At 40.6% G+C, this 144,179-nt stretch overlaps 5 protein-coding genes and 1 pseudogene across 16 annotated transcripts; 4 read left to right on the top strand and 2 right to left on the bottom strand.

The window, feature by feature from the left end:
- Positions 1-35,425: 35,425 nt before the first annotated feature.
- LOC112191507 (protein BREAST CANCER SUSCEPTIBILITY 2 homolog B) lies at positions 35,426-43,403 on the top strand. 4 transcript variants are annotated; one of them, XR_002932981.2, is made up of 20 exons: positions 35,428-36,004; positions 36,283-37,668; positions 37,750-37,874; positions 37,966-38,120; positions 38,452-38,574; positions 38,663-38,848; positions 38,931-39,012; positions 39,102-39,152; positions 39,240-39,315; positions 39,424-39,535; positions 39,624-39,695; positions 40,517-40,712; positions 40,795-40,977; positions 41,105-41,247; positions 41,329-41,391; positions 41,514-41,724; positions 42,144-42,311; positions 42,464-42,543; positions 42,636-42,748; positions 43,020-43,403. XR_002932981.2 is itself a non-coding variant. In XM_024330855.2 (19 exons), exons 1-18 carry the CDS (start codon positions 35,701-35,703, stop codon positions 42,512-42,514), a joined length of 3,687 nt encoding a protein of 1,228 aa, XP_024186623.1. In that variant the 5' UTR covers positions 35,428-35,700; the 3' UTR covers positions 42,515-42,543; positions 43,020-43,403. The 4 variants fall into 4 exon arrangements, 2 of the variants coding, with proteins under 2 accessions (XP_024186624.1, XP_024186623.1); XR_002932982.2 differs by having other exon boundaries at positions 42,625-42,748; XM_024330855.2 differs by lacking the exon at positions 42,636-42,748.
- A 2,089-nt stretch (positions 43,404-45,492) lies between these two features.
- LOC112193398 (uncharacterized protein At5g08430) lies at positions 45,493-50,651 on the top strand. The gene is made up of 6 exons (XM_024333542.2): positions 45,493-46,503; positions 47,343-47,402; positions 48,023-48,073; positions 49,292-49,362; positions 49,542-49,735; positions 50,061-50,651. Exons 1-6 carry the CDS (start codon positions 45,655-45,657, stop codon positions 50,465-50,467), a joined length of 1,632 nt encoding a protein of 543 aa, XP_024189310.1. The 5' UTR covers positions 45,493-45,654; the 3' UTR covers positions 50,468-50,651.
- A 53-nt stretch (positions 50,652-50,704) lies between these two features.
- On the bottom strand, positions 50,705-51,428 carry LOC112193399 (VQ motif-containing protein 31). Its single transcript, XM_024333543.2, has one exon. It carries the CDS (start codon positions 51,354-51,356, stop codon positions 50,793-50,795), a length of 564 nt encoding a protein of 187 aa, XP_024189311.1. The 5' UTR covers positions 51,357-51,428; the 3' UTR covers positions 50,705-50,792.
- A 17,821-nt stretch (positions 51,429-69,249) lies between these two features.
- LOC112191500 (tricyclene synthase EBOS, chloroplastic) lies at positions 69,250-72,956 on the top strand. Of its 2 annotated transcripts, XM_024330844.2 has the most exons (7): positions 69,251-69,522; positions 69,609-69,876; positions 70,879-71,260; positions 71,517-71,735; positions 71,878-72,019; positions 72,155-72,403; positions 72,490-72,956. In XM_024330844.2, exons 1-7 carry the CDS (start codon positions 69,379-69,381, stop codon positions 72,784-72,786), a joined length of 1,701 nt encoding a protein of 566 aa, XP_024186612.1. In that variant the 5' UTR covers positions 69,251-69,378; the 3' UTR covers positions 72,787-72,956. The 2 variants fall into 2 exon arrangements, with proteins under 2 accessions (XP_024186613.1, XP_024186612.1); XM_024330845.2 differs by lacking the exon at positions 71,517-71,735 and having other exon boundaries at positions 69,250-69,522.
- Positions 72,957-100,024: 27,068 nt separating this feature from the next.
- LOC112194440 lies at positions 100,025-114,497 on the bottom strand (annotated as a pseudogene).
- A 5,332-nt stretch (positions 114,498-119,829) lies between these two features.
- LOC112191816 (disease resistance-like protein DSC1) lies at positions 119,830-133,432 on the top strand. 8 transcript variants are annotated; one of them, XR_002933151.2, is made up of 12 exons: positions 119,830-120,056; positions 120,139-120,661; positions 120,781-121,876; positions 122,030-122,344; positions 122,427-124,023; positions 124,152-124,367; positions 130,102-131,287; positions 131,604-131,741; positions 131,911-132,044; positions 132,259-132,812; positions 132,918-132,999; positions 133,085-133,432. XR_002933151.2 is itself a non-coding variant. In XM_024331240.2 (5 exons), the coding sequence occupies exons 2-5, from the start codon at positions 120,177-120,179 to the stop codon at positions 123,855-123,857; spliced, it is 3,327 nt and encodes a 1,108-aa protein (XP_024187008.1). In that variant the 5' UTR covers positions 119,831-120,056; positions 120,169-120,176; the 3' UTR covers positions 123,858-124,024. The 8 variants fall into 8 exon arrangements, 1 of the variants encoding a protein (XP_024187008.1); XR_002933146.2 differs by having other exon boundaries at positions 119,831-120,056; positions 120,169-120,661; positions 131,914-132,044; XR_002933144.2 differs by having other exon boundaries at positions 119,831-120,056; positions 120,169-120,661; positions 132,575-132,812.
- Positions 133,433-144,179: the final 10,747 nt, after the last annotated feature.

Here is a 144,179-nt window from a genome sequence, read left to right as displayed (position 1 = left end):
TGGTTCGCGAAAAGAAAAATAATTTCTTTGTCTTTCCTATGGGAAGGAAAATGAAATTTTCGAAGAACTTTCCATTCCGATGTTTGGTAACACAAGAAAAGATATCCGGAAAGTTGTTATTTAAAAAATTTGTAATTAATGCAATAAAATAATGTGTTGTATTTATTAAATAAGGGGGAAAGTGATTCCTTTGGAGTATGGAATGAACCATTTCCCCCCTATTCCTTTGCTTCAGGAAAGTATTTCATTTCCCTTTTGCATCCCAAACGCAAGAAATGAACAACTTTACTTTTCCGATACCTACTTTCCGCGAACTAAACGAGGCCTAATTGCCACCGTATTCTAGTTTTTGCTCATCTCTTACCCTACTTTCTCAATATACCTTTCTTCTTCTCTTTTTTTAATAAGAATATTTGATCATCTAACCCAATGACTATACCTAAAATATCCTCATCAATATAAGATGCAAAATCCAAAGTTCATGTACTTACATACTTACATAGGCATTTGCAAGCATAATTAGCTATAATGAGCCACGCTCATGCTACCACCAGCGGCATTGACTCCCGCCAAAGGAGTGACCTACGGGAACACAGCCAAGCAGGCTACCGCCTGAGCCCTCGGCTTGCCCCCAGATCACCTCTGACGCGCCGTGCCAAGACAGCATCAGAAGCTCCAGAAGTTGGGGACTGAAGCATATCAGTCCCACATCGAAAACATGAAGAAGATCAGCTCCTTCCTCACCTATAAAAGGTTCTCTTTTCTCTCCTCATTAATTACGCATTTTAATACCTACCTACTGTTACTTTGTCAACATAAATTCATTGACTAACTTAGGCATCAGAGAAGAGAAGACCGCCCAACGCGGTCTCCCTCTGACACCCTCTGTATTTCACTTGACAGGTAGCAGAAGCTCTGAGAATATCATAGGTAACGGTCCGCTCATCGGACCAGCGTTAACAAGGGTTTAGCTACCGCTGAACTTTAAACATTAACATTGGCGCCGTCTATGAGAATCCTTGAACAAAAGGCCATCCCACCACATCCACCATGACTAACGGTAGCGGGGGAAACACTAAGGAGCAGGCAGATCAGTCCGCCAACCCCTATCCCACCAACCCAATGATCAACGTCAATCCAGCAGTTAACGTTAACCGTGCACTATTCGGCACGCCGGTCAACCCCAGCTGTGAACCCCAGGCTAGTTTGCAGGTCCCACCAACCCAAACTACAGTGGAGGCTCAACCGAGCGGCAGCCGCCCTCCGGTGCAGGACCTCGCCGCTATGTATGAGCTGGTACTAGCGGACCTTCACAAAGCAAATAGAGAACGCGAACAGGAGCGTAGAGAAAGTCCGAGGCCCAAAAGCAAGTGGCCACACTGATGTCAAGATTTGCCGAGCTTAAGATGGCGTTGAAGGCAAACGCCAACCTAGCGCAGAGCGAGCAATTGCCGAGCACCAGGCGCAGTCAACCCAACACCGGCGAGTTGGTACTCGGACCAATCATACAGATGCAGGTACCGCTGAACCCACCGGAGCTACGGGGAATGGGACCACCACCTCCGCCCTGGCTAATGTTGGAACAGGAGGTGGAGTCACAACCGCACACCAGCCGCTCGACAATCAGGGCTAGAACCGAGGGTAATATACCTATCCCCAGGCGAGAGGTGGTTCAGCAGAACATCCAGGCTGGACCCGATGGAGACAAAACTGCCCTAATACTGGAGCGGATGCAACAACTAGAGCAAAGGCTAATCCGGGCTGAGGCAGGCTCCCCAACACTAATACCAAATCCACTCTTTGCGTCCAGACCAGGACCGTTCACTGCTAGGATCCTGCATGCCATCCATCCGGCGCACGCAAAGACACCAAAGATGTCACAGTACAGCGGCATGACTGACCCCTTTGTCCATATGGACACCTTCAAAAAAGTCACCAATAACAAGGGATTCGATGACGCCACCCTCTGCCACTGGTTCAGAGAAACGCTGGATAGTGAGGCAATGAGTTGGTTTTTTGAGTGTCCGCCTGGGTCTATTGACTCATTCCATGTACTATCAAATGTTTTCCTCTCTCGGTTCATCCTGTTGGCGGTCGGACACCATAGTAGAACGCAGCTATTCAGCCTCAAGCAATGGGCGGAGGAAAAGTTGAAGGCATTTGTCACCAGATGGAGAGCGGCAACTTCCCAATGCCGCTATCTTGATAAGACAATGGCGCTGGCAGCTTTCAAGCAGGGACTTCTCAAGGGGCCATTTCTCTATCACCTCAATTACAATCATCCAAACGCTGATTACGATCATGTCATGAGCGAGGCTGTCATCGATGCACAGGCAGAATTCATCACTGTTTCTGGTGGCTTTCTCCGGGTACCTCACACAGAATGCTATACCGCCTGGGGTACCGATCCAACTCCTAAATCCTATATCAAGAACACAACGTTAGAGGGGTAAACCGTACCAAACGGTTTACACCTCTCCGACGCCTGAGTGAGAAACTAATAGATGTGTATCAAGTAAATAGTGGAAAAAGGAGTTATTACCCGTAAAAGGTGGTTGTGCTAATGTCTTTATACTCGAGCATGGGAAAGGAGTCTCTCCTATATTCGATGTGGGACACAGGTTGTTCTTCTGATGCCATATCAGCCCTCTTATTGTGTAAATAGATGGGCTGTGCTGGCCTTGCCCCGGGCCCTGGGTGCCCGGGGTGGCATCCCACATGAGCCCCGCCATGGGTCGTGAACCCGGCCCATGGCATAGTACCTGGGAGTACCGATAGGGCCCAGCCGATAGTGCCAAACTTAGTTGAGACTTCCCCAGTATGTACAAGTCCCCCAAGTTCCCGTTCAAGATGTTTCTTGGGTAGGGACTTATTATTATTTTGTCTTAAGGTTTGGCACTAGTGTGCCTATAGGGAGTCCCCCAAGTTCCCATATAAGAGAAATCTTGAGCGGGTTACGCTGTAGGTAGGTAATCTACGCGCTGGGATAAGATGAGGGTTGAGTCTCCGGTACCAGATGGGGTGGAGAGAGGACTTGGCTCTGATACCCGATGGGGTAGAGAATTTGAGCCTCCGGTACCCAATGGGGTACAGAGAGGACTTGGCTCTGATACCCGATGGGGTAGAGAATTTTAAGCCTCCGGTACCCAATGGGGTAAAGAGAGGACTTGGCTCTGATACCCGATAAGGTAGAGAATGTTGAGCCTCCGGTACCGAATGGGGTACAGAGAGGACTTGGCTCTGATACCCGATGGGGTAGAGAATTTTGACCCGATGGGGTAGAGAATTTTGAGCCTCCGGTACCCAATGGGGTAAAGAGAGGACTTGGCTCTGATACCCGATGGGGTAGAGAATTTTGAGCCTCCGGTACCGAATGGGGTAAAGAGAGGACTTGGCTCTGATACCCGATGAGGTAGAGAATGTTGAGCCTCCGGTACCGAATGGGGTATAGAGAGGACTTGGCTCTGATACCCGATGAGGTAGAGAATTTGAGCCTCCGGTACCCAATGGGGTAAAGAGAGGACTTGGCTCTGATACCCGATGAGGTAGAGAATGTTGAGCCTCCGGTACCCAATGGGGTAAAGAGAGGACTTGGCTCTGATACCCGATGGGGTAGAGAATTTGAGCCTCCGGTACCCAATGGGGTAAAGAGAGGACTTGGCTCTGATACCCGATGGGGTAGAGAATTTGAGCCTCCGGTACCCAATGGGGTAAAGAGAGGACTTGGCTCTGATACCCGATGGGGTAGAGAATTTTGAGCCTCCGGTACCCAATGGGGTAAAGAGAGGACTTGGCTCTGATACCCGATGGGGTAAGCGGTGCATGTCAGCCATGTGGGGCAGACTGGGTTGTGCAATAAATGCTCGTCCTCTCATCTGCCAATCTCGAGAAATGGGGAGAGGCGTGGGACACATGTAGCGATCCTGTGGTTGAGGGCTTTTCGATTTCAACGGCCCTGATGCTTTGGAGATTGAATTTAAGAGGGAAACTGATTGTTTCCCTTCACTTTAGCGAAAAAGCTCAGAAAACCTTGAAGATTTGCAGCGGGGAAAAGGGAGAGCCAAAGGAGAAGTGTGCATGCTTGCGGAATGATCGATCGATCGCCTGTTGAAGAAGAGGTTAGATCTCTCGCCTTGTTTGTATGATTGTCTGGTCTCTCGTTTCTGCTTCTGCCATGGATGTTTTCTGTTGTGGGTTTGTCCTTCTGTGTTGTTTGCATAAAGAAAGAACACGAACAATACTAGTGTGGGTTTTGCTTCTTGTTTTAGATTTTTGGGTTTGTTCCATTCTCTGGGTTTTGTTTTGAATTTCTGGGAATTTCTGGGTTTTGCTTGAAATGGGGAGTAATCCGCGCTTCAAAATGGTCTTAGATCTGGTTAGGCTAACCCTTATGCTTCTGATTCCAGATATAGAGAGTTTTGAGGTCCCTGATATCGTAGTTAGGATGGAATCAGAAACCGGGGGTGGGGATACGGGATCGTCGTACCAGTCCTCAACCAGGCAAGCTGAAGTGGATATCGATCGGTACTTAGCCCAAGTAGATCAATTAGCAGAGAATACCGGATCCTCGACTGGGGTGTTCTCGGAGAGCAGTGAGGAGTCCGACGAGGGTGGATCTGCGGAGGCCCCGGTAGTCACGGTGGCAATTCCCGAGGGCATACCGAATCCTAGGTATACACTTGCGGACGGGACCGTATGCGACAAACCCGAGAGAAGTATGATGATGAAGGAGATCATCGCCATGCGACTGAAGTGGGGAATACCGGACGCGGTGGAGCTTAGGCCTCTCAAGGATAGAGAGATGGCAGCGAATCCTGCCCCGGGGTGGGTGGCGCTGCACGAGAACCAGTTCCACCAAGGGTTATCGCTACCGCTGCCCCGGTGCCTACAGTATCTGTTGCGGATGCTGAACCTGTCACCGAGGCAGTTGACCCCGAATGCTATTCGACAAATATACAGTATGATGGCCATGTGGGACTTGTGCCAACAAGGGTGGCCTTCCGTAAATGAATTCCGCGCGGTACACAGGGTCCTGTACTCAAGGAAGCTGTCCTGTGCCGGTACGGTGACATTTGCCGCTAGGGATTATGAACCACTAGTTCCCGACATGCCTTCCTCGATGAGCAAAAGGTGGAGGAATAAAGTATTTCTAGCTGGGGGGCGGTGGCAAATTAAAAATAAGAAGTGGCAGCTGACCGGTACCTTCCAAGCTATCGGGGACCAGGCCTATACTTTATCCGAGGTAGAAAGGAAGAGGATAGCCCGGGTATATGTTGTTTGGACAGAGAAAGAGAGGAGCTCTTATAGATTCATCCGGCATTCTATACTTTATAGGCTAGGGCTAGGATGGCTCCCCGGTAAGGCCTAAATTTTTTTTATTTTTGCACGTCACTCGTCCTTTTTCCCTTTGACTAACCTTGGAATTGATTGCAGTGAAAGCGCCGAAGAGGAAACCCCGGAAAGGCAAAGAGGAGGACATAATGGATGATGATCAATTGATGGATATGCTGATGGGCCAAGGAGAAGACGCCCTTCACATTGATGTCGACCTAGGGTCGAAGGGTATGGGTCAGTCCATTGAAGAGACCCTACTGGAGATCACTGATGCGAGATATGGGGAACCTGATCCTGACGTTCCCGTGACCCAAGTCGTGCAGCCTTCTGCTGCTGACGTCATCACGATAGCTGATACCGGGATGGGAAAGGTACCGATCCCTGTGTCTGTTTCTTCTCGCTCCACTGGGAGCTATGAGGTCTTGCTTCCAGGTGAGAAGAAAAGATCACATAGGCACCGGCACCGAAGTGATAAGCAGGAGGTGACGTATACTGGCCGAGATGTTAAGGGATCCGGTGCGAAGAGGCAGAAGAAAGATCACCTGGGACCAGAGTCGTCGCCTTCGCTTGGCTTGTTGTCTCCTGCCATTTTGGTAATCCCCAAGAAGCCTATCAAGCAGTTGTTGAATGGTACGGGGTTGCTGATGAAAAGTTCGTGCGGTCCATGCTTAGTGACCTGAAGGACATTGACCTCGACCGGGTGCGGGCCAAGGACAATACACCCAAAGTGAATCGTCGTCTCGCCCGGGAATCCATGATGCGGGTATGGTTTTGCTTTACCCTTGCAACCGATTATTATTGTATATATATTTTAATCGGTGCGTTTGCAGGCACTCTTCAATGTATACGCGATTGATGCCAACGAGGAAGATACTCATCTGAAGGAGGAGGTTAGCAATCTCTCCGGGCAGGTGAAGTATCTGCATGGCGAGAAGGCCAAGCTGGAGAAGGAGCGGGACTCAATGATTGCCAAGATAGACGCGGCTAAGCAGCGAATCGTGGAGCTTGAGGGTGAAATCTCTGAGGCGCGGGAAGAGGTGAAAAGTGCTCGGGATTCTGAAAAAAAGGCTGCAGAGTCTGCCATGTCATGGAAGGAGAAGGCAGACTACCTGGAGGATCGCCTTCCCGTGGAGAAGCACGAGGCCGTTGAGGAGTACAAGTCCTCCCAAGAGCTCATTGCTATGCTAACTGCTGCTCAAGATAAGGCTGTCATCATGAAGTTCCAGGAGTGGGTGGCGGCCGAGTACTTGGATGAAGCCAAATTCAGGCGGGGTCTTCTTGAGAAAAAGAAGAAAGATCGGGAGGCAGCGGTCAAGTCTGGTGCCGGTGGATCCCAAAGGACCGGTGGCGAGCAGTAGTAAATTTTTTTTTTTTTTTGTGTAGAAATTATCCGTTTTGAACAATTGTCTAATTCCTGTGCCTGGTAGTCCGGGTTTTTTGTGAATGGAAATTTTTTGAATTTGAATGGGAATTGGAAAGGAATTAAAATTTCTAGGATTTTGTACCTTAAGCATTTGCTTGCATCACTTATTACCGGAATAGAGTAACTGACAATAGCTATGTCCGGGAATGTCCGGGGTAGGTAAAAAAAAATGCTAGAAATGGTCTGAATATTTCATTTTTCCATTCAAATACCACATGGTGGTTAAATACAGAATGAGTACCCGATGGGTAGCTTGCCATAGCTGTATGGTCAAAAAGCAAAAACTAGGACAAGATGCGCCCGGAGCTACTTGTAATAGTACCGCAGGCGCTGTGTATTCCATGGATGCCTGGAAACGACCGCATTCATGTCCCAGATGAAAAAGGTTGCGGGGCCTACCTCTTCAATGATCTCGTAAGGGCCTGTCCAGGATGGATCCAGTCCCCGGGGCTCTGGGTAGACTTGCTTCATGACCCAGTCCCCCAACTTCAATGTCCGGGATTGTACCTTGGCATCGTAATAACGAGCTATCCTCCGCTTGTTTGCCAAGTTATGCATGTGTGCCACATCCCTTCGTTCCTCGAGTAAATCAGCATCGAGGTGTAGGCCTTCTGAGTTGGTACCCGCATCGAAGTATTCGATCCGGGGACTCTGGATTTGTGTTTCAATAGGGAGTACCGCTTCTAATCCGAAAGCCATGCAGAAAGGGGTCTCTCCGGTGGCCTCCGTTGCCGTGGTCCTGATAGCCTACAACACCTCCGGGAGTTTAGCAGCCCAAAGACCCTTGGCTTCGTCAAGCTTCTTTTTTAGTATTTTCTTGATTATCTTGTTGACAGCCTCGACCTGACCGTTGGTCTGGGGGTGAGCCGGGGAAGCATAGAGGATCTTGGTGCCCAGGTTCTCTGTGTAAGCCCTCAACTCATCATTGTCAAACTGGGTACCATTGTCCGTGACTATGGTGTCCGGGACTCCAAACCTACAGTAGATGTTCTTCCATAGGAAGTTTTTGACCTTTTCCGTGGTGATGGCGACAAGAGGTTCTGCCTCCACCCACTTTGTTTGGTAGTCCACAGCGACAATGGCGTATTTGAACTGTCCCACCGCTGTGGGAAGTTTACCAATCAAGTCCAAACCCCACTGATAGAACGGCCACGGTGAAAGGAGGATGGAGAGGGCAATGGGCGGTGCCCTTAGGATATTTGCATACATTTGGCACTTGTGGCAAGAACTGGATATTGTTTGGGCTAGGGCCGACATGGTTGGCCAGAAATATCCTGCCCTTAGGGTCTTATGTGCAAGAGATCGGGCTCCGGCATGGTTACCGCATACACCAGCGTGTATGTCCTTCATTATTTTGTGACCTTCCTCCGGTGTTACACACTTCAGATTGGGAAAGCAGTGGCCTCTTCTGTACAATTTGCCATTCATGATCGTGTATCGAGCTGACCTTAACTGTAGTCTTCTGGCCTCGACCTTATCGTCCGGTGCTAGGCCGTCGACCATGTATTTCAAAATTGGGTCCATCCATGAAGCTGTGTGATCCACCGTAAATATTTCTGACACCGTTTTAGAAGTGCTAGGTCTTTCGAGTATTTCGACCTTAGTGGCCCCATAGTAGAGGTGGCAAACAGGCCACTAAGCACGAGCACGGCACGGGCCCGGTACGCTTAAAAGCGGCCCGGCACGGCCCAAGCCAGTTAATGGTCCGACACGACCCGAGCACGTTAGAATAACAGGTCGGGCTGGGCCTAAGAATATTGGCCCATTGGCCCGGCACGGCCCGAGCACGATATATTGTGGGCCGGCCCGTTACAAACACAAAATTTCATTTTATTTTTAAAAATATTAAAAAACTACAATGATGAGATTTGAATATGAGATATTTTTATTTAAAATCTCATGACAATTCCACCAATGCTTTCTTTTATATTGTCAAAATAATGAAACAAAACATTATAACCTTATTTTGACATAAGTATTTTTTTCTAAATATTAAATATATGTTTATTAATAAAGACTAATATCATAATAATACAACTATAGAATGAAGGAAAAAATAATAGATATTAAATCTTCATTATATTAATAAAGATTAATCTCACAATAATATACTAAAAACAATATATTTTGAGTTTTTTTTTTCTTTCTTTCTTATAGTGGAATATAAAAAATTATTAGAAATCAAATCTTAAAAAGCTAAGATTAAGAAAAACGTTGTAGAACTTAATTTATTTTAATTTTCTAAATAGTTAAATAAAATTAATTTTTATTTGTTCAAATTAAGATTTTAAAATCATGTTTTATAGTGGGTAGGCACGAGCACGGCCCGTTATATGAACCCGGCACGAGCACGGCCCGGCACTATATGGGCTTGGGCCGGGCTTAATGTTTATGTAAATGGGCCGACACGAGCCTGGCACGATAATAAATGGGTCGGCCCAAGCACGGCACGAAGCACGACTAGGCCCGCTTAAAATGGGCCGGGCCAGGCCGGGCCGGCCCGTTTGCCACCTCTACCCCATAGGTAGGACTTGGAGAAGTTGATGTAAGCTTAGCAAGGGCGTCTGCCTTGTCGTTTTCTGACCTCGGTATTTGGGTAAAAATGTAGGAGGTAAATCTCTGAACTAATGCCCGGGCTAAGGCCTGGTAAGAGGACATGTGGGGCTCCTTTGCCTCGAAGTTACCGCTGACCTGGTTTACGACTAACTAAGAATCACTGAAGATACTAAGGTGCTGCACCCCTAGTTCCCGGGCGATCTGCAGACCTACTATGAGTGCCTCGTACTCTGCGGCATTGTTGGATGCCTTGAAGGCAAATTTGAGGGCGTACTCGTAGACTTGATCGTCCGGGCTAATTAGCAGGATACCAGCTCCACTGGTTTTCTTGTTGGACGCGCCATCAACGTATAATCGCCAAGTGCTTGGCGGAGGTGGATCTGGGGCTAGTGGTTCAGGTGATTCCAGGGGTGGGTTATGGGAGGGAATTGACTCGGAAATAAAATCTGCCGCTGCCTGGCCCTTAATAGCTGTCCGGGGTTGGTACTTGATATCGAACTCCCCCAGCTCGATGGCCCATTTAATTAACCTGCCCGATGTCTCTGGTTTATGTAAAACCTGCCTCAATGGGTGATTAGTGAAAACGGTGATTGAGTGTGCTTGGAAGTAATGTCTAAGCTTCCGGGCTGATACCAGGAGGGCCAGTGCCATTTTTTCAATGTCCGGGTACCTGGATTCTACACCAGTGTAACCTTTTCCAGCATAGTACACTGTGTACTCGCAATCGGAGTCCTTCCTAATCAGAACTGAGCTCACAGCTGTTGAAGATGCCGCCAGATATATGTAGAGCATTTCTCCTGGAACAGGTTTGTAGAGTAGAGGTACCTCTGACAAGTATGCCTTCAAGCCAAGAAAAGCAGCCTCGTGCTTAGCTGTCCAGGCTATTACCTCGACGTGCTGGGTTTTTAGCAATTTGAAGAAAGGAGTACACCTGTCCGTCAGCTTGGAGATGAATCTTGATAGGGCGGCCACCTTACCTGTAAGAGATTGGACCTCGTTCCGGTAGGTTGGGGATACCATGTCTAATATAGCCTGCACCTTCTCCGGATTGGCCTCAATTCCCCTGTGGCTAATGATGTACCCGAAAAACTTTCCTACCTCGACCCCGAAGATGCACTTCTGTGGGTCAAGCCGCATACCATTGCGCAATATGATGTTGAAGACGATTAATAAGTTGGTTACGTGATCCTTCGAAGTTAAACCTTTTTACCAGCATATCGTCCACGTATACCTCCATGATAGTACCGATAACTTCCTCAAACATGGAGTTGACAAGTCGCTGATAAGTGGCACCTGCATTCTTTAACCCAAAAGGCATGACCTGGTAGCAATAGAGACCTTTGTCTGTGGTGAAGGCAGTGTGCTCCTCGTCAGCCAGGTTCATTCGAATTTGGTTGTACCCACTGAACGCATCCATGAAACTGAGTAACCGGTACCCGGCAGTGGAGTCGATTAATTGGTCAATTCGCGAGAGCGGGAAGCTATCCTTAGGGCACGCTCGGTTGAGGTTTGTGTAGTCCACACACATGCGCCATGATCCCGAAGATTTCTTTGGTACCATGACCACGTTGGCTAACCATCGGGGGTATGTTACTTCCCTGACAAAGTTGATGGCCATCAACTTCTTTACTTCCACCTGGATAGCCCGGTACTTATCGTGTGTGAAGGCCCTTCATTTTTGTCTTACCGGTGTCGAGTAAGGAACAATACTAAGATTGTGCGTGGCTATCTCCGTTGGTATACCGGCCATGTCCTCATATGACCAGGTGAATGCAGATGTGTTAGAGCGGAGAAACGAGATCAACCCTTCCCTAACAACCGGAGACAGCCTAGTACCAATCTTAACAGTCCTGTCCGGGAACTGCTCTGATAGCACCACCTCTTCAATGTCTTCTACGGCACCGGGCCGTTCTTCGTCGGAATCGTTATCATCTCTGGGATCCTCGTACATGTCCGTCAGGGGGTTAGTAGCTACGTGCAACATCTCAGACTTTCCCCTACCATGAGATACAGTCAAAGAGTAGCACTTCCTCGCAGCGGCTTGATCACCCCGGATCATAGCAGTGCCGACCGGGGTTGGCACTTTCATCATTAGCATGTGACCTGCAATGAAGGTTTTCAGACGCCAGAGTGCCGGTCGACCCAGGATAGCATTATAGGATGAGACGCAGTCCACTATGATGAACTCTGTTTTGATGGTTGAACAGTTCGGACTTTCGCCTACCGTGATCGATAGGTAATCTGATACGAGTGGTTGGATGATATCTCCTGAAAAACTAATGAGGGGCTCATTATCTTGTGACAGCTTGGCTCTTCCTCTGTTCAAAGCTTTGTATGCATCGCGAAATAATACGCTAACTGAGGCCCCAGTGTCCACAAGCACCCGGGACATTATATAATGGTCCATTTGGAGCGTGATTAGGAAGGGATCATCATGGGGCATCTTCAGATCGGCTTCCTCCTCCTGCAGGAATGTCACCGATGTACATCTGGTGCCACCGTCTTGCTGCGGGGCCCTGTGGAAGTTGAAAACTTCCGGACGACCAAAACTAGAATTTCGTTTCTTCCCCTGGGGAGGCAACTCTTTCGGGCCCCCACCGTGGATCATGAAGATCTGGCCGTACACGTCTACAGCTCCTATCTCCTTAGCAGGTAGGTATCGTTGAAGCTTGCCCCTCTGGATGAGGGACTCGATTGTATTTTTTAAAGCAACGCAGAGATTGGTATTGTGTCCGGCATCCTCATGATAAGTGCAGAATTTTCCGGTATCCTGCTGGGTAAGTTTACTCTTCGGGAACTTCCTTGGGGGTGGTCCCAGTATCTCATCCTTGTTTTCGTTCCAAATAGTCTCATATGTAGCGTTGAGGATTGTGAACACCTCATACCGGGGTGGTGGTGGTGTCCGCGGGGCCTGTTGTAGCCTCGGCTCCCGGTGAGGGTGAGTGGTCCCGTAACTGTTAGACCTGGACGAGGACTCTTTGCTTCTTTTGTTCGAGGTATGGGGTGACCTGTCATGACTATGGACCCACTCTCTCTTTCGTGGCTCATCCCTGACCGTCGAGGCCGGTGTGGAAAATCTCAGCTCTGGTCTGGGGGTGTCCCCGTACATTTCGAATTCGGCTTGGGCGTGTCTGATGGCAGTGGCCATCAGCTCGTCGTAGTTAGCTGGAGGATTATGGTTGATCCCGTAGAGAAATTCTCCGCGTCTTAAGCCCCTCCTGAAAGCCAGCTCAGCCAGTTCCTTATTAAGGTCCCGGCATTTAGCGGTAGCCGCCTGCCATCGATTTACAAAAGACTTCAAAGTTTCATCTTCTCCCTGCTGGACCTTTAACAGGCCCTTTGGTATGTGTATCCCATCAGTGCGTAAGATGAATCGAGCTACAAACTTGTCAGCTAACTCCTTAAAATTCCCTACAGAACCGACCGGCAGTTCGTAGAACCAACTCAAAGCCTCCCCTGACAAGGTCTCCTGGAACATGTTACAACACACTTCATCCGTATATCCCTTGGCGCTTGTTTGCGATCGGAAAGCCTGTAGATGCTGGTAGGGGTCTCCAACTCCCGTATAGTCAATCTTCAGTGGTTTCGATGTATTCGCTCGAATGGCTCCTCTAACCTGTTGGGTGAAGGGGCCCGGGCGGTCCTCGTAAGTGGTCATAGCTCTCCAAGTGTCTCTATTTTCTGTGGCATGTACCTTGCCTGTAGGGCATGTAAAGAGTTGCTCATTTGCACAAGTAATGCCGTGTTTGCATCGGTTACCAGTGAGATATTGTGAACTGGCTGTGGTAACGGTGGTGGTGGTAGATGCCTCAAGTTTTCCGGGAATAAGTCTACCGGTATCTGGATTATCCGTTGACCGCCCTCCGTAGAAGGTGCTGGGGCGGTGTTGTGGTCTTCTGTTATCGAGGCAGCGTTCACGCCTGTTGCTAGCTGGGATGCTCTAGCCAGGGCCTGGGTGAGTGCCTCGTTGTGCTGGTGCCTCCTGTCCAGTGCTCAGGCCAGCGCTATGTTTTCATCTTCCAAATCCTGCATTCTCTGTTGCGCAAGGCGGTTTGTTTCCCTATCAGTACTCCGTTGTTCCCGATCGATCCTGGATTGTTCCCTGAAGGCTGCGATCTCAGCTCGCATAGACTCCAACTCCGATACCGGAGTCACTTGATCCGGGACTATCGGGTCCAAGGATCCGAGACCATGCATTTCTCCCTGAACACTTGGCGCTTCTGCTGACGAAGTTCCCGGAGAGAATATCAGTGCCCGGGCGACACTTCTACCCTCTCCTGCCACTTCTGGCTCATTCATGATTCACCCCTACCTGGCGCGCCAATGTTTCTGGTGGCTTTCTCCGGGTACCTCACACAGAATGCTATACCGCCTGGGGCACCGATCCAACTCCTAAATCCTGTATCAAGAACACAACATTAGAGGGGTAAACCGTACCGGACGGTTTATACCTCTTCGACGCCTGAGTGAGAAACTAATAGATGTGTATCAAGTAAATAGTGGACAAAGGAGTTATTACCCGTAAAAGGTGGTTGTGCTAATGTCTTTATACTCGAGCATGGGAAAGGAGTCTCTCCTATCTTCGATGTGGGACACAGGTTGTTCTTCTGATGCCATATCAGCCCTCTTGTAATGTAAATAGATGGGCTGTGCTGGCCTTGCCCCGGGCCCTGGGTGCCCGGGGTGGCATCCCACATGAGCCCCGCCATGGTGGGTCGTGAACCCGGCCCATGGCATAGTACCTGGGAGTACCGATGGGGCCCAGCCGATAGTGCCAAACTTAGTTGAGACTTCCCCAGTATGTACAATCACATTTGGAGAAACCCCCCCACCACCACCATCGCCTGTAAAGTCCACCCAACCCTCCGCCAGCCATCAGGAAACCGCTAGCAAAACCTCTGCTGCACCGCCAGCTGATAAAAAGAGAGAATGGCAACAGGGCAACCACCAGAGCAAGCGGCAGAAGGACCAACATTTCAATAAGGGCAGCCGCTCATTTCATGGGGATAACCATAATAAACAGATGGAGTCATCCTAGCGGTACGCAGTGTTACAGTCCTCACGGCCTCATACGAGGAAATATACGACCAGTGCAAGGACCAGATCCAGCCACCACCCCCAAGAAAATACCCAAGGGTAGGAAAGCCCAGAAACACTGGCAAGTGGTGCAAATATCACGAGGACAGCGGCCACAACACTAACAATTGCAACAACCTCAAAACAACCATTGAGACCTTATACTGAGACGGTAAGATGGAACAATTCAAGGTACACCAACCACCACCCGTGATCTCCAACATTGAGCCCTTGGGGCGCATCAACACCATCGACGGTGGTGCTCCAATCACCAATATGTCTCACAGAGCAAAAAAGAGTTATGCGCGTGCTAACCACCCCAAGGAGGTGTGCAATATCTGCTATGAGAAGTCCGCTAAACTCCCAAAATCTGGTTGGGAGCCCATTACCTTCTCAGAGGAGGAGAAGCGCGGAGTACATCTGCCCCACGACGATCCATTCTTGATCGACGCCATACTCGATAAATGGTCAGTGGGAAGGATCCTTGTCGACAACGGGTCCACTATAAATGTCATCTTCAACAGGTGCTACGACAAACTTCGGCAAAATAGAAAATTACTACAGGATCATGAGCCATTGCTTAGCTTCTCCGATGACGTCACACAACCATTGGGTTCTGACTACATGCGACTAGTTATAGGCACCAGTCCATGTACGGCTGAAATCCATACAGAGTTCATCATTGTGGACTGCTTCAATTCATATAATGCCATCATTGGTCAACCGGCACTTAACAAACTCAAGTGCATCATCGCCGGGTACATGCTCCTCATGAAGTTCCCTACTCCCAACGGAACAGGCTGTGTAAAGAGAAGTCAACAACTAGCACGAGAGTGCTATTCCACAACCATGGCACGATCAGCGCGCTGCCATGAAATCCTAATAGTGGGAAATCATGCGGCGGCACCAGATATCTTTGAGGACTCCAGGGATGACGAGAAGAAGTATGTCAAAAAAGAGCTTGTCAACCCAGAAACATCCTTAAGGGTTATCAGCATCTCCGACGAGCACCCTGAGTGGACAGTCCGCATCGGCGCTCAGTTAGACCCAGAGGTAGCGGCTGAGCTCACCCAGTTTCTATGTGACAACGCCACTGTCTTTGCGTGGTCCTACACTGATCATCACACAAATTGAGTATCAAGCCATTTGCCTACCCTATGAAGCAGCGGTGAAGGGCCTTTGATGAGGAGAGATATCGTGCAATAGGGGAAGAGGTTGCCAAGCTCCAGAGAGTTGGATTCATCCGCCAGTTAAATTACCCTCAGTGGATTTCCAACCTGGTCATGGTCAAAAAACCCAGCGGAAAGTGGCGAATGTGTGTAGACTTCAAGGGCCTCAACAAGGCATGCCCCAAGGACAGTTTCTCGCTACCTCGCATAGACCAACTGGTCGATGCAACAGCTGGCCATGAGCTACTCAACATGATGGATGCCTTCTCCGGCTACAATCAGATCAAGATGCACCCTAGTGACCAAGAGTGCACCTTCTTCACCACGACAAGAGCCTATACTACTACAATGTCATGCCTTTCGGTTTGAAGAACGCCGGTGCAACTTACCAGCGTTTAATGAATGCTATGTTCGCTGAGCATATGGGAAAAATCATTGAGGTCTAAGTGGACGATATGTTGGTAAAGAGCATAAAGGCCAGCGGACACGTGGCAAACCTCAGAATCATATTCACCATTCTCTTGGCCTACGGTATGCGCCTTAACCCAGAAAAATGCTTCTTCGCGTCGGCGTCACTGCTAGCAAATTTCTAGGTTACATAGTCAGTGAGCGGGGCATAGAGGCCAACCTTGACAAGGTACAAGCCATCCTCAACATGAAGGCTCCAGAGTGGAAGAAGCACATTCAAAGCCTCCAGGGTAAACTAACCGCCCTATCTCAGTTTATCTCCAAACTCACTGACAGATGTCTCCCATTTTTCAAAGTCCTGAAGACAACCCACTAGAAGGTCATCGACTGGAACCCAGACTGTGAGGCAGCGTTCCAAAGCTTGAAAGAGTACTTGGCGGCAGTTCCGCTCCTCTCTATCCCTGTGCAAGGAGAGACATTATACATATACCTAGCAGTATCACAGTCAGCGGTAAGCTGCGCCATTGTCCGGCGAGATGGCCAGGATGAGCTCCCTGTATTCTACGTAGGCAGAGGCATGAACGAGGCTAAAACAAGATATCCCCTGGAGCAGCTCTCTCTCGCACTCACGTCGCCGCTAGACGCCTCCGCCAGTATTTTCAGGCCCACACAATTCATGTCTTAACAAATCAACCGCTGAGGCAGGTAATGCAGAACCCTGAGCACTCGGGACGCCTCAGCAAGTAGGCCATAGAGCTCAGCGAGTTTGACATTGATTACAAACCAAGAACAGCCATGAAAGGCTAGGCGGTGGCAGACTTCATTGCTGAGCTCACCGAGCGACATGTTGAACCCAGCACGGAAATGGTGACCGTTGAGGAACTAGCTCCCCAACATTCAGACTGGAACCTACACATGGACGGCTCCGCTTGCGCCAAGGCCAGCGGCGCCAGAGTCATCTTGATAGGGCCAGGGGGACTGAACGTGGAATACGCTTTAAAATTCAACTTCAAAGCCTCAAACAACATGGCGGAGTACGAAGCGCTCATCGCCGGCCTACTCTTCGCCATCGACTCAGGGGCTGACAGTGTCAACATATTCAGCGACTCTCAGTTAGTCGTCAACTAGGTCAACGACAGTTTCCAGGCCAAGGCTCCTTAAAAAATTTAAATTTCACACCATCACAAAATCCCTAGGGAAAAGAACGCCAAAGATGATTCATTGGCCAGACTAGCAACCGCTCAGCCACACCAAAGTCTAGCAGACACAAGGGTGGAATGTCTTGACAAGCCAAGCATCACAAAAACTCTAGCGGAGATCTTCAATATCGGGCTCAATCCCAGTTGGATGGATGAGATCATCGAATACAAGCGCAATGGGACATTGCCAGAGGACAAGGTCGAAGCATGACAGCTCAAACGGAGAGCAACCTGCTACAACATCCAGAATGGAAAACTTTACTGCCAGGGGTTCACCCACCCCAACCTCCGGTGTCTAACCCCAGAGGAGGGAAAGGTCATTCTGGCAATGATACAAGGCGGGGAATGTGGAAACCACTTGGGCGCCAGATCCTTGGCCAATCGTACAATGCGACAGGGCTACTTTTGGCCTACGCTCGGCGAGGACGCTAGGAGGGTATCGAGATCTTGCCACAAATGTCAACAATATGCTGATCTCCCACATGCCCCGGCGGAACCACTGTCGATCATCATCGGTCCATGGATTCACTCCACGTGGGGCCTGGACTTGATGGGAAAATTTCAAACCGTCAAAGGCCAGTTCAAGTACATCATTGTCTCCATCGACTACAACAGCAAGTGGATAGAGGCGGAGCCACTGACGGCAATAACTACCGCCAAGGTAACTCACTTCCTCTGGAAGAACATTTATTGCCGCTATGGTGTCCCCCACACAATCATCACAGACAACGGCACACAGTTCAACAATAAGGAACTCATATCTTTCACCGCTAACCTGGGCACCAAGATGAGTTTTGCATCTGTCGCTCACCCCCAAACCAACGGCCAGGTCGAAGCAGCAAACAAGATAATCAAGAAGCTGCTAAAAAAGAAGCTCGACGACGCCAAGGGTTTGTGGGTGGAGAAGCTTCCGGAAGTTTTGTGGGCCATCAGGACTACCCCAACTTCCGCCACTGGTGAAACGCCATTTTGTATGATGTTCGGAACTGAAGCCGTTCTACCTATTGAGATAACTCAACCTACCGCTAGGATCGAAGGCTACGGCCTCGAGACCAACGGCAAAGGCATCAATCTCGATAGGGACCTCCTAGAGGAAAAAAGACACAAGGCCTATCTGCACAATTTACAAAATAAGCTGCGGGTATCGTGTTTCTACAACGCCAGGGTCAAAGTCCGGAACCTCCAACTGGGGGACTGGGTTATGAAGGAAGTCATTCCACCGCCAACGGCACTCTGCCCAACTTGGGAAGGCCCATACAAAATTGTGGAAGTCGCTAGCCCCGGCACGTTCTACTTAATAGACAAGGATGGCGTCACAACGACCCACCCTTAGAACACCGAGCACCTTCGGTATTACTACAAATAGTCATATCGCTACCCAAGAGCATCATGACTTAGCTAAATTTTGTTCAATATTTAGCTAAGGGAAGCTACCCAACAGGTACAATCCGCTTTTGTAAAACGCTAATCTGATAGCTATCAATGAAACGAGGAATTCTTCAAACCATTGTCGCCCAGTCCAAGCACAAGAATTAACTGGTAACGCCAACAGTATTCGACGGACTACATCTGCTACATCGTGCACTTGGGAATAATTTTAATTCCTTTAATGTTTCATTGATTAACAAAAGCACTGTTTCTTTATTTAGATTATTTCCTACTTGTGTGTTTGTTTGATGAGACGTTGTGATTATTTCTATCGAAGTGACGGGCCTTGTATTACTTTGTAGTACATGTAAGACATGAGCATCGATAGCGATCGTCACTTGCCTTGACTTGTTTGCTTGCATTTCTTTGCTTTTGTTTTTTTTATTTTCTTGTTTAATTGTTGTCTTACTTTCTCTTCTTAACCCCCTCTCATTCATTGAAAAAAAAAAAAAAAAAAAGTGAAATTGGAGTCTCATTGCCTATTTTTGTGAATTCTTGAGTACTTATTACGTGGTCTCATTTTTGTTCCAAGGTGTATGAACGAAGCATCTTCTTCATATCAACCGATCACTCTTAGAAGCGGAAGGGTATTGAGTGAGGACACTAGAGGGAGACCAAGAAGGAGGATTCGAAGGCCATTAGTGACCGAGAGTGCTCCACCTCGAGTGCTTGATCAAGAGAGAGTACCTCTAAGACATTCACAAGGAGAAGTCAACATGGGAGACGCACAAAATCCTCCCCAAGGCAAGACTATGAGGGAGTATACTAGCCCCACTATTGTTGATCACCCTTCTTGCATTGTACTCCCTCCATGTGACCATCACTTTGAGATCAAGCCAACTACATTGAGCATTCTACCCACATTTAATGGCATGGCTTTGGAAAATCCTTATGACCACATTGCGGAGTTTGAGCAAGTGTGTACTACCGTTCAACCTAATGGTCTCACTTCTAATGGTTTGAAGCTTAGATTATTCCCTTTCACACTCAAGAACCATGCAAGAAAGTGGCTGAGCAAGTTGCCTCCTAGATCAATACGTACATGGGTTGAGATGCAAGAAACTTTCTTAGGAAAGTACTATCCTCCTTCAAGAACTTCCAATGTTAGAGATGAGCTAATTGCATTCCGACAACTCCCACAAGAAAGTTTCCATGAGTGTTGGGAGCGCTTTAAGGATCTTGAGATGTCATGTCCTCACCATGGGTTAGAGAAGTGGTTTCTTGTGGACAAGTTCTATAGAGGATTGATGGCGGACCAAAGACAAAGAGTTGACACTTTTAGTGGTGGAACTATTGCAAGCAAGCTTCCCGATGCCGCTTGGGACACATATGAAGAGCTTTCACTTAATTCCCTTCATTGGGATGATCATGATGAGAGGAGACAACAAGCACCTAGCAAGGAGAACACATCGAGCCGTGGTGGAATCTATGAGGTTCAAGGAACATCATCCGGGCCTTCTATGCATGAGTTCAAGAGGCTAGAAAGCAAGATTGACCAATTTCTAAACCATGAACCGGAATCCTCCTCAAGCTCAAGTCAAGATAGCAACTTCTACATCATGTTTGCTTTGTGAGAGTCTAGCACATTCCACTCAAGAGTGTCACTTATCATCCAAGTTTCCGGACTTTATTGAAGAACAAGTGAACCAAGTGGGTAATTTTGTGCCAAGGAACCAAAGAAATGATCCTTACTCTAACACTTATAATCCCGGTTGGAGAAATCATCCCAATTTTTCTTGGAGAGACCAAGGAGGTTCATCTAGTGCGTTTCAAGGTGGAAAGCAAAGCTTTAGAGGTGTCCAAGGTCAAGACTCATCAAATGTTGCTAATTATGGCAATGCACACCAAGGAAGCACTCATTTTTCACAATATGGTCAACATGGACAGCAAGCATATGGGTCTAATTCTCAAGGCCAATCTACCTCAAGTCAAGGATTTCATGGTCAAAACACCCCTCCCGGGTTTACACAAGGTGTTGGCTATAGTGGTAGCAAGTTTCAAGGCAATCCTAGCTCATTTCAAGGCCCCCACCAAGGCGAGAACTACAATTCCCCTCCTTTTCTCCAAGGCATTCCTATTCAAGCTCCAAATGAACCAAAGAAGCCTAATTTTGAAGACTTGATGGGAGAGTTTCTCAAGGTTCAAACTTCTACTAATGCAGAGACCAAGCAAAACATCTCTTCACTAGTTCAAGGGTATCAAACTCTACAACATGGCATGGCTAGACTAGAGGTACAAGTGGGCCAAATGGCCACCAATATGAGTGAGAGACCAAAAGGGGCCTTACCTTCACAACCGGAGCCAAACCCAAGAGGAAAACTCCATGAATGCAATGTCATCACCACTCTACGTTCGGGAAAGGTATATGATAATCATGTTTACATGCCTACATCTTCTAGTTTCCATACAAATCCTTTATTTGATGATGATGTTGATTTGCATTCATATGGGGCCAAGAGGGAAGAAAATGTACCTCTTGGCCATGTTGTTGATGATCAATTGCATACACATCATGATTCTTTTTATCATAAGGAGGATGGGACCGGAAGGGAAGAAAATATACCTTCCGGTAAAAATGGAGTGGGTGATGTGACTTTGAATGCCAACGGAAGAAATAAGGGGGTGGATAAGGTAGCCGGAGGGGAAGAAAATGTACCCTCCGGAGAATCTATTCTTGGTAAAGGTTATGGTTTCTTGTCATTTGAGAACAATGCAAGCAAATATGGGTTGATTGATAGTGGCAAGGAAAGAGCATTATTGAGAAAGAACACTTCTAGGGATGAGGATGTCTCGGACCCTAAATTAGAGGGTGAGGCCATGGAGGCTAGGGACCCATCTAAGGCCAATGACACCTCTAGGAAGGTTCTTGATGACATTAGACCCACCACACATGAGTTTGAGCCATCTACTTCTAGAGAAAAAGAGGGGAGAAATAAGGAGGAAGACCTACATGTGCACGGTAGCTCTAGGGATAGGAGTGGTCCGGTCTACTCATCACTAGGCGAGGCCTTGAGGGCTAAGAACCCTAGTGGGACCGTGACTACCCTTAGGGGCACTACCGGAAGTCTCACATTTGATCCACCTCTTGATTTGAATGCACCGGAGCCACCACTTCCATATCCTAATGCTGCAAGAAGAGATAACTCAAAGAGGGTTAAGAAGAAGAGTGGCTTGATGAGGGAGATACAAGAAATATTTAAGAAAGTGGATGTCAATATCCCATTGATGGACCTCATTCATCAAGTGCCGGTGTATGCTCAATTTCTCAAGAGCTTGTGCATGAATAAAAAGAAATTTAAAGCCGATGAGACATTTGAGTTGAAAGAGGAAGTAAGTGCAATTATCCAACGAAGACTACCACCAAAGATGCAAGATCCGGGGAGCTTTACCATAGGGTGTACCATAGGAGAGAAAGTGTTTGAAGGAGCTCTCATGGACTTAGGGGCAAGTGTCAATTTGATGCCCTTAGCTATATACCGGAAGCTACAAATTGGTGAGTTGAAGCCCACATCGATTAGATTGCAATTAGCGGATCGTAGCACAAGGCGTCCGGTGGGAGTTGTAGAGGATGTGCTAGTAAGAGTAAATAAGTTTATTCTACCGGCCGACTTTGTAGTGTTGGATATGGGAGAAGACCCCTACCTTGACAATGAGTTACCTATCATTCTAGGCCGACCATTTATGGCAACGGCGGGTGTGAAGATCAATGTGTTGAAGGGTACCATTAGACTCAACGTGTTGGGTGACAAAGTGAAGATCAAGTATGTAATCCACTCTATCCGCCGGACATTATGAAGGAGGTATTCTCTATTGATTTGGTGAAGGGTAATGAAGCCAAGAGTGAGCGGATCTTTGGACCTTTGAATCCTTCTAAGCCTACAATCCGTGCACAAGATCATTTCTCACCTATTTGGGGCTATGACCATGAGCCACCATTGAAGCATGATGATGTAGTTCCTACTTTTACTTTGGAGCCTACTATTAAGTTTGACAAGCAAACAACCCCTACTCTTGAGACTTATAAGCAACACAAGAAGAAAAGTTCACCATTGAGTGAAGCACAAGAGGAGTCCATCAAGAAATTAAGGGAGACTTGTGGAGTTGTGAAGAAGAAGGAAATTCCAAAGAGGTATGATTGGCCTCCACCTCCAAGCTACAAGCTCGCTTCTTCAATTGCTAGATGTTTTGGAAATGATGGTGAGGCTAGCACAATTGTTGTGGGTGGGAAGAAGACATCCTTTAAGCCACCTTGAGGAAGAAAAGTGAAGAAGACCGGCTTGGGGTCTTTAAAAACAAGCGCTTCTAGGGAGGCAACCCTAGGTAGTTTTGAAATTTACTTGTTCATTTTGCATCAATAAGGCTATTTAGCCATCTTTTTGGGAGGATGGGAGGTGTTTGGCGTTGGAAGTGTGAAGAAAGCAAGAATGTCGTGGTGTGCAGTTTCTGTCCTGAAATTCAGTTGAATTTGGGTGACTATAGATTCCATTCTATATGCTATTTTGAGCTGAAATTTTTTTGGGGCTATTCTTCTATATTTCTAATGTCGTGTGCCAAAATTTGAACCACTTTCAGTCACTGGAGCTCTATTTATTTAATGGTCAATGCGTGAAGTTCAGAACAGAGGCAGCTACTGTAGAGTGACTTTGGGAAGCTACACCTTCTACATCCTACGCTATTTGGAGCTAAAAATTTTCAGAGATGTATTTTCTCATGTCCTATATATGCAAAAGAAACAGTTTTTGATTTGAACCTTCTGAGCTTCAGATATAGTGTTCCAAGTAACAAAGGTCAGAAACAGGGCACAGCAGAAACTGCAGAACAGATCAGTGAGTTTGGAGGCCAACGATGTTTGACTCAGACATGACACTATATTGAAATTTTACCTTCAGGTATAGTCATGAGTCTACTTTTGTATCCAGTTGGTCTCACCCTCTTTGCACCTCTGGAGCTTCAGATATTACAGTTTTGGTGACTGAGGGTCAGCAGAAAACTTCATGACAGATTGGCAAGTTTGACCAGCTTTAATTTTCATCTCAATTGGAGATAGATGGCGTACTTTATATGGATAGAAATCTATCTGAGTCTACTCTCCATTCCAAGTGGCCTCACTTATTTATCTCTTTTTGAGTTTGAGATATGGGCATTTGAAGATATAAAGGTCATTGCTGGAAGCTTTCTGCACTCACTAGTTTGTGTTCACTCGGGGTGGTTGGACTTCTTGCACTTCAACTCTTCAATGGAGGCCATTGTAGGGCTGTTGTGAGGTGTTTTGGAGGTGGTAAAGGCCATGTGCTTAATGGAGGACCTTGTCCTTATTATTTGGTGGCCTATTTGTGACGCATTGCTCTGTGGACACTATATATTTTCAATGGAGTCGATCTTTCATGAGCACCTAGAGCTAGCTTGGAGCATACGTTAAGGAAGTCAAGGCCTTGTGCCTTGAGGTTGGTATCTCATATTTGTCTTCTCCGTGGGTCGTGAGCAATGACGGTTCTACAAAGGGGGTTTTCCGTAACTTTTCTCCGCATTTGGATTTTTATTTTCATAGTTAATTTGTGTGCCTTCGCCCGGACTTCACTCTCATGCCTAAATCCGACACGGATTTTAGCTTTCGAGCTCACTTTACAACATTGAGGACAATGTTGGTTTTAAGTGTGGGGGTGAGGGCTCGGGTGCATTAAAAAAAAAAAAAAATTAGATTAGATTAGATTAGCTTTATGTAATTATATTTTAGTGGTTAATGCCTTTTCCAACCCCAATGACGAGCCATGGATTTAACTTGTTATGATTGTGGATAGATTAAGCATGATCTAGGACTATGAATTTGTTTTGTAATTGAGTGCATATGTGATCTATGCTTAACTATATGTGTGCACATAGCCTATGGTTAGGTTGGTTCATCATAGTTAGAGAAGCATATAGATTATTCGATTAACTTGCATGCCTTATTTGTGAGCTTTTGAGCCTAATATCCACAGTGTATGCATTGTTCATTCACTTTTTCTTTCATGTGTGTACAATTTCATGACATTGCGTATCTAGAACTTGCTTGAGACCTCTTGAGGCTACTTTTAGCTTGCGACATGATTGAAAGGATGGAGGCATTAGGACTATATACCACCATGGCCAAAGAAGCATGTGCCCAAAAAATATTTACCACTAGATTGCTACTTTGAGCCTATTTATATATTTAGCCTTTTTGTTCATTACCACCACAAATTCTTACCTAGCCAAAACACTTTTATCCTACCATTCCATGGTAGTTGGTGAAGCGATTCGAGAGAATGACTTTAAGTTTGAGTGCTTCAAAAGAAAAGAAAAGTCAAAAGTGTGAGGTTACAAAAGAATAAGTGTGGAGGTGAGTGTTTTGTATAGAAAAGAAAGTTCTCCAAAAAAAAAAAAAACAAGAAGAAGAAGAAGAAAAAGTGTGAAAATAGAAAGAAAGTTCAAGGAAAAGAAAAGAAGAAAAAAAAGAAAGTCAAATAGAAGAAAATCCAAAAATAGAAAGAAAGTAAGGTATTGTACATAGTATAGTGTGGGTTGTACATTGGGATTAGAGTGAGTGACTTAGCATTCGAAAGCAAAAGTCATAAATCTCTACAAGAGAGAATTGCTTCACCGATTTTCATGGACTTTGTCTTTCCCTATCCTTCATTTCTTATAGCTAGTTGCCCTTAGCCCCATTACAACCAAATAAAAGACCTCTTAATCTTGAATGTTGTAAGCTACCTAGCGGAGACGAGATCGAAGAGCAAGCATATGGCGGCGCATGTTGTGAAATTGCTTTTGAGTGAAACACATATAGCCCCTAAACACATGAGCGGTAATATTTAGTGAACCTATGTGAGTTTAGCGGGTTATATCAGGCTTCTATGTACTTATTTGATTGTGGTGGATCGATTTGACACATGGTCAACACATGCATATACTTGAGCATTTGTCACATATGCATCTTAATTGTCTTACAAATTCAAAAATCTTATGTTGTGCTTATATCTACTTCATGGTCATGTACATAATTAGTTCTCCGAGGATTATGGTTGGAAAGGCTAATACCACACTTTCTTTATGTTTGAGCATTTGTGTTTGAGTTAATAGATTTTTGGCAATTAATTTACATTTAGTTTGCTTGAGGACAAGCAAAGTTCAAGTGTGGGGGTGTGATTATACGCATTTATATGCGTGTAATTATATCTAAAACACTAGAATTAAGCTAATCCTCATGTCAATTAATATGTAATTAATCTATTTTTATTTACTTTGTAGAAAATAAGCGGAATTGCGGAAACGAGAGAAAATGGTGCGAAATTGGAGCAAATTGGAGTTTCCGACAAAAGAACGAAAAAGTCAATGCAGGTCAACCGTAGTCAACACCATCAAGGGAGCGGAATCAAACCATCTCTGATAATGTGTGGAAGTGCGTTGAGGAAGAAGAGAAGAAAGAAAAAATGGGGAAAAGAAAAGAAAAGAAAATAATGCAGCTTAATTAATTAAGTTAATTAATCACTTGATTAATTAGCTTAATTAATCAAGCTTTGGTTGAACTGTAGAAGCCATGCACGTGCAGGGGGAGGGGAGCCACAGCCGCTTAATTATGGTTCAATTAATCAATAGGTGCAGCCATTCAATTTTTGACACGTAGCAACCTTAGCTCCTCTCTTCTCTGCAAAGATGACTCTCACCTCACATGCTTTCACGTGCCTATTTAACCCTCAGACTGCAGCACCATATATAATCATCCCTTCACTCTTCGACAGGGAACCCTATTCCCAGGGAGGACGACTCTCTTTCTCTCAGACACCAACGACAGTAGCCGCACCCTCTCTCTCTCACTCCACACCATTTTCCTCTACACCAAGAACTTCCTCACCAAGATCCACTCCACCTCACCAAGATCCATTTTCCTCTTCACTAAGATTATTTTTCACCTCACCAAGATCCATCATCATCTCAACAAGATTCACTACACCAAAATTCCATCAAATCCTCATCAATTTCTCAAGGGATTTCAAGAGGCATCAAGATTTGAGATTGGGTATAGTGGGAAGCCATCAATCAAGGCTTGTCATAATTGCTCCATAGCAATTTGTGACTTGTTCTTGTTACTTTTCACTCTTCTTCACCTTTACCTTTTTAATTGATGAATATTGTTGTTGATTTGTGGATGGGTTGTGAGTAGTCTATTTAGGAAGCTAGGGTTTGAGCCCTAGCATGGATTTAATGTAATAAATATGTTTTGATTTAATGGTTTTTAATTTCGTGTTTGGCATATGTTCTATTCTATAATATTTGGCTTAGATGCATGCTTAGGAGCTTGATTAACTTTTGAATGTGTAGATGAGCATGTCTAGAACAAATTAGGGGACCTAATCACTTCTCTAATTTATGGCTAGGACACTTGTTTAGAACATGGTTAGCTACAATACCAATTTCGATTGCCATATTGGCTAGCTTGGGAACCTTGATTCTAGGACTCTTCGCCTTTTGGTGCAACTAGAGGCCCTAACAAGGCTCTATATTGTCCCAATTGAGTTTCTACGACCCTTGATCCGGAGTAGGAATACCCTTTAAGGAATCTATTGACCCATGAGCCTTGAAAAGCCTTGGGTACGGTTCTTGATGCCACTATGAATTGAGTGACCATTGTCGGAATATATTTATGCATTAGATTTGGCTAGGAGGATACTCTAGTGACCTAATTTCCATATCTTGATTAGTTTCTATTATCTTTATTTTTAATTTTAATTATCAATTGGCATTTTTATTTTCTTCGCAATTAAAAAAAAATCAAATTTCACAAACCACTTTCATTGTCCATACCATTTGGTTGTGAGCTTCCGCATTTATTTGTGGTTCTCTTGACCCATTTTAGGCTTGGTTGTTCCTAGCCGGGCATGTAAATAGCTTGGTGCTATTTTTAGGTTTTGTTTGTTAAATTGTTGGTGACTTAGTAATCGGCATAACCAAGGATTGTAGTTAGCTTTTCAATCCCCGTGGTACGATAATTTCGGGTCCAAATATTTCCCACTTCTTTGATGACCGTGCCCTTATTGCGCGTAAGTTGCACTTTAGCACACAAATCAATAACTCAACCTACCGCTAGGATCGAAGGCTACGGCCTCGAGACCAACGGCAAAGGCATCAATCTCGATAGGGACCTCCTAGAGGAAAAAAGACACAAGGCCTATCTGCACAATTTACAAAATAAGCTGCGGGTATCGTGTTTCTACAACGCCAGGGTCAAAGTCCGGAACCTCCAACTGGGGGACTGGGTTATGAAGGAAGTCATTCCACCGCCAACGGCACTCTGCCCAACTTGGGAAGGCCCATACAAAATTGTGGAAGTCGCTAGCCCCGGCACGTTCTACTTAATAGACAAGGATGGCGTCACAACAACCCACCCTTAGAACACCGAGCACCTTCGGTATTACTACAAATAGTCATATCGCTACCCAAGAGCATCATGACTTAGCTAAATTTTGTTCAATATTTAGCTAAGGGAAGCTACCCAACAGGTACAATCCGCTTTTGTAAAACGCTAATCTGATAGCTATCAATGAAACGAGGAATTCTTCAAACCATTGTCGCCCAGTCCAAGCACAAGAATTAACTGGTAACGCCAACAGTATTCGACGGACTACATCTGCTACATCGTGCACTTGGGAACAATTTTAATTCCTTTAATGTTTCATTGATTAACAAAAGCACAAGTCAAAACTCTAGTGGTATATCAACATTCGAACAACACATTCATTAGAAACAATCCCACACTTGACAATTTCAGAAGAAAATAGCAATACTTCATATATTAAGAGTCTGGACTACCCGCCCAAAAATAGTCAATTACAAAAAATAAAATAAAAAGAGTACATATGCAGGCTCCGGAGGCATTACAATACAAAGATATCGAGGGCATCGCCTTCAACGATTCTCAATAGCGCCCTACTCACCCTCGACCGGCGGTTACTCCTCACCCTCGACCGGCGGTTACTCCTCACCCTCGGCCGGTGGTTGCCGCGCGCACATACTACTTGTTTGGTCGGAGCCATGGGTAGTCGGGCTAGGGGTCATGATGGTCTCGTCCGGCCGGGTACGATCCGCCACAACATTGGCCGTGGAGACCTCAGACTGGGTAGGCACCGGATTCCCCTGGGAGGCTTCCGCCGGGTCATCATCACTCTCCCCACTGTCGGAGCGTAAGCCAAGCTGAACCGCCAAGGACCTGCCCTGTGGGGCTAACGGCTTGCTGGGTATGCTGGCGGACCCGGACGCCTTCGTCCAATCAATGGCGCCCCTTTTAGTCAAAAAGCTCCACATTGGCAACAACATTGGCCTTCGCTGCATCCATCAAGGCTTACTTATAAGCCGCAGACTGCTTGAAGGCATCCACAGCGGTGGCCTCAGCACCGCTCCTCTCCTCCTCTAGCTGGGCGGCCACACCCTCTAATCTTTTTACCTCAGCGGATTTGGCGGCAGAGTCTTTCTGAAGAATGTCAATCCTCTTAACCTTGGCCGCCATCTGCTCTTTCAGCTGAACTATGTCCTGCTGAAGCCGGTTGATGTGATCATTCCGCTCAAGGTTTTGCTCGATAGGAATCTTCAGCTTGCCGCCAGCATCCGAGGCATCACATTCCGCCTTGGTCAGCTTGCCGCAACTGCCACTCAACCTCGGGCTGCTTCGAGGCCGCCAGGAAGAATTCATGCAACCCGACGGACAAGTGGCCAAAGGCCGGGCTAAATGGAGACCTTTGTAGTATTGTTGGATGGACAGTCCCATCCAGTCCGCCGAACCCCAGCCTCTCGTAGAGGTGGAATAAAAACTCCCACTCAGGGTCGGTCAAGAACTCAGCATACGCGGCAAACGAGTCTAGATCTCTTATCCGCACCTCCCCACCGGCCGCCACCGTCACTAGGGGCGGAGCATGCCTCGTTTTCTTCTGCTGGCGGGCCTTGATGGTCTCCGCATCGGAGGTATCATCCTCTTCATCAGTATCATTCTGTTGCCGTTTCCTTTGCAGTGCGACCTGGGTGGCACCAGCGGCTCCAGGGAGCGATCTTGTCTGCGGCTCTAGCCCCGCGATAGTTACCGCCCCTTTTGAGGGCACCACCTTCTCCCGCTGGGACCCACGTTTGTTGGCAGGCACCTTCTCTTTCGGCTGCACAGGCGCAACAAGGACTCTGCTTCCGCCAACTACCCCTTGGTCAGCGCAGTTCCTGGCTGAACCACGGGCGAACCATCGGTGCCAAGATGAGAGTGGTGCGGCATCGGCAGCACCACTGGCACATCGGATGGGCTCACCGCTAGTATACCAGGATCAACGGTGGTTTGCTGGCAGGCTCACTGGCGTACATAGCCTCTAGGAAATTGTTGATCTCTGCACGATCCATGGCTTTCTCAAACGCCTCGCGACTGGCCTTGTTTCCTGGAGGTGATTCTGCAACCATCGCGCAAGTAAAAAAACAAAAAAAACAAAAAAGTTTACAAGTAACAGGCCGGCGGGAATTGCTTACCAACGGTGCGTGTCAGTTTCAGATCAACCAACAATTCCCACCTGGTGAGCAAACGGAGGTCGAGCAGGTTATGATTCTGCCAACAACCTCTTATCCTCGCTAGGCAACACTGCTTCTCATGCGTCAAATTGTAGCGAAGACCCGCTACACAAAAAAAGAAGCAAGGGTTATACAAAAAAAACACTACAGGCACATCGTACGGACGGTATCCGCCAAACTTCAATCACAAATGACTATCGACAACCTCGGATTGGCTGGAACTCTGACTTAATCCTATACGTCGGGGCCCCTTCATTCGCACTGGTGTCGTACTCCTACCCCGAGACCGCCACACAATAGGTTGCCCGCCAGGGAGACATAGAATCTTTCAGATTCTCTATCAACTTGGGTGCCCCCTGGCGGCGGGAGAGGTTCACCTACCCACTACACCCTTGCCGCTGCACATAGGTAAGCTCGTAGAAGTGAAGTACCTCCGCCATGGTCTGCCCTTCACACCCCGATAGGCGCCACAACGAGTTCAACGCCAATAGCAACTGCCACATGTTGGGGCAGATCTGCCCAAAGGCCAGACGAAACTCGCATACCAAGATTTGAAGATTGGGAAGTAATGGGAAGGTTACACCCTGGTGGAAGATGGCCTCGTGAACGGCGGCATGTCCCGTTGGCAAGATGGAGACCCTATCATCGGCGTTCGGCGGCCGCAACTTCACCACGCTGGGGAGATGAAAGACTTGCTTCACGCGGTTGACGGCAGCCTCCAACATCGGTCCTCCTGCCTAGTCAACGGCGGTTCCGTCGGGCAGAACCCAAGCTAATTCAACCTCCTCCCCACCAACCTCTCTCACCACTCCAGCGGAACCGCTAGCGGCGCTATTGCTCGCTAACCGCTCCTCCTGCCTTTTGCTAGCGGCAACTTCCTCTCTTGCCCTAGAACTCGAAGGACGACCAGCACAACCCATGGCAACCTCCCAGGGTATGGTCTGTAGCGGCACAATGTCTAGCAGTTCGGACGGTGAGGTTCCTGCAGGGGCAGACGGACGCAACTAGTCAATAAACACCCTATCCACCACGTTGAGCGACTCGTCAGACCCGAAATCCTCACCGCTCGAGATATCTACGACGCTAGCCATCCCACAACCCTAAAACCCAAACCAGTCAGTTCGCATAAGATCTAAGCTATCCCTTTATCAGTTGCATCCAAGAACACCAAGAACAATTACCCAGAAAATGCCAAAACAAGAACAAAGCACACCCGCACCCATATACTCAACCCAGATTCGACCATCTAACAAATCCCTAGACCCCAACTCTATCAAACACCAAAACCCATCCCCAAAACTCGCTTTACACCCTCAGCACACACCTGGAAGAACAGATAACACCCCAAATCAAAAATCCAGAAACTGACAAAAGCAAACACATAGAAATCCAATAGAACAAGGATGAGATTCAGAGTACCAACCTCAAAGGTGAAAGCTTTGGTGCAATCAAAGGCGCTTCTCTTCACTGCAGAAGATCTTCGTGCTTCAAAAGTCGATAACTTCATGGAATTGTAGCAATCTTCTTCTCGGAACGCAGGGCGAAGCTTGAAAACGACGACACTAGGTAAAAAGTACGAAATGTCAAACCTCCAGGTTTCCCTATCTTTTATGTCAACATCAAACTAATCTCGGCTGTCTGCCGAAAAACGACATCGCACCACAACCGTACACGTGCCCCACAAACGCACTTACTCTCCCGATTAACTCAGGCGACGCCTCGGTTACAAAATCAATAATTACTTGCATTAATGGCGAAGAGACGGGAGTGCTGAAAAGACGTTATCACGCACGCTAACCCAATCTATGACGGCCACGTGTCGGGCATTGTCAAACGAAGTGTCTACCCGAAGTAACCACTGACGAGGAAGACTACGAATCGACAGAGTCTTTGCTAAGCGCAACTCCGCTAGTGGAACTTCTCTCTTTCCATCTTGAAAGCCAGGTAGTCTCCGCTAAGCGCAACTTCGCTAGCGGAACTTCTCTCTTTCCATCTTGCAAGCGAGCTAGTCTCCGCTAAGCGTAACGCCGCTAGCGAGACTTCTCCCTCGGCACCTTGGACGTAGGACAGTCACAGTTGACTGAAACGCCATTCACCAGGCTGCAGCCAGGCGGGTACTCGCAACATGGCCGACCACTGATAGTCAGCGGAGGGACTCCCGCCAACGACGATTCCCAAGGCAACGCCTCACTTTCACAACGATCGCAAAGCGGCGTTGCAGTCAAAACATGGTCCTTCGGGACAGATGGGGGATGCATCAACACAGTCTTTGACGGCCCGATCAGGCATGTTGATCCCCGCCACTTGGGTATCAAAGAGTGGGTTCGCTACCCAACACCCTCTGCTCAGCGCAGCTCCCCTCAACAAACAATACACCGGCCAAACGGAGGTCTATCTTAGCCGAGGAGTGGGGGACTCCCTAGGGGGCCTAGCAGGGGCCCACCCGAAAGGGTATAAAGTGTTTGTTTAGTAAGTCCATGGTTGACAACACACTGACGCTAATTATGATTTTGCAAGACTAGCGGAAGCAATACTTCCAACCGCTAGGCAACTCCCCAACCAAGATTGCCCTCCTTGACTGGGGACTTGGGGGACTTGTACTTACATAAGCATTTGCAAGCATAATTAGCTATAATGAGCCATGCTCATGCTACCATCAGTGGTACCGACTCCCGCCAAATGAGTGACCTACCGGAACACAGCCAAGCAGGCTACCGCCTGAGCCCCGGCTTGCCCCCAGATCATCGCTGACGCGTCGCGCCAAGACAGCATCAGAAGCTCCAGAAGCTGGGGACTAAAGCATATCAGTCCCACATCGAAAACATGAAGAATATAAGCTCCTTCCTCACCTATAAAAGGTTCTTTTTTCTCTCCTCATTAATTACGCATTTTAATACCTATCTACTGTTACTTTGTCAACATAAATACATTGACTAACTTAGGCATCGGAGAAGAGAAGACCGCCCAACACGGTCTCCCTCTGACGCCCTCTGTATTCCACTTGATAGGTAGCAGAAGCTCTGAGAATATCATAGGTAACGGTCCGCTCATCGGACCAGCGTTAACAAAGGTTTAGCTACCGCTGAACTTTAAACATTAACAATTCAATTTCTTATTATATTTTCATTAATGTAAAAATTTCTCCAAGATTTCCAACGGTTCGGCTAAGTAACACATATTCAGTGAGAAGACCGACAAAAGAAAATTAGCTTACAATTGTATCCATAAATTAATGTTGTTAATATAATAGTACGTGTTCCCCTTAAAACCTAGAATGACTCAAGGTGTTATATCAAACCGGAGTGGAGCACATAGTTAGAAAGTGTAGTTTAGATTCAAATTATACTTGTTCAAAAAAGTTGAGAGTCATAGTTATTGATTTTTAAGGAATTGAACCACACATACTATTAACAAGATATTTTAGTAAACTCTCATATATAAATCTATCTAAATCCAGGATGCCAATAAAATAAGAAGCACGAGTGAGTCGATGGGCCCTGATGCTATGTCACATTGCTACTTGTTAAGAGAAATACACGGGGTGTCAAGAAGAAGACTGAGCGGGTCGGTCTATGTCACTCTGATGCCGAAGTTAGTTTCTTTGTATTTAATTTAACAAAATAACAGTAGGTAAAGTAGTTAATTCCCATTAATGAAGGTGGTTAGCCTTTTATAAATAGGCATAGTGGGAGTGGGTTTTAAGATGTTGGAGAGATGTCCTTGCTAAATGGTAATGTCTTAGGCTGGGACACCTCTTCATGTAATTTGAATGCTACCTCCCGTGTATCAAACTAGTGGAAGGTCTTGATAGTTGTGTCCATGACTTCAGTACCTAGGTTGGGTACCCCGGTTTGGGATGTTGTATAAGGTATCGACGGTGGTGCCAGTGGCGGAGCCAGAATTTCTTATCAAGTGGGGCATAAAATTAGAATTTAAATATATATACCAAAATTTTAATAAAAAATAATAAAGTAAAATAAAGTTAAGGTAATATTAATATTTTTCTCAAAATTACGTATTTTATTAATAAACTATATAACTTTAGATATTAGATAATTTTTCATTAGGGAGATATAATTTATTTTTAACTTTTAAAACTATAAGGAAAAAATATATTATTGTTCTCTAAAAGAAAGAAAAAACTAAAAGAAAGAAAAAAAATGAAAAAAATAACTTACCCAACATCCATGATTCGAACCTGAGACCAATTACAAAATCAATGCATATCTTGCCACTACACCAAGTTGGCTGATAGTGATCTTACTATACTCTAGGCTATTTAAACAAGTTTCTATGTACAGAAATTGAAAAAAATAAAAAAATCAGCGGGGCACGGGACCCACTGGGTCCCCATGTGGCTCCGCCCCTGGCTAGTGCATCTGTTGGTTGACCTTGATATCCTACTAGCATGCACAAGTCCCACAAATTCTTGTTCAAGAGATTTCCTGAGTGGGAACTTGATTCCGTCAAGTAGAACAACAAATGAGTTGGCGTTAGTCCCGCATGGGTCTGTACCCATGGAACCAAATTGTGCCCCTAGGGAGTCTCCCCAAGGAGTCCCCCAAGTTCGCAATCAATATCTATCTTGATCATGTCTCTGTGTTTTGGGTGCCTTGTTAGGGGCACAAATTTTTGCTTAAGGGGCTGGACCTTGGCTACACCAGTAGACCTTGGTTATCTCGATGGGTTACTTTTCTTGGGGCGAGGAATTTCGATCAAGGAACTGGACCTTGGTCCCTGATGAGTTACCTCGCTCCAGGGAGGGGTGGGGGGGAGAAGTTTTTATCAAGTGACTGGACCTTGGTTATCCCAGTGGTAACCCTTGCTCGCGAGGATTTTTGATCAGAGGACTGGACCTTGGTTTTTGAAAATCACATTAATGTGTTGCTGCATATTTTAGATGTGGCATGTTTTGATTTTGAACTTTTGATTGAAGTTTTACTACTATAATTGTTTGTCGCTTTGGTTTTCGTGATTTATGCACCCTTTGGCTTCCATGAGAATCTACGGCATCGTGGGGCACGTGGCAGCATTAGACGAATTTGTCATTTCACATTCCACGATCCTGAGTTGATTTTTCAACGAATGATAGTAATTTTCATAATTTTCTTTTTGGGTTAAATGGGTTGATGGAAACCTTTTTTTTGTTAGTGGGATGATAGGGAAAAGTTTTCCCTATAATTAGACCTATGGGTCAAGGACCTTTTTTTTTTTCTAGGCAATCATACAAAGTTTCATTTAAATTTTTGCACCAGACCTCCTAAAATTCAAGATGGAAATAAAAAACCATTCCCCACAAATACACTACTGTGTCACGAATCTGACCGCAGACGAATTTCTACCGGGATCTTCCTTCTTCAAAGTTTTCGTTTTGGCGCGCCTTTATTTTGTTTTTCCGCCATTTCTGCGATCCCCATTTTCAAAAAGTGAGAAGAAATAAAAATAAAAAAAAACACAGCGGAGAGCAAAACCAAATGAGAAAATCCGTGAGTCCCAATTCTCATTTCATAAATCGATCGCATTCCTAATGAGGTATTAGCAAAACCCTAAGTCCAAAATGTCCACCTGGCACATGTTCTCCGACGCCGCCGGCGGCAATTTCCGGTGGCGAATATCCGGTCCCGACCCTAATACCCCACCGCCGGACGCGGCCTTCTATTCGGACAACGAAAATCTCAGCTCAAGCACTCGCCTGCCTTCCATGTCCGATCTGTTGCTTCAAGGCTGTTCAAAACTCGCGGCGGAGAGTCAGAGAAATCACGACGCAGGTGTTGCCATGTTTCGCAATGGATTCGGAAGATCCGTTTCCGTCAAGCCGTCGTCGTTAGCCAAAGCGGCGTCGCTTCTGAACTCCGAATCAGGTTAGGTCACCGACTTATCCACATTTTGGGGAATTTCAATTTCTCTGATTTACAATTTTTTTTAATTTTTTTTAAAATTGTTGATCCTGTTCGTATTGAATTATAATCTGTCAATTAGAAACACTAGGAATGTGGGCAAATAGAAAAGAAAAAATTGTAGTTGCAAAAAGTGAAGTTTTTGTTGTTTGGGAAAAAATGGAGTTGCAATCTAGAGTAGATATGAAGTATGAACTACTCACGAGAGGCCGAATTTTCGATGCTATGTTTGTGGTGTGCAGGCCGAATGAAAGGTATAGAAAGTGAGAGTAGAGGTGGTTTCGGTGATTCCCTTTTCCAGACTGCCTCTGGGAAGATGGTTAATATATCTTCCAAAGGTCTTGTCAAGGCCAAGAGATTGCTTGGTTTGGAAGATGATAATGGTGACTGTAATCTTCCCGGTTTCAGCAGTGCCGGGGTTAAGGATGCTGTATCGGTTTCAAGGTCTTCATTGAATCATACGACTGGTTCAGTGCAAACTGGGTTAACGAATGTGTCCAATCTGAATTCTGTGCAAGCTGAAGTGCCTAGTACAGCTCGTACACCTTCATCAGTCAAGTTACATACACCCGGAGGGAGATCAACTTCTGTTTCTAGTGATGCATTTAAGACAGGTTCTGTGCAGAGTAGATGTAAGAATGAGTCTAACCAGAATTTTATGCAATCCGAGATGACTAATTCAGTTTCTACACTTTCATCAGTCCAGTTACATACACCCAGTGGTAGAACTTTGTCTGTTTCAACTGATGCACACAAGACTGGTTCAGTGCAAAGCAGATTTAAGAATGAGTCCAAACTAAATTATATGCAATCCGAGCCTAGTTCAGCTTGTACGCCTTCATCAGCCAAGCTACTTGCACCTGGAGGAAGCTCTAAATCTCTTTCCACCGGTGCACATAAGACTGGTTCTGTGCAAAGTGGAGTTACAAATGAGACTGATCCGAGTTTTATGCAATCCCAGAAGCCTAATTTAGCTCCCAAACCTCCATCAATCAAGTTCCATACAGCTGGAGGAAGATCTATATCTGTTTCCACTGATGCACTACAACGTGCAAGGAGTCTTCTTGGTGACCCAGACTTGGGAACTCTCCTGAATGAGGGGAACTCAGACTTGGATCAGACATTTCCAAAAGGTAGAGAACATGATAGTCACACTGCCTCTTCCCACCAGAAAATACCTAAGACCAAATTTTTAACGAAGAGTTTTGTATCTCCACTGCAATCATCCACTAATCAAGTGCGGACATCAGCAGTCAAGTCAGATAGTACAAATTGGGGCACTAACCTGATCAGCCAATTTGATGTTGTTAGCAATGAAAATGCCTGCAGGTCAAATGGTGAGTTACCTTGTGGGAAAAAACCCTTCAGCAACAAACCCCGTACCCTTACTACAGTAGAAAACAATTATTTGGCAAATGGCACTGGTGAAAGGATTAATCCTGTTGAAAGGTCACTAGCCAAGCCATTGGTGGATATTTCAAATACCATTGGCACCACTCCTCTGAGTAATATACAAATGACTGGTGTAAAGAGGAGGCTTGGAGGAAATTCTATTTCTCCATTCAAGAAGCCTCGCATTTCCAACTTCTCCACCCCATTGCATAAGAATGTTCCATGTGTTCCTAATGGTATACTATTTAAGTCTCAATTACCTTTTTTATATTGGTTATCAATGAAAAACATTTTCATTTAACCTTCCATTCCATCAGGTTTGTCTACCTTTCCGTCTGACCATTCAAGTGGCAAAAGAAGGGTTTCTACTCGATATCCTGTCCTGGTGACCAGAATGTCTTTGAAGAAATATTTTGGAATGCCACCAGCAGATCAAACCATGGTATGGAGATTGATAGTTCTGTTTTTTATCAGCAACAAAATTTCTTTGTCTTCTCCCACTGATACCTTTTTATGCATCAAATTGAATTTAGGTGGACTGCATGTCAGATCAGGTGAGAAGAGTTACAGCAATTAATGCAGAAAACTACATGTTTCCTGATGAATCTGGCTTAAACTACGTAGGGGCAGAAGCTTTTGTCCACATGTTGGCTTCTTCCGGAGCCTCAACACAAAATACTTCCAGAGAGTAAATATTTCCGTCCTTAAAATACTTCTATTCAACAATGTTGGAACTCTCCCTCCCTCCCTCCCTCTCTCTCTCTCTCTCTCTCTCTCTCTCTCTGAGATATAACTGGGTTATATTAGATAAATAAAAGCTGCATGGTTTGAATTCACTCACATCTAGAAAATTGCCTCTGCAATAGTAGCATGGCTGGCTGTATGAATTGGTTAGGAATTCTTGTAAGTTTGCATTGTATGGAACCCGTGCATTTCGTTAGAAGGATGTATGCCATTCTGTATCTTAGATTATTCTATACCACCTTTTGTTGAGATTCTGATATTATTCCTCTATCTAGGTGGGTCATAAATCACTACAAGTGGATTGTCTGGAAACTGGCTTGTTATGAGAGATGCTATCCAGCTAAAGCTTTAGGAAATTTTTTGACACTGCCCAATGTGCTTGAAGAATTGAAGTATAGGTATCTGTACTTATACTATACCTATATGTTACTCCTATGGTGGCTTGTGGGGCATCCAGGATTAACAATATGTAATGCATTTGTACAGATATGAAAGAGAAGTGAATCATGGTCACCGCTCTGCAATTAAGAAAATACTGGAAGGAGATGCATCACCTTCTTCGATGTTGGTCTTATGCATTTCAGCTATTCGCTCAAAACCTGACCCAAATGTGGAGACTAGCTCCGGAGCTGAAAATAGTAGTGCCACAAAAGTTGAACTTACTGATGGGTGGTAAGAAATTACATTCTCTATGCTTTAAACTATATTTGGAGATGGCATGTAAGATTTATTTTATTTTTATTTTGTTTCACAGGTATTCAGTGGATGCTATTCTGGATGCTCTCCTATCAAAGCAGCTTGCTGGTGGAAAATTGTTTGTTGGACAGAAACTTCGGGTAGTTAATATGTTGTTCTATTGTTTTTCTTTGATGGAAGCATTGTGTACCAATTTCGGCTTGCTTACATTGCGTTTTTTCTTATGAAGATTTGGGGAGCAGGACTCTGCGGCTGGGTTGGGCCTATTTCACCCCTCGAGGTTGGCATTTTGACTTTTCTTTTAAGTGAATTTTTAAACTTTATTTCCTGCTTAGAGGGATTTCTCAGGTTTCTGGTTCAACTTCAGGTGTCAAGAGAAGTTATGTTAAGGCTACACATAAATGGCACATATAGAGCTCATTGGGATGATCAATTGGGATTTTGTAAGAACCATTTGGACCACATTAAGTTTTCTTATTTTCCAGTTTTGCATGTGTTTAGAGTTTTATCGTAATGCTTCTGATGTCTGATCCTCAACTCTATTCATACAGGCAACTGTGTTGGTGCTCCGTTAGCATTTAAGTGCATCAAGAGCGATGGGGGTCCAGTTCCTTGGACTCTTGTAGGAGTCACAAGGATATTCCCTGTTTTATACAAAGAAAGGTCATTTGGAATATCTTCTATAATTACTTGAGACAATACTATGTTTACTACAATATGAAAATGACACTGGTTTTCCTTTTACTTTTAGGTTAAGTAATGGAAGATCTGTTGTGAGGTCGGAGAGGTTGGAGACCAAAATGATGCAATCATATAGCCAGAGGTGTGTCTTCTGCTAAGAAAGCCAACTATAACTTCCTTTTTGAAGACATTTGTAGTTCATATTTCCTTTAAACATTCTGAAAACTTTCAGCTTAGCTTCTGAAAGTGTTCTCCTGTCTCTAGGATCTTGACTTTTTTCATTGCAAGTATTGTCAAGAATCGTTCCTTTCTTGTTACAGTTATTTTTATTGTAGGAGGATACATACATATACATAGTCATATACTTAAAAGGATAAGAATAAATCCTTTCCCTTTCAAAAAGTATAAAACAGCTTTGAGATACGTTAGAAGCTACAATATCTAATTTGAACCATTGTAGAAGATCATTAAATGATCTGGTACACAATTCTTCTTTAGGTTATGCTGTTCTAGATGCTGCAAGAACTTAAATGAAGACTGGGCCCTTTGCATTTGCTTAGGCAGGAGAAAGTGATCTGTTGATAAGTTTTGTGCTCATATATACAGTACTTGGAATTTGGATTTATCTGATATTATAAAAAATAATAAACTTCAATAGATCCAGGACACTTGTAATTTATTTCCTTATTGAGTTGATCTCATGGAAACTTCTACTCTTGTTATTTGTTCTCATGGGAATTGTCATTCTCACTATTGTTTTTATAGAAGCAATCAAATGTTCACCATTCTTGAGATTCTATAATTTTGACCTAGAGTGGTCATCTAACAATGATACCCTTGCTGTTCTTCATGTGTTTTTGTTCCCCTAGAAAATCATGTTATTGTTGCCCTCTCAATCCCTTTGTGTGTATACTCTCTTGCAAGTATCCTCTGTACTGTGATTGATATTTCTCATGGATGCAGGCGCTCTAATGTTATTGAGGGCATTATTTCTGAGTTCCAAAGAGGATTAGAACATTCGCATACATGTAATGAGAGAGATAGTGAAGGAGCAAAACTCTTGAGGATACTAGAGACAGCTGCTGAACCAGAAGTTTTAATGGCAGAGATGAGTACAGAACAATTGAATTCTTTTACCAAATATCGAGCAAAATTAGAGGTCGGTTTTAATTGTTTTGACTTTTGATTGAATAAAAGTTTTCCATAGAAAGAGATTTTGAAGATGGCAGGTTTGGCCTTAGGCAATCAAGCAATCAGACATGGAGAAATCAATTATGAAAGCACTAGAAGATGCTGGATTAGCTGAGAGGGAAGTGATGCCATTAATGAGGGTGAGGGTAGTTGGACTAACTAGAAACTTATATGAAGGAGAAGACAGTCCCAAAGAAGGCTTAATAACAATCTGGAACCCATCAGAGAACCAGGTGAATCCAATCTCTCTCTCTCCCCCCCCCTCTGCTCCATCGAACCATTATTATTTGATTGCTACACTGCTTACGAACACTATTGAGTATCCACACAAGTGGCTTACGTATTCCTTTGAAAGAGCAGAAGTCTGAGTTGGTCGAGGGGCAAGCATATACTGTTTCTGACCTTATACCAACAAATTTGGCTGCTGATATTCTATACTTGCTAGCAAGAGGATCCAAAACGAAATGGAAGCCTTTATGTCAGCAGGCAGTAGACCACTTTAAGTATGTATTATGATTATATGTTTCTGTTTTTTGTTATCTATTATCTTTTTTTTTCCTCTCAAAAGTTTAAATGCATCTCAGGCCCTTTTTTAGTCCTCGCAAATCAATACTATTGTCAGATTTTGGTCAAGTTCCTCTTTCCAGGTGAATAGTGCTAAGCCTACCCTTTCCATTTTTATTCTTCTGTTCATTCTAAAAGAAAAGTAATTTTAACTTAGTTTATTCTAATTTCTTTTTATTTGTTGGGTCGAGGGTTCGTTCTGCAGTGAATTTGATATTGCTGCATTCGTTGTGTTTGTGGGGGAGGTTTATGTCGCTGGTCACCAGAAGAAACAGTGGGTGTTTGTGACAGATGGCTCCATTTCTGAATCAAAGTCAGAAGAATTAAACGATTCTCTACTTGCCATCTGCTTTTGTTCACCGCATATCGATGATCAATCAGATGTTCCTATAAACTACAACCTCGCAGGTTCAACGGTATGTAATGTTCCTTCTCAACAGTCACTCATGTCACTTGTCTTCAAAAGTTGTTCAATTGGTATAAACTAAAGACAACAATTGTCATGTGAAACACAGCTAGTAACCTGAAATAGACTAATAGAATAACAAGTTGGCATTTCCTGTGTCTTAATTCTGAACTCTGAATAGATCTGAATTTGTTTGAAATCTAAGTGGAAATTAATATTAGATCTGAGTAGTATGTTTGTTTCTGCTCTCTCTCTCTCTCCCCCTCCCTCCCTCCCTCCTCCCTGTGTGTTTCCAGACGTAAGTTTACAGTCATAACTCATAATGCTAAGCCTGCCACGTTTAAACCACATGACGTGGCATTTGATGTGGTAATTGATGTGTTTTCTTTGACAAATTATCTATAACCTTTACATGTTTTGTGTTTTCAGGTCGGCTTTTGTAATCTTATCAAGAGAGCAAAGGACCAAATGAATGCTCTTTGGGTAGCTGATGCTACAGAAAACTCGGCTTACTTTTTGAGTTTTGACTCTCCACATTGTTCACATCTCAAAGGTGCTGCTGCCTCTGCTGAAAGATGGGGAAGAATCTCTAGCTTGGTCTGTATTTTAAAACTTTAATTGTAGTTAATGGTGTATAATCTATGTTTCTCTTTTTGGGAAAGTAATCTAGTTCTCTTCTTCTTCTTTTCTTTTCTGGAAAGGAATCTATGTTACTCTCTGCTAATGTATTTCCTCGGATCTGTATGCAGACCATCAGTAGGCTTAAGGAGAGGGTTCTATTTATTATTGGTAAAGGGTAGATGGTGAAAGGAGCTGATTTCAAATGTTTGTAAGTCTTCGTGCACCTTTCTGTTTTATGACATTAAGATAGGGTATCCAATGCTTTGTGTAGTCATGTTCTTTGTTTAAGTGTGTGTGCAGCAGTCTTGATTTTGGAAACTAGAGTGCTGAGTGAACTCAAAAATAAGAATGCCGGTGTACAATATTCCATTTGACTTGAGTTTCCACCTCAATGCCATCATAGACAAGAAATGGTAGTTCAACTTGGGCTCTTCCTTTTTATGTATACTTTGAAAACTTATGGAGGTTATTTCAATGCAGTTGATAATGATAGGGACTGTATAGCACCAATTAGGTTATTAGCTTGTACTGTTCCTCAAAATTTACTTGGCCTAGATTGTAGATAGTAACTTAAGATACACAAGTTGAGCTGGGTTCTTGCAGTTTACATAGTAAAGGTTCGTTAGAGAATTAACATTTGCTTCTTGGCAATTGTGCTAATGGTGCCCCATTTTTTTCTGACAGATTTTCGCCTAGCATTCAATTGAGAAAAGCTTCAACCGGGAAGTAGCAAAAGCATGCATGGTCAGAAGAAACTAGCTTCCACCTGATGCCATTTTTGAATTGGTACTCATACGTGGGCGTTTATACTTCTGAAGGCATTACAAATTACTTATTTATATCGCAGTCAAGCTAAGTAATGCCTCCGTCTACTCGCTGATGACCATAGATATGCAAGCTTTTGTACCTCTTGTTAGGAAAATCTGATTTTTTGTGCTGCCCAGTAGAGAGAGGCTAACATATATCAGGTTCAAACAAACAGAGGCTAACATAGTAATCCATACTGTATCCCACACTCAAGTTTCCCATGTTTGTCATATATCATTATATCATCTTTTGAGTTGGTAATTCGGTTTAAGGCTTCTGAACGTGGCTGTCAGGTTTAATTTTTCAAGAGCCATTTTGCACCACGGTTATGAAGAAATGTTCTTGTTTTGAGGAAATTTGAAAGAACTCTCATTGTAAAAACCGTCTTCTTCAAATAATCCCAACTCCATTAATCATTACAACCCTTGTGCTGATATTCAACTTGGTTGCTCATTCTTTGGCTCAATTTGCTTTGAATTGTTGCAACTCGAGGGAAGATTAGCCATTGGCCAGTGGATACTGGATAGCCTTCAAGAGCAGTGACTCCTAGTATCAGAAGGATTTGACTGAAGGGACATTGTGGGTAGTTCAGAAAATGTCATCAAAAGAACCGAGCTAATTTGATCTTATGCTAGGGTAATTAAGTAATTACATTCACGTGTGTTTCCATTCGATCAATGGAGATAAATTCATAGGCTACAGTGTATCGTGGACAACCTCACATTCAATTGAGAAATCAAAAGCCAGGATAACGTCAAGTTTATGTCGATTATTTCTTCAATTTCATACTGTTCTGATTATGAAGCTATAACCGCATCTCCATGTAGGTATGTTATGTTGCCCACCCCCCCTAACATCAAGCTAAGTGACTTCGTAACAACAAGTCAACAACCCTCACCAACAAATATTTTTTTTTACTTCTACGTTTACCAATAGTAGGGAGAATAGAAGAACAAATCCTCCAAATATGTACCTTAATCTTACCAGGCGCCTCCACGTTCCACATTAACTTCCACAAATGAGATGAATCCATATAACTGGACGCAGCATCATCAAGTAACAAATCATAGGCCGATCTGTACGCACTCTTAATAGTGAAGCATCCCTTTGAATCGAAATGCCAAATCATTCCATCTTCTACATGCCTCTTACTTAGTGGTACAGACAGAAAAAGTGAAGCATCTTCATTATCAAAACAGTCTTGTACTAACCCCGTATCCCACATTCTAGTGGTAGATATCAAATCCGATATCATATGCACATCCTCCCTTCTTCTCATGATGCGTCGAAAAAGAAAAGGTGCAGAAAGAAAATCACCGTTAGGATAATAATGAGCTTTAAATAAACGACTAACCAGAAACCCATACCACCCAAGCCAACCAGTGAATTTTTTTTTATCACCACCCTGGCTTAGCACACATATGTTGCAAAGAGTCACAAAAATGTCGAGGCAGCAAAAAGAAACTCCTCATTGCATAAGAGCATCTTTAGCAGACTCTCTATTTTGGCTCCTTAGCTATTTTGGAGAGCATGTTTAGCTTTTTATCTATTTTAACAGCTGCACCAGACTCCTAAGTGGCTCTCTATTATAACCTTTAGCTATCTCGCTCCTAAATATAAAGAGCGAGATGAGGCTTTCTATAATTTAAAACATTCATTTTAAGTTATTTTATGTAATTAATAAATACATTTAAACTATTTAATCTTCATTTAAAAATTAATAAAAATTCAAAACTAGCTAAAATAGAAAGTGCAGACGTAATTCTAAAGTGGCTAGCTAAAATAACTTTTTAGCTATTTTAGCTAAAATTGGACTAAAAAATGACTAGCATTGCTAATGATGCTCTAAGACGGCAAATGCTTGAGCCACCACTCTAATGAGCAAATCTTTACCTTCACTACTTAATAGCTTTGCCCCGCCATCCCCTCCAACTTACTTACTCAGTCTCTCTTTAATATAAACAAAAGGCTCAGAACAATTCCTACTCAAATAAGTAGGCAACCAAGATATTTATCATGCTTGGCTACAACCTTCCACTCCTAAAAGTTGTTGGAAATCCACATCAAGGCTTGAGGGCAGCTGCACCAGCCCATTTTATAAAAATAAAAAAAAACCCACATCAACCTTCCTTACTAAAACCAATACTACTCGTAGCAAAATTAACCTCCTATCTATCCAGAAGCTAATTCATAATCATGCATAAAATAGATTTAATTACAACACATTCATCCACAAAATTTCAGTTCCATCAAAAACAAAGCATAGCCTCAACTGGAAACGGTCTTAGGAAAACGCCCCGTTTTGGGAAACTAATTAATAAATTCGTTAGAACCATTCCAGACTCCCACAAGCGGAAAAAGAAAAAAAAAAAAAAAAGGAACGGCCTCTCTCTCCGTCTCTCGTGTGTGCATTGGGAATCGCGCAGTGTCAGTGGCACTTGGTTTTGACTTTTGACTCCTCAAATATAACAACCCCACTACTACTGATAGCGACGCTACAACTGACTCAGTCATGGGCTCTTTCACTTGGGTTGGGGAGTACAACGCCGCCGTCACCGCCACCGCCGATGTCGACGCCGCCGCCGCAGCTGCTGCTGCTCCGACGAGGAGGAGCAAGAGGCTGCACCGCCCCAAGAAGTTTGAGTTTCTCAGCTGGGGCTCGAGGCCGCTGATTGAATTTCTCGAGTCGATTGGGAAGGACACGACGAAGCAGATCTCCCAATACGACGTCGCTACGATTATCACCGACTACGTCAACCACCGCAGGCTTCTCCACCCGACGAAGAGGAAGAGGATCGTCTGCGACGACGGGCTTCATTCTCTGTTCGGCAGGAAGACCATTGCTCGGATCAAGATCTACGATTTGCTCCAGCCGCATTTCGCTGAGAATCTCGAGGACGATTCCGATGATTCGTCGGATGAGTCCGACGACGACGGTTTGGACGAGGAGGACGAGGATAAGCAGCGGCGGCAGCAGCAGCAGCAGAGGAAGAAGCAGCAGAAGAGGAGAGCCGCCTCGGCTCTGCATGCGCCTCCTCCGGTTCCGAAAAGCTGCTACGCCGCCGTGATTCCGGAGAATTTGAAGCTGGTGTACCTGAGGAGGTCGGTGGTGGAAGCTCTGCTGAAGCAGGGCGAGGCTCAGGTGTTTGAGGACAAAGTCGTGGGGAGCTTTGTGAGGACGAAATCGGACCCCAATGACTATCTGCAGAAGAATTCTCACCAGCTAATGCAGGTGAAGGCGATTCTGAAGAAGCCGGAGCCGAATTCGGAATCGTCTGCTGGAGGTGGAGTTCTTCTTCAGCTTCATGGGGCTGTTAGAGACTTCTCCGTTTCCATGCTCTCTGATGATAACTTCTTCCCGGTAGTCTACTCATATTACTCTTTTGCTTCTTCTTCAGTTCTGTATGAAACTGTTCAAGATATAAAACTTCGATTTTCGAATCGGTTTATGTCCAATTTTAGTATGATAGGCAATAGAACTTGTTTGATACACTTGCTAATTTGATGTTTAAATTTGTCTACATGCATGCTTTGTGTCTAAATTTTAACTAAATTTGAATGCTCTATGCATTTCCGTTTTCTAAACCTTGAGTGGTTGAGTGTCTTGGTATTCTTTTTTCGAAATTTGGTAATACACTACTTTCTCTCGTTTAGGAAGCAAAATCAATTCCGAAATATATGCAGTTATACATAATGTCTTGCATAGAATCACATTGGTGGGATTTTGAACAACCTGGCTGATCAACATATAGTATACTCCTAATCAGTCTTAGTCTGATATATAATCTTTACTGATTTGTCTGACTTTGTAAATTGGGGTTGGCTACTTAGCTGGTTCTGCAGTCCGTTGGTCCTTATGGACCACTTGTCTATCCTCTTATGTACTTCGAGTTTTTTGTTTAATACATATTAGAGGAAATCCTGATAAGGATCACAAATAGTTTCCATTACTGCATGATGTTGTAAATTTCTTCTTATCCCTGGCATTGAAGTATAGTTTCACCAGCAAATTATAATTGAGATATCTCCGCACCTTTTCTACCCAATGACAATCCTTATACTAAATTTGCCCCTATTTCTTTATTTGTAGTCCACTTAAACCGTCCAAACAACCTCCCCAAAAATCCGTCTGGTCCTGGTCATTGTGATTAGTGTAACTGTGGACGCTTTACTGATCTCCGTAATCGTTTGTGTTTGCAGGAAGAATGTGAGGATTTACGTGAAAGAGTTAAAGGTGGTTTGCTGAAGAGACCTACAGTGGTAACTATACTCCCTAACTACCAGTTGCATCGCCACATTTATAAAAGCCATTTTTCTTATATCAAGATCTATATGTTCTGGAAACAGAGAAATAGTGTTACCAAGCTTATGGAAATTGTCTTGATTTAATATGTTTATTAACTTCCAATTTTCTACATATAATGAAGCAAGATGCTTGTTCTTATCAATAGAGTTCCTGAGGTGAAATCTAGGTTATAGTCTGGCCTTCAAGGTTTTAAAGCAAATAGTTTTAGTGGCCCACGTTTTACTTCTTTCTATGCCCAGACACAGTTTTATGTCTTGGTTCAATGGATGTGAGTTGCATCATAATTGAAAAACCAGTTGGTGATTGATGCAGGACAAATAGGATTTTAGTTAAACTTTATAGAGGTTAGGACCTTTATAAGTATTACTGATCATTTGGATCTATCCTCCATGAGTCTACTCAACTCGCTGAACCTTCAAAGTTTGGTTGTTCTTGTTTGAATGTTTTATTCTGTCAACCTTGCCTTGAATAGATTTCATATTTGCAGTATTCATATTTCTGTTGTTATAATTTTGCTATATGTGCAAGTAATTTTACTCTCATATTGTTAATGAGCTTGCTACATCTTTGATAGGTGGAGCTTCAACAAAAGGTCCAGATCTTGCATCTGGATGTAACAAAGCATGTAAGTATTTGACCAGAAAAAATGTTGCATGTTAACAAAAGAATGTATGCCCAAGTGTTCTGCAAGGTGGTGTAGATAGCTAGTTTGTTATGGTCATGTTGACATGTGTTGAACCCAAAATAAAGATATGTTTATACGTCCTCATAAACTGAAGTCAAGAGCAAAATACCAATGACATTAATGAAATACTTATAAATGGTTTTAAAATGCCTAATAAACTGTTCCGAACTATGAGTACATCATGTTTGATTGTTAGAAGCTTTTAGCACCATGCATATGGTAGTGCTTTGAGATATATTATGATTTTGATAGAGGAACATGATCCTAACTTGTAAATGAAGTTTGCATTTGGTTGTTTCCATCAGAACTTAGTTTCTGAAATTAAAGTTAAGAGAATATTGCAATGATTCTGGATTTGGTGTATAGTATTTTATACCTGCAAAGTACACAATTTCCAGTTGCATATTCATACGAGAATTCTATAGTTTTCATTGTAGACATTCCATTATAGAATGTTCTACAGCTAGGTTCTTCTCACTCAATGACTAACAAAATAATATTTGCTTGCATCTAAGGGTGGTGTCTAGTTGTCATTAATGGTATTCTGTAGCCGTGCCACAGTGATTTGTTTCTTATCATATTCGACACCTTCACTAACAGTTATGATTATCTTTAGTTTATTTATTTTTCATTATGCTGTATTCCACATCATGGTCCTCGGGGAAAAGTTGTTTTCTGCTCACAGTCAAATGTTGTCACTGGGTCAGGGCATGCATCTTCCATTCATCATCAGTGGTGCTTGCTTGTTGTTTTTTGTTTTGTTTGGTGCACCTTATGATTGTCACTTAGTATCTGTAATAAGTTTTTTTATCCCATAAAAAAGTGATGTTAGTATTTTCACTATGGTCTTTTTTCATGTCCCCCCGCTTTGCATATAAGATTTTTGCTTTGCTAAATGTCTTATGTTATTATTTTATTTTGAATTTTTTTTCCGTTTCCTTGATAAACTATCGTATATCATATTGTGTAATTGGCCTAATAACTTTGCTGATTCTTTATTATTACTGATTAATTGTATGTGGAACTGTATATTGTTCAAGTAAATAAATGTAGGTGTCTCCCTTGTCGGAAAATTAAAATATTGACTTCTGATGCGTTTGATTCAAGTGGAGGTTGATAGTGTGACCATTTCTTTATCTTGCTATGGATTTGTTTCAGTGGCTTGTGAGAGAACTTCAATACTTACAGAACTCAATTGATCGAGCGAATGAAAAGGGATTGCGCCGAGAATATCCTTTCAAATTATTTACAGCTTATATGCCATACTTGAATATGTTGAGTAATTTAATTTGCATAGAAGTATTGCCCAGTCAATTATTATAAACTAAAAATGAGGCAAAGCGTCCATATTTTATAGTAAAAGTGAAAGCAACTGCACAGTGTTTCCTTAGCTTGATTATTAATTTACGCTGTTTGACTACTTGGAAAGAAGGGAACTGCTGCAGTCACCAGATGAACAAGCACGTCTTTTGCGAGAGGTTCCCGAAGTTATTGCAGAAGAATTAGAGGAAGAACCAAAAGATTCTCCAGATGAAACAGAACAAGGAAACCATGGCTCCCCAGGACATATCCTCAGGGGAGAATCAACTCCTATTTCTGAAGGTGCGTCATCAATAAAAACTTGAAAAATCTCCAAGTTGTCTTTTGTTTTGAGTTTGGATTTGCAATAGAAATTTATATGGCTGAACAGAAGTGTTGAAGGAACCCCATAGGTTCTCACTTCTCTAGTTGTCAAATTTCTGGTTCTGGACTTGTTTATGTATTTTATTATTATTATAGATGTAAGAAAAGATGTTAAGATATGAACGGGTGAGGCACACTTGTTTTGAAATCTTTAGTTGTCTTTGTATTCCAACTCTGGACATGGGAGGAACTTATTACTTTAAAAAGAAAGACTGATCCTTATGGTCTTGTGATTTTTGTGCAGCATGCGAGGATGATGATTCTTTGCAGAAGTGGCAGAAGCAACCTGCAGAGTCTGTAAAAGAGATACTTGATGCAGAGGACAACAAGGCTTCTCAGCAACTTGTGGATAAGCATGTAGTGATATCTGAGGTAGTGGATGTAAGTGATGACGACGAAAGTGAAGAACCAGAATCTGAAGAAAAGTACGAGATTCCTATTCCCCAGCTGGGAACCTTAATGTGGCATTATTCCGATCCCCAAGGAAACATACAGGGTCCTTTCTCAATCATTTCCTTAAAGCGCTGGAGTGATTCTGACTACTTTCCTCCAGATTTCAAAATTTGGAAGACAGGTCAGAGTAGTAATGAAGCTGTATTATTGACCAAAATTCTTCGTGGGAATTTTCTAAATAAAAGTGTATACCAATAAAATTTGTATCCATAAGTTCATGGTTCAGCTGTAATTATGTTTGTGATCAATGTACTATCAGGGAATAATTTTAGTATATGGCATTCTCGCCATAGTCATAATGTTGATTAGCAGAGGATTACAGTGATTTGTTCCTTGGATTTTTTGATTGATATTACAACCTTTGGATGGCGTCAGTGATGGAGATTTGGTCGTCAAGGGGTGATTAATAAGTGCAATGTTATCAAAAGAAGATTGTATCCATGAAGCATGAAGCTTGCGATGTGTAGATTAACAATTCGAAGATTTGCAACATTGTACAGTTGATTCGGAAACAGGGAAAAAATCATGGATTTTGAAGTTTTGATGTGGGAGATGTTAGAGGAAACAAGGTAAGCAACTCTGGTGGTGACCTTGGGGACTTTTCCGGCTGTGGTGATGGACGCAAGTAAAATCTCCTCTCTTGAATGGCTTTCTCTTCTTCTGAATGACTATTCCTATTATTTTCATCTTCATGTTCATATGTTCCAACCGTCGACTTTGCTGCAGCTGCTGGTGATCCTCCTCTGTTTTCTTGTTCGACTATCGAGAGCTTTGAGAAAATTGTAGAAGGGCTGACCAAGGGAGTTGGTGATTTGAATTGGCTGTTGGTGATGGTAGGTTTAACTATATCAAGCTTGGGTTTGATGTATTGCCTTCTCTCATGAAGCTTGCTCGTTGATGAGGCCGTCGTCGTTTTCCTTGAGCTTATGCTGTTGGCCGCGTTACTCTTTGCATGTTGAGTTTGAGTTTGAGTTTGATTAGGTCCTGCCCCTGTTAAACGCTGCACTACTTCTCGAAACGTGCTCGTGTCTGCATGAACAAATGTAGTCAAGGGTTTGCAATCACCTCCCATTTCCATCGTCTCCATTGATCGATCGAGGAATGTGTCCCCTCGAATCGATAGATGCTTAATTATTGAATAGTGGAGGAGAGATGTGATGAGAATCAGGACTCATGCAAGGAAAATAGGGAAGAAACTAATAACCAGATGGATAAAGAGAGAGGATATGATGAGAAGTAGAAATGAAGGCAAAGGGTTTGATCTGGCGTACACTCAAAATCCAGTTAGGAAAAACAAAAGGGTGACCTCAAACCCCATGATTAGTTTCAAGTTTCTACAAGAATTACTGAATTTTGGGAGGGACAACCCCATCACAATTTACCATTACCCTCTATGGAAGATTCCTTTTGATTTATGACCGTCAATGACTCCGTCATGTTGACTATATATTGACTTATTTACCAAGTAAAACACTATATATTGACATCCATCGTCACCACACCAAAATCGTTGACTGGCCAAAAGAAAAAGTCAAGTCATGGTTGTTAGTAGTTTCGTTTTTTTGTCTTTCATAAATCCAATTATCCCCTTCTGGAAAATATTTTACTCTCTTACACCACTTTCCAAAATTAGACTAAATTGAAATTGCAAAGTCATATTGGTAAACCATGACAACTTCAAAAAATAACTCTAAACTATTAAAACTAGAAAACAAGGGATGAGGAGCAAAGCTAGGTACTATAACTAGTAATGTAAAATTACAAGTTGGATGAATATATATATATATATATAAGTTCACCTAGAAATCCTTGGACTCTTTAAAGAACTCATACAACCATTGCAGTTGGAAGCTTATAATCCTAAATTTCCATTGCCTTCAAAACACAATCTCTAAGCTTATGATGCGCCTAGAGATATATAGATGAAATTCAACTCAGATTATCATTTGGAGTCTAGCAAAAAGCCAATGATATTTGAATCCCATTTAAGATTTGAGTTGGATCTCATACCCCGTTTGGACTTTGGATTCAAGGTGTTTAATTACTATGCAGAAGTCGCTTGCAGCCAACTTCTATCGTTGTCGCCATTTAATCATCCGCATTATATGGTGGAGAGAAAAAGTTAGTTCTAAGTGTATTTTGTTAACTGCTAAAGTGGCATGGAACAAAATCTTTGACTATAGACTAATGATTAGATAATATTGATTAAAATTAGCGAACACATAGAGATGCTATATGGGGCACAAATGATTTACACGTGTAGGGGCACAAATGATTTACATTTGTACGTGTAGAGATGATATATTTTGTATTTTTGCAATATTAATGTGATAGTCAAAGTAAAAAATGAGATATTAATTTGATGTAAAAATCTCTGATGAGTGGGGGCAGCATGGCTTTGCCAACGTGATATTTGGTGTTTAAGCATAATTGGCGATCGCGCTAGCATGAACTGAGATGGTTTTTGCAATGCAGATCTAGGTAAATTGGGGAGAAGCCGGCGGTCTCGTCGAGCAATGAGTATTGAACCTTTCTTTTTGGCTAGGTATGAAGTATGGACCTAATCATGGCATGCCAAAGCAAACTCTATGAAACTGATAGAAGCATAATTATGCGATAATAATGTTGTTAATTCTCATATTTACTTTGTTAGTTTATCTTATTTTCTGGTTAATTTAGTTGTTTTTATGTTTATTAGTTTTTCCGAAATAAGGAAAGAAATAAGAACAAAAGGAAGGAGATATGTGCAAATAATGGAGAATTGTGGACTCTTGATGAATCAAGGAAGCTTAAGGCCACATAAAGAAAAAGATATTCAGCAATTAATTCTCTTGGCTACTCCTATGGGATAGAATGATGTCAATGAATCCTAAATCAATCAGAACATTAACCAAGGAGCTTACCGTTGAAGCCAAGGAGTTAAGAGTCCCAAAAGGAAAGAAGAAAAGGGTTACAAACTGAATAAAATCTCTCCTTGGACGTTGAAAAAACCTACCATCTCACATACGAAGAAGCATAGATGCACCAGAGCTCAAGAAGAAGTAAGACTGCAAAACCACACCAGAAACAATCGATCGTTGGGATTTCTAAGATCGATCGCTGATTCGTATTTTTTCAACTTCTGATTTTTGTTGTCTTCTTCTTCCATGAACTCCTCTGTGTTTTTGATTCCCATAATGTGTAACTAAATTCCCAGTAGTTAGGGGGCAGTTGAAGCCCCTAGACATGATCCATAACATGCTTTGACATTCAATTTGTTTTCCAATTAATAAAGTTGAGGTTTTGTTTACCGTGTTTCTCATTGATGAATTCTATGCTTGTGTGCTTTGGAGGCCTACTTAGTGTGCATGCTAGGGTTCTAATACTTTGATTGTTTGATGCCTGCATCAATAGTTGGATTCCTCAAATTGTCTAGAGAAGTAATTGGTAGTTTTCACTAGCAAGTAGACAAAACCCTAGGTTCAGCAAGGCGCTAAGTTATTTGCGATGCCGGCACTTGCACATGGGTTAGTCGATCCTAAGAGACTGGGTAACCCCGTCTGATAGCGCGTCTCGCGCGAACTTCGAAAGGGAATCGGGTTAAAAGTGATTGCTCCAACTCTTTTCAAACTTAATGATCTCTGCATGTTTAATCTAATAAACGTACCTTTAGGTTGCATTGCTTGGGAATAGTCTAGGTGTAGAGCACTTCCTGCCTAGCGTACAAAGTAAGAAAGGGTAATAGGTTGTGTTCAAGCGTACCAAGCCAACCTGAGTGTCTTCAACTAAGTTAATTGGTGATAAATTGGACAAAGTGTGTTGGGTGTGATTGTTGGGGGTGAATACTTCCTTCCTAGCTAGTTTCATTATCTTGATCTCAACCATTCTCAAATCAGCTTTTCTTTATTTTGCGTTCTATTCTCTGTTTTCCTGTATTTATTTAATATAGTAAACGATATCCAAAAATTCTCAAATTTTGTGTGCTGAATGCCTTGTGTGTCTAGTATAACTCTATAAATTTTCGTATTTTTCTGGGTTATTTTGATTAGGTTTTTAGTTTTTTTTTTCCGACTGCTGTTAGTAGGAGCTGCAGTCACGTTTTTGTGACTTTTGTTGAAGCATTTAGTTTAGGCAGAAATATCACTTTGGCCATCGAACTGTGGCTCGCTCGACACTTTGGTCATCCAACTTTTAAAAACTTCATTTTGGTCATCGAACTATATCATCGCATATCACTTTGGTCATTCCGTCTGTTTTCTCTGTTAACTCCAAGGGTATTTTGGAGATTTAAAGGTTTATTCGCCATTTTTATAACTTAATCCAACTTTTCCTGCCTAAACATAAAACTTCTTCCAATTTTGCCAACTTTTCCATCCTTTTATAATTCCTCAATTTATTAAATCAATATTTTTCTTCCTCTTATATATATTCCCTCACTTTGAATCATTCTCTGACTCGATTATTTTTCTCTGTTGTATGCTTTGATTACTGATGATGAATGCATGAATAAAAGGAGGGAAAAGTTGGTAAAATTGAATGAAGTTTTATGTTTAGGCGGGAAAAATTGGATTAAGTTATAAAAATGGCGGGTAAAACATTTCATCTCCAAAATACCCTTGGAGTTAACAGAGAAAACAGACGGAATGACCAAAGTGATATGCGATGATATAGTTCGATGACCAAAATGAAGTTTTTAAAAGTTGGATGACCAAAGTGTCGAGCGACCCATAGTTCGATAACTTAATCCTCTGCGGGAGACCCTTATTTCCCTATATTACAATTGACATATTTGCAGGAGAACAAGGAAAATCAAATGCTTTAAATTTAGCTATCAGAAACAACCCAACTAGTGTACAAAATATTGAAAAATATTACTGCAAACCACCAAATATTGAAAGCTATTAAAAGATTTTAACCCTACCCTAACCCTTATGCTTGATGACTCGATCACCACGTACACCATTTGGAGAAATAAGGATTTAAACCTGTTCATATCGTACGCAACTCCCTTTCCTATAGAAAGTAAGCCATATCAAGAAGGTTAAGCAATCACAGAAAGTAAGCCATATCAAGAAGGTCAAGCAATCACAGATTCATCCTCTCTCTTTTCGAATCCAATCTCTTAAAAGATGGTTTCCACGTTTGTTCAAGAATTTGAGTATTTGGTTTTGTGTTGTGTTATTGCAATGAGGATACCTTAGGAGCAGGGTAGTTACTGCATGCCAAGGAGCACCCATTTCCATCTTGGTGAGTTTTCTTAAGTCTATGTACATTGATTGTTATTCGGTGATTGAGAGTGATATATTATGCAATTATTATTGCATGATTGTTGAGTGTTGGATGATGAATTCTGACGTGTTTCCCTTTAGAAACAATGGCCCTAGAATCTGTGGCGCAGAGGAAGCCAATGATCAGGCTAACAAGGATCACTTCCATCATTTGGGACGGCCCGAACTAGGTGGAGGTGTGATTTGGTACCAACGCCCAATTCGAGGTGTCAACGATAGAAAAGTAAAATGAAATTAAAAACAATACCAAATACGTTTTCAGAAATTGTCGAAAATAAAACATTTGAAATAACAAAACTCAAATAAAAAGAAATTACATCTCCTTCTCGAATCTAACTCGTTCTCGAAACAACGTCTCACGTAATTATCTCAAAACTCGTGTCACACCTGAACAAAAGTCTATAGGGGTGAGCTTACGCTCAATAGTCAGTAGGGCCAAAACCTCTTTAGGTTAATCTTAACTATGTACACAAACAAGTTATCAACCAATACTTTATAAACAATAATAAATGATGCATGTATGCCAAATGAACTTCATCGAAGTAGCCGTTAGTCCATATATCAAAAACAAGAGAGCCTACACGTCCCATATCGTGTATTTTACCGACCAGGGGTGGCCCTAGATGTTTCGAATATATGATCAAATTAACAACCCAAAAGAACTCAATCCACAATCCCTTTTGTTAGTCTTCTTGTTTGCTCATGATCTTCAGACCCGAAACTTGATGAGATCGTTGTATTAACACTCTTTTGTTGAAAGGGCATACTTTCCCTCAATGTGCACTTGTGGGCTAAACATAGATCCTGAATGCCTCACGACACCAAACTCAACTACACAAAAGGATTCATCTCTTTTCTATCACATTTCGATCTCAACATCGATTTCTCACATCCTTCCACATATACCATTTTCAAATGCATACTCTCAATGTTTCTCTATGCATTATGTATGCCAATTTGAATATCAAATCTTGTAATATGATATCTAGCACATGTTTTTAAAGAAAGCGATAACATTTGAATAAGTAACTCATCGAGTACACCTCCTTTTATACAAAGCGATAACATTCAAGATTTAAGTCAAGCAATGTCAATCGATGACACAAGAAATCACCAATATCAATAATAACTCTATTTATCATTTTAGTAGAAAAGATTCCCCGAAAGACCCTGCCTGAAAATCCAAGCTTTAGCTCCAACGCTGCTTAAAACCAGCAATATAGTGACTCGTATTCTGAAATCCGTATCCTTCTATTTTTGGGACTGCCGATAATCATTCAACCCTTGTATCGAATCCTTATTTAATGACCATCACTAAAGTACTTCAAATCAATATCGATCCCTCGAAAGCTGAGAACTACATTATTTTCCGAATCGGTGTAAGTCCTAGAAATTACTAAGAATATAAGAATCATTTCCAAGATTGCTTCGATCAAACATGTTTCTTGATCGCTAATAAAAATATACAAAATCCCAATTATGCATCAACTGTTACTCCAAATTCACCGAACTTCACAATCCAAAATAGTCAATCGCCTTAATCTGGAATTCCACCCAAATCACTATTCCCAATTCCAGGTTCTCATCCTACTATTCCATTTCGGAAATCAAGCTTCACCAACAGACATTTATTCACCAAAATATAAACCAGCAGTAGTTACACGACAGCTTTAAATGAACTCAATGGACCCATTCTGTAATTTCATAAATTTCTGTCATTTCTATGATTAAGCCTTATTTTCTGCCATTTGAAATCAACGCTCCAGATTACGCTGACTCAAAAAAATATTTTTAAATAATTTTTGGATAATTCCAACTTCCAAAAATCATTAAAAATAACTCGGGTGTCCGAAAAATCTTCCGAAAATTCCTACAAACTCGTAACGATGTCTAGTTTAATTATATGGACTCGAAAGATAAAACTTAACAAACCAAAAATTTGAATAATTTTCAAAAGCTATAAATAGTTTAAACTAATACAATTTCAACTAAAAATAGCTCGAAATTGTTTTTCCTTTTAAAAAAATAGGAAACTGAAATTCTGAGATCTCACATCATTTCACAGTGGAAATCTTATAGAGGACATACTGACAATTGAATACTCAAACCCTTATTTTTACTAAAGAAATTAATGTCGTTGTTTTATCCCTTATTGCAACGAATTCGTGGCAATACAAAGTACATAATTATTGTTCAAAGGTGAACCCTAGTTAGCTAACTCCATCTATATACATGTTCGTGCACTTGTGATCTAACTTAATTTGCTCATCATGACCAGTTACTGAGTCCATATCTCCCAAGTGTATCTCCAAGATTTGAACTGTCTTGACCTCATGCATGCATACTATCGGCAACATTGTCTGCGACAATTGAAGTTTATTAGCTTCCTATTCGACAATTGATGGGATCCATTCCACCATGGATTAGGTTTCTTATTCAAAATTTAAAGCTTCTATTTCCAGGTTCCATACCCGGCCCGCTCCCCTCCACTGTTCAACTTATCTGGACTAGCTGCAAGAAATTAGTCTGAGCCATAATCAGTTATTAGGTATGTATATGGTAAAGTCTAAGCATATGCATTCAACTCTTGAACTAGCATGTAGGCATGTTAAGAAAATTGCATCCTATCATATTATAGCATCAGTCCATATAAGATTGGATAGGGCTTTCAACTCTAACCCCAACAAAGTAACTACTCACTCATAATCATATAAATTAGCATCAAATTTATAAAATACACTAAGGTAAATTAAAGAGTTAAAGGAAAGGATGAACTAGTTTAAGCTTGACAAATAGATGGCTAGCTCTTCCTTGTCCTCCTTGATTGCCATTGGATCCTTCTTGATGGTGGAATGAATGGATTATGAACTTGTTGATGGTGATGAATATATGATGCTCCAATTTGGCTAATTTTGAGTGGTAGTGATGAAGTTTATGGTGGTGGTGATAGAGTTTATGGTGGTGGAACATGGTAGTTGTGGTGGTGATGATGAAGGAGATGGATTAGTAAGGGGAGTATGAGTTTGGATCTTCGGAGGTGGAGATGGAAAGAGAAAAAAGATATAATGGGTGGTATAGGTGATGCCTTCTTCAGTGGGAGAAGAGATGCTTAAATAGATGAAGTTAGAGGTATGAAAATGATGACAAGAAGCCAAGATAGCAGCTAGGCTCTTGAATTGAGCAAAGAGGTGGAGTATGAGAGTGGTAATAGATCCCAAAACCAAGGAAAAAGAGTATGAGACTGATGATGTAGATTAGAGTAGGTTATGATGAGTGAAAGATGGTGATTAAACCTAAAACATGATAGATTTTGAAGTGATGATGGTGGACTTTTGGAATAGGGAGTAGAGATGATATGAGAAAGATAGAAGAAATGTATGGTTGAATTGGAATAAAAAAGTTTGAAATTTGGTTAAGATAGAATGATGGTGAATATATGTAAGGGAAAATCGTCCGTGAAGTACCTGACATTTTCCCCATTCTAAACTTCAGTACCTCACGTTCAGAAAATATCAGAACGGTACCTGAGGTTCTGACCCCGATCGAAGATCGGTACCTGGTGCCATTACCTCCATTACAAAAACTGACAGCTGGCATATTTTGATCATTAAATAACAAATTTACCTTCTTTTTTTTTCCTCATATAATAAAAAAAGCTTTTTATTTTTTTATACATGAATGCCAAAGTGAAAGGGTTAGGAGGGTCGTAGGTGGGAAGGGCTCAGGCGGCGGCGGCGGCGGGAAGGTTCAAGTTGTGGTCGGGCACCAACAATTTCAAGGTGGCGTAGCAGCATAACAGCACTCTAGCAGAGTAGGTGAGCAATCACCCATCAGCCACCATCACCATCATCGCAACAACACTCTAGCAGAGTTGCTCGAGAGGCGGGAGTGGCTGGCTTCGATAGGAGGCGGTGGAGGAATTGGAAAGCCATCATTCATCAGCCACCACCACCACCACCACCACAACCACAAGCACAAGCACAACCACACGACCCCATCCCCAAACTTTGTGATTCAAACAACACCCGTAGCAAATTTCAACCCATAACACCACCAAAGTGGTTAAAGGAAAACAACCTGAGAAGATTTCCATGTCGATCACTTCAATTTCCCGAAAGACAAAGCCAAGTCCTTGAGCAAGTCATTGGGTTTACTCCTTGGCCGGATTTGAAGTTGGGTTCAACTATGATTCAACGCAGAGCAAGAAAAAAGAGGAGCTACTAGTGAAGATGGTGGAAAAGAATGAGAGGATGGTGGGTCTGGTGACGGAGCTGGTTCACCGGAAAAACAAACTCGGCTGCTAGGATCATTTTCGCAGAGGGTGGAGCAGCTGGAGAAGGCTCTCATCAATGAGATATTTAAGGAGGAAGAAGAGGAGACATGATGTAGATTGCAGGGAAGGGTTATGGGTTTGAATGGGGCTGAGAAAGAGAGAGAGAGAGAGAGAGAGAGAGAGAGAGAGAGAGAGAGAGAGAGAGAGAGAGAGAGAGAGAGAGAGAGAGAGAGAGAGAGAGAGAGAGAGAGAGAGAGAGAGGAGGGGGAAGGGGGCCAGGAATGGTAGGGAGAGAGAAAAAGAAAATAGAAAAAAATGAATTAGATAAAAAATAATAGATTAAAATATGAAAAGATGAAAATATCCTTCAGCTGTCAATTTTTGTAACGGAGGTAACGGCACCAGGTACCGATCTTCCGTCGGGGTCGAAACCTCAGGTACCGTTCTGATATTTTTTGAACATAAGGTACTGAAGTTTAGAATGGGGAAAAAGTCAGGTACTGTACGGACGATTTTCCCTATATGTAATGTAATAGATGCTATATTACTCATCCTCCTTGCTCCTCTATGAATATGGCCGGAAAATACATGGCACCACCGTGAATGGTGGTGCGCCGTCACTTGTGCCACCAAAAGTGGTGGTGCATGGAAAATTCGCCGGAATTTCACTTTTTTCTCCTCTTGTCAAGATTTTCTACAAAACATGGAATTAGATTAGTCAACATTAAATTGGACTTTAGAACAAGTAATTCCCATGTTTTAGGGCACAAATATATGAATATATATGAATTATGATTCAACACTAGTTTTGAATTTATATTATTTATTAAATAATGAAAAAATAGTTTGAATGTATTTATAGAATACATTAAACAACTTAAAAGGAATGTTTTGAATTAACAAAAATAATAGAGAGTCTCGCTCTTTATATTTAGAAGCGAGATACTAAAAGTAAAAATAGAGAACCACTTAGGAATTTGGTGCAGCTGTAAAATTGATAAAAAGTTAAACATTCTCTCCAAAAAGCTAAGAAGCCAAGATAGAGAGTCTGCTAAAACTGTTTTAAGGCATGACTTTAAAGTTATAAAACTTAATGCCTGCCATTTTTTCTTTGTTTCTTTATGCTATGATTTTCATTGTTACCTATTCTAAATGTAATGATATTTAGTGATGTTCATGGTTATGATATAGATTGTATTATGCTAGAGTTTTTTCTGATACCTTGTCAAGAGGTATATAGTTTTAGATGCCTTATTGCTATGTGATTTATTGGTTGCTTATTCTAGATATATGTTTATTTAATATCATGGCATAAGATATGTTTAATGTTATGAATTTCTTTTACTACTTAGTCATGAGGTATTTTATCGCAAATATAGCTTTAGATTACAGTGTTAATGTGTCATGTGTAGACTTATTTTTGGTTTTCCAAATAGTTGCCATACTCTCTCTTTAATCTTTAGTGATTTTTGTTAATGTTGTCCTACCGATATCTTAATTTTTTTGGCAAATAGAAATGTTTTGTTTTATTTCCAATTTGCATCACTTGAGAATTTTGTTGGTAAATGATATGATCTTAAATAGATCTGAGAACATGGTACGTATACGCTGATTGATGAAAGAAGATGTGCCTTCCTCAAGCGCATCGAGAAGGCCTACCTACACTCTTCAATATAAATCGTTATTTGGAAAGTTAACAATTGCTTTAGCTAATAATGATTTTATTGGTAAAGATATGTAGCTAAATGGCTTGATGTGGGTTTACTTAGGTAATGGCTCTTTCTGATAACCTCACCGTGAGTCATTATGTATACTATTGTTGAGTTATCAGTGACTTGATAATTATCTTTTAAAAAAATAATGGCAAAAGTTAATAAATAGAGGTTTTTTAATATAAGTTCAATTTCATTTCATCATAATGGATGCAATCCATAAGTAATTTTATTATCAATCTAGGTTCATTGACTATTGTCATTATATTTTCATGCCCATTTGCCCCTTGAGTTAAATATAGAAACAAATTAATTACTTTTTAGCATTTATTTATTTATTTATTTGAATTTTGAACTCATGATGAACATGCAATAATTCAAAATATAATTAGTATAATAAAATTTTCAAATAGAGATGAGAAATCAATCTAACTGGAAGGTACAAAAAAAAGTTCATCAAAACATTCTTGCTAAAAGATATATGTATAACCTAAGTAAGATATATAAATTTAAAGATTTCCTCTATTGTAGGTATACCATAAATAAGAGATATGTACCTAAGTAAGAGATATACATTTACGGATTAATGTTTTTTTATTACTATAATCGAGATATGTACCTAAATAAGAGATATAAGTTTATGAATTAGATTTCTTGTATTGTAGGTATAAATAATCGAGATATATACAAAGTAAGAGATATACGGATTTACTTTCTTCTATTGTATGTATACCATAAGTAAGAGATACGTACCTAAGTAAGAAATATATGTTTACAGTAATGTTCTTCAATTACTATAACTGAGATATGTACTTAAGTAAGAGATATAAATTTATGGATTAGTTTTCTTCTATATTGTAGGTATAAATAATCGAGATGCATATGGTGAGAAAAACTACCTATATATGAGTTATACTGAAATGTTGAATTTTTGAGCTCTTAATACATCTACCACAAAAATTGCGTAATGCTTACCTTAGAATAAAGTTACAATAGTGGTTTGTCAACCAACACTACACTACACACACACACGTTCCTTTCTAGGTTAAAGGTAAGTTAAGAAGGAAATGTAAAAAAACAAAAAAATGAAGAAGAAGAAGAAGAATAGTTACCATCCATGGAATGATTTACACCAAAAATATCACAATCATATTAGACCGACAAAAAAGTACCTTGACCATAGAAAGCTTAATGTTAAAGAAGGAGAACCACGTTCATAAAAAACTTGACATTACATACAAGAGCCATAACCATAGAAGCTTTGGTGTTGTAGAAAAACATTATCAAAAAAGTACTTTAGAAAGATTCTTAACTTATAGAAGACATCTTTTAAATTAGAATAATTTTAGGGATGATTTACATTAAATATGATATTCAATGTCATATCAATAACATAATTTTATACCGGATCAATAAGAATAATTTAAGAATACTAATTTAAAATTTACACCCTACAGGCCGGCTTTTTCCGACTGCGAGTTTTCGTGCTCGTCCGGTGGCACCCGGGCGTTGGGACTGTCCTTCGGGCTGTGCTGACGTCTTGGGATCTGCTGCCGGACGAGTATTCTATTGCCTGTGGGTCTCCGTCGAAGGGATGCAGGGCTGGGCTTGGCGGCTGGTATCGACTGGGCTAGGGGGAAGTGGTGGTCGTGCAACCAGGGAGGGAGATCGATCCCTGAGGCGGGTTTTTGGATCGACGGCGCCACGGGTTTTCTCGTTGGTGGTGTGTGGTGCTCAGATCTGTGATTGGGATTTGATTTTCTCCGTTCTGGTGTCGGTCGTGGCGGCGAGGCCGTGGTGGTTTGGGTCGTGCACAGTGAGCGATTGTGGTGACTCGGGTCGTGGCGACGGACGGTGGACGGAGATCTGCCTGACTGTGTCGTACGGCGGGGATGGGATGGACAGGTGGACTGGGCCGGATCAGTTTGTTGGGCCCTGCATGGATCTCCTTAGCTGGCTGCCCTATTTGGGTTTTTAGTTTTGGGATGGGGTTTCTACCCTAGTCCAATAGCTTCTAATTTGGGCAAGGGTTTAGGCTCTTGGCCCAAACCTATGTTTTTAGCTTTTGTCTAATTACAATAAGTTTCTTGTATTAGGAACCTAACGAGTGTAGTTTGGCTTGTCTATTCGCTATGTTTCCATAGCTTTTAGGCTCGCTTTTAAAGTGAGCGATTAGTTCGAATATAGTTGGTCTATCCTATGTACTACTGTGGCTCCTCCACGAAACCTTGTTCTGGCCATTGTTATGTGTCAGCGAGTGAGTATGTAATGGCCTTCTTGGCATGCGCTATTATCAATGGAATTACCATTATTCAAAAAAAAAAAAAAGAATAATTTAAGAAAGATATACATCAAATATGATATTAAATTACTAATCAAATTGCTAATTTTAATCCTATTAATTCTTGCCTTTTATGTTCAAAGACATTCAATAAGGGCATATTATTCATGCAAAAAAGAAAAATTAATGAGGATTGAGTCAGCAAGATGGAAAAGAAAATAAATCTGAGATGACGGTTGAGTCATTTTTTTTTTTGAAAGAAATGTGGATTTCATTAATGCATGCCAAGATGACCATTACATATCCTTCTGCTGCCTTCAACTAGACAGATCAAGAAGTTGTAGTAAGAGAACTACTGTGATACATAAAAACAGACCATCTATATTCGAACTAATCGCTCATTTATTTAAAGTGAGCCTATAAACTATGGTGAATAGTAAGACATAGTATATAGGCCCCTACCACACTTACCTATATTTTTACTTGCTCTTCAAGCTAGGGCTAGGAGGTTTGGCTGTGTAACTCAACCTCAGAACATCTTCAACAGCAACTTTCGCCAGTCTAGGAGGCTTGTTTATTTTCACCCCCAATGGTCTTCCCTTGGAGTAGTTGGAAAACTCCACTTCACCAGGAGAACTAAAGTTAAGTTTCCAGTTCTTGCTTACTTCTGACCCGCAAGACCCAGAACTAATAGCAAAAATCCACCATAGTGTAAGGCTCCAAACTAACTGCCAAGAGCCTAAATGCAAAACCCAAACTCTAATTGGAACATGGGCCCATAAACTAGTCCAGGGAACAATGAACACCCCAATTTCTAAGGGCACCCAAGCAGTTAGAAGTCTAACGCCGATGGCCCGTCTCGCAGTGCTAACACCTTCCGTCCTTCGCCAGGTTGTAGGCTGAGCCACGACTCCGCCACCATCTTCTATAACAATTCCTAGATTAAACCGATCAAGCCCCAATGACCACACCACCCCAAATAGGTCATCAACCGGTTCAACTGCAGTGCGGCCACCCAGCCCAGCCACACTCTCCTTCAGCCTGACTGCAATACCGGCACCTCCATAGCCTGGGGCACCACTTTAGCAATGAAACAGTGAAAACTCGCCGCCATCCACATTCCCAAAGTAGGGTGCAAAAGATTCTTCTACAAAATCGAGTTCGGGACACCCGAACTGCGTCTTCAGTTCAAAGGTTTGAAAATCAGATCTCCACCCAGATTTCGACCGCCACCGCCACCACAACTGCAGGCCATCGTTGAGCATATCCTCCCTGCCATTGATATTCAGTCGTGACAAAATACTTGAGTCACCAGCCCAAGGGGGCGATCCAAACAAACCAGGCACACCATAATCAGCGCCATCAAAGGCCGCGGCCCCTGGATCAATGTGAAGAGGTAGAAGAAGTTGATAAGACTGAACGATAGGTGGGGGCCGAAGACGTCTTGAAGCCGAGAGGCCTAGGACACTATGATCGTTGCCGCTATACCAAGGCGGTGTTAGAAGTAGCGCAGCGAAGCACACTGTTAGAGAGAGAATAGGGTTTCTCATTTGAGAATATAACAGTTGAGTCATTGGACCGTAATTAACAAGAAAAATTGATGCGGACTACAATCAATATGGGGTCTAGATTTTGGATTTTAATCTAATTAACTCTTTATAAGGATTTTTACAAGAGCATCTCTAACAAGTCCCCTAAATATTATTTTTACAAAAAAAAATATATATATATATAAGAATTTTTCTTAAATATCAACTCTCACAGTTTTCTTTAATGATCTATTTATCTTATTTTCTATTTTAGAGATCTCTAAATTTCACGTTTTTATCACCTATTCCTCGAAGAGAAAGATTATAGGTACAACAATAGCCAACATAACAAATATTCATTTGTTTGATCGATCTATTAAATTGGTGAATGCTTATGGTTCTGGTGTGTCAGAAAGCTATCATGTGAATTTCTATATCAACAAATGGAGCTATATGTAGAGGTTGACAAAAAATATCGTCCTATGCTAGCAAATAAAGCTATCATGTGAATTTCTATATCAACAAATGGAGCTATATGTAGAGGTTGACAAAAAATATCGTCCTATGCTAGCAAATAAAGCTATCATGTGAATTTCTATATCAACAAATGGAGCTATATGTAGAGGTTGACAAAAAATATCGTCCTATGCTAGCAAATAAAGCTATCATGTGAATTTCTATATCAACAAATGGAGCTATGTGTAGAGGTAATTGACAAAAAATATCTTCCTATGCGGCAAATATCTACAACGTTGTACACATTCGAAAAAAAACAAGAAAAATGTTGTACACATAATTAAAACCACACGAAACCTTTGATAATTTTTCTTCGCTTGTCCGGATGTTGAAGTATTGAAAGCAGACAATCCTTCAACAAAACAAGAAAAACGTTGTACACATAATTAAAACCACACGAAAAAGTTTTCTTCTCTTTTCCGGATGTTGAAGTATTCAAAACAACTCACTCTTGAAGGGAGATTATTTTTCAAGGAAAAAAAAAAAATCAAACCAGATTGCAACAGTCAACCAACATTGCGGCCTTGGAATTGATGTGTTGGAAAAAGTGACCTGGGTTGGAGTACATATGACGGCAACTGGTAAATCATGGACTAACAGCTTCTCAATTGGAAATTTGGAATATCATCTACCAATGGAGAGAGACGAGAAGACCCTGTTTGGGCTTCAAACTCACCTTGTCATTTCCAATGACGTAGCTAACTGAGACCACGCCTACCTGCGTTGCTCTCTCTCTCTCTCTCTCTCTCTCTCTCTATCTGCGCATGGGTTGTAAGCCAATCCAATCTACAATACTATCAAATATTTTAAGTTACACTTGTAAGGAAACTAGAAAGTTGAAACTAAATTTTTGACCCATCTTATTAAAAACTATGGCTCGGCAACTAGATATGGGTTAGGGAATCGTAGAATACGTGAAACAAAAATATCCATGACAAAAAGTCACGTGGCAAAGAAGTTAATATCGTTATTAATGACATGTATAAAAGTTATTCAGTACAGATTAATTCAGGTACTAAAGTGATAGTTTATGAATTTGAGGTACTAAGTGTTGAATGACTTAAAAGAGGAAGAAAGAGAGACAGTGGAGATCCCGAAGTCGGCGGCATGATCAAACAAAAAGGGAAAATTTTGCAAACAGTACACCAAGTAAAGACCACTAATAATTTTCATACATAAAGTTTCAAACTGAACATTTTGGTACATGGACTTTTGAGCCCGACCCACTATGTAGACACAACGTCAATGACGCAATTAAATATTACTTTTGGTACTCTCACACTCTAATTCATTTTTTTTGGTAAAAAAAAAATGAAGGAAAAAGAAAAACAGAAAAAAAGAGCAGAAGAAAGAGAACTGAGGGCATAATAGACATTTTGGTGTCAAATTAACGGCGTCAATGACGTCGTGTACTGATAGTGGGTCGAGTTTCAGATTTCGTGTACCGAAATGATTGGTTTGGAACTTTATGTATAAGAATTATTAGTGACATTTACTTGGTGTACTGTTTGTGAAATTTTCCCAAACAAAAATATAAAAGAATTCATCAAATTCCATCTGAATTTTAATGCTGCAACTGAAAGAATCAAATTTGTGGACTTCGGCCTTGAAGTGCTATAAATTCAATAACCCTGTCAATTAGACTTGAAATTGATTCCAAAAAGATGAATAAGAGTGTATGCCGACTGTAATGAGATTTTAGAGAGAGAGTAAACTGTTTTTTCTTTTGTCTTTTTGTCTTCTTTTTTTTTTTTTTTCCTGGAAAATTTAGTAGCCTTCCTGACTATAGATATGGCTCAAGTGAAATAAGAAGAGAACACAACCATCAGTTTCCTGATTATAGATATGGCTCAAGTGAAATGAGAAAACACAACCACTAGTCTCTAGCTTCGTTTGGGTGGAGAACAAAAACCCAATTTTTTTTCTTCTTTAATTAACAGTGGGTTAAAGAGCAAAGGAATTGTAAGTTCAGATCGCGATGAGAGAAATAAGTGGTTTTGGTGAGGAGAAATATGAACCTTACATAAGGGAGGAGGAGGGTCAAATGACCCCTTTGTTCTTAGATTTTTTTTTTTTGTTATAGATATCTTGTATATTTTGTTTATCATGCTTGTAAAGTTTTTATTGACCAACTCTTTTTATTTTTTTTGCTTGTCATGATTCTTTTATTTTGTTTTTTTAGTAAAACCTCCATGTGCTATAGATTTAAGTTACACTCATAAGGAAATTAAGATTTTTCTCATTTTTCTTTCTTTCGTTATTGATTATAAATTTTTCACTTAAGTGTAAACCTAACTTGAAAGTTGAAACAATATTTTTTACCCATCTTATTACAAATTATGGCTTGGCAACTAGATAAGGGGTCAGGGAATAGGAAAATACTTGAAACAAAAATATTTTTGACAAAAAGTCACGTGGCAAAGAAGTTAATATCGTTATTACCGACATGTATGAAAGTTATTCAGTAAAGATTAATTGAGGTACTAAAGTGATAGTTTATGAACTTGAGGTACTAAGTGTCGAATGATTTAAAGTTCAGGCACTGTTTGTGATATTTTCTTGCCTATATATGTAAACTCCCAGTTGTTAAATATTAGATTCACAAGTAGTACTTGATCATGATCAGTACGCTTACTTGAACCAAAATTTGCTTCGTGTTGCCTAATTGCTCCTTGATGAGCACATTTTATATCATGTAATATCCCTCCTTTATATTAAATAAATAAAATGTTAAAGATACGGAAGCAATTTATCTATATTCATATAATTAATTGAGTCCTCGTTTTAACATTAGTCATTTTCCCTTTAATTAAATAAAAAAGTGCAATATATTTTCTTATTGTTCCAATAGCATGTGTAGCCTACATGAATGTTTTAAATTATAGAATGTTTTCCCATTATATTGGCGTACATGCATGTTTTAAATTGATGGAACTTTTTAATTGTGTTGTGTTGACTATTCACCTTGACCATCAATTATTAAATTCACTTTACACTTGTTTGATTTATGTAGTTACGTATATGCATTGATACAAATATGTAGTTACGTATATGCATTGATACAAATATGTAGTTACGTATATGCATTGATACAAATATGTAGTTACGTATATGCATTGATACAAATGGAAGAGGACAAGAAATTTATTACAGGAGACAAGCTTGCATGAAATTAGGAACCGACTCTTCAATCTTTGAAATTAGGAACCGACTCTTCAATCTTTGAAACGTTGTAGGTAGCTTGTTGCTCTTGAACGTACATGGAAATGAGAGGAGTAGAAGATGTAGTTGTCAATAAAGCAATTGAGAAAGAGAAGGTTCATGCATGCCTAGAAGCATTTATGTCTGAAGAAATGTGCCAATGAGAATTTGTACGGAATGCAAGTCATTTTCACAAGGACCAAGTTGCAAGGGAGATGAAGGTTGTACTATAAATAGAGCCTGCTCTTGGACTTCTGTGTTGCAATTGATTCTTGCACTTGTGAGTAACATCACTTCTTTATACTAGAAAGTAATCTAAAGCCTCTTCCAATGTCTACCCAATGCTTAGCGAGCAGTGGTAGCCCTGCTGCTCAAACTTCACATCTGGATGTTAAAAGACTGACAGCAAATTACAAGCCAAGTATTTGGAGTCACGATTTTCTTCAGTCGTTACATATTGATGATCGCAATCATGTACGTACGAAGTTTACAATCCAATGAACACTGTAATCATTTTCAATATTACTCAACTAATGAACTAGTATATGTTGATTTTGCAGGAAGAAGTATACAAAGATAATAGGTGGAAGTTGATCGAGGAGGATCTGAAAAATGTGATTGATGCAGAGTCACTAGAGACTACACTTGAATTGATTGATGACATCCAACGATTAGGTTTGGGACACCGATTCGAGGCCAGTATAACAGAAGCCCTTGATAAAGTTTTGAAGAATCTTGACCAAATAACAAACGAGGATACTCCAAGTCTGCACCTCACTGCTCTCAGCTTCAGACTCCTTAGACAACATGGGTTTCAAGTTTCCCAAGGTAAGTAACTAGCACTACTAGCAAAACAAGCTATACATACTGATTGAAATTAGTGTGTAGTAAAACCTAATAGTTACTGAAATCTGTGAGTATAAACTATTTGTGTGTAAACTTTTATTATCAATCAAAACTATTCGTGTGTAAACTTTTATCACTGATGTCTGTGAGTATAAAATTATTTAATAAATAATATTTTTATTATTACCCACAATTATCCGTGTGTAAAACATTTCTCACATATGTCAGTATGTGTTAAATATGAGGGACACACATACATATGTGAGAAATTTTATGTCACACTGATTTCAGTAAGCAATAGTGTGAACATGTGCGTATGTATGAGCAGTTGATTAATTCACATTGATGTCTGTATCTAGAAATCAAATCCCACTAATGTTTTATCAGTGTGAAAGTCAGTGTGTATAAAATCAGTGTGGGTTGCTCTTTTTGCTAATAGTGTAGGGATTAACTAATGACAAATTAATCCATAAATCTTTTTTTCTTTTTTCTTTTTTGTGGTGGTGGGCGAGATCTATATCTTTTACTCTATGAAATTTATTTACGTTAACAGATAAAGACTTTTTATTTTATTTTTTTATTACCTCTTGGGTCACATATATATGAGTTATCGTTGAGGTAAAAGATAGATACAAAATTTTCATTAATAACTTAACATGTATGTACCATTGATGAAATTTCATAAGATAGTATGTTTTATCATTTATGCAAAGTGCCTACACAGAATCTCAAAAAAAAGAGACCAACATTTGTTGGAAGTCTGGAACCCTCACCCATCAATTTTTATTTCATATTAGTTAGATAATTCTTTTATTGTCTTATCAATCATCTATGTTCTAGTCACATTCAAATATATCAGACTGTAGAATCTAATTCTAACCTTTTTTTTCCCTTCAATTGTGTTAACCTCACGTACACTATTATAGCTTTTGATAAGTTCACATGTCAATTCATTCTAACATCCATTTGTATGTTACCCATAAGATGTTTTCAAAATTTTCATGGACTGCGACGACAGCTTCAAGGATTGCCTTTGCAAAGATGTCAAAGGAATGTTGAGTCTATACGAAGCTTCATTCCTTGGTATTGAAGGAGAAACACTCTTGGATGAGGCCCTTGCATTCACTAGCATGCACCTAAAGAACCTCAGCAGATTGCAAGTTACTCAAGGCAAAGGTGTATTAGAGCAAGTGAGTCATGCATTGGAGATGCCATTGCACCATAGAATGCAAAGTCTAGAAGCTAGATGGTATATTGAGGCATACAGTAAAAAGGCAGATGCAAATCAAGTGCTACTTGAATTTGCCAAGCTAGATTACAATGTGGTGCAACAAACATACCAAAGAGATCTTAAAGACATTTCAAGGTGAAAAATTAAACCTATAGATTATACTAGTACCTATCAATTCTACTTTTATTAGTTACTAATTAACTTGCAGGACCAGCTCTAGCTAACATGCATTTTGAAGGCGGGATGAATTGAGTCGGCGCTCTTGAAAATTTGGGGTAGGCCAAGGTGGTTGCCTCCCTTGGCACCCCTAAAGGCGGCCCTTGTAGATCCTATATTTGTACGTAGTATTCCAGACTAACTTAGACTCCCTAATGACAATTCCATTAAATAGGTGGTGGAAGGATACCGGGTTAGCAAAGAAGTTATCCTTCAGCAGAGATAGACTGATGGAATTGTTCTTTTGGTCAGTTGGTATAGTGTTTGAACCTCAACTCAGCAATGTTAGAAAAGGGATAACTAAAGTCAGTGCTCTAATAACGACAATTGATGATGTTTATGATGTTTATGGTACTTTGGATGAACTAGAGCTATTCACAAATGTTGTTGAAAGGTAATTAATTAGTTCAATCTTTTCATTAGACTAATTTCCAAAAGGGCAAAGTAAACAAGCAAGTCATAGTCATAAATTGATATATAATGAGCTAAACTATGTGTATGTAACTATATATTAATCCCAATTAGTGGTAATTCAGATGGGATGTGAATGCTGTGGAGATTCTTTCAGACTACCAACTTAAGCTCTGTTTCCTTGCTCTCTATAACACTGTGAATGAAATGACTTATGAAACTTTGAAGGAACAAGGAGTGAACGTCCTTCCTTACGTGAGAAAAGCTGTAAGTACATGTACATAATTCCTTTAAAACATAATTAAGTTTTAGAGACTTGTGATTATCCAAGTTTTTTTCAGCAGTGGCCATATGGTGATGATGATTTGTGCTCTCACATCTTTCTTGCATATTGATTCTCAGTGGGCAGATATGTGCAAAACTTGGTTAACGGAGGCAAAGTGGCGTCACAACAAGTACACACCTACATTTGAAGAATATCTTGCCAATGCATGGATATCAGTTTCTGGGGTGGTCATTCTAGTCCATACCTACTTTCTACTGAATCAAAATATCTCAGATGAAGCACTTAAATGCTTAGAGAATCACCATGATCTCTTGCGTTGGCCGTCTCTTATTTTTCGGCTCTCAAATGATTTGGTTACTTCGAAGGTCTGTCTTCAATTAATTGCTCTTCATTTCCATCTTTGTTGTCTTTTCTCTAGCTCTTAACATATTGGTAATGCGCTACTCTGCAGGCAGAACTAGAGAGAGGTGAAACTGCAACTTCAATATCCTGCATCAGACGTGATGGTGTTGTTTCTAATGAGGAATCTGCTCGCAAATATATTAGTAATTTGATTGAGAATAGTTGGAAGAAGATGAACAAAGATGGACTACTATTTGGTGCTTCTCCATTCACAAAGGAATTTGTAGCAGCAACAATGAACCTTGCTCGAATTGCCCAATGCATTTACCAATATGGAGATGGGATTGGTGCCCCGGATAAAAGAGTAAAGAACCAGATCCTAGCAGTGATTGTACAACCTGTTTAATGGAATGGAGCTCTATTCATGTCTTCCAAGGAAAAAGTAGATACAACCCCAACTGGTTAGCTTAAAATAAAGTCCCACCTTCCAAGTTTATACATTATCCAAATTCCCAAGAACAGCAATTTGGTCTTGTTAAATAAATTTGTTGACAACAATAAGATTAAGTTCTTTTATGAATTTTGTTAAATAAATTTTATTCATATGCATGCTATTGTTAGATTTGAGGATGTAACTGGTTCTGGGTGTACCATGATCAATTTAGCCAAAATATTTCTCGATGAGGAAGCACTAAAGTTCTTCTCAAAACCACTTTCACTTGTTTTTAAAACTCACCTGAGTTTTATCTATTTTTTCGCAATGTTTTAATATTTATAATTTGTTTAAGGACACCTAGTTTGTGTCTCTGACCTGGGCCGGTCCTGAAAATTAAGAGGCCTAGTGCAAAAATTTAAATGAAGTCTTATTAATCACGATCTCAATTAGAAAAATTAAGAAAAAATGTTTGGTATAAATAGAAGAAGAAAAATAGTGGACGCCTAAAAACATAAACAAGGAAGGAAAAATAGAGAAAAAAAAAAGTCAAGAAACATAACAGAAGATCGAAGAAGATAGTAGAGAAAAAAAAAGTCAAGAAAAAAATAGTGGACGCCTAAAAACATAAACAAGGAAGGAAAAATAGAGAAAAAGAGAGAGAACAAAGTAGAGAAAAAAAAAGTCAAGAACAAATAGTGGACGCCTAAAAACATAAACAAGGAAGGAAAAATAGAGAAAAAAAAGTCAAGAAACATAACAGAAGATCGAAGAAGAAAGTAAAAAAATTAAACAGAACTAAGCATCCATGGGTTTTGAACCCAAGACCAATCCAGCCAAAAAACTTAAGGTAAAGTGGCCAACTGAACTGAACAACAATTCAATAACTCTCAACATTCTTCACTATATATTTATCTAAAGCCATTACAAAATTGAATTCAAAGGCCTTCGAAAACCGGAGGACTTGTGCGGCTGCTCCATTTGAACACCCCCAGGGCCGCCCCTATCTCTGACCCAAACTCTAATTATTTGTCTAAGTTGTAATAGGATTAGTCTTACAGATATCTATTAAGATATTTCAATCATTGTACAATTAAGTTTCCTTGTAAGACTTAGATTCTTTCCTTGTAATCCTCTATATAAAGAGGCCCCTATTATCAATGAAAGTACAACTCATTCTCTCCCAAGTTATGATTCCCTAAAACACGTTATCAGCACGAAGCCTAACCCTGAAACCCTAATTGTCGAAACTTGAAACCCTAGCTGCTTCCGCCGCACACCTTGAAGCCCTTGACCCCAGAAGTCCAGAACCGGCTGCGGAACCACCAGAACTGGCTGAAAAACCACCGAACCAATCACCGAAAGTTCGAAACTTGTCAAGTTAGCCTCGCTAGTTATCATCACCTACGCACCCCTATGCCTGCCTCGGCGCCCCTATGCCCCTCCCACTAGCCTCGATCGCTAGCCTCGCCTCCTCTCACCTGGCTTTGCTTTCTGTTTGCCTTGCGTGACCTTGCATTAGCCTCACTTTCCCTTTGGTTAGCCTCGCCATAGCACGCGCAAAAAGCAATGACAACCTGCACAGCCGGGCACAACACACTACTAAAAAGAATTGCATTTGCTTCAAAAATTTGCGGTGGAAAAGTATTCCGTCTCTAAAAGTCAGCTTTTGCAATGGCATATTCTACGGTATAATTTCCGTCATAAATATATGAACTTTTGCTACGATTTCAATTTTGCGTTCACATAATCTTACATCAATTGCAACAGTATAGTCGATCTGTCACAGCAAACACGCTAAATGAGAAAGAATAAGCCATCAAACTGCTAAATAAAAGAAAAGAAAAAAGAAAAAAAAGAGGGACGACCTCATTTTCCGCCTCAAACCCTATCTCTTTGTATCCATTCCTCACCCAGATCCCTAGAGACTTCGATTTCTAGTCACCTAAACGTTGGAATCCATATCATTCTTCCTTTCACAAGAACATGGTCAAATTTCTCGATCGATTAGGTTCTCAATTCTTTGGATCGTATTGGAGTCGTTAGGCTGTTGTTTTAGGAGATGTATTCCAAAAGATGAGCAGATAGCGAGATTGGATTATGTTAATGATCGTCTCCTCCTCAAAGAAGCTTAATGTGTTGATGGTGAGGACGTTGGTTTTAAGACTCTGGCATTCTCAATCTAGATAAGGTAAGGGCTGTAATTCATCCCTCTCAGCTTTTGATGTGGCCTCCGACGCATGTGTAAGCCATTCCCAAAATTCAAAGATGAGAGCCCAATTCCCCAAACACCAAAACCCCAATTTGAATTGGGCATTGAGGATCCAAACCTCAGTTTCAGTTCTACAAGGTAACCATCTCGATTCCTTATAGTTTTTCCACATCAATACACAAATTAGGATTTCCAAGATTACCTTACCTATATGTACTTTGTTAAATTTTTGAAATTTCATGTTCATAGCTACTCTGCTAGTCTTTTTGTGGCGTGAAATTGAAGATTCCAATGTGTTTCGCTTGAAATTTAGGTACCCATTTACTATTTTTTGTTGATTTCTACAATTGGGTACCTTAATCAGTTTGATCTTTGATAAAGTTTGATTTGGTTTTTTGAAGATTGTATTAGGCAAATTGGTGTGTTGATGTTCATATACTATGTCTTGTTTGATAATTTTTATTACAGTCAATTGTAGGTACCGTCTCTTATTAGGGTTTTGGAGACCATGTTAGTGATTCTTGGTTTTATAATACCGTGGATTCTTGCTTTTATGATATTGAGGATTCTTGCTTTTACTTATTGTGAAATTTATATAGTAGCAGCATACCATGAACATTTATAACTTTTATTGTTCTAAAGGTTATAACATTCACCATTTTGTTGTTTATCTATGGATAGTTTTGTAGTTCTGTAGGAAAAAAACATAGGTACTATTGGGTTGCTTTCTTTGTGGTGGTTTTATGGGGATTCAGATTCAGAGCTATAGATGTCAGTGCTGGGGATGTTGATCCTCATTATAGGTAAATCATTCTTTTACTGTTTGTGGGATTTTTAGTTCTACCGTTGTAGCTTCTATTATCAGTTTTGCCATAGTTATTTATATCATTTTGAGGTTTTTGTGTTATCATCTGTTTGCTTTAAAGACTGGGCGCTCTAATGTCCTGTGCAATGTGGCTAGTGTTATGTAACCTATTGAAGCTTTCTTAGCTTGGATTAGCCATTTATTTTTTGAGTGACTAGAAGTTTCAGCTTAATGACTATCTTAGCAAGGAGGGATTTATTTTTCTATTTGTGCTTACTGTTTGGAAATATTGATTGAGTCTGGTCATTCAACCTTAGCAAGGAGGCGTGGAGCATTGTTGTTCCTTACTTGTACGATAAGTATGTCTCACATGTTTCCTTGATAGCTGACTAGCTAATAAGAGCTCAATCTAAAAAGTAAATTGTGTGATGTCAACAAGCTTTCTTCACAAGCAGTTAACTCTTAACTTTCAACCCTATTTTGAACCATTAAAATGGAGGCTTCCTCGATGTTACTAATTCTTCCTCCTCCTCCTGCTTCTTCTTCTTCTTTCCTTGGTGTCACACCATTCTCCTCCATATGCAATTATTCTTAGAGATGTTGCCTACATCTTCCTCTATGATTACGATGGCTGGGCCATCAGGATTAGTTCAAGAACATGGAATGGCCCATTTCTTCTTGCCTAATGGCAACTTGATTATTCTCACAGAAGCTCTCTATGCTCCTAGGGAAAATCGAACCCCATTGAGTTTTAAAGATATTAGAGCCAATGAATTTCATGTTGAAATGCATACAAAGAACGAAAAAGGGTTCCTTTGCATTACCTCTAATGATTGTGGATGAAAGCGCATCTTAGAGAAGTTTATGTGTCAATCTAATAGACTTTATGTCACTACATGCAATTTGACCTATGGAATCCAATAATGTAATAAGACAAGATCTCTTGGACTCTGACACATATTGGCTTTGGCATAACCAACTAGGTGGTCGTGATATGATGATCTGTATACTAAAAACTTCACACGGGTTTCCATTCTTTCGAGCGAAATGAAGCAAGAACCTTATGATGTCATTATGATGTCGATTGGTCGGTCAAACGATTAAGGCTTAATAACCTTATTTTTGTTTCACTACAAGCTTCAAAGAGGAACATCGTCATCGGATCATACACATGAGAAACCTTCCATTAGATGTGCAAAGTACATTATCTTAGGCTTTGGGTCCAAAATTGGGAAAAATCTGTCATCGTTATGATGTTGATCGGCTCGATCAAATGACTGATGTTAGCTGAATATCCACCTTCAAGTATAAGAGCCAAGTTATAGTGTAGGGATTATGAGTAGGGGATATCGTACCAAAGGATTGAAAAATACACAATAAGTGTGAAACTCACTACCCTCACATACACACCTAGTGTGCTGTCATGCTTTATTTGTTCAAAGCTAGCTACTTTCTAAACATTTTTCATGTAATGACAAATGCAAAGTATTCAAATTAGATAGATTTAAATAGAACCGTTCACTTCTTGACTTAGCATGTGAAGAAGATTATGGAAATTGCATCAAATAAGATTCAAACATGAATTCATTACAAGTTTGGCTAGCGCTTTCAACCCTAGCCTCAACAATAGACTACTCACACATATCTACATAAACTAGCATCAACATAATAGAAAATATTAAGCTATCAAAGAATAGAGTTTATAAATGACTAGGGATGATCACAAGTGAAGGATGATAAAGTGGTTGATCATGGAAACTTTGTCATGGAGATGATGTGGTGGCTCCTCTTGTGTTCTAGCTTCTTCCTTGAACTCCATCTTCAACACTTGAGTTGATGATGATACTTGGTATATGTAAGATGTTATGGGTAGGGATGTAGTTGGAAAATGGAGTGGTGGAGACAGAGGTTTTGTGGAGGAGATGGTAGTGAGTTGTGTAGAGAATAGAGAGAGAGAAATATTTAATGGCTAAGTGTGGGGTGATGCCCCCTTCCTTGTGAATATGGGTGCTTAAATAGATAGAGAGAGATGTGAAAATGGTGATGAGAAGTCAAGATAGCAGCTAGGTTCTTAAATTGAGCAAAAATATGGAGTATGAGAGTGGTAATCAATCCCTAAAATAAGGAATAAGAGTATGGGAGTGATGGTGTAGGTTAGGGTAGGAAATGATGTGTGAGAGATTGTGATTAAGCCTAAAACAAGATGGATATTGAAGTCATGATGATGGTGGACTTTTGGGTAATAGGTGTGTGGTTGAATTGGAACCAAAAAGTTTGGAATTTGGTTAAGATAGAATGATAGTGAATGGATGTAATGGAATAGATTCTATGTGTACTTACATAAGCATTTGCAAGCATAATTAGCTATAATGAGCCACGCTCATGATATAGCCAGAGGTACCAACTACCGCCAACTGTGTGACCTACGGAAACACAGCCAAACAGGCTACCGCCTGAGCCCCGGCTCACCCCCAGATCACCGTTGAGATGCCGCCACGCGCCGCCCCAAGTTAGCATCAGAAGCTCCAGAAGATGGGAACTGAAGCACATCAGTCCCACATTGAAAACATGGAAGAGCTCGGCCTCTTCCCCACCTACAAAAGGTTCTCTCCTCTCTCCTCATTAATTACGCATTCACTACTTACCTACTGTTATTCTATCAACATAAATACATTGACTAACTTAGGCATCGGAGAAGAGAAGACTGCCCAACGCGGTCTCCCTCTGACGCCGCTTTGTATTTCACTTGACAGGTAGCGAAAGCTCTGAGAACACTGCAAGTAGTAGTCCGCCCATCGGACCAGCGTTAACAAAGACTTGGGCCACCGCTCAATCTTAAACATTAACACTATAGTACTCATCCTCCTTGCTCCTTCATGAATATGGCCTGAAAATACATGGCACCACCTTGAGTGGTGGTGCGCCTCCAAAAGTGGTGGGGCATGGAAAATTTGCTGGAATTTCACTTTTTTCTTCTCTTGTCAAGATTTTCTACAAAACATGGAATTGGATTAGTCAACATTAAATTGGACTTTAGAGCAAGTAATTTCTGTTAAAGGAAAAGCACATTATGTGCCTTCGTCAAAGAAACAGACGAAGATGGAATCAAGCAATTACAAATCACAGCTCAATTAGCATTTAGTATCATCAATGTAATTGATATTTCCATTGTAATCCTATCCCTATATAAAGGGGTTATGAATGAAATGAGTAGACCAATTTCAATTGTCATTTTACTTTAACACGTTATCAGCACGCTTAGAGCAAATAGCCAAGAAAAAAAAAACTTTGTTTTCTAGTTTCTTTCTCCTTTCCGTCGAAAAATAAAAACCTAGAAGAAAAAAAACTTTCTTTTTCTTCTTCTTCTTCTGCCACCACCAAACAAAAAAAAAAATGCAGATCAGCTTCAGAACCCAAAACCCATCCTTGCAACCCTCCACAGCCGGCCTCATCCTTCCTGGCCACGCGGCCTTGGTCTGGACGAACAAGCGCCCCCCTCCGCGTCTGCTAAGCCGCCTGCAACAGCAACCCAGCACCGCTCGCCTCCCACCTGCCGACTACAGCAGATCCCAACCTCGCGCGGCTCCAATCCTCCAGCCTCCAGCCTCCAGCCGGGCCTCGCTCAGCGCCCCCCCCCCCCGGGCATCAGCCCCCGCTACTGACCCCTGCGCAGCAGCCTCCGCGTCAATCCACCGTGAGCAGCAACTAGGATTGTCTGCAAACCAGAAAAAAAATAAATAAATAAATAAATAAATAAAATAAACAGAGAAAATCATAAAGAAGAAGAGTAGAAGGAGGAAGAAGTGAGGAAAAAAAAAAAAAGGTGATACCCGGCCCAACAATCAAAGAAAAAAAACAAATTAAACCCTGTGGCCCAGAGAAAAAAAAACAGAAAAAGAAACCCAAAAAAAAAAAAAAAAGCAGGCCTTGCGGCCCAGAAAAAAGAGGAACAGAAAAAGAGAACAATGCCCCTGCGGCCCAGAAAAAAAAAAAAAAAAAAAAGAAACAGGCCCTGTGGCCCAGAAAAGAAAACAGAAAAAAAAAAAAAAAGGCCCAAAGACTGCCCAGAGAGAAAAAAAAAAAACAAATGAAAAAAAAAATAAGGCCCACTGTTGAAAAGATAAAGGAAGCGGCTCAGTTTTTTTTTCTCAAGCACAAAAACATCGCTACGCACGCTTGCATCAACACGCGCGTGCGCTAGGATTGTTTTATTTTCTCGAAATCAAGTATGTTTTCTTTATTTTTTTAACCAAGCATGTGAATTTGATTTATCTTTTCTATTTTTAAGCATACTTTAGATTTTATTATATATGCTTTTATTATAAAATTCTCGAGCATGTTTAGTTAGATTATATTAATCATTTTAAGCATGCTTTGTCATTTATGCTTTATATGATTATCTTTAAGCATGATTATATATTTTATTTTTGAGCATGCCATATATATCTATATATATTGTTATATATTGTTTATGAAATTTTGAGCATGTTTTTCTTTTTACGCTTATATAAATTATGCCTACGCATGCTTCGTATTATGCTATTGTTTACATTTTATTTTACGCATGCTATATTATTGCTATTATTATGAGTAGTATATAATTTGTTGTATATTTGTGAAATTTGAGCATGCCATGTAGTTTATTTTTATATGCTATATTTAAATGTGCTATGATTATTTTTAATGCAACATATCAATACCGTTTGGCCATGATAATGAAAATTCATGCGCATTATACACACACTTACTGTGATAAAGTATTTTCACATAGCATCGAAAAAAAAAAATGTGACCATTACGAATCTTGGTCTTGAAATCTAATTCATACGTTTGGAAAATAATTTACGTGGATGTCTTTATGACTGCGTAATTTATATCTTCTCTCTTGTTTTATGTAGATGGCTGATCCAACTAGACCTGAGTTTGACATTTTGGACTCAGAAGGACTTGAGTACCATCATTGGGTTTCCGATATGGAAACTGCCTTTGTGGCAAAAGATTACACTGCCACCATTACTGACCCCAAAGATGATGAACTATCTAATAAGGTGAAAGCATATGCCTTAATGTTTCTGAGGCGACATATTGATCCTAGCCTACGCTGGGAGTACCTTCAATTGAAGACACCCAAAGCACTGTGGGATGCCCTTAAAGCACTGTGGAATGGAATCTGCTTACTTGACTATAAAAAGGTCAATGACTTCAACAAGGACATGTTGCGCTTAAAGGCACGTCTCAATTTCTGTGGAAGGGAAATCACAGAAGATGATATGATCTACAAGACTCTTACCACCTTTCCTAATTCAGCTTTTATACTAGCGAACCAGTATCAGTTGGATTATGACAACAAAAGAATCACAACCTTCAATAAGTTGATAAGCCTACTGCAAGTGGCTGAGAGACAAAATGAGATTCTCTTGAATAACAATGCCAGGCCCACTGGGACAAAGAAAATTCCCGAGGCTAATTATGGAAAAATGAAAGGTGGAAATAACTCCAATGCAAGGGGGTTTAGACGTGTTGATCCCTACCCACGTGGCAACAATGCACCACGTGGAAAGGGACATGGGGATCGTGGAAACAAGATGAAAAAGGAAAGAGTTGACAATGAACCATGCTATAGGTGTGGATTCATTGGGCATTGGTATAAGAACTGCCAAGCAAATAACAGAATAGCAGCCAATTACAAGAGGTATAGAGAGTCTAAAGAACAAGAGGCTCCCTATATGGAAGAAGGAGGTCATGACCTAAACGTCAACCTTACAATTGCAGACTTCAATGGCAAAGAGAAACTTGCTAAGTCAATGGATGCTCTCAATCTTGACTGATCTGCTTTATTCATTTTATTTTCCAAAGACAGTTGTGAAGGCATAATGCCTCACTTTTAATTAGACTATTGTTTGGCCTTAAAGTTTATTTTCAATCATGGATTGATGAATAAGATCAAGACCTTGATTTGATTATCGTTGGCTTATTTATAAATTTTGAATTCTATTCTGAAGCACTGAATTTAATCAAATTTATTTACTATACACATATTTACATGGTTCGACATAGCACTATAAAGATGTAAAGCAATCCATCTAGAGAAAAATTATTAGAATGAAAAGAATACCATTCTACGCAAAGAGAAATACTCTAAAGAATATGAGTTGTATTTTCTAAATACCTCCCATTTATTTGTAGGAATGAATGGAGGAGAACTTGAGTGCTTAGATGATAGTGGGACTACCCACACAATATTAAGAAATAGCCAATTATTCATTGAACTAATAGCCTATAATTCCTCTGTGACTACGATGATTGGATTATCACAACTAATAAAATGGCAAGGAACTGCCAAATTTTTGCTGCCTAATGGCACAACATTTAAAGTCACAGACGCTCTATATGCACCAAGAGCTAATCGAACCTTGTTAAAGTTTCAAAGCTATTTGTGCCAACGGTTATCATGTAAAAACACACCGTGAGAATGGAACTGAATACCTTGATATTACATCTAATGACTGTGGAAGGAAACACATAGTAGAGAACATTATGAGTCAATCTAGTGGACTGTACCTCACTACGATTCGGATCATTGAATCCTATACTGTCACCAACAATGAAATGTGGGACACTGACTCATACAGGCTTTTGCATGACCGCCTATGGCACCGAGGTCATGACATGATGATCCGTATTTTTAAAGAACTCACACGGACATGCCTTCTTTCGAGTAAAAAATGGGAGAAAAATCTGCCACACTGCAAGGTATCGGTTCTAGTATTGCTCAAATGCAGTCATTGCCTTCTGAAGTACCAGAAGCACTACCTACCTCTCATTATGCCTCATTGACTATTTCAAAGGCACATAACTCGTTTTGCAAAGCCTGCTCTTTAGCAAAAACAGGATCAAGACCTTCCTATGCTAAAGATACAAAACAAAACATTCCATTCTTACAAAGGATACAAAGAGATGTCTGTGGACCTATCCATCCAGAATGCGGACCATTCAAGTACTTTATGGTTCTGGTGGATGCTTCGACAATCTGGTCACATGTCGTTTTATTGTCCACAAGAAATGCTGCAATACTCCTAGCACATATTATACGTTTAAGGGCTCACCACCCTGATCACCCTATCAAGTCTATAAGGCTTGATAATGCTGGAGAGTTTACATCAAAAGCATTTGATGATTATTGCATATCTATTTGGATCGATGTAGAGCATCCTGTACCCCATGTGCATACACAAAATGGTCTCACAGAAGCCACCATCAAAAGGCTACAGATGGTGGCTAAGGCATTCATTATGCGCACCAACCTACCTATATCTGTATGGGGTTATGCAATATTGCACACAACTTTACTTATTCGTTTCAGACCCACTGCTAGCCAACCATTTTCTGCGTACCAGTTGGTAACTGGATATGAGCCTGACATTTCACACTTATGCATATTTGGTTGCGCATTATATGTGCCTATTGCGCCCCCACAGAGCACCATAATGGGTCCTCAGAGACAATTAAGTATTTATGTTGGATACGAATTTCCAACAATTATCCGCCATTTGGAACCCTTGACAGGCGATCTCTTTACCGCTAGATTTGCTGATTGTCACTTTGATGAGATAGTCTTCCCATCGTTAGGGGGAGATAGGAAAAAGGATTTTCCAAGGGAACGACAGGAATTGTCGTGGTTTGTCCCCACTCTGTCTCATTTTGATCCTCGCACTTCACAAAGTGAAAGTGAAGTGAAAAGAATAATCGATCTTCAGAACGTAGCAGATTCGATGCCTGATGCGTTTACTGATATCTCAAAAGTGACGAGATCACATATACCAGCTGCAAATGTGCCTGCAAGGTCAGAAGTCCCCAACAAGGGGCACGGTGCCGTAGATAGAAGCACTGCAACAACACTTAGTGGAGGTGTGGTTGAGGCCGTGGCTCCCCAAGGAAGAGGGGGAGGTCACTTGGTTCGATTGACACTCACCCAAGGAAGAAGAGGGTGAGTAAGGCACAAATCAATCATCAATCTATAGAAGAATCCCTCTCATGAGATTGTCTCTGATTATAGTTATGTCCATGAATCAATACTGGAAGATGCTCCGATGTTAAAAATGATTCCAGAGAACAAAGAAATCTCAGAGGATTATGAGAGTGCGTATGAATTGATATAAAGATCTTCCATACACATTGATGATATATACTGTTGCTCAAGGAATCATAGAGCACGATGATATCGAACCACGCTCTGTTGCAAAATGTCAACAAAGAGCAGATTGGCCTAAATGGAAAGAAGCAATCCAGGCAGAATTAGATTCTCTGACAAAGAGACAGGTATTTGGTCCGGTAGTGCTAACCCCACCAAGTGTAAAGCCTGTAGGACATAAATGGACCTTTGTCAGAAAGCGTAATTAGAAGAATGAAGTCCTAAGGTACAAGGCTCGCCTTGTGGCGCAAGGTTTCTCACAACGCCCTGGAATTGACTACGAGGAGACATTCTCTCCCAAAATGGACGTTATAACGTTCCGCTACTTAGTTAGCTTAGTAGTTTCCAAAGGACTGGAAATGCAGCTCATAGATGTGGTTACTACATATCTCTATGGGGATCTAGATTCAGAGATATATATGAAAGTGCCTAATGGCCTTACATTACCCAAGTCAAGTGACTCTAAACCACGGAGTGCGTTTGCAACTAGGTTGAAATGCTCACTTTACGGATTAAAACAATCCAGGCGGATGTGGTATACCCGTCTAAGTGACTACTTGATTGGGAAGTGATATACGAACGATGAATTATGCCCCTACGTATTCATAAAGAAAACAAGTTCCGGATTTGCAATTGTAGCAGTATGTGTCGATGATATGAACATAACAGGTACTCTTGATGAAATAAGAGAAACCGCGAGCTACTTGAAATCTGAATTTGAGATGAAGGATCATGGGAAAACTCGATTCTGTCTAGACCTTGAACTAGAACACCGAGTTTGTGGAATACTAATCCACTAGTCTGCGTATGTCCAAAAGTCAGACATTTAACATGGACAATGCGCATCCTACTAGCACTCCCATGATCGGTCAAAGTTTGGATGCAAAGAAAGATCCATTTCGTCCAAAAGAAGATGACGAAGAGGTGTTGGGAGCTGAAATTCCATATCTAAGTGCAATACTCAGTGAACTTGTTAGCTAGATTTAGCTCAGCGCCAATGCAGCGTCACTGGAATGGTATCAAGAACATCTTCGATACCTAAAAGGGACCATTGACTTGGGAACGTTCTTTCCCTACAGAGAGACAAGAGGGACCACAGATGGAACTGCAATCCCTAAAGGAAATGTTGATGGCGAAAGCGCCACTCACTACACCGAAACGCCAAATAACGTTTTGGTTGGTTTTGCTAATACTGGGTACCTCTCTGACCCACATAAAGATCGTTCCCAAACTGGTTATATATTTACCATTGGGAACACGATGATATCTTGGAGATCAACCAAGCAAACCCTTGTGGCTACCTCCTCGAACCACTTAGAGATCATTGCTCCACATGGGGCGGTTCGTGAGTGTGTATGGTTAAGAGCTATCATCACACATATTCGAGGGACTAGTAGTTTGAGTTCTACCACTGAAGAGCCTACTTGCATTTATGAAGATAATGCAGCTTGCATCGAACAGATGAAGCTAAGATATATCAAGGGGATAATACAAAACACATATCGCCAAAGTTTTCCTACAATCAGTAACAACAGACCCTCCTCAAGATTCAAGTGAATCAAGTAAGGTCTGAGGAGAATGTGGCAGATTTGTTCACCAAATCACTTCCTAAGGCCACAGTTGAGAAACATGTGAAAAGCATAGGAATGCGAAGACTTTCCAAGCTCACTTGATTAATGCAAGTATCAGGGGGAGGTGTAGACGTCAGGGGGAGTCTAACACACACATGTCAGCCTCAAATGTAGAAGGTGGGTTGTGCTCTTTTCCTTCGACCAAGGTGTATTTTTGTCCCACAGGGTTTTTATTGTTACTTGGCAAGGTTTTTAGTGAGGCAACAACTCATGCACCATTTCGTCTTTGACTTGGCCCAAGGGGGAGTGTTAAAGGAAAAGCACATTATGTGCCTTCGTCAAAGAAACAGACGAAGATGGAATCAAGCAACTACAAATCACAGCTCAATCAGCATTTAGTATCATCAATGTAATTGATATTTCCGTTGTAATCCTATCCCTATATAAAGGGGTTATGAATGAAATGAGTAGACCAATTCCAATTGTCATTTTACTTTAACAATTTTCATGTTTTAAGGAACAAATATATGAATTATGATCCAACAATTAATGTTTAATATCCCTTTTTTTTTTTTTTTTCACTACAACCTTCAAAGGGCAAGTGCGTCATAGGATCATACACTTGAGAAACCGTTAGATGTGCCAAGTACATTATTTTAGGCTCTGGTTCTAAAATTTGGAAAAATCCGTCATCGTTATGATGTCGATCGGCTCAGTCAAACGATTAACGCTTAATAACCCTACTTTTTGTTCACTACACTACAATCTTTAAAGGCCAAGGGTAATTGGATCATACACTTTAGAAACCTTCCTCTAGATGTGTGAAGTATATTATTTTAGGATTTGGGTCTAAAATTAGAAAAAATCCGTCATTGTTGTGATGCCAATCGGCTCAATCAAAGGATTAACGCTTAATAATCCTAGTTTTGTTCACTACAACCTTCGAAAGGCAAGGGCATCATCGGATCGTACACTTTAGAAATCTTCCTTTAGATCCGCCAAGTACATTATTACATGGTTTGGATCCAAAATTTAGAAAAATTTGTCATTGTTAGGACTTGCATCAACTTGATCAACCGATTAAGGCTTAATAACACCCTATTTTTTCTCAATACAAGATTCAAAAGGCAAGGGCATTATCAGCTCGTACTCTTGAGAAACTGCCCGTTAGATTTGACAATTACATCATTTTAGACTTTGGGTTCAAAATTCAGAAAATTTCATCATAGTTATGCTTTCGATCCACTCGGTCAAACGATTAAATTTTAATAACCCTATTTTTATCACTACAAGCTTCAAAGGGCAAGGGCAAAGTTGGATCGTCACATTAAGATACCATCCGTTAGATGTGCCGAGTACATCATTTTAGACTTCGGCTTAAAAATTCAGAAAATTCTGTAATAGTTATGACGTCGATCTACTTGGTCAACCGACTACGGCTTTTTTCTTATTTTATTAACTCACACTTCAAATGGCTAGACCGTTAAATAATACCAGGTTTGAGACACATTATTGAAGTACACGTCACGCCGAATTTATGAGAATTTTTTCCAACCCCAGAGCTATTTATTACCATTTTTAGAATTTTTTTTCTTCTTCTGATCAAATACAGCAACTAGTCTATTGTGATTTGAACTCACGACCTCCCACTTACAAAGGGGAGACTTATTCCACTAAACCAAATGACCTTCCATTCATTTTTAGAAGTTTTGGAATTTTAAAAATTATTTATGTATTACAATCTTAAAAACAAATCAATTATTTATTAGAAAATAATTTTGATGAGGTGCGATCTGGACAGTGTGCTCTGTACCTTTTGATCTGAACTGTTAATAGTAATTATATTATAATAAGACACACACACACACATATAGCCTTGTTGCCCTCGGCCCCAGAACCTCGCCGTCTACAACAGCACCACCTCTAAGGTCGACGTTGCAGGCTAGGGTTTTTGGGTGGTGCTTGTGGAGCCAGAGCACTGCTGTGTAGAACCCTTCTTTGTCGGACTTTTTGGTGCCGTGTAAGCTGCGGAGGTTGCAAATAAGCTTGAGGGTGGTTAGGGCATCGTGGGCCCAAGTGAGAGGGAGCTACTGGTGGAGATAGGATGCCGGAGTGTTCGGTACGACATGGAAGAAGAGATCGAGGCAAGGGTTGCCGGAAGAGAGGAATGTGGTAGAGTTGTTCTTGGTGAAGCCCATTGGGGGTTTAGGGGTTGGCTTGTTGAGGTTGTTGAAATCGGCGACCATGGAATCGATGAAGGGGTCGCCAGAGGCGAGCTCGGGTTGGGTGGTGGATTGGTTGAGCTGTGGATGTGATCTCCTCCGCCTCACCCCCTCGCGCCACCTAATTTTTCTATTAGTTTTTGTACTTACATAAGCATTTGCGTAAGCATAATTAGCTATAATGGGTCACGCTCATACTGTAGCTAGCGATATCAGCACCGTCAAGGGTGTTACCTCCATAATCACCACCAGACAGGCTATCACCTGAGCTCCGGCTCACTCCAAGGTCATCTCTAAGGCGCCGCCACGCGCCGCGCCAAGATCACCTCTATGATGCATATTAGTCCCACAATGAAAGCAAGGAAGAGATCAATCTCTCCCTCACCTATAAAAAGTCCACTCATCTCTCCTCATTTACTATGCATTTATTACTTACCTAACGTTACCCTATCAACATAAATAAATTGACTGACTTAGGCATCAAAGTAGAGAAGACCGTCAACCGCGGTCTTCCCTCTAACGCCCTTTGTATTTTACTTGATAGGTGACGCTAGGGCTACAACTCTTGCAGTAGCGGTCCGAGCTAGGATCAGTGTTATCGGGATTTGACTATCGTCTGATCTTTAGCATTAACAATTTCTGATGAATTAAGTTCAATAGTTAAGTTGAATTTGTTCTATTTGTAGCACCGCAATCAGGGCTGGCATTGAAGCATTCCATTGATGTTGGAGCTGGAGTGATAGATGCTGATTGGTAATTACAGAGGACCTGTTGGGGTGGTTATGTTCAACTATTCCGATGTCGTTTTTGAGATCAAGGCAGGTGATAGGATTGCACAACTGATAATAGAGAATAGCATCACCCCTGATGTAATGGAGGCCTCTGTTTATGGTTTTGAAATCAGGGAGTTTTGGGGATCAACCATTCGAGCAAGTGCTGGTTTAATGGAAGAGGATGAAATTGGAGATGAAATGGGGGACCAAAATCAAACGCGTTAAATGAAGCAATGGGATCCACAACGTCAGATTTTTTCATATCAGTATTTCACTCACCAGATAACCGAGCTTGGTGTTCACACGCCCAATATAACTATATCATGGTCCATAGTAGAATTTCCGCACTTATTGACCCTAAAGAGTTTTACGTGTTGTTCAGGAAACAAACACAAAGGAAAAAAAAATTGTTTTTTACGTGTTCATTTTTTTTGTTCTGACTTCAGTAGTAGTAATGATGTGATGAGGAGGTACTAGAAAAACTCGTAACTATACAAATAAATAAGTTTAATATAATGGTTGATGTGATCATGTGATGAGAAGCTACTAGAAAGAATCGGCTTCAAATCTTCTATCCCCATTTCCCTATCCCATTCCCTGTCTCCCTATAAAATTTTGACACTTGGCATTGTTGTCTCCTCAGCCTAACCATCTCTTACCAGCCTACCACCTCGTCTAACTCACCCAAAACACTAAAACAACAACTCTTCTTCTTTTTCTTTGTTTGACACAGAGAAATCATAACAATGAAATAGTAGGCTTAAGTTCTGGGTAGCTTAAGTTCCGCACCTTCTCTATCAGACACATCACAACCCATTTCTAAGCTCGAAGAAGTCGCTCCTCTACCAATAGTACTCAATTTCCTAATCCTCTCCTTCTTCGATTTCTCAAGCAGCACAAAGTCCCCACCAACACCTTCAAAACCGAAAAAAGAGAGAGGTGATAGACATCTCCTCTTATCAGAAACACATAAGAAGAAGACTACACAATTGCTTCTCCTCCACTAGGACAAGACCATCAACCACCACGCACCAGTGAGGCCAGAGGCCCGTGCCGGCATCGGGTTACCGCCATAGGAGATCACTAGAGAGAAAACTGAAAAAAACCAACCCTTGCGCAAAACTGCAGTTTGCCAAGAAAGACGGAGCAATCTAATTACCAGGAATCTCTCTCTTGATTTTGGAATATTGCTAAGCTGTTTGTGTTTGATGGCATAGGAGATTCATGTTCCATGGTGTAACTATGGCATTTTTGAAGAGGAGTTCCAAACAAAAAGCAAGACATCCGAAGAAGAAAAAGAAGAAGATTTGTTATTTTAGTGTTTTGGGTGAGTTAGAGATGTTGGGTTAGAGTTTGACGGGGTTGTAGGCTGGTAAGAGATGGTTAGGCTGAGGAGACAACAATGCCAAGTGTCAAAATTTTATAGGGAGACAGAGAAGGGGATAGGGAAATGGGGACAGAAGATTTGAAGCCGAAAGAATCGTAGCTATAGCTGTATAGTCATCAAAAGAAAAGACTCGTGTAGCTATATAAATAAATAAGTTTAATATAGAAGCACAATTATGTGATGAGGAGGTAGTATTAGGATGTGTAAAAGGCAGTAGTCAATTACTAGAAATTTCATCCATCATTTCCATGCACATGTTATCATTTCCATAATTGTCTTTTCCATGCATATGTCATAAGTTCCATCATATTGTTTTTTCCATGCATACATCAACATTACATCATTTTTTCCTGCATATATAGAAGCACTACTAGAAAAATGGGCAATAGCCACCCCATATTACACACCACTGTGTAGCAACATCTTTATTGTCATTTTAGACACCCATTATTCATGTTCTGTATCATTTGAGATAAAGCCACATATAACTGTAACAACTGAGAGGGCAAAACTGAAAAAAAAAATATTATGAGACTTTATGATACGGAAATCTGTATTTATTAGAAGAGAAAAAATTAAATTGATATAGAGAACTTCTATTCATATCTCTAAAATTGACATTTGGACCTCTTTTTTCTCCTGTGTTATAGTTGACTTTGTCAAGTCATATCAAATTACTAATAAGGACACAAACAAGAAAAAAAAAAGTTTCTAAATTGGTCTGTGTATTTGAAAATCAAGACATCTTTAGCTTTTAACGTTTTGCCTTCAGGCCATTGAGATATCCAGATATAGACCCCATCCCTTTTCATCTCCTATGATTTTCTTGTTCTTTATTTTTGTTTTGTGCATGAATTCATATATGTATCTATTACTATGAAATTCATAAGGTTTTATTATCGGTAAGAGGGGGAAGGGTTAAAGAATAGTACAATGGGCTTTCGGAGGCATATGAATAGAATCTTCCAAAAAAAATGGTTTTTATTGGACAGTGGGCATTTTGGAAAAATTAGGGAGGTGTAGATAGGATATTGGTTATTTGTAAAAGTAAATTGGAGTTCTATTAAGTAGGGAGGTCCAAATACCAATTTTGGAGGTATGAATAGAAGCTCCCATTGATATATCATCCGTATCTTTTATTTTTGAACACTGTTTTGTCTCTCTAAACTATAAACCTGTTGAGGAAAAATTGCACACTGTGAGCGCAAATGTCACCCAACATAATTTCACTCTTATTCATTTAGTGAATAGAGTTTTAATTATTTTAGATTCGACCCATTCAAGACAGAATGGGTCTCTTAATTATATTCCCTTGTTATAGGGAAACACCCTTTGATTCCATTTATGAAGAAACCAATTGTGGATGTGTGTTTGTTTATTTGTTTTTGTGGCTGCACCCGGATATTTGAATGGGTTGCCTACATACCCATGGAGAGGGATCAAGCCACTAGTAGTTCAAGAATTCCAATGGGTGGATGTCCCATTGGAGGGTATTGCTTTTTGGAATGAGAATAGTGTTTGGACGGATTTGGTGTAACTGAACCAGGGATTCGATTCAGTGTTTGGGTTTGTGTTTGAGGTCATTTAGGGAATGATTTGACTTTTCCGGTGTTTGGATGAATTTGACTGGCAGAGTCAGAGATTCTATTTGGATGAATTTGATTGGTGGAGTCAGGGATTCGAATTAGAAGAATTTGACTGGTGGAGTCAGGGATTCTGTTTGGACTTGCGGTTGCATCTAGTAGGTCGCTACATTGCCTACGTACCCATTGTGGGATCAAACTGACCGTAGTTCATAAGAATATGTATTTCTGGTGTTGGGAGAATTTTTGTGTCAACGGATGTACATATATATTTATTTTCAAATCCGTCGGATGTATTTCTTCTGCAGACACCCGAATTTAATTTAGGCACCCGATGTGTTGAATTTTGTACTGGGCCGTGTGAATGGGCTTTTGTTTTGTCGACAAACGAATTTGGCCAGGCCCGAACATCGAAGTAAACGGGTTTAAAAGGTGATCTGTATTTTTTCGATATTTTTGGGCCTTTAGCTCCATGTTGGGTCAGGCCCGAATGATTTGGACACCCATTTTCCAGGCCTTTAGCTTTATTATGTGTTAGGCCCAAATAAAATGATTTGGACACCCACATTTATACTCGAGCTTTAGTTTATGTAGGCCCGAGTGTGAAAGTAGTCCGTACACCCATTACGAAGAGTTGAGCTTCAGATCGAGTCATTGCTTGTCATTTTGACGAGTCGAGTTTTCAATTCGGAGCTCAAGATTTGAAGTGAACCTCTGTAGACTGGGCTTGCTTCTGTTTCTTTCGTAGGAGGCCCAATGACTCGGAATTTTGAGAATTCCAGAAACCCTTCACTTTGTATGCTTTTGTCAAACCATTAATTTCTATTGTATCCATTGTTTGATGAAACTTTGCCGTAGGACTTAGAATTAATGGACATATATTTTATAAATCCACCAATTATTCTGTCCCATATCAACCTTTGAGAAGTCTTGAAACTTTGGTCTAGAAGCCTTCAGAAGAACCATACAAAATGCTGCCATTTGACTTGTGAATTTTTGTCAAAGAGGGCACTATGTTCAGGTGGTGCATATGAATAGCTAGCACTAATATTAATACATGTATGATTAACCTTTTAGCATAGGAATTATGTTTTCCTTTTGTGAAAGCTGTGAGCAAAAGAACACGAAACATGGCTTCTCAAGGATAATCATGGAGATCAATCATGGTTTGTTCAAGCTTGGTTAGGAAAAAATTTGCCTCTCCAGACTTATCATCTTGCAGGTCCTTGACCTGTTGGTTTAATTGAAACCCCACAACTTTGCAAAACATTTTTCCTTCTAATTCCCAACGGCTTGCATTAGGAAATGTTTGAAGTCCATCATATTAGTACAACTTGACCACTCTGTTGTGCCTTCAATTTCTGACTTGAATATTCAACTTCATTTTCTCTTTCTATTCTTTGTGAAGACAGAGAGCAACTGATGGACTTTTGAGGGTTTCGTGAACGGCCTTATCTTGGGCATCAAACAGCGATAGCAATGGCGCCATGTGAGGGGACTCTTTAGCATTAAACGCGGTTGTTCATAAACAACCTCTATTATGTTTAAAGAGTGATGGCAGCAGCGTCATTTTTTCTTAAGGATTTAGCATTGGAATATGGTTGTTCATGAACAACTAAATTCTCCAATGCATTAAATTTACAACACCATTCGGGAGGAATTTTGAGCACTGAAACAAGGCCGTTCGTGAACAACCGTTTTGTTTAATTGCGTTAAGAATTTGTGAGCAGCAACAATGTCATTTCGACGAAGAACTCTAATAACAATGGTCGTTCATGAACGGCCTATTAGAGCTTTAAAGGTCATAAGACATAGAGGATTAACTGGAGAGGCTTCACATGGAAGGCAAATGTATACCTGCAGCTTTCTTTCTCTGGTAGCTCTTCTTCTATGTTTCGTTTCGCTGCGTCTCCTCCTCTGCTTTGTATTTCTCTTATTCTCTCTATATTTCTTCTTTCTTTCTTTTTTTCCTCTGCCCTCTGTAGTGTTTTTTCCTCCTCTTCCCTCTGATGCTGTAGGGAGCCTTTTTATAGGCTTTTGAGAGGCTAACTATCATATCATAGCCTTTAGTTCAAATTTCAAAAGCTCTATTTATCACCTCATTCAATAGATAAGGTTTACTTCGAGAGTTGCAAATCCCAACTTTTACCTGGGATTGAAAATTGTTTATGACTTTTTCTACTCCCCATCTTTTTGTTTTGAGCCTGGAGACTCGCCCCATGTCATTTGCTGCCCTTTGTAGTGTTTGAACACAACTAGGACATTATCCTCTTTGGCTATAACAAACCCGTGTTTAAAGGTTTGTGTTGCAAAACAATTTGCTATTTTTTTAGGCAAACCCAATATTCTGAAAGCTTTTGGACTCTCTCATTGTTGCATTAGACCCATATTTGCATTTTGGGTTCGTGAAATTTTTGATCTCAACAAAACTGAAAAATGTGACTTCTGCTATTTGATAACATGATATGTATTAAAATATAGGGGCCGTGACTACTTACCCAATTTCAGCATGAACATTGCCCACTTACTCCACAAAGAGTTTTTTAACCCTAATTACCCAATCTAACCTATAGTGACAGTTTCCCCCCCTATTAAACTCTATCCTCTCAGACTCTCTCTCTCACTCTGTGCCGCGCCCCACCTCCGGCTTCGCTCTCTCTCTGTCTCTATCTCTCTGTTCCATGGCTGCTCCGGCGGCTTCGGGCCACCACCTCCGGCTTCGCTCTGTCTCTATCTCTGTATCGCAAACCAATTCTCCGGCACCGGCTGACTGCCCGGGGAGTTGCGAACCGAGATTGGAAAGTGAGGCGACAACACCAGAGGTCTGCGCGGCGAGTCACGAACTGAGATCTTGGTGCCCGGCGCCTGCATGGTGAGAAAGGTAAGAACCTTCGGTGATTGAGATCGGAAAATTCCTCGAAACCCGCGTCGACGTTCTCCGATTCCGCAGCATCTGCTGTCTCTGGCGCTCCGCCCTCCCTCCTCTAGACCCAATCGGCGCTCCTCCTCTCCCCCTCGGATTCCCTCACGCCGGCGACGAGCTCCCTGCCGCCATCTCTCAGACCACCGTCTACCGCTTGCAGTCGCTGATCACCGGCGAAGGTTCAGATCACTACTCGGAGCTTGTGGAATCGAGTCAGTTTGCTTTTCAGGCAGTGGAGGCTGGAGACTACATGGAGTGTTTCTGGGCGCCCGATCACAAGCCCCCGACGACGTTGACCATTGAGTTTGATTGGAAGACCGGTGTGGCGGCCAAGGGAATGAACGCCGTGCTGGAAATTTGCTCGGCTCTGGAAGAGTATAGGTAAAGCAGCTCCGGTCGATCCGATCTGGTACCCAGAGCAATTTCTGGGTGCCAAGAGTTTTTTTTTTTTTGGTATACTGAGATTTATTTTTTATTTTTTTTTGTATCTGTAATGTATTCTCTTTGGTTCACTTGAAGGCAATAATATGATTATTGGAGGGTAATAATATTATTATTGATTATTGGGAGGTAATAATATGAGTATTGGGGGGTAATAATATGATTACTGGGGGGCAATAATATGATCAATTGTGCCTGTAGTGTATTCATTTTGGTTTTGGGAGTTTATACAATTCACTGGACAGAAATAATATGATTATTGGAGGCAATAATATGATTTTTGGGAGGCAATAATATGAGTATTGGGGGGCAATAATATGATTACTGGGAGGCAATAATATGGTTATTGGGTATTATTAGGGGGCAATAAATTCGCCGGATTCCGGTCATCGGTTGCCGGATTCCGGTTACTAGTTTCAGGATTCCGGTCACCGGTCGCCGGATTCCCATCACCGGAGTAGGCGGTCGGCCACTGGTCACCGAAGTCTTGCAAGGTGGAGGATGACTTCTCCCTCTAAGTGAGAAAGAAGGAGAGGGCAAAAAAGTCTCAAAAATAAATAAAAAGAATAAAAAAAGAATTAATTGGGTAATAGGGAAATAATCCCTTAGAGTGTTTTGGGTAAATGGGGTTAAAAAACTCTTAATGGAGAAAGTGGGCAATTTTTAAGCTAAAATTGGGTAAATGATCATTTCCCCTAAAATATAATATATCTAATATTGAATAATTAATATATCATTCATAATAGAAGAAAATAATAAAATCATGACTTTTATATATACAGTATCTCTAATGACAAGTTAACTTTCACGACGTACCAGTAGTTAACTTTCACGAGAAGTTCCTGGGGTTACCAATGACAATTGGGAGAAACAAAGATGTTTTCAAGAAGTTGAATGAAAGATTAGATGTTCATCTCCAAAGTTGGCAAGGAAAGTTCCTGTCAAAAGCGAGTAACCTTGTGTTAATTAAAGCTGTTGCGCAAGCTATTCCCACTTATTCAATGAGTGTTTTTCAGTTGCCCGTTGGAGTGTGCAAGAAATTTCAATCTAAGGTGAGCAAGTTCTAGTGGGGGAAGGGAGGTGACACAAGAGGTATCCATTGGTGCAGCTGGGATAAGTTATGTAGAAGAAAGGATGAAGGTGGCCTTGGCTTTAGGGATCTCAGAGTGTTTAACCAAGCTATGTTGGCAAAGACGATCTGGAGGATTTTTTTGGGAAAGCATTCTTTGGTAAGTTCTCTACTTAGCTAAATATTTTCCTGATAACTGTTTCCTTAATGCAACCTTGGGTCGCGCTCCATCTGCTATTTGGCGAGGCTTGATGTGGGGGAAACAGATGATTGATAGAGGCACAAGGTGGAGAATAGGTGATGGGAGGAGAGTGAGTATACGAACTGATCATTGGCTGCCATGCCCGATAAACTTTAAAGTGATTAGTCCAGTACATGTGTCAGAGCAACAGAAGGTGGAATCCTTGTTTACTGAATCCTGTGCTTGGAATGTTCTTGTGATTAAAGATATATTTTTAGCCCAGGAAACTGACATGATTCTAAGTATGCCGCTGGGATTACAAAGTGTACCGGGCAAACTGGTTTGACATTATACCAAAAATGGTGTCTATAGTGTGAAGTCGGGCTATTGGGTGGCAAAAGAAATGCAAGATAAAAAAGGAGGCTCCATGGTAGGTTGTAGTATTAATAACAGTAAGGAGGTTTGGGGGAGAATTTGGAGGATAAATGCACCTCATAAGGTCCGGGTTTTTATATGGAGGGCAGTTCAGGACTTTCTACCATGCACAACAAACCTGAATAAGAGAAGATTAATCTTGGATGATCCGTGTTGCTGGTAGTGTGGAGATCCCAGGGAATCTGTGTTGCATGTCTTGTGGAATTGTCTGAATGCCAAGAAAGTGTGGAAGAAGACTTTTCTGAATGGTGTATACAGAGTTTGGCAGGAGCCATCTTTCTTTGACCTTGTGCATCACGTTTTATCTACTGCTACTGGGAGTGAGTTTGATTTATTTTGCTCTGTGGCTTGGTGGATTTGGAAGAATAGGAATCTCCATTGACATGATGAGAAGACTGTGGATCCCAATGAATTGATTTGCTTAGCTTGGGATTGGCAGCTGTAACATATGAACACAAGAAATCCAAGGCAGAATGTGGATGCTGCACAAAGACAAAATAGTGTGGAATGGTCACCACCTCTAGTGAGAACACTTAAACTTAATTTTGATGGGGCCTGTGATGTGAAAAGAGGAGTATGTGGTCTGGGTGTAATATTCAGAGACTATTAGGGGCATTTAAAAGGTGCACTTGCAGTCCCACAAGTAGGCAATCTTCCTCCAAGATCTGTGGAGGCTTTTGCACTTTTACATGGTCTTCTATTTGCAGCACATGTTGGCTTCACCAACATTGATATTGAAGGGGATGCGCTCTTAGTCATTAATACTCTACATTAGGGCTATCAATGGGTCGTGTCGGGTCAAGTTACGTATCGTGTCATAAAATACAAACTCAAACTCAACCCATTTAATAAAGGTGATGCTATTCACACACCCATTTTTTCTATTCACACACCCTCTCTATTTTTCTAATATTTTAATTCAATTATTTTTTACAAGTTACCCTAACTATCCTCCCTTATAATTATGTTTCTCTTTTCTTTTATCTGTTTGGCAAGTCAATCATGAATCAAACATCATTATGCAATAAATCAATTTTTTTTACCTATAAATGAAGGAAAAATAATACGTTCATTAAGTGGAATGACCTGTATTATTAGACGAGGAATATACTTCCCAGGTAATTACGTTCATCCAACTGAATCTAAATTGCAAAGTTTGTCCTCATACAAATAGGAGAGGTAAGAATCATGCTTTACTCCCTCGTTGTCTCGGGTTCCAATATTGCACCTAGCTTACTAGAGTTTCTTGTCTCTTATAGATTGGCAATAAGCCATTTTCAAACATAGTCTGAAATTTGAGAAATTTGTAGGTACAAAAAAATAAAGGAGTATAATTCAAAATTAATTGTTTGAATAAGACTAACCTAAGGGGATAGACAAATGTAGACACACGCATAATCAATAATATGAACTCTCAATATAATGTATTTTAGATAATTGTATTGAAAGAACACTCACCCATAAATAATAAGAATGTATTAAGCAAGGCTGAGGACAAATTTTGCAATTTAGATTCACTTGGATGAACGTAATTACCTAGGAAGCATATTCCTTGTCTAATAATACAGGTCATTCCACTTAATGAACGTATTATTTTTCCTTCATTTATAGGTTAATTTTTTTTTTTGATTTATTGTATAATGATGTATTGATGTTTGATTCATGATTGATTTGCCAAATAGAAAAAAAGGAAAAAAAATCAGAATTGCAACAGAGGGTAGTTAGGGTCATTTTTAAAAATAAAATTGAATTAAAGTAATAAAAAAATAAAGGGGTGTGTGAATAGAGAAATTGGGTGTGTGAATAGGACCACCCTTTAATAATCGCGTCAAAAATTTAAACTCAAACCAAACCTATTTATTAAACGGGTTACCCGTTTCCAACCCGCTTAACTCATTTAATAAATAGGTCGTGTCGTGTTAGACAAAATAACTCATTTAAGGGTTAACAATGCGACCCATTTAACTAAAAAATACAAAAATTAATTAAATTCACTAAAAACTCCACAAGACGAAGAATATAAATAATTATATGTACTGCATAACTAATTAAATCCAATAATTATAAAGCAAAATATTTCAAATTGTCTAATGGGTCATGGCGGGTCGACACATGGCCAACCCGCTTTATTTCGTGTAGGTTTCGAGTCGTGTTATCAGGTTGTGTCAGAGTTGACAGCCCTACTCTACATGAGAGTTCAGAAGATTTAAGTTATGAAGTTCATTTAATTGATGAAATTATGTTATTAATTCAGTCATTTCCTAGTTATAATAGCCACTTTGTGAGACGGGAAAGTAATAAAGTTACCCATCGTTTAGCAAAAGAAGCTTTAAAAGTTAGTCAACTGTTACTTTATTTAGAGTTGGGGCCGGTTTGGCTTCATCAGTTTTCTGTCAGTATGGATCTCCAGTGTGAAGTCTAGTTGGGTCAATGATTTTGTAGGGGTCACCATATCGGTGTGCTTTTATAGATTATTCATCCACAACTCATTCTCATTGTATTCCATTCATTTTAATGAAGTATTATTTGATTAAAAAAAAAATCTCAATAAAAAGCTAATGGTTATCCATAATTAACTGCTCAGTGGTGTTCACCTGGTCAGTTGCTGACCAAAAAATTTATGCTCAATAACCCTTAGATTTACATCAAAGGGTAGAAAACAAAACACCTCAACTTAATAATAATTCTCTATGCCATTGGATTTATATCCAAAGGTGGTTGAGTATTATTTTCTTGACTGACCAGGTGAACATTTTCGATTAACTGCTATGGTGGGCAATTCCAATTACGTTGTTCTAGGCCTCAACAAACTTTTTCTTTGTTGCATATGGTTTCAGTCTTAGCCAAGAAGATCTGCCCAGCAAAGATCAAAACGTCGATCAAGCCAAACGATATGTAATCAATAAGCCCCAGTCCCCAAATGAAGTTTCCGTAAGAAATTACAACGGTTCTTGTTGCCTAATTGCTCCTTGATGAGCACATTTTATATCAATGTTAACAATGCTGATATATCTAATTAATAGTTAGCATATCAACAGTCATAAAATTGGGAAGTTAAAAATGCTGAAGAGGATACGGACCACAAATTTTTTGGTGACATTGGACTCACAATTAAAGAATTGCACGCAGTCGTTCTTGATATAAACTTGAATTCTAAGTAAAAGAATAAAAGCCAAAAAAAAAAAAAAAAACACAGTAAATCTTGAAGTTCTGAATTGATTTACATATATTAGATCCATTGAAAAGTTTTAGAATATTTGTCTCTTGAACGGATTGCCCTATACTACATATATCAGCATGATTGAACCTGAGATATACTATCGGATCGAATACAATAACATTTAATAGTTGCAGCTACATATATCCAACGTCCACAAATATCTCATGATAGATATACAATTAATTTTGTTTTTCTAATCTAAAACCACTTTGATCTTTCATCCATATTGTCTTCCGCCTCCTCCGCGCCGGAACTTGTGTAATTGATGGTGTTGTCAGAAATGGAACGCTGGGTGCATGAGGTAATCTGCAAATCTGGTCTAGCAGCTTATTCCTCATCTCCACCAACTTTTCAGGTTTGTTCAGGTTCTTCATGTCACATGTGTCAATATGAAGAGTGTAATTTGGACCAAAATAATCATGGTAGTCGTTGTCAGGCAACTGATCATCAAGTTCCTCTCTAATTGCTACTGCCGTCTCATAACACCAGCAACGAACAACATTCTGAATCGTATAACCTGCCCCGCCCAAGACCATCAAAGGGACATTAAACGATCTAAGGAAACGAAGACAATCCGCATGGCCTTTGATAGACAAGTTGAAGCACCCTAACCTGTCCCCGGTTAGCGAATCTGCCCCAGACTGAAGAACAACAGCCTCCGGTTCATACATCTCCATCACTTTTCTGATTACGGGACGAAATAACCAACGAAAATCCTCATCATCTATTCCATCGTTCAGGGGTACATTCAAAGAATAATTCTCCCCAAGTCCCACTCCAATGTCTTCAAGTTGCCCGGTCCCCGGAAAGAAATCACCAAATCTATGGAAAGACACTGTCATGACCCTATCAGTGGAGTAAAATGCTTTCTCAACTCCATCTCCATGGTGCACATCAATATCGATATAAAGAACACATCTATGAACCTTGAGGATCTCAAGAATTCCTAGTACAATGTCGTTGACATAACAGAACATCGAGGCTGCGGCCATCTTTGCATGGTGAAGCCCACCGGCCCAATTGATGGCGATATCAGCATGTCTGAGATTGAGCTTGTGAAAATACAAGGACATAATGTGCTTTTCTGGAAAATGGGGATTGCAGTGTACAGATCAATCCTTACTGAGCAGCAAAAACCAAAATTAACAAACAGGACACCAGATTTTGGTTACGCAGTGAAAACCTCAACTATGAGATTAAAAACACTGCGGGACTCTTACTCTTGAGAGGCCAAAATAAAAATCATCTTATTATGAAGGATATGTTCTTTTACAGACTTAAATAGCACTAGCTCGGCTACAATGTTTAGACAAAATCTATTACAAAGTTTGTCTTCCTTCTTGAACTCCTTCTTCACTTGAACGATCACCAAATATCGCTCTCCTTTCTTCACAACCTCTCTACTGATCTCAAGAGAAGTTATGCATATGAAACACTAGGCCAATAACCTTAACATACAACACTTTTTACACAACGAAAAAAAAAAATTCGTTGTGTGATGTGGGATAGTGAATCACACAACATGTTTACTAAAGTTACGTTGTCTAAGCTGGTTAAAATTCTGAAAATTTTTTTTAGAAGGTCATTGCACAACGGTTACAAGAATAATCTGTTGTGTGAATCAAAAAAAAAATGCAGCGGATTTCCCTCCTAGATGGACTCATATTTGGCTCCAAATTGTACCCTAGATGCCACTAAATTGTACAACAGTTTAGTTACTTGTGTTGTAGGAGTGTACTTGCAAATCATCATACAATGATTTTTAATGTGCCGTTGTGCAAGTGAGTGGCAAAATTTGGAGAAGTCTCCAAAATGGCATTCATTCTCTCCCCAAAACGAGTAAATTTGGCTTCAATGGTTTGTTATGCTTGCAAGTTCCTACAACACAATGAACTATTCTATTGTGTGATTGAGAAATATCTAACCTCAGCGCCAAAACTGAAATTTTGACTGCATAGGCGGGAAATTTCCATCTTTGTTCCCTCAGGTTTGCTACACTTCAGACAACATATATAACTCTATTTGTTGTCTGAGTAATTAAAAGAAATAAAAATTAATGCGTGGTGCCTTATACAACTCGAGGGCACCATTACACACACTTTCGTTTTTCAAGTCTAAGAGCAAAACCCAGAGCCTTTCTTCACTTCGAGCAAAATCCTGAGCCTTCCATCTCTCACTCCCACTTTGGCCTTAGAGAGTTTTCAGCTAAAAAACTTCCAGCTCTTCCTCCCTCACTGCTCTCTCAGATCGATCTACAAACCAACAACTAAAGCTGAGTCATGTGAAGTTCTTCGAGGAAAGAGAGATTGAAGCGTAGAGAATAAAAGAGTACCAAGAGAGAGAAAGTAGATCTGGTTTCTCCATCTTCGATCTCTGAACATCATCCAGCAACATCGCCTCCACCAATGGACTCTTTGGCCTCCAATTAGTTGACTAAGGCTGTGTTATCCGACGACACCGAAGGTCAGCGGCATAGCTTTGATTTTCTTGTGATCTTTCTTCTTTTGTAATTCGATCTTTCGTCTTCTCTACCCAAAGGAGAGGCTACAGCGGCGGCAGTGGCCGGGGAAGGAGCCCGCCGAGGAAGCGCAGGGAGCATAATACTGGAAGCCTTTTGGTCCAGAACGGAAGAGCTATGTAGTTGACGCAAGAGATTTGGGCTTGTTCGGGATGTCTACGTTCCCAAGTATTACTACACTGGGTGAGCTTTACTTTTGCAGCTTTGCTAGTTATGATTTTGATTGAGAATTAGTCGAAGCTTGCTGTAATGGACAAGGGGGTGTGTTGGTTTGAACTTTGAAGTTAAAACAAGACCAAAGTTGAAATCTTTGGTATTGTGTGTTGGTTTTTGAACTGAAAGATAATTGGGAGTTATAGAATGGCTGAATTCCAAGTAGTATATATGATCTGAGTGTTTGATTCTTTGATGAAAAGATTAAAGCTTGATAATGTAACTATTAACTATTTCTTCTTGCTCTGTGATTGGGGAAATGCTTGACCTGATGATGACTATTTGGCTGTTAATTTCTTGGAAATATTCTACCTTTGTAGAATATAGATTAAATCATGAGATTACTAGTGAAGACTAGTGATGGTAAATGGGGTGAGCATTTGATATAGCTGGGACTATTCTACTGTAAGTCTGTATTTGCTTTATTTGTTTTAGTTCTTCTCCTTCTTGGGATAGACACCTCTGTGTTTGCTAAGAGAGGTATCTACTGTGGGACTCTTTGACATGCTTCCTTACAAATCTGTTTCAAGATAATAAGAAGATGCATATGTCCCCCATAAAAGGCTCGTAGAAGCCATTGGTATAAAACTAATAGTGACAGGACCCACCCCGAATTTCACCCTGAAACCCGAGGTGGCCCTGTGGGGCCCACCTTAGGGATAACCCTACCAAAAATTCGGCAGAGTCACCTCTAAAATGGACTACCCAAAAACCTGTAAAACACACTAAACACTTCAAGCAAACCAACCTTATACTCCTGGAGCCACCCTGCTCCCAATTACCAACAACTCCACTTTCACAAAACACAAAACTCAAAAATACTAATCCCAAGGTTATGCAGAGCAATACTACAATACACAGGGATATAACAGAAGAGTAAAGGATCAAGTGATCCTACACTGCGGAAGTAGTGACAACTATGCCTCAAATATCATGTACGCCCGACCTCCACTAATTCGCCTGCAAACTGGGCATTAGAAACCGAAAGGCCCAGGGGAAAGTAGACGAAAAACGTTAGCGTGAGTGGACAAAAATAAACAATTTAAAGGAAAAAAATGATTTCCTACTTTCCCACAATTATTCTCTTTAATAACCGATGCACGCAACAATTAGAAAAATACATTTAGCTTTAAATCCAAGAATTCCAAAACGATAAATTGACTAGCCTCGCTAGTCGCCACATTCGAAAACTATATCGTAAAACCGAAATCTCATTTCTCAAGAAAGTAAGACCAGCCCCGCTGGCAACAGTGAAAAACGGACTAGCCCCGCTAGTCAAATAAAGATAAAATATGGGGAAGAAGTTTCACCATACAAAAGAAGGGAGCCTTATTGGCTCGGGTCGGAGTGTCCCACACTCTAGAGCATCCCATGCTCTCCTCTACTCACCTACAAACACATAGTAAGTAGGGAGGAGTACTAATAGGCTAGCCAGTAATATAATATATATATATAACGACCCTGGGTATGGTGGTTAAAAACCGATAAATCAATAAAGCTTCCCCATGTCCCACGTATAAAGACAACACGGGTACGATTCCCAACCGTACCCGGAAATACTCAAAGAGTCGTATAAATTAACAGCGTGTCCCACACGCTAAAGAAATAAGTAGATTGTCAATGAGGCATTCCCAATGCCAAAAATCGAATAAATAAACAAGAATTTATTCCATCGAAATCCCATTTCGAAAATCTTTCAGAAATCACAAATCGACGATTATAAAGATAATATAAACAGTATAAATCTCGAAAATCACATCGAAAATCAATTCGTCGAAAATCAACATCATTTATAAATTCGAATCCGAGCATAACAACTTCATAACCAAAACTCACAACCGGTATAGAACTTAAATACTTCATGAGAATCATTATTTAAAAGTAAATCCATGAGATAATTCGCAATTAACTTTATATGCTCGGAAAATACGTTAATAAAATAGAACATGCTTTAATAAAATAAATGCATGCATCACTTATTTAAAACAAACGTCCACTCACAGTACTATTGGGCAACCACGCAGACGAGTTCCTTCATCTAACCGTAGCTCGCGACATTGCCCTGTACACAATTATATTTCCGTAAACGGCAATCCGATAAAATAATTACGAACTTAAACGAAATCCGAAAATCCCTATCTCCAATACTTCTCAAATTCAACCCGAATCTCTTCCACAATTCTAATTCCTCAATTTACATATTCCAAAAAGAAAACGAGGGAAATCCGACGGCCGGATTTCCCATAATTCCACCACAAAACTCCAAACTTCGAAAATTCACAAACAATTCCAAACTCCTCCAAAATTCACCAAACTTCACATATATGCTCTATGATAATTATAAAATTTAACTAGCCAGAAATTGAAATTAAAAAGCTACCCTAGCCGCCGTTACAGCCGCCCACAGTGGCGGCGCCGCCGCCACTGCCACCAACTCCAATGGACACCAAAATTTAACAGCGGCACCTACTCAACACACTGATTAATCTTCTCAACTACAATATTCCCAAATTATACCTGAAACCTGTCGAAATCAACCGGCCAAAATTTCCCAGAAAATCAAGAACCCTAGATTTTCGATTCAGCCTCTACACTTCAAATCGTGGTTCGAGGCTAGGGGCAAAATGATCTCCGTGGAAAACCCAAGCTTCGACGGCAAGATGGTGACCGGAGGTGGCCGGAATCGCCTGAAATCGGCAAAAGTACCCAACTGCCACCGTAGCTTCCTCCGCTCCAAATCGAGGTTTTCCGGCCAAATCGTCGTGAAATACCTCCACAAACGTGACAAGGGGAAGAAACCGAGCTTGGGGGTGGCCGGATTGTGTCCTGGGTCGGCCGGAGGAGGAAGAAACGGGAGGGGGAAGAAATCGGCCGAGAGGGGAGAAAGAGTCGGGGAGAGAGAGAGAGAACTTACCCGGTTGGGTAGGTTTCTGAAAATAGAAATCTACCAACAGTAAATTTCCATATATATATATAACTTACCATGAACAGTAATTTCTACATTTTTGGCCATAACTCTCACATACGAAGTCCGATTTTACGTACCACATATGCACGCGCTCGGTTTAACGTCTCCTACAACTTTCATGAAGAACATTTCCTCAAATTTTGACCCGAACAAAAAGTCAACTTTTAGGGCCACTAAAAGTACTAAACCGAAAGTAAAAGTGAAAGTAAAGGTCGTTTACCGTCCAAATGACTAGTAAACCGGTGAATTTAGGTTCGGGACGTTACAAATAGTGTGGATCTCAATGATGTGTTGGATCATCTCTCTATATATAAATATATGTTGATACATATGATAGCTTCTACACCAATTTTAATGTGATGAATACGCTCGCATCAAAGAGCTTGATGAAGTGAAAGCTTCTACAAAATCTGTCTCATCAGAACATCGTGGTGAGTAGAACCTTGTTGCATCTTTTCAGTTCTTGAAGTCTATCATCAGTTTTCTGATGTTCTGGTTTTTCAGACATATTTGGGTTTTTCAGGGAGCAAATATCCTTGGTGATGTTAAAGGGCCCATTAAACTTACAGATTTTGGATTTATACAAAAGTGAATGCAAGGATGGAAGGATAAAAGTGGTCGGGGGTGACAATATTGAAGGGCTTCTGATATCTCCTGAGCCATTGGCTTTAAATACTTGTAATTTTACTTCATATTGCATGTGATATCCTTGTATATTATTTTTTAATCATAAGCTTTATAGAAAACTCTTATATCTTGTGCAGTTAATATATTAATTTTCTGTGCAGAGGTGCACTACAACTCAATTTATCCTAAGAAGGTAAATGTTTTCATTTTCATGTACATGTGTAGTTCGCTGTATTGAGTAAATTTGAATTGCGGCAGGGGATAACTTGATAAGCTAAAGTCAACTAGAAATGAGTAATACTCTAATATGGATGGTGTGTCCACTTAACTTCTATAATACGTGGACTTGTTGAATATATCTAGACATAACTAGATTTTAATAGGATTACTTTTCTGAAGGTAGCTCCCTCATTTATGCCTTAAAGCTTCATTATCCCTAATGCTTCACTTACTGTGTTTTGTTTTGTTTCAGGTACACCCTCACATTTGAAAAAGTTGAGTTGATACTGCTTTGTAAAAGCTGAGGCATAATTACTAATTTTCTTGTCAATTTGAAAGCACATTCAGGCTTAATTATAGATTTTATCTTAAGTGCAAGTTTGGTGGCAGATTAAATATAGAATTGAAGAAAATAACAAGATTTACTTTTCTTAGTTACTGTTTGATACTATAGACGATGAGGTAAGTAAACTGTTCCGTAGGCACTTTAGATACTTGTATGTTATCTGCTGCTATACAATTTGTTGATGGTCTTGATCTAATTACAATTTTGCACAATTGTATCCTTTTTTTTTTATGGCTGCTGTCATTGTATGTTTCCTTCTAATTTCAGCTTTTCAATATGATAATTTGATAAATACAACTGTCATTTGTTGAAACTGTCATTTGTTGAAATCAAATGAAGACATGCATGTTGCATTTGATGAAAGTGAAGAACAAGCACAAGCTGCATTAAGTGATATCATCTCTTGGGTGTTTATCTGCTTTATTTTTTTTTTTTTTGTTAAATTTAGTAGTCCATACAATTATCATCTTATTATGGCTTTCTTTGTAACTTTTCTGTAAAGGATCCTTCTTGAGTGCAAAAAGGTGCCTTCCTCCTGGAGACATGTTTACCTTAAGAAAATTTTGGAGCAGAAAACCTTTCCCAAGAAAGTTGTATATTTATTAGCATGTTTTGTTTTTGGGACTTAGAAATTACATAGACATTCTAAATGCAGCCTTCCATAATGAGATTGTAATAACACAGTTGACTGTAAATAATGTCCATTTCGCTTTTGGATGGGTACTATGTTGTTTGCTAAACATTGTTAGCTGTAGGAGTAAGTGATTTGATTGTTTGTGAACTCTTAAATTTATCTTTGGGGTGATTTTGGCTGATGATTTTGATTTGCAGGTCTCTCTCTCAAAACTGACTAGCCTGGAATTAAGGCCACATGCTATTGAGAGTTGTTATCTGTCAAAATATCAGGTTGTTTCTATCTGCTGATTTCATGTTATGCGTGTTTGTTTGTTTGATCAATTGAAACTTTTAGCTATGATAGAGTAAGTGGGTTGTTTACATCTGCTGATTTCATGTTATATATGCTTATTTGTTTGTTTGATCAAATTGTATTATTTGTTTGTTATGCTTACACATATATTATAGCTCTGCTTCTCTTAGTGTACAAGGCTTGGTAATGTTACCTTGCAATGTTTTCTTCTATTTTAACTTTAATTAGTTTGAATCATTCCTTCATAACCTTGAATTTTGCTTATTCTATTTGCAGGTTTGGGAATATCTAGTGAAATGTTGCCTAAAGAGTCACTAAGTGATCACGCATGGAATACCAAGCAATGAAGCAAAATATATTTTCTTTCATCATGTAAATTCAGCTAGCTAGGAAACTTTATAGCAATGACATGTTACTTGGATTCAATATTTGGTGGATATATTGGAATTTTATTGATGTATCACATTGCTTTTGGCGTAAATATTAATCATTGTTCATTGGATAATGATTTCAAGCACTAATATAGTAAACTTCACACAATTAGTCATTGTTCATTAGGTAAAATGGAGCATTATTATCAATGCACAAAATCCAGAAAAGACGATTATCACACAACAGAATTTCTAATATTCACACAATGAATCCTTATATAACATGCAACGGTTCTAACAAACATACGTTGTCTGATTTACAATCACACAACTGTAATAACTAGAATACGTTATCTAAAACTAACACACAACAATAAAATTTCCAAAAGTGAAGTGTGAGGATAACTCATACAACAGAGAAAATAAAATGCTGTTGTCTGATTCGCCTTTCATACAACGGCTCGGAAATAACTTTCGTTGTGTGAATGATGCCAATGACATGTGCAGCATGACTGCGCGGCAACTGTGGCTGCCATCTGCCGAGAGAAGGCACAACAGTTTTAACCAAATAAGTGTTGACTGTTTGTGATTCACACAACGGGTTTCCACCGTTGTGCCATTTTTCATCACACAACGCTCCGATACACAACGGAGATTGTCCAAATCACACAACGAATTTGGTCCGTTGTCTGTTCGCTTTTTTGGCCTAGTGAAACAATGATCACGAACACTTAAACATGGACCAAGTGTTTTTACTCTTGTGAAGATTTTATCTTAGGCAAACAAGCGAGACTCACCAACTAATTCTTACGTTCCTAGATACATGCCTATTGACTGTGTATATTTCTGAATATATGAAAGCCCAAGATTCTACCATAATTCTCTTTTAATTAGGAAAGAAACTTTCCATATAAGAAATCCAATAAATCTTAAGGAAACTCAATTAGGAATAAACAAGTCCTAAAAACCCTAGGACATTAACACCACTATTTTAACAATCAGAAAAATCTTTAAAAACGTAAATAAATTAAACCTAAAACCTACTTTCCAAAATCGGACTCTACATGAAACTGACTACTGACTCGGGGATTGCAACACATGTTGCAATCGGGGATTGCAACACATGTTGCAATCCCATGCTTATGCAGATGCATTTACCTGATTCTCCGAGATCAGTAAAGGGACTCTGTCATAACTTTGTATGGGAATCCCAATACGACAGGTACAAGAATTGTACCTACAGCGAGCTTGGCAGCGACGCCAAGAGAGCCGCCGGCAGAGGCCTGACAAAAGCCAAAAAGGTCATCGAATACGGGACAGTCATGATCACCTATGTTGAAGCGTTGAAGCGCTCCTTGTGGTGAGAAAAGGGAGTATCATTAAGGGTGTTGGGGGAGACGGAGGCGAGGAAGTCGACGTAGTCATCGTAGTGGAATTGGCGCAGGTCGTCGGTGGTAGCCGGGAAAGGGCAGTTGATGTCCGTTTTACGGTGAAGGCCGTTGTTGACGATGAGGTTGTGGACCATCTCGATGCGGTGGGGTTTCATTGGATGGACATGGCCGTAGTAGTGCAGGCCGATAGTTGGGTCGTAGAAATAGCTCTCTCTTCTCTTTCTGGCGTCTAGTCTTGAAGGCAGTGAAGCATCACTTGTAGACTCTATTTCCTGCTAATCAGGTATATCTAAAATATAATTATGATCGAGTTTGTGTCTTCCATCAACGATCTCTTTATAAAGTGCAACACACTAATCCCTTAATTTCCTATAGGGTGTAGGTTCCTTTTGGATAGAAATCCTTTTCCTACCAGGATTTTGATCTACTTTTTCTGGATAAAGCAAATGTTTAATCCCTGGCTGTTCCTACAGGAGATCTAGAACGATATTGAAATTATGCCTCGGCAAGAAATGAGCTTTTTTCCAACTGAAATTTTGAGGTAAAGAGAATGAGAATGATAATGGGTTAGCTTTGAAATTGAGAAGGGTAATGTAGGAGTTGACAAGAAAGTGGAATCTGCCGAGTTGTGTTGGAATTTTCATGGCAATGTGAAGGCCGACAAGGTAAGGATGTTCCTCTATCTTTATCTGTATAATTACAAATGCATTTAGAGGTAATATTCAGCTAGTTGATGATGATTTATTTTATTTTTTGTAACAATTGATGATGATTCTAAAACTGTGAGTTTGAAGGGGTTTGTAAATGTAAAGTACTATGCATATAGGTTTGTAGTGAAGTAGACCAAGTCACCAAACTAGCAAATTGTCTTGATTCCCTTCACTATTATTCAGTGTGCAAGGTTGCTCACTTGCTCTACCTTTATTATGGAGCACTATGAAAGTATTAAGTATATAGATATTAGGATAGATTTTGTTTACTTTTGCTTTTTCATTACTTATTTGATTATTGGAAACAAGCAAAATAGCAAATATAGAATGGCTAGTTCTCAAATAAACTTAGGCCCAGTTTGGGATTGATTTTGGACCTGCTTTTGGGGGTGCTTCTGCTTTTCAGGTTATGGTATGGTGTTTGGTAAATTCTCTAGAAGCTACTTTTGGTCCAAATAGCTTCTCACGGAAGCTAAAAGTGAGAAGCAACCCAGGCCCAACTTTTGGATTCTGCTTCTGTGAAAAACACGGAGTGAATAGTGTATGTTAAATTTACCAAATGACCTATTATGTCCTCATCATTTTCTAACAATTACATTGAGCCAATAGGGTTGCTTTTAGCGTCTCCATTCTCTCTTCCCAGCCTCCTTTGCCGTCAACATATCTTCCCAGCTCTCATCTCCCACATCTTCAAAGCTTCGCCATATTTTCTCTCTCACCGTCTCTCTCTCTCTCTCTCTCTCTCTCTCTCTCTCTCTCTCTCTCTCTCTCTCTCTCTCTCTCTCTCTCTCTCTCACTCAAACTCAGCAGCAAATTGAGCCGAAAGTGATGAATTGATTCAGCGAATCAAACTCCACTGTCCACTGTAAGTCCTCTCCTTCTCCAGCCATATATCTTTCCCCAAATTTATAGTATATTGCTGAAGCTGCTTCGATTCACTGCGCTTCTTATTCTTTCTCTCCTCTAAAGTTCTTACTTTTCTCTATATGCGTCCCCTGTAGAACAAGTAGTAACAGATCGAAACAAAAGCTGCAGCCCTGTTTCTAGATTTGGTCAATTTGTGGTATTTTGGGTACTAAATTTCAGCAGGGAGAGACAGGGTAAGTAAGAATCACTCTTTCAATTCAATTCCAGTCCCTCCACATTTTCGTAGTTTGATTTCATTTCTCTGATTATGATGCTACCTGGATTTTTTTTTTTGGCTACTGATTCGTTTATATGTATATATTTCAACCTTTGTATATTAGTGTCAAACTTAAAGCCTTGCACAATAACGTGTGTTATGTGTGACAATGGTTGGGTTGATGACTTGATTCCACAACAAATATGGTTGAACATCATAGAGTTCAATAATCCTTTATTTTTCTTACCACATTGAGTATAATATTTTCTTATTGTTTCTAATTCAAAAATAAGCATTTTTCCAAATGCAATACACTTTCGATTGCCTGGTAAGTGGTGACATACATTGATACAAAATGTAGTATCAGCTTGAGAGAAAGAGAGAGATAGAGAATAGTAAAATACTCACTAAGAAACAACAAACAATGAAAAACTTCTGAACATAGAAGTATGCACTCAAGCAATGAGATGTACACAAGAAAGCCAAAAATGGATGACACTCTTTCAATTCAATTCCAGTCCCTCCATATTTTCGTAGTTTGATTTCTTTTCTTTGATTATGATGCATCCTGGGAATTTTATTTTTTTTTGCTACTTGTTTGTTTATATGTATATATTTCAACCTTTGTATAGTAGTGTCAAATTGATATATTCTGGTCCCTAGTTCCAATTACAAATTGGTCATTGAATCCTATGGTTTGAAACAAAGGATATATCTACATAAGAAGACTGTTGATGCACCTGCTGAGTGGTGAGAATCCAAAATTCAGGTTTGTATTTTTCCTTCTCTGCTTGTGGTTTTAATTTTTTTTTTCCTAGAATGAATTTTGTTTCTTTGTTTAGTTTTAAGTGCATCAAGCTGCACTGTGGTCTGTGATGCTAAGGTTTGTTGTTGAAAGTGTGGTCTGTGATGATGTTCATTGTTAGTTGGTAGTTGATAATTGATGCTAAGGTAGGTACCTGAGGTGGTATAATCAAGTCCTTTGCATGAAGGCTAATATTAGTTATTGTTCTCATAAATAGAAACTGGTAATCTAGTATGGTGCTACAAATACATAATTGAAATGTAATTTAATATATGCATTCGGTTTTACTGACAATTACTTCCCCTTCCTTCTCACCCCCTGAAGCTAGAAAAAAAGAAGATCTGGTCTTCAAGTTTGTTTTATTTGATTGGAGATATATCTATTGTTTGCATTTGCTGGAAATCTTTGTGATCAATATTATTATAAATTTATAAGTAACAATCTTCTCTTAGTTATTCCTACAATGGCTCTTCATAACTACATAAGAAGATATGCTCAACAAGATCGTGATTTTGATGAAAGTGAAAATTACTCAAGTGAAGACAACAATGAAGAGATGGAAGACAATGCATATGAAGAAGATGGTCCGGGAAGACAAGAGATGGAGGTCTTAAGAAATACAATTGCACAAAGTCTAATGAATGCATCTATTTAACATGTAGTTGCAAAGTTGTATTGACTTTAATACATTTTGTGTAATGTTTCCTGTTGACCATGGTGGCGGAATGTTTTGTGTAATATTCTCAACTCATTTGTATAATATTTAAGGGTTTAATGTAATCTTTTATTTGATCCAAGCAATATATAAGCAAACAAATTACAAAAAACTAAAATTGCTTATATAATTTGTAGAACTAATATACATATTGAGATAAAAATGATGAATTGATAATTTAAACAAGTGTACAAGGACAATACATGAGAAATTATTTAATTTGGTATAGTTACATAATCATAAAACAAAGTTATTGTTATAAAATAGGAAGAAGATGAAGAGAGAATAGTAGGGAGGAAGTAGAAGTATTCTCATTCAATCTCATTAGCCTCCTTTAAATAGAGGTAGAGTTTACATCAAAGTACACAACTAATGAGTATTTACGTGGACAACCATATAGATAATAATATTTACAACACTTCCCCTTGGATGTCCACTAATGAATGATGATATTGGATGCGCTTATTGTTGCCTCTTTAAAAACCTTGCCAGGTAACAAAAACCCAGTGGGACAAAAATAACCCTGGTCGAAGGACAAAAAGAGCACAAATCGCATATGTCCTAGGTAGCATACTTCTGGATGCTCCCTCTGGTGAGAATCTTCCCCTGATGGTTGCAAGCCTTAATTATGTATGCGATAAGCTACATGTACCATGTATAGTGGTTTGATGTGTCTATCACTGAAGTGAGACCATGTGTGCTTTGCATATAGGGGCTCATCACAAATTTTCATACCTGCAAAGGTTAAGCAATACTAACAAAGCTAGACGATTTTCAATAATCCTTACCTCATATGATAAGGTTAGAAACAATCTCATATGCTCAAATTCATACACAAAGTAATAACTAAACAATATAAAGAAATTGACACATTTAACTTTGTATAGTTTAAAACATTGAAAAATCATTATGGCATACCTAGCTACACATCAATATCTTTGTGTATTGATATGTCTCATACAGGTTCTTCAAGAGCTCTAAGTAATTCCTAACTTCGCGAAGTTAAAATATGTTGCAACACAATAATCATAATTCGAATTCGATAGAAGTCTCGTCATAGTACTCATTAAGGCAATGTAGATCTCGTTGACTATAACGAAATAAGCACATATGAGCTAGCTTTAGACTCTTTGATTCAATGAGTGAGCTTTAGGCTCTTTCAACCTTTCATGGACTTGCATTTGAATCATTCATTTATTTGAATCCCTTGAGGATTGATAAGCAATACGCTTATAATGACACCTTACTTTTGAGATTTTGCTTTTAGCAGTGTGTCTTTAAGATCTTCATAATATACGATGACAACGTGTCATAAATCTCTCGTCAATATAACAGCTACATGTAACACCGTACTTATAGAAAATTGTCATTCGTATAAGGGAATGTATTCATAATCTCATGTCTCTATAAATAGACACTGTCATAGTGATTTATCTTCACTTTAGTAAATACCCTTTTGTATCATGTAGGGTTAAAGGTCCAAGTATTTCATCATGTTTCAATTATTCAATTTCATTGGAATTGTCTCTTTCCAATTTGGCCAATAATATACTTTGTCGACATTCATGGTGAAACGTGGTATAGCATCCATACATCCCTTAAAGATTTTTGGTAGCTACCAAATGTAAATTATCATCGATGATCAACAATAATAGATCCCACACATTCTTATATGCATGCATTAGCTATAATAAGCTTATTGATATTGGGTACCCATGCCACTTCTAGGGCATACATTGTCGCTTTTAGGACAAGCATCTCTCATAGATAAATTATGTAGCGAATGTGGATCTTTTTACTTATAATCTCATATAGAGCACTATAGGGCTTGTATGATCTTCCCTTTTTAGGAGGTTAAAACTTTAGACCTGGTGGATATAATCCACACAAATTCACGCTGTTATTCAAATGACAGTAGTCTTTCCTCCCCCCAACGGTGGGAAGACTGTCTTATTTTGACCATGCTAAAAAAATGCATACAAAAATCTATCACTTTCTTTGGAGTGAAGATGTTCATTGGTTGGTGGCGAACCCAAACCAAGATTTAGGTCAAAACATGCTTTGTTCATTAGCATCAACCATATTGATTTATTATTGTATCACCAAGACATCATTTCCTAATGGCGTTCTTACACCCTTTGTATGTGTAGCCATATTAGGAGCTTTGATATTGTTTAATGACATTCTCTTCCGGAGAACCATGTCACTTGGATATACATGCATCCCACAAATCAAATGGGATCTAGATTGTTTGTGCTAATATGGTTGGTTTTAGGGACTTTAACCAAGCATGCATATGCCTTTGCATTAAGCATATAATTGTCACTTTGTTTTATCAATTCACTAAGGTATTTCTCAAAATCAAAATGAGACGGTGGATAAATATCTCACACAAATACATATTGTTCTTCATGAACAATATTTGTCCCCCTCATTGCAGGAGGATTGTCTCATTAAAATGACAACTCGCAAATTGCAACAAATAAACAATTTGCTTGTGAGTAAGGTTAGCAGTCATCAAAACTTGTAAGTGATTCCATGCAACATGGTCAACAAAGATGACGTAACTGGTCAAGCCAAAATAGTGTATTTGGTTCAATGAACTTCTTATTCATGACATTATATGCCTAAATTTATTGTATAAATTTGACATAGTCTATATCAGATAGCGGAAAAAAAAATTTCTCCAACCATATTTAAGGTACCTTGTACATCAATATTTCAAATTTGGTAACGTGATAGTAGCTCATTTGGAGTCATAGATCAAGATCTACAACTCTTGATATGAGTGTTACCTTAGCTTCAATAATCATTAATTGTGAAATACTAATAATTGGAATGGACCAACTTCATTTTGAACTGCTGGCCAAAATGATATATTCGAAATTTTGAGTTGAAAACTACAATCCATAATAAAAGAGTAACTTTATCACGTGGAGAATCTCAAGTTCACTGTCACGTATATATTTGTGTACTAATAAAGAGGGGAGAGACTTCAAGCCCTCATATAATTGGAGATCCAAGAAACTTGAGATTTTGATTTTTTTTCATTTTGTAACAACTTCTTGAGGAACATGATATTCTAAGATAATCAGATTAAGAAACATTTAGTTTCAATGGAAAACTCAAGAGGTTACAATAAATTTGTGAAATAACACAATAATGCTTTCAATTTGCTTATTGTAAGCAAAAGACATCAGGCATGTGAAATGAATCTCAATGTTCTTATTAGTCAATGCAATTTAATTTGACCAGTTCCATTTCGAAAGTGGCTTGATAATCATCCACCATATAGTGTACCATAGGCGACACACGCCTAATTTGGAATTTCCTCACATGTGTGGATGTTAGGGCATTATTTACATCGACTCCTGATTTCTCTCTTGCCATGATCCACTTCTGGTGGCATTTCATGGTATAACCATGTCAATCGGCTTTCTTACTATACAATGAGATCTATGAGACAGGGAGATTATACATCTCTAATAATATTGGGGGCACATAATGCAAAGGGACAATAATTTGCTCTTTTGGATCCATCAATCAGATATGTAAGATCTGAGATGATTGTTATATTAGCCCCATAAGCATAAGCCTCAGTAATGTTTTTTGGACACCATGGATAAAATTGCATTGCCTGAAAGTCACTCAAAACATAAGTTTGAAGATGACACAAATCAAATTTGCAACAATTGAAAAATAGATCTCATAGGATATACACAAAGCTTCTGGTTCGTGTTATATAGGTAAAACATGACGTTCAATTATTGTATTGTTGTTTGATGTAGATTAACATCAAATGCATTTTTGAACTTCTGGCCAAAATAATATACTCGAAATGTGGAGTTTAAACTTTATGACCATAATGAGTGAAGGACTTTAGATGGTCATCTAGTTAGTATGATCATTGAGGAACTTCATGTCCACATGTAATTAAGGATCAAGGAACTACAGGTTCTGATCTCTTTTAATTACAAAATCCACGATAACAAATTTGGGGTATACTCATACTCGTTTGTCATAAACCAACGGTTAAATATCTGCTTACTTTTAAATTAGTGTCAAAATAATCCCCTCAAAGCTTCAGGTTTGAGGTTGACCCAGCTATTCGATAAGTTGTCCATATGCTCGAAACTTAAGGTTCGAGTCTGCACAATTAGAACTTCAGGTTCTGAGGTGGAGTGAACTTATGGTATAGTAATTAATGTAAGAAAACAATAAGAATGCTTTAAGTAAGCATAAAAAAAAATGTATCAATCGACATATGAAAATTCAACTTCCAGTTTGAGTTGACATAAAGTCAAATAAACTATAAATGAATCATATGTGTAATCGAAGCTTCAAGTTCGAATTTTTTTTCTACGAACTGCAAGTTCGAAGATTTCGTAATTTGAACTTCGGGTTCAAATAAATTTGGTCTTCGAAACTTCAGGCTCGAGGTGACTAAAGTGAAGCTTCAAGTTCACTTTTATACTCAAAGCTTCGGGTTTGAGTTTTACTGTTAGAACTTCAGGTTCTACTATGAAATTTTGAACTTCTAGTTCAAAAATATTACATTTGAAATTCATATGTTCGAGGTATAGGACTGCTGGTCCGTATGAGTAACAAAAAAAAAATTAAAAGATAAGTATTGTAACGAAAGTACATAACAAAATAGAAAAATTGCAGGGAAGAAAAATAAATAAATAAATTAACACTGGAAACTTCTGGTTCCATGGATGAAGAAAACACATAGAACTTTTGGCCTGATTAACTTCATATGATACTCTTTTTTCTTACAAACTCACAAGAACAAAAGTATATCTTGTGGTGAACCTCAAATTCTCTTTATACAGAGATGTAGTCACAAGCTTCTGGCTTTGATTAAATTTCCAACTTCGAACTGCAGACTCTAAAGGTCGTTTGAGTTTCAAATCCACATAGTGACAAGGAGGAGGAAACCCAATTGGTCATGCCAAACATAACGAAAAAGTAGAGGGATTGCATGCCCTCATATAATTAGGGATCAAGAAACATGTGATTTCATATACGTTTATATAACATCGAGGATCTTCTGGCCCTCGTTAATTGCATAAGCTGTGAAAAACTTCATGTTGCAATTCTCTAATTTACATTTCATTACCCTTGAGGAACTTCAGGTCCCCATATGACCAGGGATCAGAATATGTGGTTTCAATCATTGTATAACTTTGAGGAACTTCTGGCCCTCGTTCAGCTTTGAAAAAATTTCCTGTCACAATTTTGATTGTGTAACTCTCGAGGACCTTCAGGCCCTCTGTAATTGAATCAAGAGACTTCAGGTCTCGATTGATTTTGATCCACAACTAGATAAATGTGAGTTTATTATATAAATTTATCAAATTAAAGGAAATAATAAATAAACTTAGTAATCCACATAGTCAAACAAGATAAATACATACCTGGATTCTCGAAAGTTTATACTTGGTGATTAAAAAAAACAATTGAAAAAATTGGCATCAACAGAGATAAGCCTGAGAAGTTAGACTTTATACTCGAGATAAACATGATTTGTTACGGTGCAGATCCAAAAAGATTTCACCGCATAAGTGTGTGTGTGTGTGTGTGTGTGTACAGAGGAGAGTAGAAAACCGATATGTAATGGAAACAAAACGGCACAGAGAGAGAAATAACAATATTCTTGCTGCAATCAATACATATGATATGATCATATATAGAAGGGCCCTGTACAGTTATAGACTTAATTGAGATTAAAGTAAACTGCGAAAATCAGTTATGCCCAGACATGTGTGACCTTCTGGGGCTTATGATAAGAGGAAACCTAATCTCAAAACGAATTTGTAATTTTCATGATTATGTAACCATGATATGGTATAGCTATTAATTAATGAAACAAACAAATAAAAAATATTTAATTGGAAATTGTATATAAATATGAATCATTCAACTTGCATGTATGATTAAACATGCTTGGCAACGAAAGCTTTGTATGAACAAGGTGTATGGAACAATAGCGAAAATGGATTATAGATGCAGCACATAGAGGGATCCCAATAGATAAAAATGAATAATTGAGGTATTTGACGGAATGTCATCAACTCATCATATAGAACCTTAATTTTAACTCGTAGATTATGAGTTATGGTCAAAAACAACACAGTTGCACCAAAAACTCATAAATCATCATGGAGTTTATAAGGAAAATAAATAAATAAATAAGAGCAAGCATGCTGATAACGTGTTATAAAGTAGGAAGAAGATGAAGAGAGAATAGTAGGGAGGAAGTAGAAGTGTTCTCATTCAGTCGCATTAGCCTTCTTTAAATAGAGGTAGGGTTTACATCAAAGTATATAGATAATAATATATAGAGGTAGGGTTTACATCAAAGTACACAATTAATGAGTATTTATGTGGACAGCCATATAGATAATAATATTTACAATAGTTATGTATTTTAGTAGCATCTTTTATCATATATGCCCATTTTAGTAATTATACTAAACCAAAGCACTTTTTACTTACAATTTACCAAACACTCAGAAATTGCTTTTGGTTCACACAACACTTTTAAAAACAATTTACCAAACACATCAGCTACTTATTGATCATGAGTGCTTCTTCTCGCAGCACAGCAATCCCAAACGGGGCCTTAATCAGTAAAATCTATTAGTGACTTATGGATTGGATTAAGAAATTTCTTAAGCAGTAAGAAACTGCACATGGACTAGTAAGGAAAGAAGTTTTGGTGTCATATATTGCTACCTAGCTTTGGCTAGAAGCCTAGAATACAATCATCAAGTATGAATGCACTTATATGTCACGTCCCACATTAGCTAGATAGAAACAGCAACCAAATATCGACCGCGGTTACATAATTTGAAATAGTTGGTACAGTACAGAGTTACAGAGACTGAAGCAAGTAGCTTTAGCAACATTACGGTGACTTTTTGAACGATTGAAAGATATTTCACCGATTCTCCAAAAAAAAAAAAAAAGAAATTTCACCGAAACTGCTAGGAAATTTCCTCTGTACTAGCTTTTTATCAAGATAATGCAAGTTTGGTCCACTTCACACTTTTTGAACGATTGAAAGATATTTGACCGAAACTTCTAGGAAGTTTCCTCTGTACTAGCTTTTTACTTCTGACTACTCTCCTGGAAAATGTATGCATAGTTTCTTATTAGTATTCATTCATTCTGGGGAAGAATAGAAGTTTATTCAAAATAGATGAACCTAGTTGCTGAGGGCAGAAAGTGAGCTGGAAAACTGATTGGCAAGTGTCTATTGATATCTTTACTCATCCAAGTTCTAACCAGGTAAGTAAAACTGCTAAGAACAATAGTCTTGCTGTGCAATTACTTATTTTTCGCATTCTGAATCTTTATATTCATCGGAAAGATTTGCTTCTTTCGACTTGTTGATTTTTAGGCTAAAATATGGCTGCTGCTTCTTCTTGCTCTGATATCATCCCTCGGGAGAAGTATGATGTATTTCTTAGTTTCAGAGGCGAGGACACCCGGAATACTTTTACCAGCCATCTTTATGAGGCTTTATGTCGGAACAAAATCCATACTTACAAAGATGATGAGGAACTGGAGAGAGGAGATGAAATCTCACCTGCCCTTCTCAAAGCAATCAGCGAATCGAAGCTCTCAGTTATCATTTTCTCCAAAAACTATGCTTCTTCTACATGGTGTTTGGATGAACTTGTGCACATACTCGAATGCAGAGATAAACAGTTTGTTATACCCATCTTCTACGGCGTAGATCCATCACATGTACGCAGAAAATTGGGGAGTTACGCAGATGCATTTGTTAAACACGAGAAACGTTTCGAGGACAATCTGGACAAGGTGCTCAGGTGGAGACATGCTTTGACAACAGCAGCCAATATATCTGGGTTCGATTCTCAAACTATTAGGTAACTCAATCATCAACTCATGTATCCAGTTCTTAGTTCTATTATGCATCGGCTATTCAGAGAAGATTGGCTACTGCATCACTTTACTAACTACCTTGTCTTTCATGTCTGTATGGCAGGGTCGAGTCTGAATTAGTTAAGACTGTGGTCGATGACATTTTGGAAAAATTGAACCGCGAATCGTCAAGTTGTTTAGAAGGCAAGGTTGGAATCAAAAAAAAGATTCAACAAGTTGAATCGTTATTATGCCTTCACTCACTGGATGTCCAGACTCTAGGCATTTGGGGTATGGGTGGTATCGGTAAGACCACCATTGCTGAGGTTGTATTTGGTCGTCTCTCTTCTCAATTCGAAGCTTGCTGCTTTAGTGCAAATGTTAGCGAATTAGAAGCGAAACATGGACTAAATGATTTGCGAAATCAGATTCTTTGTGAACTACTGCAGAAAGAAAATCTACGTGTGGCCACTTCATATATTATATCAAATTCTGAACGAGAGAGGATTCGCCGTACAAAGGCCCTCATTGTTCTTGATGGTGTGAGTGCTTTCCGCCAAATACAATTTTTAGTTGGAGGTGACAATATGTTTGGCCCTGGAAGTAGAATCCTTGTAACAACCAGAAATAAACGCACATTTGGGAACCTTGTTAATGATGATAAGATATATGAGGTTAAGGAATTAGACGTTAATGAAGCTCTTGAGCTCTTTTATTTGAGAGCTAATATCTCTTTCCCAGGTGATTATACGACTTTTGCAAAACAGGTGGTAGATTATGCTGGGGGCAATCCATTGGCTCTCACAATATTGGGCTCTGTATTCTCTTATTGCAGGAGCAAAGAAGACTGGGAAAGTGAATTAGATAAAGTGAAAAAATTTCCCAGCCAAGATATCCAGAATGTGTTGAGGTTAAGTTATGATGGATTAGAAGAAAATGAGAAGGATATATTTCTCGATATCGCATGTTACTATAAAGGAGAGGATATAGATTATGCAAAAAGAATGTTAGATGCCTCTGGTTTCTGTGCGAATGCAGGGATAAGACTTCTCATTGATATGTCTCTCATATCCGTGGATAAATATTTTAGACTTAAGATGCATGATTTGATACAAGAAATGGGTCATAAAATTGTTCGTGATCAAGGTGTTAAGAATCTCGGGAAACGTAGTAGATTGTGGATTGCTACTGATGTCTGTTGCATATTGCAAAATAATAGGGTAAGAACCAAATGCAGTCACCTTTTTTGAAAAAAAAAAAATAATTGAAACTCATTTTCTTTTAACAAGTTAAATGCATGGTGATATAGTTCTAAGTAAAGTAACTTTTGTTCTCTACTGTGTGCTCATTTATATTTTGCTCTTGATTTTCAGGGAACTGGAGCAATTGAATGCTTAGTCATGAGCCTGGACCACATTTCAGATCTTGACATAAAACCTTCAGCCTTCAAACAGATGCATAATCTAAGATTACTTAAGTTACAGTTTAGGCGGTACTGGGACTCAATGTCATGCATCAACAAAGTTCACCTTCCTCGAGGTCTCGAGTGTCTTCCTCAAGCCCTTAGAATTATGCAGTGGGATGGCTACCCTTTGAATTCTCTGCCATCAAAGTTTTGTGCAGAAAAGCTTGTTGAGCTTCGTATGTGTTACAGCCGACTTCAGCGACTTTGGAATAAAGGCCTGAAGGTTTGCTTAATTTAATTCTTGTGTATGAATAATGGTGTGGAAAATATAACTCTTGCCATTAATTGTCTTTGACTTGTTACAGATCAATCTTGGGAGCTTAAAACATATCGATCTTAGTTTCTCCGAGCACCTGGCTGATGTTTCAGCTCTGATTGAGAGCCCAAATCTCGAGAGAATTAATCTTGAAGGTTGTACAAGTTTGGTTCAACTTCCTTCTTTACAGCATCTTGCCAAGCTTACTCTTCTCGATCTGTACCGCTGCTTCAATCTCAAAATTCTCCCAGCGATGCCAGGCAATCTGGAAACCATATACTTGGATAGTACTGCAATAGAAGAATTGCCTTCATCAATTTGTTGTCTCGAGAAGCTTTATGAATTGGGTCTTACAAAATGTGAAGAGCTTAAGATTCTTCCAAGCAGAACTTGTAGGCTGAATTCTCTCCGATGTCTTAATCTAGAAGGCTGCCTCTCTCTTGAGTATTTGCCTGTCGAGCTACCTTCTGGACTGACGGATCTGGACTTGAGCAATTGCAAGAGTCTTGGGTCTTTGCCTGTCAAGCTACCTTCTGGGCTGAAGGAACTGAACTTGAGCGATTGTGAGAGTCTTGGGTCTTTGCCCGTCGAGCTCCCTTTTGTGCTGGAGAAACTGCATTTGAGCAATTGCAAGAGTCTTGGGTCTTTACCGAAGCTGCCATGGCTTCTAAACGAGTTAAAAGCAGATGGCTGCATGTCACTAGAGAGGACTGCCCCGGTACAAGGTTGGGATAAATATGTCAACCATTTTAAAGAATTCTGGACTGACCGTGTCGAGCAGCATATATTTATAAATTGCCTGAAATTGGATCAGAGTGCAAGAAGCAACATAATGGCTGATGCACAGCTTCGAGTCCTGCGAATTGCAAGGTTAGATGTCCCAGGCGATATTATAATTGTTTGTCCGGGAAATAAAATTCCAAAGTGGTTGAGGTATCAAAGTGAGGGGTGTTCAATAAATATCAAGCTTCCTCATTGGCATCGTGAAGGCTTCATGGGTTACGCTCTATGCATTGTGGTTGCATTCAACAACTATACCCCACCCGATATTGGGATTTCCTTCTTTAGTTGTGAAACCCATCACAAAACTAATAATTGTCAAGAAGTTAGTTGGCCAGGGTTCCATATACGCCTACCAGATATTCTCAATTCAGATCATGTGTTCGTGTGGTATTTCCGCCCTGAATATGTTGTATTAGAAAGTGCAATCAATCACGAGGATTGGGTAAAAGCATCCGAGGCCTCTTTTGACTTCATGTTGTACCAATATACTTATCAGGAAAAACAGTTCTTACCAGAGCAAAATCCTTTTGACCTGTCCACTGTGAGGGTGAAAAGGTGTGGAGTCTCCTTGCTGTATGCTCAAGATCATGAAAACTTATTTGGAGGCATTGATGAAGATGTAGTTATGGAACCAAAGCAAGTAGTTGAAAAAGAAGATGTCATCATCAAAACTAAAGAGACGAGGCGACCAGTTTGAACTTGGTGGAAGCGAAACTGCAATCTTCAAAGAAGAAGATGACGGTGAACTACCTCCCCACAGTAGTACAAGGAAAAGCAACATCTTTTGAAATAGCGAGTGAACTTGCATTTCTATCTTGATTCTCTTCATTTTAGTGGATCAGTGCGCAACTTGCTCCGCCTTTGTAAGTTTGATAAGTTACTTTTCTATATGTCAAAATACATTTGTTCTGGACTTTCTATTATAGACAACTGAATCTGTTGAAATGTTGTTCAGTCAATAACTTCATATTGAAATGAATCGAAATTACAGGCGTTGTTGGTTTACTTGATTTACAAGGAATAAAAGAGGGATTAGACGCTTTGAGAGAGAATGATAAGGGTGAATCACTGCAATTCAAGAGCACAATAACGGAGTTAATTAGGAGTAATACGAGTGAGGAATTGATGGGAAATGAAAAGGCTAGCTGTTAATGGATGGAATGTAAAGTCTAGCTCTGCCGCAGCTGCAGTTGAGAAAGCAGACAAGGTAAAGTGCTCCCCTATGCCTGTCACCATAATCACAATATGTGCACAGATGGCACGAGCACATAGCTAGACTCCTGACTGTGGAAAGATAGCCTCTTCAAGCTACTTGTGTTTAGATCTTTTTCCTTCCTTGGTCTTTTTTTTTTTATTATTATTATTTTTTTAGGGCAACGGAAGATTAATCCATTGATCGAAATCATAATGACCTCACTCGGTCAAGCATGAAGGGTATAAACACCCCTCATAGTACAAGGCAAGCTCAATAGAGTTCTACAACCAAAAGGAAATCAAAACTAAAGTTCCAAAAGAAAATACTAGCCAAAGCAAAAGAAAAAAACTGCGACACTATGATAACCTACGCCTTCTAACACGAGACACTTCCTTGACTGCATTGACGCCTAAGACCCTACTTGGTGTGTATCGCTGCCATCAAGCAAGACACGTCACATCCTAGTCGGCGTAGGGAATTATCTCCTACCCAGATTGGGAGACGGGCACTGCTAGCCCAACCGCCTTTCCCTTCACACCAGGAGCTCCACCGTCAGGGGACCCCGACGCCATAAACTCATAACCGTCTCCAGAGGACGCCGCCAATGTCACTTTGACCTTATTGCGGGAGCCACGAGGCCTGCCCTTCTTCTTGTACACCTTCTGGCTGGAGACCACTTCCCATCAACCAGGCCGGCATCAGAAACCTGGAGCCCAAGATTTTCCGGCTAGAGAACGCCCGGAACCAAGTCCAAACCGTGTTTGGCACGCTTACCAACTTCAGGGCCATCCTCAGCTCTGGGACGACGCATCCCCACCACCGAAGCTTGAATCAAAGTACCCTCAGCCCTAGGAGAGTCTAGTGCTAGAAGTTCACGGATCTGCATAACCTTCCTCTTCAGCTTTGGGACCTTGAAGGAAGAAAGTAGCGGTGAAGAAATAGAGGGCTGGAATGATCGGTCCCATGCCTAGCTGCGATCCCGCCTCTTCCACAACATCAGTCTCCGAGGCCTCCACCCTAGGGCAGCGCTGTCCCCCATGATTCAACAGAGCACAGGAGTGACAGCGCCCTAGAAGCCTTTCATACCTGAACCTTAGGATTAGAACATCAATAGGAGAAACCCTAACCCGACGATCAAAGCGCACCTGATCATGGATAGAGAGAACAAGCCGGACTCAAGCATCTCCCCTACGCAGCGCTATGTGATCCACCTTCATCACCTCCCCAATCGTCCCACCGACCAACCGGACAATAGGTTCCGTCAAAATACCCGGAGGTATGCCTTCCAACGTCACCCAAATCCAAACAAAATCCAGCTTCACGGTAGAGATCTCTGAGAAGCTATCATAATCATTCAAGAGAATCATGGCACGTTGAAAACCCCACGGACCACCCTTCTTCCCTCAAGCAATCATGGATAAATGTGAACAGAAAACGTTCACCCCGTGGTTGGACCTCTACGGTACCAGACAACCTCCGCATCAATCTCACAGCACTCTGGAATGAATCCAGCACCAACCCCCTGCAGGTGTTAAGCCTCCCAACCAAATAGAAGTTTCGAGCCAAAAACTCCTTCCCCGGAACCCTGAGATTCCCCAAGTCAACAGGTTCTTCTCCGTCCTAGAGCGACAACTTGGTCGCAAGTCTGGTAGTCATGGAAGCGATTGCTGCATCCATGAAACTAGGGTGCCGCACAACTTGGAATACTCGAAACCCTAACCCTATCTGAGCGAGAGAGAGAGTAGGAGTAAAAGTCGCGGTATATTTACCATCTTACATCTTAATATAACAAGAGCACGGAAAATGCATTAGTAAGATGTGACGGATTATGATATTCAAACCATGCAAATTGAGAAACTAAAGAGAGAATAGGGTAAAAGTCAATTGAATACCACCACTACTATTATATAATCAAAAAGATTCATTTTTGAGTTTTATGTTTAATGTAACTTTGCTTGCCAACTACTTGTTGATCGCCATATATCTCTTCACAATGTTAAGGGAGGTTCCACGTTCAACTGTCCACGTGAATAAGTCATAGAAATGTATAAAGGTAGCAGTGGAAGTTTCAGTTGAAATGCCTGGTTAGGCATCCATTTACAGTTTTACAGTCATTTACTAAGAGTTGGCTGGTTGTTCAGACTGAAGTTGCTACCAATGATTTTGTAGGAGTTATTGCATAGGCTATTTGCCCAGAAGTGAGTTGTCCTCTCCGGGTTTGGAACCTGAGGTATAAGCACAATGTGGGGTCTGGTTAATGTCTTGGACCTGAAGCTGTCCAGCCAGAAAATCACCAGAAGCAGCTCCCACAATTTCATTTATTATCTTCCAGTATTTTTGGTAAAACAATCTAGGGAATCCATCCAGACCAGGGGCTTTCAGGGCCCCCAGCTGGAAAGCAGCAGTTCTCACTTCCTCCATGGTAAAAAGGGCCAACAACCCGTCATTCATATCAGTCAAACAGAACAAAGGAATAAGAGATTGAGAATTTTCTGATGTAATTTACCTTCTCCAAGAATGGAGTATATATACAAGATACATCAAGACCTATTAGGAAACTAATTACCAGACCTATTAGGAAACTAATCACAACAGAATAATCCTAATAATACACAATATTCACAATCCTAATTACATGGCATGACTCACGCCAACACTCCCCCTCAAGTTGGTGCATACAGATCACGGATGCCCAACTTGTCAAGTGAGTCATAGAAGGCTTTACTTGAGAGAGCCTTTGTAAGAATATCCGCCAACTGTTCTTCAGTAGGAACGAAGGGAAACATAATGATCTGTCCATCCAGCTTCTCTTTAATGAAGTGTCGATCTACCTCCACATGCTTCGTGCGATCATGCTGAACAGGATTGTGAGCAATTTCAATTGCAGCCTTATTATCACAATAAAGCTGCATAGCCTTTTCCTGCCTGAATCCCAAATCCCTCAACAAATTTCTCAACCACAACAACTCACAAAGTCCTCGGGCCATTCCTCTATACTCTGCTTCTGCACTAGAACGAGCCACCACCTTTTGTTTCTTGCTCTTCCAAGTAACCAAGTTACCACCCACAAATGTGAAGTAGCCCGAAGTAGACCTGCGATCTGTAATATTACCTGCCCAGTCCGCGTCTGTGTATCCGGAAACATCCAAGTGACTGTGTTTTGAAAAGAGTAATCCTTTCCCTGGAGCAGACTTTAAATACCGCAAAATACGAAATACAGCATCCATATGAGTCTTACTGGGATTATGCATAAACTGACTCACCACACTAACAGCATAGGCTAAATCTGGTCTAGTGTGGGATAAATAAATCAACCGGCCAACTAACCTCTGGTATCTTGCTTTATTCGTAGGTACTTGATCCAAGTACTCTGCTAACCGATGATTTTGCTCAATAGGAGTATCAACAGGTTGACTGTCAAGCATACCTGTTTCTGCCAGCAAGTCGAGAACATACTTCCTCTGACTCAACACAATACAATCCTTCCCACGAGCAACTTCAATTCCCAAGAAATATTTCAAATTACCCAAATCTTTCATCTCAAATTCTAAAGATAACTGATCTTGTAACCTTTGAATCTCCTCAAAGTCATCACCTGTCACAACCATAGCTCACTTAATCTGTCAGAATTCAATGTCAGGGCTAAAGGCTGTTCCGGTGCTTGTGTTGGCTCTGCGTACATGCAATCCAAGTGAAACAGTCTCCCCCTCAGGTCTCCCTTGCCCATGATCACCCTAGTGCACAGATTCTGAAAAATAACATACATTGGATAAAAGGTTACAGAGCATTTATTTTGTGACCCCAACTGGGATACAGACAAAAGATGATGAGACAATGAGGGTACATAAAGCACATCATGCAATACAATGGATGGTGTAACCTGAACAGACCCAATACCTAAGACTGGAAAAGACGCACCATTCGCATTAGAAACATGGGATATAGAAGGGGATGACATAGACATAAAGAAGGACTTATCATAGGTCATATGGTCAGACGCACCAGAATCAATTATCCATGTATCACTACCAGTAAAGTCAGAAACATGTAAAGCAACACCAATTTTACCTCGAGTTCCCTTAGTCAAGGAAACATTACCCTGTGAGGGATCTTGTCCTGCAATGCCGTAGAAGTCAGGTTCTGGCACCAATTGGACTGCCGCTTTGCCTCTTTGACTACCACCACGTCCTCCAGTATTACTGTCGGTAAGAGTCAAATCCACCATCCTTTTTTTTTTTTTTTTTCAGACCCTACAAATTGTAACAAAAAGAATACCAAAGAACCAGGATGGATATGGACGGACACAAGAACAAAAAGGATGAACTGATGGACAAAGGATGAAATCAACTTGTAGAAGCAAAAGAACCAATTCACGACTTGCAGAAGCAAAAGAACCAATTCGATAAAAAGAACCAAGGCAAGAGAATCAACCAACCAAAAGAACCAATTCAACCAAATCAAAAAGGACCGAATCAAAAGAACCCTCTATTCGCAGCGGAAAGAACAAACCGAATCCGAATGGATCTCGGCTCTGATACCAAGTCAAACAGAACAAAGGAATAAGAGATTGAGAATTTTCTGATGTAATTTACCTTCTCCAAGAATGGAGTATATATACAAGATACATCAAGACCTATTAGGAAACTAATTACCAGACCTATTAGGAAACTAATCACAACAGAATAATCCTAATAATACACAATATTCACAATCCTAATTACATGGCATGACTCACGCCAACAATATCTTCTGTGATTACCCTTTCCACTCCATCAAAGGCAGACCCCCATGCCCTCGGCCCAGAACTCTGGAATACTCGTTTAAATTGATCCTCAAACTCAGCCCGAATCTAGGCATCACCAGCCAACCATTCATTTGCATCATTCTGGATTTTGAGAATTCGATTTCTTTGTCTCTGGTGGATTGTAGACAAATGAAAGAATCTAGAGTTGGAGTCCCCCGATGACAACCAATTCACCCGAGAGCGTTAATGCCAGTATTTCTCCTCCCTCAACCAGAGGGTGCCCAATTTACTAGTTAGCTCTTGTTGTTTGCTGTCTGAATGGAAGGGGGAAGAGTTCTGTAAATCCCCTAATTCCAGCAGACAGTTTCTGATCAACTTCCTTCCTTGGTCTTTCATGCTTTCTGCTGGTAGATAAATTGACATTCATACATACTTTTCTCACATATGTACATTTGTTTTAATAAAAATCTGCGACAGGTGAGACAGTCAACACTGGTCTATCCAACTACGTACACTCACCAATACTCAACTACATTAGAAATGGAGCGACATATCCATGTAATGCCTGTATAGTTTCTAGTCAAGTTGCCAATGCTGCTACTGTAGTCTGTAGTTAGAATGGTGATCTGATAGAGATTGTTAGCTGCAGACATAGTTTGACCAAAATAATGCCACAATTATCTTCTAATTAAAGTCAGACAAAGACAAGTCAAAATCTAAATGATGCAAGCTAATAAAATAAAAGTCAGACAAAAGAAAATCATTGACTGTAAAATGTATCTCAGCTTCAGTCTACGAAACTTCAGAGAGATCGGCTCATATAATTTTGAAAATGACAATCAATAATGTATTTCACATAATATAGTAATAAAGTGTCTGGAAGGACCAGTGAGGTCTGCAATATTCAGTTCTTTCTCATGCATGATTATGATAGACCAAGGATTCCATTAATTGAAGGCTTTAAGATGCTGTGCTTATTGCATCTCTTTTTCTTCTTTTCAGTGCTCTTCACAGTTACAACTTCCAAAGTAGATCATTCGAGTACATTTCAGTCCATTGTAGACGGCGAGACCATAGGTTCAACTGGGGGAACCTTTGAGCTTGGATTCTTCAGTCCCGGTTCTTATACTACGCGATATGTGGGGATATGGTACAAGAAGATATCGGTTACTACCATTTTGTGGGTTGCCAACAGACACACCCCTCACTGATTCATTAGGTGTTCTCACGATCACACACCGCGAAATTCTTGTCCTTGTTAGCCAAAACAACAGCACAGTTTGGTCCTCCAACACATCAAGAACTGCACAAAATCCAGTGGCTCAGCTTTCCAACTCCAGAAATCCTGTTGTGAAAGATGGGAGTGATAATGAGGCAGAGAATTTTCGGTGGCAAAGTTATGATATTACTCAGGTGACACATTCCTACAAGGTATGAAGCTTGGCAGGAACACAGTTACAGGCTTCAACTGGCATATATCATCATGGAAAAATCATCAAGATCCTTCTCAGGGCAATTACACTATCAACTTGATCCCATTGGTTATCCAAAACTAATTTTGAGGCAAGGTTCGGTTACAAAATTTCAGACTAGTCGATGGAATGGAATCCGATTTAGCCTCCATACGCATATGTCTTGTTTTTTATCACGATGAGATATTTTACAGTTATGCTAGCCAACAGCTCAGTTATTTCTAGGATGGTGTTAACTCAAGAAGGGCTTGTTCAACGCTACACATGGGTTGATACCACAAAGTTGGGTAGTTTACTTAACAGCACAGATAGATAACTGTCATAGTTGTGCACTTCGTGATCCAAATGGCCGATGTAATATTGAGAACTCCCCAGTATGTGGTTGCTTGAGAGGATTAGTACCCAAAGTTCCAAATGGGTGTGTTAGAAGAACTAGTATACAGTGTCATGGGGACATAGTTTTCTAGTAGTACACTGGGACCAAATTGCCAAGCACCAAACAATCCTGATTTACCACAAGTACGAACCTCAAGTAATGTAAGAAGTGTTGTATGAAGAACTGCTCCTGCATAGCCTGTGCAAATTCCAATATCAGGGAAGGAGTAAGTGGGAGCTTGCTGCGGTTCAGTGATCTGATTGACGTAAGAAATTTCACTGAAAATGGGCAAGATATATCTAGTTATCTACATATATGAGATTAGCTGCATCAGAGCAAGGTATGTAATCATCTTGATTCCTCAAGTCTTGGTACTTCATACAAACTTATTATAGGAAAACAGAACACTATACATCCAATACGAACATATTTAAAATTATTCACTTGATGGTGATTTATGTATTTATGAATGATCATATATGCACAAAATGAAGTCAAAACAGAACAAATTAGCTGAAGCTCTGTCTAACAGTTCGACTGTGATACAACTAGCGAAATCTTCTTTTAAATTCTGTGGATGATAAACATTACAGATCTTTGTTTTGTTTTTGTTAGTCTTTAACTCAAATTTCTTCTTTCAAATATATTTCATTCAGAGACTACTACCACAATCAATGCTAAACTTGCTAAATCCAATGTGAAGAAAGTGAGAATCATAGTTAGCACTCTTGTTTACTCTACGGGGCAGCTGATACTGGGTGTAGCCCTGCTCGTTTATGTTTGGAAGAAGGATGGTAAGTTGTCTGTACTCTTCTGACCCCTCCATTCTCCTAGCGAAGTAGTTCAGTTTTGTAGTGAATTATTTAAATTTGATTGTATAAATGAAAAAGGAGCAGTACCATTTTCTGTATATAAGTTTATTGAAAAGAAGTAACAAAACATGCTTCCTTTACTTCATTTCAGCAGAAAAACTGAGCCGCAGCTACAAGGAAAATCTGGAATTACCATTGTTTGACTTGGCTACTATTGTAAATGTTACCTGTAACTTCTCAAATGACAATAAACTAGGAGAAGGTGACTCCAGATCTGTCTTTAAGGTAAAAGCTTGCAGTCATGTCCATTTGGTACATGTAGTTTTGGTTGTAATCTGGACTGATGGATAGTTGTACAACATACTGAAGTGAACTGTGAAAACTAAATGAGTATATATTTTAGTCACAATATACATGAACTGATGAATTTTAGGATCTATTGAAAGAATGAAAGATAGACGAAAAATAGAAGTGAAATACATGAACTAATGAATTTCAGGGTATATTGAAAGAATGAAAGATGGACGAAAAATAGAAGTGAAAAGGCTCTAAAGAGACTCTATGCAAGGAATCAATGATTTCAAAAATGAGGTTGTACGCATTGCCAAACTTTAGCACATGAATCTAGTGAAGCTTCTAGGGTGCTGCATTCAACAAGATGAATGATGCTGATCTACAAGTGCATGACCAACAAAAGCTTGGACTTCTTTATTTTCTGTTTGATCACTGAGAAACCTTATATTTGGTTTTATTGGTCCAGCTGATGCAGTTTGTAATTGCCTGGTGGATGTCCTATTTGGCATGTTATTTTGCAGATAGATCAAAAAGCATGTTACTGGATTGGCCTAAGCGCTTTGACATTATTAATGGCATTGCTCGGGAGCTTCTCTATCTTCATCAAGATTCTTGACTGAGGGTAATTCATAGAGATCTCAAAGCCAGTAACACATTACTTGACAGAGAATTCAACCCAAAAATCTCAGATTTTGGCATTACTAGAAGATTTGCAGAAAATGAAACAGAAGCAAGAACGAAGAAAGTTGTTGGAACATAGTAAGTACATACCCCAAAGAATAAATAGTTGTACTATACTTTCTTTTGTTACAAAACTAGTCCTTGATTCATTGGGTTCTACTCGATAAAATCTGATGTCTACAGCTATGGAGTTTTGGTGGAACAGAAACTGAGGATTCTCTCGTCCAGGCCAGAATCTCAACCTTCTTGACATGTGAACATCAACGTACTGTCAAGTTAAAAGAAATTAATTGCTGTTTGATTCCTATTCTTCTATATATTCAGTAAAACTGAAGGTTTTGATCTTTCAGGCATGGAAGATATTCACAGAAGGCAGATCCATCGAACTTCTTGATCCATTGGTAGAGACTCCAGCACTCTACATGAAGTCATGAGATCGATTCATGTAGGCCTTTTATCAGTTTATGCGTGCAACAAAAACCACAAGATAAGCGAAGTGTGCCAGCTGCTTTTCTAATGTTGAATGGAAGGTGCGTGATTGCCTCAACATCAGAAGCCTGGTTTTTATAGTGAAAGTAATCCGACAGAACTTGAAGTTTCTACAGATGAGGTTACAGAATGTTCAGCTAATGAACTCACTGTTACACTAGTGGGGACTCGATTAATGATAATTCATGTTGAGTATTCTCTACTCGTTATCCTCTTGCTTTCCTCTGATATGAGTTGGGGCTCATTTGAACGTTGAGTTACAAAACACACACTTTCGGTATCACTTTAGTCCTAGTTATCAACTTCTCATTGGTAGCAACTTCAGTCTGAACTAACCTCTGAGTTGAACCAGCCAACTCTTAGTAAATGACTCTAAAACTGTAAATGGATGCCTAACCAGGCATTTCAACTGAAACTTCCACTGCTACCTTTATACATTTCTATGACTTATTTACGTGGACAGTTGAACGTGGAGCCTCCCTTGACATTGTGAAGAGATATATGGCGATCAACAAGTAGTTGGGAAGCAAAGTTACATTAAACATACAACTCAAAAATGAATCTTTTTTATTATATAATAGTAGTGGTGGTATTCAATTGACTTTTACCCTATTCCCTCTTTAGTTTCTCAATTTGCACGGTTTGAATATCATAATCCGTCACATCTTACTAATGCTTTTTCGTGCTCTTGTTATATTAAGCTGTAAGATGGTAAGTTCAAGCCCAATCTCAAAACTCAAAAAAAAAAAAAAAAAAACGATATATAAAGAAATAAATGAAAATAAAGTCACCTCCCCATTTTATTTCATTGGTCATGATACTTTCTTTTAGATACGTTTAGCTTGACAACGTCTTATAATTTTTGTCCGAGTGCTTTCTTTCTTTGAAATGTAATTGGGCAAATGATTTTAAATATTGAGATGAGATATGATTGGAGATGCACATGGTCTTTAGTAAGGTATCAGTCGAACAATTAGGTTTGACCAACGGTACCAACCGTCCAATCAAGTCTCTTTATATGTTCATTAAAACGAGTCATTTTCAAGTTTTTGCTTAGAAGAGAGTGATGATTTCGGTATGATTGTTATTGTTCTTAGTTGTGATCCACATGACAAATGAGAAAAAAAATGTGTGCTTGACCCAAAACCAAAATTATCCCACTTATAAAAGTTGATCGAATATTCATATTACTTTACTCCACTAACAGATTTTTATTCTCACTAATTTAATTTAAAATGAAATTATTATTCTATCCTCAACCGTAATTAATTAATGCCAATGTGAGTATGTGACTGCCTCTCTCTCTCTCCAATCTCCACCTCCGGCGTGGCGATGGCATCCACGCCTGAAGACGACGAAGAAGCTTCGATCGCCGATCACCTATTGCCGATTGCTTTCATATATGCTCTCCCTTACTCTTCTCTGCTTTTTTTGAACTTGTATTAGTGAATTGATGGAGGAAATTTTGCTGTTAGTTGAGGTTTTGCTTGGCAATTGAACAAGGATTTTCGTTTTGGTTCCTTCTGTTTGGATTTTGACTAGGTTTTGTCTGTGTGTGCATGGTTTTAGGTTTAGGAATGGCAGAGCTGAAGGCAGCGAAGATCATTGATGATGGCGGTGATGATTTCTACAACGCTAATTAGACGACGTCGCTGAGTCGGAAGGTATCATCGTTAGAGTGGGAGAAAGGGGAACTGGAGAAAGAGAACAGAGTTTGTTGCCAACCGAGCCATGGAGCTTAAGACTGAGGTCGGTAGGCTTCAACAGTATTTGATCTGGCCAAATGAATTTGGACCCTTCTAGTCAAGATGTGCTGGAGATCAAATTGTTCAGGAACGAGATGCATTATAGTTGTAGGTGTTAAAGGGTATATATTTTTACCAAATTGAAATTTTTGTCAGCCACAAAATGCGCTAGGGTAGCTTAATTGTGAATCGATCATGATCTGGTATGGTAGATACTAGATAGGTCCTTGGCATTCCTGGTGGCAAACTTCAGAGTTCAGACTTTGTTATCATATATTTGGGTTTCAATGTCCAATCATTTGGGCCTCTTATTGTGTTTTTTTTCTATGACAATGATTGCATAACGAAGGGCATGTGTTTGGTTAATCTTTATTTTAGTAGCGGGTGGCAATAAAGATCTATTGAGAGACAATAAATGTTTTGAATTGATGTAATCTCTCCGTTTTTTTTTTCTTAATTAAAGTTTTATTTGTCTAATTTTAGAGAGATTAGTTCTCATTCTAGCGATCAAAAGGTTTATTGGGGGGCAATAAACCTCTCTGCCCCCCTATAAGATCTCTGACGATCTATTTTTAAACCTCCGGCAAGGTTTCATAAATTTTTATTGCTCCCAAATAAAAGTCTATTGGAGGGCAATAAACCTCTCCGGTGACTTCTTTAGAGACCTCCGGTTAGGTTTTCAGAGAAGTCTGGTGGGCAGCGACTGGTGACCTAACTTCGGTAAAGTCTCATATAGCTTCTCTCTCTCCCTTTATGTAATAAAGAGGTGAGGATAGTCTAAAAACAAAAAAAAACAAAAAAACTTATTTGGGTATTAAAACAGACCTTATTCGAGTCTTTATAGGTAAGTGAGAACAAAAATAAGTAGGTGTTGTAAGGGGGAAAAAAGTTCATAGAATCAAGGTAAATGGTCAAAATCCCAGTCAAAAACCCATTATGTGCATCCATACGTAATGATTGTTTTCTAGCCAAAGCTAGGTAGCAGTATGATATGTTTTAGAGATTTTTTTCCCCCCACACCACCCACTTATTTTTTTTCCCCACTTTTCCATGAAGACTTTAACAAGGTCTTCCCTAATACCCAATTAAGTTTTTTTTTTTTTCGTTTTTTGTTTATTTTTGTGACTATTTTGCCCTGACCCCTTTGTTACACAGAGAGAGAGAGAGAGAGAGAGAGAATGGAAGAGAGAGAAGCCATTGGAGACTTCGTCAGAGTCCTGTCACCTGCCGCTCTGAAAATCTTGTCGAAGATCCTCAAAGTGGTCGTCAGAAACCTCATAGGTCACCAAAGAATTTTATTGCCTCCAATAAACCGCTTTGTCCCCCAATACATCTTTATTGGGGGCAATAAAAGTTTATGAAACCTCTCCGAAAATCCCCAAAGAGTTAGTTGGAGATCTCATAGGGGGCTGAAGAGGTTTATTGCCCCCCCCCTCTCCCCAAAAAAAAAAAGGCTTTTTGATTGCTAGAATGGGAACTAATTTTCCTAAAATTAGACAAATAAAACTGTAATACCCTGGAAATTAATTATTATTTTATGAAGATTTCCCAAAATTTATTCGATGATTGTTGGTACAAGTACGTAGTTCAAAGTTGATGTCAAAGTATTTCAGATATTTATTTGCTCGAAACGCTTTGATTCAAGAATTAATTTTTATATGTTAGGATTCTGAGAAAACTTCTTGCACGAAAATTGTAGAGCACGTCGATACGAGTTCATGGATATGTGGAACGCGAAAATCGAAGTTTGTATGCAGAAGTTATAGTCTTCGGAAAAAAAATTCCTTTTTTGTATAAACGACGAATCTTTGCGAAAATTGCAGAAAAGGACAGATTTCCTTTTTTGGAAACCCAGACCTGATTTTCTCTCTCCCCGATCCGGAATCGCCTCCTCCACTTCGTTCGGCGATTTCTCCGAAGTCTGGCCACCGTTGGCCACGCCACGAGCTACAATCTCTATAACTCAAAACACTAGCACTTGCAAACACATCATGCCAAACCAATTCAGAAATTTATTTCACTTTCAAAATTCTTTACAAGCTGTCGTGACTCAGCGGCCACAAAACAAAACAAAAAAAAGAACAAGTAGGAAAGTCTCCAGCGGCCTCGGCCGGCTTCAGGGGTTGCCTTCGACATTTGCTGCTTCGGCGGGCGGCGGCACGATCGATCGACTCGCTTGGTCGGACCCTCGCGCTGTCGGACTGGGGGTCTCCATGGTACCATCCGCCCGGGTGTGTACCTCCAGGAATCCGGCACGTGACACCTCCGACGGGGTGGGGTGGGGAGTCTGCTGGGACCCTTCCGCCGGATGAGCGCCACTTTCTCCACTGCCCGAGCAGGCACCTCCGGCTGGGGCAGGCACGTCTGTCTCCGGCGGGATACTCTCAGCCGGCGGCGCGTCAGGCTGTGACGCTTTGGCGAAGTCAATGGCGCCCTTCCGCTTCAGCATGTCTATATTTGCTCGGGCCCCAGCCTTCGCCGACTCGGTCATTGCCTTCTTAAACTCCGCCGACTGCTTGAACGCCTCAACGGTGGCGGCCGCAGCGGTACTCCCTTCAGCCCTCAGCTGGGTAACCTCACCCCCCAGCCGCTTCACTTTAGCCATTCTGTCGGCGGACTCCCGCTGCACAATAATGAGTTTTTTATCCTTGGCGGCTATCCACTCCTGCAGCAGGACGATGTCTTGCTCCAACTTGGAGACATATTCATTCCTCTCCAAGTCCCGCTCAATGGCTACGTTGAGCTTACCGCGAACGTCGGCATAGTCACATTCCGCCTTGGCAAACCCCCGCTCCTCCTCCGCCAGCTTCTCCTTCGCCTCCGCCAACTCCCTCTGGAGACCTTGGATTTCATCCCTGAGCTCCCCCTCAATCAGGGGCCGCTTCGACGCCGCCACGAACATGTCGTGCAGTCCCGCCGATATTTGACCAAACGCCGAGCTGAAGGGCGATTGGTCAATTGCCGTGGGGCGCGAGATACCCGCTAGGCCGCCGAACCCTAGCCGTTCGCATAGATGGAAGAGGAACTCCCGCTCACCATTTGTCATGAACGCAGCGTACTCGGCAAACGAGTCCAGATCACTAACGGCGGGCGCCTCTCCCTCCACCGCAACAGTTTTCGAAGGGGCTTGGCGAGCCTTCTTCTGTCGACGGGCCCCGATTACCTCAACCTCCTCTTCCTCTTCCTCGTCAGGAGAATCAACCTGCCGGCGTTTTCTCTCCAGCGCCCTTTGGTTCCCGGCGGCGGTCCTCATCACCCTCACTGGCGGCTCCGCCGGTTGCACCACTTTCCCCTTTTGAGGGCCACGCCTCTGAGCAGGCATCCGCTCCTTCTGTTGCCCAGCCGCAACGCTTCCCCTCTCCCCGCCAGCCGCTTGGGTCCCCGTCTGCACTACCGGCAGACCATCCTCACCAAGATGGGAGTGGTGCGGCATAGGCAGCACCACAGGAACCTCGGACTGACTCAGTGCCAGTGTCTCGGGGTTCACCAGCGTCTGCTGAGCCGCCAGCCCCTCGGCGTACATGGCCTCCAGAAAGTCGTCTATCTCCACGCGGTCCATGGCCTTTTCGAAAGCGTCGCGACTTGATTTATTACCCGGCGGAGTTTCTAAAAAAAAAAAAAAAAAAAAAATTTTAGTCAGTCCAGATCACACTTACAAAAAAAAAGGAGAAAACGGTCTGGCGGAGATTTCTCACCAATGGAACGCATTAGCCGCTGGTCGACCAGCAACTCCCAACCGGTCAGAAGTCGGAAATCTAACAAGTTGCGGTTCCGCCAGCAACCTCTGATCCTCGCTACGCGGCACTCTTCTTCGCGCGTTAGCGTGTACCGCAGTCCCGCTGCACAAAAACGATAATCGTTAGTGACAATACAAGTGCAAATACGTAAACCCGCCAACTACGTTCAGTGGAAACCGGTTACCAACCTCGAATGGGTTGGAACTCCGACTTAATCCTAAATGTCGGCCCTTCCTCGTTCGACCTGGCGTGATACTTCCAACCCTCTATGGCGACGCAGAAGGTCCCCCGCCAGTAGGACATTGAGTCCCTTAGATTTTCGATCAGCTTGGGGGCTCCCTGCCGGCGGCTCAAGTTCACTTGCCCTTTGCAACCTCGGCGCTTCACGTACACCAGCTCGTAGAAGTGAAGCACTTCCGCCACAGTAGGCCCCTCGCACCCAGACAACTGCCAGAGTGAGTTCATGGCCAACATCAACCGCCACATGTTGGGGCAAATATGACCAAAGGCAAGGCCAAATTCGTACACCAGGATTTGGAGATTTGGCACCAGCGGGAATGTCACTCCTTGGCGGAATATCGCCTCGTGAACGGCAGCAAGTCCCGCCGGGAGAATCGAGGCCTTCTCATCCGCTGTCGGCGGGCGCAGCTTCACGGAGCCCGGCAACCGAAACGTCTGCTTCATTCGGTTAACACCGGCGGCGTCCATCCGCTCTCCTGCCTCGTCGACGGCGGTGCCATCCGAGAGGAACCACGCCGACTCAGCATTTTGCCCCGCTGCTTCTCCTTCTCCAGCGGAGCCGCTAGCAGCACTGTTGCTCGCCAAACACTCTTCGCGCCTAGCTTTGGCAGCAGCAGCCTCACCCGCCATTGAGCTTTCTGGACGCGAACCACGACCCATAGATACTTCCCAGGGGATAGTCTGGAGTGGCTCAACTTCTAGCGGTTCTGGCAGTGAGGTTCCTGCATGGGTAGACGGACGCAACGAGTCAATAAAAATCCTATCCGCCGCGCTGAACGACACGTCAGACCTGGAATCCTCACTGCTCGAAATCTCTATGACTGTAGCCATCCCAAACCCTAAAACCCACATCAGTTAGCACAAACACAGATCTAGCCTATTGTCACATCAGTTATTGCCAAGGACATCAAGAACAAAAACCCAGAAAATGCCAAAATACGAACAAACGCACTCAACCCAGATTCGGCCATCTAAATCCCTAAGCACTAACGCTTTGCCAACCACAATTCAACCCCCCCCCCCCCCCCCCCCAAAAATCTCATTTTACACCTCAAAACACGCCCAACAAAACCAGCAATCATTCCAAAAAGACAAAAACAAGACCCAGAAAATAGCAAACCCACTGAAACAAAAATAAAAGAGGAGGAATCCAGGTACCAACCTCGGTGATGAAGTCTACGACACGGTGGTGCACGGTAATCTTAGGGGGCTGCGGTCGTCGTCTCTCCGGGAACGGTATCCCCAAGCTTCGGCAAACTCTTTCTTCGGTCTCGGACAAACGGAGCTCGAAGACGATGACTAGGTTTTCAAATTTTCACAGTGATGAAATCTCTCGAGGTTCCCCCCCCCCTTTTATGTCAACATCAACGCGTCCTAAGCCGTCCGCTCCATAACGACATCACATACCAGCCGTACACGTGTCGTAACCCTCTACTCACTCTCCGGAGTACCCGAGGCGTCACCTCAGTTACGAAACCCACATTTACTGTCATTAAATGCAAGAAGACGGACAGGCTTAGGAGACAAGCCTACGCACGCTAACCCTCTATGGGTTCGACGCGTGTTAACCACCACGGGGACGACTTCACTGTACCGTCTGAAGTCTCCGCTGAGCGAAACCTCGCAAGCGGAACTTTTCACCAGTCATCTTCCAAGTGACGAAGTCTCCGCTGAGCGAAACCCCGCCAGCGGAACTTCTCACTGGTCATCTTCCCAGTGATGAAGTCTCCGCTGAGCGAAACCCCGCCAGCGGAACTTCTCACTGCTTATCTTCCAAGTGATGAAGTCTCCGCTGAGCGAAACCTCGCCAGCGGAACTCCTCACTGCTCATCTTCCAAGTGACGAAGTCTCCGCTGAGCGAAACCCCGCCAGCGGAACTTCTCACTGCTCATCTCATCTTCCAAGTGATGAAGTCTCCGCTGAGCGAAACCCCGCCAGCGGAACTCCTCACTGCTCATCTTCCGAGTGATGAAGTCTCCGCTGAGCGAAACCCCGCCAGCGGAACTCCTCACTGCTCATCTTCCGAGTGACGAAGTCTCCGCTGAGCGAAACCCCGCCAGCGGAACTCCTCACTGGTCATCTTCCGAGTGATGAAGTCTCCGCTGAGCGAAACCCCGCCTGCGGAACTGCTCACTGGTCATCTTCCGAGTGATGAAGTCTCCGCTGAGCGAAACCCCGCCAGCGGAACTTCTCACTGGTTATCTTCCAAGACGCGAAGTCTCCGCTGAGCGAAACCCCGCCAGCGGAATTTCTCCCTATACCGTCCTGCAAGCTGGGTATCTTCCGCTGTACACCTCTGGCGGAACCCACTTTCAGCTTGCAAATTGCACGCTTTGTTTAGACGCAGTGTCGTTCAAACAAAATACCGCCAGGCACGTCAGCCGGACACTGCTTCCTGCTACATTTAGCGGGGGGATATCCGCCAAAGCGCGTATCCCAAGGCCACGCCTCTCTGACAACGACCGCCACGCGGCGTTACCGTCAGACCGTCCCTACGGGACACGGGGACTAGTCAACAGTCTACAACGGCCCTGATCAGGCACGTTGACCCCCGTCATCTGGGTGCTAAACGTTGGGCTTGCTACCCAACACCCTCTGCTCCGTGCAGCTCCCCCTCAACAAACAACTTGCTGACCATCCGGAGGTCTATCTTCGCCGGGGAGTGGGGGACTCCCTGGGGGGCCCAGCAGGGGCCCACCCGAAAGGGTATAAAGCGTTTGCTCAGTAAAACCAACGGTTGACAACGCACTGATGCTAATTATGCTCTTGCAAGTCTAGTAGAAGAAAACGCTTCAAACCGCCGAACAACTCCCCAACCAAGATTGCCCTCCTTGACTGGGGACTTGGGGGACTTGTACATACATGTACATTTGCAAACATAATTAGCTATAATGGGCCACGCTCATTGTACCGCCGAAGGTACTAATTCCAACTAAAGGAATGACACGCAGACACACCGCCAGGCAGGCTACAGCCTCAGCGTCGGACCATCTCCAGATCACCGTCGACGCGCCGTCACGCGCCACGCCAAGACGGCATCAGAAGCTTCTGAAACCGGGAACTGAAGCATATCAGTCCCACATCGAAAACAAAGAGAAGATTAACCTCTTCCTCACCTATAAAAGGTTCTCTCCTCTCTCCTCATTAATTACGTATTCAATACTCATCTATTGTTACTCTGTCAACACAAGTACATTGACTAACTTAGGCATCGGAGAGCAGAAGACCGCCCGGCGCGGTCTCCCTCTGACGCCCGTTGTATTTCACTTGACAGGTAATGGGAGCTTCGAGAACAACACAGGTATCGATCCGCCCACCGGATCAACGTTAGCTAGGGTCCAGCTACCGCTGGACTTTCAGATATCAACACATATACACTAGACATGATCGATTCTATAATGGGATAGAGAGAAAAACAGAAAACACATTATGGTACTATCATCCATCATATCATCTCTAGAGTCCTATTAAACATCCACAACACGCTCCATTTTTTGAAGTTGGTGAAAGCTAGTTGGAAGGAGAAAATTAGGGGGGAGAGGAACCTCTCCTGAGCACTTATTTAACCTGAGCTTCCTGACCTTTTAATCAGATGAAGACACGTGGATGTGTCAAATCTAATGGCCCAAGATTTCTCTTTTTCTTTACAATGACTTTGTTTATTACCTCTCTCTCTCTCCTTATCGTCTTTTCCTTCGTTCTTCTTCTCTTCCTTTTCTTCTTTTCCTTCTGTTCTTCACTACTTCTTCCCTCCTTATCAAATTAAGATCTTCTTATTACAAAACATTTATCTCCTTTCAATCTCTATTTTGCCACATCTAAGCTTTATCATCTCTCTCTTTTATCAATCTCTTCTGCACTTAACCAAATTGCCACGCATCCTGTCTCTGCCACTCTAAACAGTTCTTCTCCCTCTTCTTTCTCGTCAATTTGAGATTCAACAATGTTTTGTGTTCAATTTGAGACTGGGATTCAATTGATGAGTTGAATTTGGGGTTGGGACTTAATTGATGGCTTGAATTTGGGGTTGGAATTGAATTGATGAGTTTAATATGGGTTCCTTCTCTTTAATATTTCATTGTGTTATACTTGATTTACTTAATTAGATCTATTCTTTTGTTGATAGAAAACTAACAATGAAAGATAGTTTCATAAGAATGAATGCAATGCCTGGGCAACAAAAAATTCTCCCAAAGCTTCTTTTTTTTAAAGACCACATCTTGAGCTCCAAAAAGAAACAATCAATACTCAGTTCCTCTCTGTCCTCAACTTGAATGACTAAATAAACCAAATTCTTTTGCGTTTCTACTTTGTATTTGAGTGATTGTTAGGCTTTTTTGGCATCTAAATTCTATCTCTACATTATGAGTTTGAAAATTGTCATGTGTGAATAAGGTTCAGCTAGTTGTGATGGGACAAAAAAGGAAGAACCATTACCATATTCTGCTTCCAATGAAAGAAATTCGATCCCGGAAATTCAGACCCAAAAGAAACCAACCTATTTTGATTGGGATAAAAGTGAGAGTGCTTTCATGATCGGCAAGCAGTGAAGGAAGAGAAGAACAGTCTGGAGATTAGTGAAGGCTCTTTTTTTTTTTTTTACCTAAAACTGAATTCAAGAAATATAGACCATTAGATTTGAAAAGAAGAAAAGGAAGAAAAGAAGAATGACGGAAAAAGATCAGGAGAGAGAGGTAAGAAACATAGTCATTGTGAAGAAAAAGAGAAATCCTGGGCCATTAGATTTGACACATCCACATGTCTTCATCTGATTAAAAGGTCAGGAAGTTCAGGTTAAATAATTGCTCAGGAGAGGATCCTCTCCTAAATTGGCGACCCATGGTTGCAAGCCACGGTACTTTAGTAAATAATGGCGAATTGCATGATTAAAAGATATTTCGCCGAAATTGCTGGGAAATTTCCTTTTTGCTTTTTACCTCTGTATACTTTCTTGGAAAATATGTGCACATTGTGATTTCTTATTAGTCTGGTTTGATTCTGATGAAGGATCAAAGTTTTTTCAGAGTAGATGAAAAAAGTTGTTGAGGGAAGATCAAAATATAAGCTAGCTGAAAACACATTCGACTTATTTTGAGTGTTGGAAAAGCTACCAGTATTCAACTTCATTGAAAATCTAGTTGAGAATGTGTTCTAAACACTTGGGTTTGTGGGAGGTTCCGTTTGTAATGAAGTCTTAACAAAATGTTTTGTAGCTACAATCTTTCAAAGGCTAA

Source organism: Rosa chinensis, chromosome 3 (genome assembly GCF_002994745.2).
Source record: "Rosa chinensis cultivar Old Blush chromosome 3, RchiOBHm-V2, whole genome shotgun sequence".
Lineage (NCBI taxonomy): Eukaryota > Viridiplantae > Streptophyta > Magnoliopsida > Rosales > Rosaceae > Rosa > Rosa chinensis.
This window is presented reverse-complemented; position numbering and strand designations above follow the sequence as displayed.

Coding starts and splice junctions, on each gene's coding strand:
- LOC112193398 (XM_024333542.2), top strand. CDS start 45,655: ATGGGCTCTTTCACTTGGGTTGGGGAGTACAACGCCGCCGTCACCGCC. Junction 46,504..47,342: donor CTGATGATAACTTCTTCCCG/GTAGTCTACTCA, acceptor TTGTGTTTGCAG/GAAGAATGTGAGGATTTACG. Junction 49,363..49,541: donor GAAAAGGGATTGCGCCGAGA/ATATCCTTTCAA, acceptor TTATTAATTTAC/GCTGTTTGACTACTTGGAAA.
- LOC112191500 (XM_024330844.2), top strand. CDS start 69,379: ATGTCTACCCAATGCTTAGCGAGCAGTGGTAGCCCTGCTGCTCAAACT. Junction 69,523..69,608: donor ATATTGATGATCGCAATCAT/GTACGTACGAAG, acceptor TTGATTTTGCAG/GAAGAAGTATACAAAGATAA. Junction 69,877..70,878: donor TGGGTTTCAAGTTTCCCAAG/GTAAGTAACTAG, acceptor GTTACCCATAAG/ATGTTTTCAAAATTTTCATG.
- LOC112191816 (XM_024331240.2), top strand. CDS start 120,177: ATGGCTGCTGCTTCTTCTTGCTCTGATATCATCCCTCGGGAGAAGTAT. Junction 121,877..122,029: donor GCATATTGCAAAATAATAGG/GTAAGAACCAAA, acceptor CTTGATTTTCAG/GGAACTGGAGCAATTGAATG. Junction 122,345..122,426: donor TTTGGAATAAAGGCCTGAAG/GTTTGCTTAATT, acceptor GACTTGTTACAG/ATCAATCTTGGGAGCTTAAA.
- LOC112191507 (XM_024330855.2), top strand. CDS start 35,701: ATGTCCACCTGGCACATGTTCTCCGACGCCGCCGGCGGCAATTTCCGG. Junction 38,849..38,930: donor GTTGAACTTACTGATGGGTG/GTAAGAAATTAC, acceptor TTTGTTTCACAG/GTATTCAGTGGATGCTATTC. Junction 41,248..41,328: donor CAGGCAGTAGACCACTTTAA/GTATGTATTATG, acceptor AATGCATCTCAG/GCCCTTTTTTAGTCCTCGCA.
- LOC112193399 (XM_024333543.2), bottom strand. CDS start 51,356: ATGGAGACGATGGAAATGGGAGGTGATTGCAAACCCTTGACTACATTT.